Here is a 144,179-nt window from a genome sequence, read left to right on the forward strand (position 1 = left end):
TCCCTAAGTGTGAGTCTAACTGTATTGAGCACACCGTCCCTCTCTCCCTAACTGTGAGTCTAACTGTATTGAGCACACCGTCCCTCTCTCCCTAAGTGTGAGTCTAACTGTATTGAGCACACCGTCCCTCTCTCCCTAAGTGTGAGTCTAACTGTATTGAGCACACCGTCCCTCTCTCCCTAACTGTGAGTCTAACTGTATTGAGCACACCGTCCACCCTCTCCCTAAGTGTGAGTCTAACTGTATTGAGCACACCGTCCCTCTCTCCCTAAGTGTGAGTCTAACTTGTATTGAGCACACCGTCCCTCTCTCCCTAAGTGTGAGTCTAACTGTATTAAGCACACCGTCCCTCTCTCCCTAAGTGTGTGTCTAACTGTATTGAGCACACCGTCCCTCTCTCCCTAAGTGTGAGTCTAACTGTATTAAGCACACCGTCCCTCTCTCCCTAAGTGTGAGTCTTACTTTGTGTTAAGCACACCGTCCCTCTCTCCCCTAAGTGTGTGTCTTACTTTGTGTTAAGCACACCGTCCCTCTCTCCCTAACTGTGAGTCTAACTGTATTGAGCAAACCGTCCCTCTCTCCCTAAGTGTGAGTCTTACTTTGTGTTAAGCACACCGTCCCTCTCTCCCTAAGTGTGAGTCTTACTTTGTGTTAAGCACACCGTCCCTCTCTCCCTAAGTGTGTGTCTTACTTTGTGTTAAGCACACCGTCCCTCTCTCCCTAAGTGTGTCTTACTTTGTGTTAAGCACACCGTCCCTCTCTCCCTAACTGTGAGTCTAACTGTATTGAGCACACCGTCCACCCTTTCCCTAAGTGTGAGTCTAACTGTATTGAGCACACCGTCCACCCTTTCCCTAAGTGTGAGTCTAACTGTATTGAGCACACCGTCCACCCTCTCCCTAAGTGTGAGTCTAACTGTATTGAGCACACCGTCCACCCTTTCCCTAAGTGTGAGTCTAACTGTATTGAGCACACCGTCCACCCTTTTCCCCTAAGTGTGAGTCTAACTGTATTGAGCACACCGTCCACCCTTTCCCTAAGTGTGAGTCTAACTGTATTGAGCACACCGTCCCTCTCTCCCTAAGTGTGAGTCTAACTGTATTGAGCACACCGTCCCTCTCTCCCTAAGTGTGAGTCTAACTGTATTGAGCACACCGTCCACCCTTTCCCTAAGTGTGAGTCTAACTGTATTGAGCACACCATCCACCCTTTCCCTAAGTGTGAGTCTAACTGTATTGAGCACACCGTCCCTCTCTCCCTAACTGTGAGTCTAACTGTATTGAGCACACCGTCCCTCTCTCCCTAACTGTGAGTCTAACTGTATTGAGCACACCGTCCACCCTCTCCCTAAGTGTGTCTTACTTTGTGTTAAGCACACCGTCCCTCTCTCCCTAACTGTGTCTTACTTTGTGTTAAGCACACCGTCCCTCTCTCCCTAAGTGTGAGTCTAACTGTATTGAGCACACCGTCCCTCTCTCCCTAAGTGTGAGTCTAACTGTATTGAGCACACCGTCCCTCTCTCCCTAAGTGTGAGTCTAACTGTATTGAGCACACCGTCCCTCTCTCCCTAAGTGTGAGTCTAACTGTATTGAGCACACCGTCCCTCTCTCCCTAAGTGTGTGTCTTACTTTGTGTTAAGCACACCGTCCCTCTCTCCCTAAGTGTGAGTCTAACTGTATTGAGCACACCGTCCCTCTCTCCCTAAGTGTGAGTCTAACTGTATTGAGCACACCGTCCCTCTCTCCCCTAACTGTGAGTCTAACTGTATTGAGCACACCGTCCACCCTTTCCCTAACTGTGAGTCTAACTGTATTGAGCACACCGTCCACCCTCTCCCTAAGTGTGAGTCAAACTGTATTAAGCACACCGTCCCTCTCTCCCTAAGTGTGAGTCTAACTGTATTGAGCACACCGTCCCTCTCTCCCTAAGTGTGAGTCTAACTGTATTGAGCACACCGCCCCTCTCTCCCTAAGTGTGAGTCTAACTGTATTGAGCACACCGTCCCTCTCTCCCTAAGTGTGAGTCTAACTGTATTAAGCACACCGTCCCTCTCTCCCTAAGTGTGTGTCTTACTTTGTGTTAAGCACACCGTCCCTCTCTCCCTAAGTGTGTGTCTTACTTTGTGTTAAGCACACCGTCCCTCTCTCCCTAAGTGTGAGTCTAACTGTATTGAGCACACCGTCCCTCTCTCCCTAAGTGTGTGTCTTACTTTGTGTTAAGCACACCGTCCCTCTCTCCCTAAGTGTGAGTCTAACTGTATTGAGCACACCGTCCCTCTCTCCCTAACTGTGAGTCTAACTGTATTGAGCACACCGTCCCTCTCTCCCTAAGTGTGAGTCTAACTGTATTAAGCACACCGTCCACCCTTTCCCTAAGTGTGAGTCTAACTGTATTGAGCACACCATCCACCCTTTCCCTAAGTGTGAGTCTAACTGTATTGAGCACACCGTCCACCCTCTCCCTAAGTGTGAGTCTAACTGTATTGAGCACACCGTCCACCCTTTCCCTAAGTGTGAGTCTAACTGTATTGAGCACACCGTCCACCCTTTCCCTAAGTGTGAGTCTAACTGTATTGAGCACACCGTCCACCCTTTCCCTAAGTGTGAGTCTAACTGTATTGAGCACACCGTCCCTCTCTCCCTAAGTGTGAGTCTAACTGTATTGAGCACACCGTCCCTCTCTCCCTAAGTGTGAGTCTAACTGTATTGAGCACACCGTCCACCCTTTCCCCTAAGTGTGAGTCTAACTGTATTGAGCACACCGTCCACTCTTTCCCTAAGTGTGAGTCTAACTGTATTGAGCACACCGTCCCTCTCTCCCTAAGTGTGAGTCTAACTGTATTGAGCACACCATCCCTCTCTCCCTAAGTGTGAGTCTAACTGTATTGAGCACACCGTCCACCCCTTTCCCTAAGTGTGAGTCTAACTGTATTGAGCACACCGTCCACCCTTTCCCTAAGTGTGAGTCTAACTGTATTGAGCACACCGTCCACCCTTTCCCTAAGTGTGAGTCTAACTGTATTGAGCACACCGTCCCTCTCTCCCTAACTGTGAGTCTAACTGTATTGAGCACACCGTCCCTCTCTCCCTAAGTGTGAGTCTAACTGTATTGAGCACACCGTCCACCCTCTCCCTAAGTGTGTGTCTAACTGTATTGAGCACACCGTCCCACCCTTTCCTAAGTGTGAGTCTAACTGTATTGAGCACACCGTCCACCCTTTCCCTAAGTGTGAGTCTAACTGTATTGAGCACACCGTCCACCCTCTCCCTAAGTGTGTCTTACTTTGTGTTAAGCACACCGTCCCTCTCTCCCTAAGTGTGTCTTACTTTGTGTTAAGCACACCGTCCCTCTCTCCCTAAGTGTGTCTTACTTTGTGTTAAGCACACCGTCCCTCTCTCCCTAAGTGTGAGTCTAACTGTATTGAGCACACCGTCCCTCTCTCCCTAACTGTGAGTCTAACTGTATTGAGCACACCGTCCCACCCTCTCCCTAAGTGTGAGTCTAACTGTATTGAGCACACCGTCCCTCTCTCCCTAAGTGTGAGTCTAACTGTATTGAGCACACCGTCCCTCTCTCCCTAACTGTGAGTCTAACTGTATTGAGCACACCGTCCACCCTCTCCCTAAGTGTGAGTCTAACTGTATTGAGCACACCGTCCACCCTCTCCCTAAGTGTGAGTCTAACTGTATTGAGCACACCGTCCCTCTCTCCCTAAGTGTGAGTCTAACTGTATTAAGCACACCGTCCCTCTCTCCCTAAGTGTGTGTCTTACTTTGTGTTAAGCACACCGTCCCTCTCTCCCTAACTGTGTCTTACTTTGTGTTAAGCACACCGTCCCTCTCTCCCTAAGTGTGAGTCTAACTGTATTGAGCACACCGTCCCCTCTCTCCCTAAGTGTGAGTCTAACTGTATTGAGCACACCGTCCCTCTCTCCCTAAGTGTGAGTCTAACTGTATTGAGCACACCGTCCCTCTCTCCCTAAGTGTGAGTCTAACTGTATTGAGCACACCGTCCCTCTCTCCCTAAGTGTGTGTCTTACTTTGTGTTAAGCACACCGTCCCTCTCTCCCTAAGTGTGAGTCTAACTGTATTGAGCACACCGTCCCTCTCTCCCCTAAGTGTGAGTCTAACTGTATTGAGCACACCGTCCCTCTCTCCCTAACTGTGAGTCTAACTGTATTGAGAACACCGTCCACCCTCTCCCTAAGTGTGAGTCTAACTGTATTAAGCACACCGTCCCTCTCTCCCTAAGTGTGAGTCTAACTGTATTGAGCACACCGTCCCTCTCTCCCTAAGTGTGAGTCTAACTGTATTGAGCACACCGTCCCTCTCTCCCTAACTGTGAGTCTAACTGTATTGAGCACACCGTCCACCCTCTCCCCTAAGTGTGAGTCAAACTGTATTAAGCACACCGTCCCTCTCTCCCTAAGTGTGAGTCTAACTGTATTGAGCACACCGTCCCTCTCTCCCTAAGTGTGAGTCTAACTGTATTGAGCACACCGCCCCTCTCTCCCTAAGTGTGAGTCTAACTGTATTGAGCACACCGTCCCTCTCTCCCTAAGTGTGAGTCTAACTGTATTAAGCACACCGTCCCTCTCTCCCTAAGTGTGTGTCTTACTTTGTGTTAAGCACACCGTCCCTCTCTCCCTAAGTGTGTGTCTTACTTTGTGTTAAGCACACCGTCCCTCTCTCCCTAAGTGTGAGTCTAACTGTATTGAGCACACCGTCCCTCTCTCCCTAAGTGTGAGTCTAACTGTATTGAGCACACCGTCCCTCTCTCCCTAAGTGTGTGTCTTACTTTGTGTTAAGCACACCGTCCCTCTCTCCCTAACTGTGAGTCTAACTGTATTGAGCACACCGTCCCTCTCTCCCTAACTGTGAGTCTAACTGTATTGAGCACACCGTCCCTCTCTCCCTAAGTGTGAGTCTAACTGTATTAAGCACACCGTCCACCCTTTCCCTAAGTGTGAGTCTAACTGTATTGAGCACACCGTCCACCCTTTCCCTAAGTGTGAGTCTAACTGTATTGAGCACACCGTCCACCCTCTCCCTAAGTGTGAGTCTAACTGTATTGAGCACACCGTCCACCCTTTCCCTAAGTGTGAGTCTAACTGTATTGAGCACACCGTCCACCCTTTCCCTAAGTGTGAGTCTAACTGTATTGAGCACACCGTCCACCCTTTCCCTAAGTGTGAGTCTAACTGTATTGAGCACACCGTCCCTCTCTCCCTAAGTGTGAGTCTAACTGTATTGAGCACACCGTCCCTCTCTCCCTAAGTGTGAGTCTAACTGTATTGAGCACACCGTCCACCCCTTTCCCTAAGTGTGAGTCTAACTGTATTGAGCACACCGTCCACCCTTTCCCTAAGTGTGAGTCTAACTGTATTGAGCACACCGTCCCTCTCTCCCTAAGTGTGAGTCTAACTGTATTGAGCACACCGTCCCTCTCTCCCTAAGTGTGAGTCTAACTGTATTGAGCACACCGTCCACCCTTTCCCTAAGTGTGAGTCTAACTGTATTGAGCACACCGTCCACCCTTTTCCTAAGTGTGAGTCTAACTGTATTGAGCACACCGTCCACCCTTTCCCTAAGTGTGAGTCTAACTGTATTGAGCACACCGTCCCTCTCTCCCTAACTGTGAGTCTAACTGTATTGAGCACACCGTCCCTCTCTCCCTAAGTGTGAGTCTAACTGTATTGAGCACACCGTCCACCCTCTCCCTAAGTGTGTGTCTAACTGTATTGAGCACACCGTCCACCCTTTCCCTAAGTGTGAGTCTAACTGTATTGAGCACACCGTCCACCCTTTCCCTAAGTGTGAGTCTAACTGTATTGAGCACACCGTCCCTCTCTCCCTAAGTGTGAGTCTAACTGTATTGAGCACACCGTCCCTCTCTCCCTAAGTGTGAGTCTAACTGTATTGAGCACACCGTCCACCCCTTTCCCTAAGTGTGAGTCTAACTGTATTGAGCACACCGTCCACCCCTTCCCCTAAGTGTGAGTCTAACTGTATTGAGCACACCGTCCCTCTCTCCCTAAGTGTGAGTCTAACTGTATTGAGCACACCGTCCCTCTCTCCCTAAGTGTGAGTCTAACTGTATTGAGCACACCGTCCACCCTTTCCCTAAGTGTGAGTCTAACTGTATTGAGCACACCGTCCACCCTTTCCCTAAGTGTGAGTCTAACTGTATTGAGCACACCGTCCACCCTTTCCCTAAGTGTGAGTCTAACTGTATTGAGCACACCGTCCACCCTCTCCCTAAGTGTGAGTCTAACTGTATTGAGCACACCGTCCCTCTCTCCCTAACTGTGCTATTACCATGTCATTGAGCTGCATGATCTCTACCCTCGCCCTGTTAATCCTTTATGAACATGTTTAAGTCCTAAATGGCACCATATTCCCTTTATAGCTCACAGGGCTCTGGTCAAAGGTAGTGCACTACATAGGGAATAGGGTGCCATTTGGGACGCAATTTATGATATTAAGCCCTCTAGCCTCAACCCATCCCAGGAACCATCTAATATTACAGTTCATAGTTCATGGACCACTAAGCTATGTGTTAAGTTTCACTGGACAGCTCACTATAAATAGGTAATAGACAAACAACCCGATGTTACAAACTTCATTTTTTTTTTTTTTTTTTTTTTACAGTTTTACAACATTGTGTATTCAATGCTGGGCCCTGGTCAAAAGTAGTGCACTATAAAGGGAACAGGGTGCCATGTGGGACGCAACCTTTAAGATCAGATACAGCTCTTTGATAGCCTGCAGTAGGCTGGTGAAGGCTTCTTGTGTTTTCAGTAGAATGAATGAACATCCCCCCCCCCCAACCCCCCTGTCCTCAGATCAGTTGTCTCTCCAACGAAACTGCTAGAAGAGTCAAACCCATCTTCTTTTGAAAGTAGGTAAAACTACGGAAGAACAAAGTAACGTGGGTCTCTTTTTATCAGGCTGTGGCAGAGAGAGATCAGCTGTTGGAGAGGAGAAGTATACCCCGACTCCCTCCGTGGGTCGTCAGCAGCAGCGACTATTCTGAAGATTAGATCTGCGTTTCCATCACGACTGGAGCAAAGATTTAATCATTCCTCGGTGTACTAAAGCAAAGACGAGTTGTCGAGGACGGCTGTAGCCAGATTTCAAGTTAATCTTCTGAACGTATCCATGTTTGCGGATCAGCACCGGCTTGGCGGTGCCCTCAATTGAGTGCGCGCACGGGAGAGAGAGAGACGCTCGCAGTATCACAGTTCCAAGTATGCGCTGGCAACGATGAAAGAGGGGATACATTGTTTTTGGGACTATCCAAATTGTGGAGTCAAACACTGCTAACACAAATGGGATTCTAGAATGGGAAAACGGGTCTCGTTCTGAGTTTTATCAGCAACTATTCCAAGGAGAAAATTGTGTTTTTATTTTTCTGACCATCATGTATAAGAGGAAAACGTGGGTCGGATGTCGATTTATTTTCGATACGGATACGAGAACTGGCAAGTTATCAGCATGAATTAAAGGCAGAAAAAGACAGACATCAATGTTAATTTTTATTCTAGCGCGAGTACCATGGCGAAAAGGAAGGGACTGTTATTTTCGCTGCTTTACTTGATGGCTGAGTTTTGGCTGAGTTGGCAGCAAGTCCTTAGAATCGGTAAGGTTCATTTTATCATCAGAATTTCGATTCATCATTTATTTAGTCAATTGGGCTATAGACCTGGTCCTATACAATTTTATTGATTGCTTGATATATGACAGTCACCTTGAGCTTAATGACTGTGCCGTCAACGTGCAAATTAAACGTTGGTTTTACGACTGCAGTATTAAATAATTAGTTCCAATCATATATTTAAAATATACTCAAAAAATTAACAAATTAGAAAACAATTTAAAAAAGAATAATTGTAAAGTGGTTGTCCCACTGGCTATCATAAGGTGAATGCACCAATTTGTAAGTCTCTCTGGATAAGAGCGTCTGCTAAATGACATAAATGTAATTTACATGTACACTACCCTACACTACCCTACACTACACTACTCTACTCTACACTACCCTACACTACTCTACATTACCCTACACTCTCCTACCCTACCCTACCCTACACTACCCTACACCACACTCTCCTACCCTACACTACCCTACACCACACTCTCCTACCCTACCCTACCCTACCCTACCCTACCCTACCCTACACTACCCTACCCTACCCTCACCCCTACCCTACCCTACACTACCCTACCCTACCCCTACCCTACCCTACCCTACCCTACCCTACCCTACCCTACACAACCCTACACTCTCCTACCCTACACTACCCTACCCTGTCCCTACCCTACACTACCCTACCCTACCCTACCCTACACTACCCTACACTACCCTACCCTACCCTACCCTACCCTACACCACACTCTCCTACCCTACACTACCCTACACTCTCCTACCCTACACTACCCTACACTCTCCTACCCTACACTACCCTACACTCTCCTACCCTACACTACCCTACACTCTCCTACGAATTTCACCCGTTAAATCCACGTCAATCAGTATAGATGGAAGGGAGGAGACAGGTTAAAGAAGGATTTTTAAGCCTGGAGACAACTCAATAGTAGGAAGATGTTTCTAATGTTTGTACACTCAGTGTATATATCCTATATAGGGTATATGATGCCATTTGGGGGGGACACCTATTCTCTATCTATTGCAGCAACTGCCATTTTCTAGTTAGTGCACTTGGTTTCTTCCTCACGCTCTTGTAATGAAACCTGGGGTGTTGCGTAACTTTATTGGCTAATTGTAGGGCAGGGCAGGACACTCTCCCCCTTTCACTGTGTCGTAATCTGTCCCTTTATTTTCTTAATCTTTCTAAATCATCTATCGCTGTCTGAGGCCACCTAATCTTTGTCATTGTCTTCATGACCCCCCACGCTAACTGCTAATCCACCCCATATGGTGCTGCTGCAATTATCATGACTGCTTGGTTGATTAACACGCACACACACACACACGCACTCTGCCTAGCATCCGTGGCTCTGTACTGAGGCTGCTGGTAATAATGGTTAATCTTCTCCATAAAGCCCTTTACAGTTTTTTTCCAACTGCTTACACACGTTTTCAAAACTATGTCTCCTTTTTTCAAAACTCTACACACAATTCCCAAAACCGCACACACAAAATGCAAAATGCCTCACATCTCCTTCAAAATGTAACACTGCATTCAAAATGCCGTAAACACATGTCAGAATGAAGCATTTGCATCAAATGGCAAACACTTCTTTCATAATAGTACATTTTTGGATATACCATGTAAACACTGTTGTTCTAAATCTAAAGCTCTTTGGTCTTTCATAGGCTTATATCTACATTTCAATACAATGTTCTACAGTGAAAGTAATCTGCTGAGAGGGGTAACAAGTACACTGTAAACACCAATGCAATGTAGAAACAGAAAATATTTATTAGGCCAAACATTACTGTTGTATACAGTAGCACACAACAAAACCATAAACATATGTAAACCAAAAGAATATTCTTTAGAATACAGTAAAGAACACTATTGTGTGTGTGGGGTCCCGGGGGGCAGTCCAGGAATTGGTAGGGGGGTGGGCAGTCACCAGTGCTAAGCTACGCTTCATCTCTTCTCCGGGCTGGGTCTGGCCACAATACTTTGTCCACATCACAAGATACGTTTTCTCTTGCAAACATCGAGGGAAGTATCTCCTAGCATGGCGTATCCAACCTTGGACAGAGGCAACCTCTATGTCCCCACATGCGTCCTCCATTGCCTGGAGAAGCGGCATGCGGGCATAGGGTTGGCAATCATACACTTTCCAGCGCCAGGCTGAGAAGAATTCCTCTATGGGATTTAGAAAAGGTGAATATGAGGGTAGGTACAAAACTACAAATTGTGGATGGGTGGCAAACCAGTTTTGGACCAGAACAGCCCGGTGAAAACTAACATTGTCCCATATAACCACAAATCCAGCAGGCTCCTGATCTGGATCAGGGACAAGCATTGTGTAAATTGCATCCAGAAAAGTGAGCCTATGGCCGGTCTTGTACGGACCCAGTGTGGCATTGTGATGGAGGACCCCGTTTTGAGTGATGGCAGCACACATAGTTATATTACCCCCACGCTGTCCAGGGACATTGGTAATTGCCCTCTGTCCTTTTACATTTCTTCAGCGGCGCCTGGTTTTGGTGAGGTTGAAGCCAACCTCATCCACATAAATAAATCTCCTTCCTTCTCTTCTTTGCCCTCGTCCTCTTCTTCCTCTTCCTCTTCCTCTTCATTTTCCTCTTCCTCCTCCTCCTCCTCTTCCAACACTTCGTCTTTGAATTTGTCCTCGTTGTTGTCCCCTGCCTCTCCCTCCTACTCCTCTTGCTCTCTGTCCATTGTTGGCATCCATTGTTCAAAACAGGTAATCTGACCTTTGACCTATTTATAGGCCTATACTACAGTAAAGCAGTGATTGGTTAGTGATCAGTTAAGCAATTAGTGTTTGCACATGTGAAGAGTGTGTGTGTGACCTGGTGAATAAGTGTAGCATTTTGAATGGTTGTGTTTGGAAAAGGAAAGCAAGTCACTTCCTGTTAGATTTTTGTGTTTTAGGTAGAGAATTGTGTGTAGTGTTTTGAAAAAAGTGTTTTATGCAATTGACAACTGAGTCAAAGGCTGAGAAATAGCTTATGGTTTTGGAGATTTGGTGTGTAGTTTTGCACTTTGAGTGAGAGGTTTCAAAAATCGTGTGACATGAAAAGATTTTGTGTGTAAGCAGTCGGAAAAAACTGTAAACAACCAACACTAATCTGTTTTATACAGAGAGGACTCTCTCTCTCTCTCTCTCTCTCTCTCCTCTCTCTCTCTCCTCTCTCTCACTCTCTCTCTCTCTCTCTCTCTCTCTCTCTCTCTCTCTCTCTCTCTCTCTCTCTCTCTCTCTCTCTCTCTCTCTCTCTCTCTCTCTCTCTCTCTCTCTCTCTCTCTCTCTCTCTCTCTCTCTCTCTCTCTCTCTCTCTCTCTCTCTCTCTCTCTCATGGTTCTTAGGCTGTTGCTACTAAACCTCATCTTGGTTAGAGCTCTGACTGGGATGGTGGTTCTGGTTTGTGATGTGTCTGTGTGTGTGTGTGTGTGTGTGTGTGTGTGTTCTGGTTTGTGATGTGTGTGTGTGTGTGTTCTGGTTTGTGATGTGTGTGTGTGTTCTGGTTTGTGATGTGTGTGTGTGTGTGTGTGTGTTCTGGTTTGTGATGTGTGTGTGTGTGTGTTCTGGTTTGTGATGTGTGTGTGTGTGTGTGTGTGTTCTGGTTTGTGATGTGTGTGTGTGTGTGTTCTGGTTTGTAAGATGTGTGTGTGTGTGTATGTGTGCTGGTTTGTGATGTGTTGCAGAACACTTCTTCCTGCTTTGTGAATGTAGATTAGTGGCTATACAGATTCATTGTTATTGGATGCAGAACACTTCTTCCTGCTTTGTGAATGTAGATGCATCATACATGTCTGAGTCACAAATGACACCCTATTCCCTTTAAAGTGCACTACTTTTGACCAGGGCCCATCCCTCTATAGTGCACTACTACCCTATGGGCCCTGTTCAAAAGTAGTGCACTATAAAGGGAAAATAGGGTGCCATTTGAGACGCTGGCCATATGTCAATGCCCTTCACCTTCGCGCTGTGAGAGCACCTGGGCTTTCATTCATTAATTTATAATCACTGCATGGTATTATCTAACCTGTAGGCTTATATACATATCAACCATGGGGGTGAAAGCTTTGAATGTACAGCGCAATAAGAAATATACTCTGGTGCTGCTTTTGGACAGCAACACTAGAGTCATTCTCTCCCAGTCTGTTATCCCAGCATGGTTCAAGCTGACCACCAAGAACTCCAAGGTAACCTGCCTAGCTGACTATCGCCCTGTAGCGCTCACATCTGTAATCATGAAGTGTTTTGAAAGGCTGGTGACGACACACATCAGCACCTGTTTGTTCTGCTACCGTCCGGAGCATCGGATCTCGTACCAACAGGCTCCGAGACAGCTTCAACACTCTTAGAAAGAAAAGGTTCCAAAAGGGTTCTTTGCGGAGGGAAAGGGTTCTACCAAGAACAATTTTCATTTGAAGAACCCTTTTTGGAAAACAAGGATTCTTTGGAAGGCAAAGGGTTCTACCTAGAACCTTTAACATCCATCCTATGAACCGTTTTTGGAAGAAAGGTGTTCTTTGATGATTCTTTGGAAGGCAGGACGGATTCTACCTAGAACCTTTAACGAATCTGAATAAGCTTTTTTATTGTATTTATTTTCTTTCTTGTAAATAATGCCTGAGCATTAGTGTTTACCTCAGTTTAAACCTTAACATCAGGAGTTGAGTAATCTGAAGATAGGTTTTTAGAATGTTTTAAACTGTACCTGTATTGTATAGTAAACAGCAAAATTTGCCCATTTCACCTTGTATTGACTTTTTTAGTGTGACATTTATAGTGTTGATTCATGAGTTAAATTAATTTAACACTCAGTGGTGTCAAATAATCCCAGTCTTGGTGTTAATAACCAGAGTTCAGTGTGATTGTGTAATTTTTTGTTTGTTTAAAGAGTAAAACACTCAAACCACGCCCATCATTATCATATTTCCCAGCATGCTCTATTGCAGGTTGACTTTCAGAATTGTTTGTTTCAATATCTGTGTTTTTGCATGTACATTGATTGGTTGATTAATCTTATGCTACGCAAAGATAAATAACATATAAAAAAAATTCTAAACTAATCCAATCTGTTAGTAGTTGGAGTTATTGCACCCGTTACTAAAATGGCTGTTCCAGTTTAGATGGTTTGGGTAGTTTCCTTTCCTTACTCAATCTACCCTACCCTGGTAGTCATCCTGAATGCAGGTTGCAGATCATTAAAAGTTCCCAGTTGTTAGATATTCTCACTCTGGCTGGATTCCAATAAGAATTACACATCACTTTGCAAGGCAGCATAATGTGATTTGCAGGCCTGATGTGGCCTGTAAAGCAGCAGATTCCTAATGCCACCGTGTTAGTGTGTAACTAGGCCCTTAAATAAAGGCCTTATGATATATGTCATGTAAAAAAAAAAAATGTATGCGCACATGACTGTAAGTCGCTTGGATAAAAGCGTCTGCTAAATGGCATATTATTATTATTATTATTATTGTCATCAATAGTTTAATTTCAAAGGCTAATAAGGCTGGTGGAACTGTTCATAGAGGGTTCTAGAAAGAAACCTTCAAAGATAAAAAGGTTCTCTGTAGAATTTACATTTTTAAAAACATTTTAGCAGACGCTCTTATCCAGAGCGACTTACAGGAGCAATTAGGTTTAAGTGCCTTGCTCAAGGGCACATCGACAGATTTTTCACCTAGTCGGCTCGAGGGATTAGAACCAGCGACCTTTCGGTTACTGGCACAACGCTCTTAACCACTAAGCTACCTGCCGCCTTACAGGGTTCTACAGTGCCTTCAGAATGTATTCACACCTCTTGACTTTTTCCACGTGTTGTTTTGTTACAGCCTGAATTTAAAATTGATTAAATAGAGGATTTTTCTGTCACTGGCCTACACACAATACCCCATAATGTCAAAGTGGAATTATGTTTGTAAGAAATGTTACAAATTCATTACAAATTAAAAGCTGTAATTTCTTGTTATGGCAGCTTAAATAAGTTCAGGAGTAAAAATGTGCTTAACAATTCACATAATAAGTTACATGGACTCACTCTGTGTGCAATAATAGTGTTTAACATTACTTTTGAATGACTACCTCATCTCTGTACCCCACACATACAATTATCTGAATATCTATTTGATCATGGTGAAGTTATTAGTTACACTTTGGATGGTGTATCAATACACCCAGTCACTACAAAGATACAGCAGTCCTTCCTAACTCAGTTGCCGGAGAGGAAGGAAACCGCTCAGGGATTTCACCATGAGGCCAATGGTGACTTTAAAACAGTTACAGAGTTTAATGGCTGTGATAGGAGAAAACTGAGGATGGATCAACAACATTGTAGTTACTCCACAATACTAATCTAATTGACAGAGTGAAAAGAAGGAATTAAAATATTCTAAAGTAATACAGCCACAAATGTGGCAAAGCAATTCACTTTTTATCCTCAATAAAAAGTGTTATGTTTGGGGCAAATCCAATAGAGTAATACTCTCCATATGTTCAAGCATAGTGGTGGCTGCATCATGTTAAGGGTACGCTTGTAATCGTTAAGGACTGGGGAGTTTTTCAGGATAAAAAAGAAATGGAATGGAGCTAAGCACAGGCAAAATCCTAGAGGAAAACACGGTTCAGTCTGCTTTCCACCTGACACTGGGAGATTAATTCACCTTACCTTTCAGCAGGACAATAACCTAAAACACAAGGCCAAATATACACTGGAGTTGCTTACCAAGAAGACAGTGAATGTTCCTGAGTGGTCTAGTTACACAGTTTGCTTGAAGATCTATGGCAAGACTTGAAAATGGCTGTCTAGCAATGATCAACAACCAACTTGACAGAGCTTGTTGAATTTTTAAAAAGATAATGGGCAAATATTGCACAATCCAGGTGTGCGAAGCTCTTACGATTTGCATTGCGCAAAATAGTATGCAGCATCATCTAGATATCTAGATGTGCAACAAAAGTTCAGCATTCACCTTCCGCTACCATTTCTGTCAACCCGTTTACGCATACAGTTTGACGCATACGTTCGATAAATCCAAAGTGTGCACCACACAGAACGCACTGCAACCGCCTCTCCAATGCTGCAAGGCAAAACGCAGCGTTCCATTGGAAATTAATGTACTTCTGGTGTACCAAAACGCAATAATGACGCTGTCGGTGTGTTCGAAGCGTTAGAGACTTACCCAGAAAGACTCACAGCTGTAATCGCTGCCAAATGTGATCCTAACGTGTATTTGACTCAGAGGTATGAATACTTATGTAAATGAGATATTTCTGTATGTCATTTTCAAAAAAAATTCTTCTAAAATGTCTAAAAACATGTTTTCACTTCGTCATTATGGGGTGTTGTGTGTAGATCGGTGAGATTTGTATTTATTTAATCCGTTTTGAATTCAGGTTGAAAGACAACAAAATGTGGAATAAGTCAAGGGGTGTGAATACTTTCTGAAGGCCCTGTAGGTATAACCATTTACAGGGGGTTCTATGAAGAACCCTACACCGAAAAGGATGCCCCATACATGGTTCAACTTAGCAACGTTTTTTCTAAGAGAGTTCATTTGTTACATTTTAGTCATTTAGCAGACACTCTTATCCAGAGCAATTAGGGTTAAGTGCCTCGCTCAAGGGCACATCGACAGATTTTTCACCTGGTCCGCTCGGGGATTAGAGCCAGCGACCTTTCGGTTACTGGCACAACGCTCTTAACCACTAAGCTACCTGCCACCTATATAGCTCCACATTGATCTGGTACTGGTGCTTCCTGTGTGTTCCCACAAGCTATAAGACAACTGCTACTCTGTTCTTTATTTTACTCTTATTATTATACAGTATATCCTGATGCCTGGTGACTTTACCCTGCCTTCATGTACATATCTACCTCAAATACCTTATTATTATCTATCCTGATGCCTAGTCACTTTACCCTGCCTTCATGTACATATCTACCTCAAATACCTTATTATTATCTATCCTGATGCCTAGTCACTTTACCCTGCCTTCATGTACATATCTACCTCAAATACCTTATTATTATCTATCCTGATGCCTAGTCACTTTACCCTGCCTTCATGTACATATCTACCTCAAATACCTTATTATTATCTATCCTGATGCCTGGTGACTTTACCCTGCCTTCATGTACATATCTACCTCAAATACCTTACTTTATCTATCCTGATGCCTAGTCACTTTACCCTGCCTTCATGTACATATCTACCTCAAATACCTCCTACCTCATCACATTGATCTGGTACTGGTACTCCCTGTATATAGCTCCACATTGATCTGGTACTGGTACTCCCTGTATATAGCTCCACATTGATCTGGTACTGGTACTCCCTGTATATAGCTCCACATTGATCTGGTACTGGTACTCCCTGTATATAGCTCCACATTGATCTGGTACTCCCTGTATATAGCTCCACATTGATCTGGTACTGGTACTCCCTGTATATAGCTCCACATTGATCTGGTACTGGTATTCCCTGTATATAGCTCCACATTGATCTGGTAGTGGTACTCCCTGTCTATAGCTCCACATTGATTTGGTACTGGTACTCACGGTATATAGCTCCACATTGATCTGGTACTGGTACTTCCTGTCTATAGCTCCACATTGATCTGGTACTTCCTGTCTATAGCTCCACATTGATCTGGTACTGGTACTTCCTGTCTATAACTCCACATTGATCTGGTACTTCCTGTCTATAGCTCCACATTGATCTGGTACTGGTACTTCCTGTCTATAGCTCCACATTGATCTGGTACTGGTACTTCCTGTCTATAGCTCCACATTGATCTGGTACTTCCTGTCTATAGCTCCACATTGATCTGGTACTGGTACTTCCTGTCTATAACTCCACATTGATCTGGTACTTCCTGTCTATAGCTCCACATTGATCTGGTACTGGTACTTCCTGTCTATAGCTCCACATTGATCTGGTACTGGTACTTCCTGTCTATAGCTCCACATTGATCTGGTACTGGTACTTCCTGTCTATAGCTCCACATTGATCTGGTACTGGTACTTCCTGTCTATAGCTCCACATTGATCTGGTACTGGTACTCCCTGTATTTAGCTCCATTCCTGTGTATTTTATTCCTGTTGTGCTACTATTTTTCTTTTTATTATAATTATTTAACTCGGCATCGTTGGGAAGGGCTCGTAAGCAAGCATTTCACGGTTGTCTACACCCATTGTATTCGGGGCATGTGATGAATAAAATTAGATTAGATTTGCTGCACTAAGGTAGACACCCTTATGTTATCCTAGTGGATACACCCTTATGTTATACTAGTGGATACACCCTTATGTTATACTAGTGGATACACCCTTATGTTATACTAGTGGATACACCCTTATGTTATACTAGTGGATACACCCTTATGTTATACTAGTGGATACACCCTTATGTTATACTAGTGGATACACCCTTATGTTATACTAGTGGATACACCCCTTATGTTATATTAGTGGATACACCCTTATGTTATACTAGTGGATACACCATTATGTTATACTAGTGGATACACCCTTATGTTATACTAGTGGATACACCCTTATGTTATACTAGTGGATACACCCTTATGTTATACTAGTGGATACACCCTTATGTTATCCTAGTGGATACACCCTTATGTTATACTAGTGGATACACCCTTATGTTATACTAGTGGATACACCCTTATGTTATACTAGTGGATACACCCTTATGTTATACTAGTGGATACACCCTTATGTTATACTAGTGGATACACTCCTTATGTTATACTAGTGGATACACCCTTATGTTATACTAGTGGATACACCCTTATGTTATACTAGTGGATACACCCTTATGTTATACTAGTGGATACACCCTTATGTTATCCTAGTGGATACACCATTATGTTATACTAGTGGATACACCCTTATGTTATACTAGTGGATACACCATTATGTTATACTAGTGGATACACCCTTATGTTATACTAGTGGATACACCCTTATGTTATACTAGTGGATACACCCTTATGTTATCCTAGTGGATACACCATTATGTTATACTAGTGGATACACCCTTATGTTATATAGTGGATACACCATTATGTTATACTAGTGGATACACCCTTATGTTATCCTAGTGGATACACCATTATGTTATACTAGTGGATACACCCTTATGTTATACTAGTGGATACACCATTATGTTATACTAGTGGATACACCATTATGTTATCCTAGTGGATACACCCTTTATGTTATACTAGTGGATACACCCTTATGTTATCCTAGTGGATACACCCTTATGTTATCCTAGTGGATACACCATTATGTTATACTAGTGGATACACCCTTATGTTATACTAGTGGATACACCATTATGTTATACTAGTGGATACACCCTTATGTTATACTAGTGGATACACCATTATGTTATACTAGTGGATACACCATTATGTTATACTAGTGGATACACCATTATGTTATACTAGTGGATACACCATTATGTTATACTAGTGGATACACCCTTATGTTATACTAGTGGATACACCCTTATGTTATACTAGTGGATACACCATTATGTTATACTAGTGGATACACCCTTATGTTATCCTAGTGGATACACCCTTATGTTATACTAGTGGATACACCCTTATGTTATACTAGTGGATACACCCTTATGTTATACTAGTGGATACACCATTATGTTATACTAGTGTATACACCCTTATGTTATACTAGTGGATACACCCTTATGTTATCCTAGTGGATACACCCTTATGTTATCCTAGTGGATACACCCTTATGTTATACTAGTGGATACACCCTTATGTTATACTAGTGGATACACCATTATGTTATACTAGTGGATACACCCTTATGTTATACTAGTGGATACACCATTATGTTATACTAGTGGATACACCTTATGTTATCCTAGTGGATACACCCTTATGTTATACTAGTGGATACACCCTTATGTTATACTAGTGGATACAACTTATGTTATACTAGTGGATACACCCTTATGTTATACTAGTGGATACACCCTTATGTTATACTAGTGGATACACCCTTATGTTATACTAGTGGATACACCCTTATGTTATACTAGTGGATACACCCTTATGTTATACTAGTGGATACACCCTTATGTTATACTAGTGGATATACCCTTATGTTATACTAGGGACATGGTGTTTCCATATCTAGAGCTGACAGTGAGGACTTGTGAAGAGCAGAAGCAACAACTCTGCATCATCAAAACAGTTCCTTTGGGAGAAGGTGTTAAAGTTCACAGTTAGTCATTGTTATGTAAATGACAGCTGAAAAGTACCAGTGGCCTGGCTTTGGCCCCAAGTGAGAGCAGGCCCGCTGGAGCCAAGGCCCAGTGAGACACGGGTACCGGCCCACGTAGATGGAAACAGAAAAGTCTGAGCCTTTTTGGGAAAACACTGGGGGGAAACACTGGGGTAAAACACTGGGGTAAAACACTGGGGTAAAACACTGGGGTTAATCCTGCATAGAAATGCACCATAAAAGTAGTCGTCAAGTATTTTCCTTCATCACCAATCAGAGATTATCAGTATAATTGGTTCCATGTCATCTCACCATGGTCAATACGGTTTCTACATGGTTATTTCCCTTTCTAGGGAAAGCGATGTGTGGCAGAGATTGTGTCCCCAATGGTACCCTAAACCCTGCATAGTGCACTACTTTTGACCAGATCCCTATGGGTCCTGATCAAAAGTGGTGCACTATACAGGGAATAGGGTGCCATTGAATAACAAGATGCTTCAGTGAAGAACAATATGTTTTAATGTCACATGCACCAGATAGGTCCAGTGTAATGTGTTGTTTTACAGGGTCAGCCATAGTAGTATGATAGGTCCAGTGTAATGTGTTGTTTTACAGGGTCAGCCATAGTAGTATGATAGGTGCAGTGTAATGTGTTGTTTTACAGGGTCAGTCACAGTAGTATGATAGGTCCAGTGTAATATGCGTTGTTTTACAGGGTCAGTCACAGTAGTATGATAGGTCCAGTGTAATGTGTTGTTTTACAGGGTCAGTCACAGTAGTATGATCAAATCAAATCAAATCAAATCAAATTTTATTGGTCACATGCGCCGAATACAACAGGTGCAGACATTACAGTGAAATGCTTACTTACAGCCCTTAACCAACAGTGCATTTATTTTAAACAAAAAAGTAAGAATAAAACAACAACAAAAAAGTGTTGAGAAAAAAAGAGCAGAAGTAAAAATAAAGTGACAGTAGGGAGGCTATATATACAATAGAATAAAGTGACAGTAGGGAGGCTATATATACAGGGGGTACCGTTGCATAGTCAATGTGCGGGGGCACCGAGCTAGTTGAGGTAGTTGAGGTAATATGTACATGTGGGTAGAGTTAAAGTGACTATGCATAAATACTTAACAGAGTAGCAGCAGCGTAAAAAGTATGGGGTGGGGGGGCAGTGCAAATAGTCCGGGTAGCCATGATTAGCTGTTCAGGAGTCTTATGGCTTGGGGGTAGAAGCTGTTGAGAAGTCTTTTGGACCTAGACTTGGCACTCCGGTACCGGCTTGCCGTGCGGTAGCAGAGAGAACAGTCTATGACTAGGGTGACTGGAGTCTTTGACAATTTTGAGGGCCTTCCTCTGACACCGCCTGGTATAGAGGTCCTGGATGGCAGGGAGCTTTGCCCCTGTGATGTACTGGGCCGTACGCACTACCCTCTGTAGTGCCTTGCGGTCAGAGGCCAAGCAGTTGCCATACCAGGCGGTGATGCAACCAGTCAGGATGCTCTCGATGGTGCAGCTGTAGAATTTTTTTGAGGATCTGAGGACCCATGCCAAATCTTTTTAGTCTCCTGAGGGGGAATAGGCTTTGTCGTGCCCTCTTCACGACTGTCTTGGTGTGTTTGGACCATGATAGTTCGTTGGTGATGTGGACACCAAGGAACTTGAAGCTCTCAACCTGTTCCACTACAGCCCCGTCGATGAGAATGGGGGCGTGCTCAGTCCTCTTTTTTTTCCTGTAGTCCACAATCATCTCCTTTGTCTTGGTCACGTTGAGGGAGAGGTTGTTGTCCTGGCACCACACGGCCAGATCTCTGACCTCCTCCCTATAGGCTGTCTCATCGTTGTCGGTGATCAGGCCTACCACTGTTGTGTCGTCGGCAAACTTAATGATGGTGTTGGAGTCGTGCCTGGCCATGCAGTCATGGGTGAACAGAGAGTACAGGAGGGGGACTGAGCACGCACCCCTGAGGGGCCCCCCGTGTTGAGGATCAGTGTGGCAGATGTGTTGTTACCTACCCTTACCACCTGGGGGCGGCCCGTCAGGAAGTCCAGGATCCAGTTGCAGAGGGAGGTGTTTAGTCCCAGGATCCTTAGCTTAGTGATGAGTTTTGAGGGCACTATGGTGTTGAATGCTGAGCTGTAGTCAATGAATAGCATTCTCACGTAGGTGTTCCTCTTGTCCAGGTGGGAAAGGGCAGTGTGGAGTGCGATAGAGATTGCATCATCTGTGGATCTGTTGGGGCGGTATGCAAATTGGAGTGGGTCTAGGGTTTCTGGGATTATGCTGTTGATGTGAGCCATGACCAGTCTTTCAAAGCACTTCATGGCTACAGACGTCAGTGCCACGGGTCGGTAGTCATTTAGGCAGGTTATCTTAGAGTTCTTGGGCACGGGGACTATGGTGGTCTGCTTGAAACATGTTGGTATTACAGACTCAGTCAGGGACATGTTGAAAATGTCAGTGAAGACACTTGCCAGTTGGTCAGCACATGCTCGGAGTACACGTCCTGGTAATCCGTCTGGCCCTGCGGCCTTGTGAATGTTGACCTGCTTAAAAGTCTTACTCACATCGGCTACGGAGAGCGTGATCACATAGTCGTCCGAACAGCTGGTGCTCTCATGCATGCTTCAGTGTTGCTTGCCTCGAGCGAGCATAGAAGTGGTTTAGCTCGTCTGGTAGGCTTGTGTCACTGGGCAGCTCGCGGCTGTGCTTCCCTTTGTAGTCTGTAATAGTTTTCAAGCCCTGCCACATCCGACGAGCGTCAGAGCCAGTGTAGTATGATTCAATCTTAGACCTGTATTGACTCTTTGCCTGTTTGATGGTTCGTCGGAGGTCATAGCGGGATTTCTTATAAGCGTCCGGGTTAGAGTCCCGTTCCTTGAAAGCGGCAGCTCTACCCTTTAGCTCAGTGCGGATGTTTCCTGTAATCCATGGCTTCTGGTTGGGGTATGTACGTACGGTCACTGTGGGGACGACATCATCGATGCACTTATTGATGAAGCCAGTGACTGATGTGGTGTACTCCTCAATGCTGTCTGAAGAATCCCGGAACATGTTCCAGTCTGTGCTAGCAAAACAGTCCTGTAGCTTAGCATCTGCGTCATCTGACCACTTTTTTATTAGCCGAATCACTGGTGCTTCCTGCTTCAGTTTTTGCTTATAAGCAGGAATCAGGAGGATAGAGTTATGGTCAGATTTGCCAAATGGAGGGCGAGGGAGAGCTTTGTATGCGTCTCTGTGTGTGGAGTAAAGGTGGTCTCGAGTTTTTTCCCCTCTGGTTGCACATTTAACATGCTGGTAGAAATTAGGTAGAACGGATTTAAGTTTCCCTGCATTAAAGTCCCCCTGCTACTAGGAGCGCTGCATCTGGATGAGCGTTTTCCTGTTGATTAATGGCCTTGTACAACTCATTCAGTGCAATCTTAATGCCAGCATTGGTTTGTGGTGGTAAATAGACAGCTATGAAAAATATAGATGAAAACTCTCTTGGTAAATAGTGTGGTCTGCAGCTTATCATAAGATACTCTACCTCAGGCGAGCAAAACCTTGAGACTTCCTTAGTATTTGATTTGGTGCACCAGCTGTTGTTTACAAATATACAGAGACCGCCACCCCTCGTCTTACCCGAGTCTGCCGTTCTGTCCTGCCGATGTAGCGTATAGCCTGCTAGCTGAATGTTATCATTGTCGCTGCGTTCAGCCACGACTCCGTGAAACATAAGATATTACAGTTTTTAATGTCCCGTTGGTAGGATAACCGTAATCTTAAATCGTCCATTTTATTCTCCAAAGCTTGAACGTTGGCTAATAGGATTGATGGGAGAGGCAGTTTACTCGTTCGCCGTCGGATCCTTACAAGGCACCCCGACCTACGTCCACGATATCTCCGTCTCTTCCTCACGCGAATGACGGGGATCTGGGCCTTGTCGGGAGTCTGTAGAATATCCTTGCGAACGCCTCGTTGAAGAAAAAGTGTTCGTCAACGCGAGGTGAGTAATCGCTGTCCTGATATCCAGAAGCTCTCTTTGGTTATAAGAGACGATGGCAGAAACATTATGTACAAAAGAAATTACAAATAACGCGGAAAAACACACATAATAGTACAATTGGTTAGAGGGCTGTAAAACGGCAGCCATCTTCTTCGGCGCTGTTCTAATTGATAGGGTCCAGTGTAATGTGTTGTTTTACAGGGTCAGTCACAGTAGTATGATAGGTCCAGTGTAATGTGTTGTTTTACAGGGTCAGTCACAGTAGTATGATAGGTGCAGTGTAATATGTGTTGTTTTACAGGGTCAGTCACAGTAGTATGATAGGTCCAGTGTAATGTGTTGTTTTACAGGGTCAGTCACAGTAGTATGATAGGTCCAGTGTAATATGTGTTGTTTTACAGGGTCAGTCACAGTAGTATGATAGGTCCAGTGTAATATGTTGTTTTACAGGGTCAGTCACAGTAGTATGATAGGTCCAGTGTAATGTGTTGTTTTACAGGGTCAGTCACAGTAGTATGATAGGTCCAGTGTAATGTGTTGTTTTACAGGGTCAGTCACAGTAGTATGATAGGTGCAGTGTAATATGTGTTGTTTTACAGGGTCAGTCACAGTAGTATGATAGGTCCAGTGTAATGTGTTGTTTTACAGGGTCAGTCACAGTAGTATGATAGGTCCAGTGTAATATGTGTTGTTTTACAGGGTCAGTCACAGTAGTATGATAGGTCCAGTGTAATGTGTTGTTTTACAGGGTCAGTCACAGTAGTATGATAGGTCCAGTGTAATGTGTTGTTTTACAGGGTCAGCCATAGTAGTATGATAGGTCCAGTGTAATGTGTTGTTTTACAGGGTCAGTCACAGTAGTATGATAGGTCCAGTGTAATGTGTTGTTTTACAGGGTCAGTCACAGTAGTATGATAGGTCCAGTGTAATATGTGTTGTTTTACAGGGTCAGTCACAGTAGTATGATAGGTCCAGTGTAATATGTGTTGTTTTACAGGGTCAGTCACAGTAGTATGATAGGTCCAGTGTAATATGTGTTGTTTTACAGGGTCAGTCACAGTAGTATGATAGGTCCAGTGTAATGTGTTGTTTTACAGGGTCAGTCACAGTAGTATGATAGGTCCAGTGTAATGTGTTGTTTTACAGGGTCAGTCACAGTAATATGATAGGTCCAGTGTAATGTGTTGTTTTACAGGGTCAGTCACAGTAGTATGATAGGTCCAGTGTAATGTGTTGTTTTACAGGGTCAGTCACAGTAGTATGATAGGTCCAGTGTAATATGTGTTGTTCTACAGGGTCAGTCACAGTAGTATGATAGGTCCAGTGTAATGTGTTGTTTTACAGGGTCAGTCACAGTAGTATGATAGGTCCAGTGTAATATGTGTTGTTCTACAGGGTCAGTCACAGTAGTATGATAGGTCCAGTGTAATGTGTTGTTTTACAGGGTCAGTCACAGTAGTATGATAGGTCCAGTGTAATATGTGTTGTTCTACAGGGTCAGTCACAGTAGTATGATAGGTCCAGTGTAATGTGTTGTTTTACAGGGTCAGTCATAGTAGTATGATAGGTCCAGTGTAATGTGTTGTTTTACAGGGTCAGCCATAGTAGTATGATAGGTGCAGTGTAATGTGTGTTGTTTTACAGGGTCAGTCACAGTGCTCTAGTGTCTAGTTTTCTGTCATTTCCTGCAGGATAGACAGAGAGAGCTCAGTGTTACACATCAAACAGAGCTGCTAGGCTGGTAAGGACCTCTTTGTTCATTCAACCCCTGGCTCAGGGGGGCAAAGAGAGAGAGAGAGAAAGTAAACAACTATGTCATTGTACTCCCTGCTTTTAAGGTTTCCCAAGCTCCAATGTTAACTCTTACCAGTCGCTAGTATGGTTTCACCCAGCATGTTAACCCTTACCAGTGGCTAGTATGGTTTCACCCAGCATGTTAACTCTTACCAGTGGCTAGTATGGTTTCACCCAGCATGTTAACTCTTACCAGTGGCTAGTATGGTTTCACCCAGCATGTTAACTCTTACCAGTGGCTAGTATGGTTTCACCCAGCATGTTAACCCTTACCAGTGGCTAGTATGGTTTCACCCAGCATGTTAACTCTTACCAGTGGCTGGTATGGTTTCACCCAGCATGTTAACCCTTACCAGTGGCTAGTATGGTTTCACCCAGCATGTTAACCCTTACCAGTGGCTAGTATGGTTTCACCCAGCATGTTAACCCTTACCAGTGGCTAGTGTGGTTTCACCCAGCATGTTAACTCTTACCAGTGGCTGGTATGGTTTTACCCAGCATGTTAACTCGGACAAAATGGGTTTTGCTTTGTTGTTATGTGGTGTTTTAAACATTCTCCGTGTCAGTGGTGTTGCCAGTAAAATCTAAGATTTCATATAGATCTATTCTGTAACATGCCTTGCTGTGCAATACATTTACGTTATTTAGCAGACGCTCTTATCCAGAGCGACTTATAGTTAGTGAGAGCATACATTATTTATATCTTTTCATACTGGCCCCCCCGTGGGAATCGAACCCACAACCCTGGCTGTAGCTCAGTTGGTACAGCATGGCGTTTGCAACGCCAGGATTGTGGGTTCGTTTCCCACGGGGGGGGTAAGAGCGTCTGGATAAGAGCGTCTGCTAAATGACTTAAATGTAATGTAAATATCAACCCCTGCAGCATATCCTCTAAAGGAAAGACTGTCTCAAATGGCTTCCTATGTAGTGCACTACTTTTGACAGGGCCCATAGGGTTCTGTTTAAAAGTAGTGCATATATAGCGAATAGGATGCTATTTGTTCTGCAGACAAATCTCTTGTTTTTATGACGTCGTAGAAGTTATGTGTCCGGCTGGCTCCTAAAGCATAAGCCTCAGACCATTGTCTGGCTGGCTCATTAAACTTTTACAGTCATCTCGGTAATTCTCTACAAGGAAATAAAAACAAGGCATGACTCAACGATTAGACAAAGATATTCTGCTTGTGGTGGAACTCATAATACTGTAATTGAATCAGTTTAAAGCTGCAATATGTAACTTTATGGGGCGACATGACCAAATTCACATAGAAATGTGAGTTATAGATCTGTCATTCTCATTGAAAGCCAGTCTAAGAAGCGGTAGATCTGTTCTATGTGCGCTATTTCTATGCTTCCCGTTCTCAAGTTTCGTTTTTTAAGTCTTTTACTTTCAGATTTGTACACCAGCTTGGGTTATTGAAAATATATTTCACAGCGGTTCAGACGGTACAATGATTCTCTACATGCTCAATGCTTGTTTTTGTCACATAAACTGAAATTAGGCGAACTATGAGAATTGTAGCAACCAGGAAATGGAGGAGTGATTTCTGCATAGTGCACCTTTAAAGAAAGGGAAGACTTTTATAGGAACAGAACCTGACCTTTTCCCCACGCACAGTGCTTTCCAATATGTAGATGTGCGGTTGGATGCCCTCTACAGTTGAAGAGAAATGGAAAAATACAAAAATCACGTAACTCAAGATGTCTGTTTTTAATAGAGAAGTTATTCCTCATATGTTTCATACATGGATAGACCACAAGGAGAGTACACAGCACAGTAGATTCAGTAACATACAGCCTCACCTAGGCTGGGATTCAATGCACTGCACCGTCAACAATGACCACGTTTACACGCACACACACAAATAACCCGTTATTATTAGGGATACTCAAGTATTCTGTTTTTTGAGTTGACGCGTATAAACATCATATCCCGTTTACAATAACCCGAATAAGCTCCTGTGCCGGTTTTGAGAAACTGAGAATGAGACGCCTGGGATATGCTCATCTCAAGACGGGATACTGCGGCATGTAAACATCTTACCCTGTTTACGGTTGTTGTTTTTTTTCCGTGGTTTTGCCAGGCTCAGTTTCGCGAAGTATCACCGTTGAAGTGGAGATGGGAAACAGTAATAGTTGGAATAGTAACTGAAGTATGGACACTGACTGCAGGCCTCACATGTAGCCTATTATAACAGCCTGGTCTCATAGACTAGACGTAGCGTAGTAAATGTAAATCTGGGGCACTCAAATTACCATACTTTTAGTACGATGACATAAGACAGAAGATGACTTAAGGCAAAAAACAAAAGTAGGGTGGTTGATCAGGGTGGATGGGTAGGTGTATAACGCGAACGTCTAGCAATCTAAAGGTTGCGTGTTCGAGTCTCATCGTGGACAACTTTAGCATTTTAGCGAACGTCTAGCAATCTAAAGGTCCCACCGTCCCCTGGGCAAATTAGTGATATTCTGTTTATTCACGGTTACAGGGATACTCATGAGTGGGATATAAAAGGTGCATGTAAACAGCTTATCCTGAATAAGGCCTTAACAGGGATGTGTGCTATTATCCGGAATACTGAGCGCATGTTAACGTGGTAAATCCACCTTTAAATAGGAAAGCCCTCTGTTCACAGGCCAAAAAATAAAACTATTTTATCTTTTATATCTCTGTGTTTTCAAAATTTCCCTTCAATTCGCTGAATCTATCTCACCGGAGAAATCATCAGAGCGAGGGAAACAGCGCCCCCCTCTGTCTCAGTATGTGTAGCCCATGTATCTGATGCTGTCTGGACAAAAAGAGCATAACATTTACATTTTAGTCATTTAGCAGACGCTCTTATCCAGAGCGACTTACAGTTAGTGAGTGCATTCATTATTTTTTACTTTTTTCATACTGGCCCCCCGTGGGAATCGAAACCACAACCCTGGCGTTGCAAACGCCATGCTCTACCAACTGAGCTACATCCCTGCCGGCCATTCCCTCCCCTACCCTGCACGACGCTGGGCCAATTGTGCGCCGCCCCATGGGTCTCCCGGTCGCGGCCGGCTACGACAGAGCCTGGATTCGGGAGTACTGTTTCAATTATGACATGTTGCCGCCGTAGCATTTGATTGATTGAAACCAGCAAATTATCAAAGAATTAGCCAATCTGCGTTGAGCTCAGCTCAACTGTGGGTAGTCCTGGCGCAGCAAAAGCCACCCACCAAAGGAGGCCAGTATGGATTTGGCTTCACACCAATCAAATCACATCAAAAGCAAAACGTCTTTGTCAGAAAAAACGTGTCTGTTTCTGGTCTGCTTGTGTTGCACTGCAGTAGCTAGCTCGCTAAATCAGCCGTTTCCTAAACCATGGATGGAGATGGGGATTTGGACTTGTGGTTTTGACTTAATTCTCAGAACAGGCCAATGATTATAATGCTGCTTCTGATCTAACCATAAATTAATATATTGTGCTACTGGTCTGAGATGATCGAAGTTCAACATGTAGCTTAGCTGTAGCCTTGTAGGCTCACGTTAACTAACGAATTATCTTAGCTGGTTCATTGTTGCCCATGCGAGGAAGTTAAGGCCAGTAAGTATTTTTGACAACAAAAACTAAAAGCGGTACGACTGTATGACAGTCATAGACCGTTTTGTCACGTGAAAGAGAGAAGGCTGGCATCGGCGTTCAACTAGTCTACAAGTAGGGTGAGCCAACAAGTTTTCTCTATGCACACACACGCACGCACGCACGCACGCGCACGCACGCACGCACGCACACACACACACGCACGCGCGCGCGCACGCACGCGCACGCACGCACGCACGCACGCACGCACACACACACACACACACACACACACACACACACACACACACACACACACACACACACACACACACTCAGTTCCATGGGACAGCCACATGTTATTTAGCTTGATTGGACAAAGTAGTTTTTGGTATCTTTAAGTTTGTTTTCATTGTAATAGACTAAGCATACAGTACCAGTCAAAAGTTTGGACACACCTACTCATTCAAGGGTTTAATCTTTATTTTTACTATTTTCTACATTGTAGAATAATAGTGAAGACATCAAAACTATGAAATAACACACATGGAATCCTGTAGTAACCAAAAAAAAGTGTTAAGCAAATCAAAATATATTTGAGATTCTTCAAATAGCCACTCTTTGCCTTGATGACAGCTTTGCACACTCTTGGCATTCTCTCAACCAGCTTCACTTGGAATGCTTGCCATGGAAGGTCTCTAGATCTAAATACTGTATGACTATATCACCTCTAGATCTAAATACTGTATGACTATATCACCTCTAGACCTAAATACTGTATGACTATATCACCTCTAGATCTAAATACTGTATGACTATATCACCTCTAGATCTAAATACTGTATGACTATATCACCTCTAGATCTAAATACTGTATGACTATATCACCTCTAGATCTAAATACTGTAATGACTATATCACCTCTAGATCTAAATACTGTATGACTGTATGACCTCTAGACCTAAATACTGTATGACTGTATGACCTCTAGACCTAAATACTGTATGACTGTATGACCTCTAGACCTAAATACTGTATGACTGTATCACCTCTAGACCTAAATACTGTATGACTGTATGACCTCTAGACCTAAATACTGTATGACTGTATGACCTCTAGATCTAAATACTGTATGACTATATCACCTCTAGACCTTCAACAATAGGTGTTTGTGCCACTAAGCTTTAGTCAACAGTGATCAACAGACTGACGGCCACTAATCGATTTGTTCTGCCACAGTGGCAGTATCTCTCAGAGCTGAAATCCTCCTGCTTGTGCTTCAGCTACCGCAGGAGCGACCATTCCCCAGGCTGACGCGCTATATGGGCGGCAGGTAGCTTAGTGGTTAAGTAACCGAAAGGTCGCTGGTTCTAATCCCCGAGCCGACTAGGTGAAAAATCTGTCGATGTGCCTTTGAGCAAGGCACTTAACCCTAATTGCTCCTGTAAGTCGCTCTGGATAAGAGCGTCTGATAAATGACAAAAAAAAATGTTTAAAAAAATCCAGGCTTTTAAGGGTAAATAACAACTCACTTGGTGCAGATGCAGTGATTTGAGCTAAACACTGATGGAGAAAACCTAGCTGAGTTTATGTTCAGATATTAAAAGTTATAAATATATATAAAACGTCCTCTGGTATTGATTTCAGTAGCAGGAGAAAATGATTCTGTATTTTCTGTGAGCCTACAGGACAGTATTAAGTTACACTACATGGCCAAACGTATGTGGACACCTGCTCGTCGAACATCTCATTCCAAATTCATGGGCATTAATATGGAGTTGGTCCCCCCTTTGCTGCTATCCACTCTTCTGGGAAGACTTTCCACTAGATGTTGGAACATTGCTGCGGGGACTTGCTTCCATTCAGCCACAAGAGCATTAGTGAGGTCGGGCACTGATGTTAGGCAATTAGGCCTGGCTCGCAGTCGGCATTCCAATTAATCCCAAAGGTGTTCGATGGGGTTGAGGTCAGGGCTCTGTACAGGCCATTCAAGTTCTTCCACACCGATCTCCAAAAACCATTTCTGTATGGACCTCGCTTTGTGCACGGGGGGCATTGCATTGCTGAAAGAGGAAAGGATGTCATTCTATGCTGTAGCGTTAAAATTTCCCTTCAGTGGAACTAAGGGGCCTAGCACGAACCATACAAAACAACCCCAAACCATTATTCCTCCTCCACCAAACTTTACAGTTGGCACTATGCATTTGGGCAGGTAGCGTTCTTCTTGCATCCACCAAACCCAGATTAGTCCGTCGGACTGCCAGATGGTGAAGCGTGATTCATCACTCCATAAAACGCGTTTCCACTGCTCCAGTCTAATGGCGGCGAGCTTTTACACCACTCCAGCCGACGCTTGGCGTTGCGCATGGTGATCTTAGGCTTGTGCGCGCTTCAGCACTCGGCGGTCCCGTTCTGTGAGCTTGTGTGGCCTACCACTTCGCGGCTGAGCCGTTGTTGCTCCTAGACGTTTCCACTTCACAATAACAGCACTTACAGTTGACCGGGGCAGCTCTAGCATCCTATGACGGTGCCACGTTGAAAGTCACAGAGTTCTTCAGTACGGGTCATTCTACTGCCAAGATTGGAGATTGCATGTCTGTGTGCTCGATTTTATACACCTGGCAGCAACAGGTCTGGCTGAAGTAGCCGAATCCACTCATTTGAAGGGGTGTCCACATAATTATGGCCATACAGTGTATCATTGCGTTTGGTCAAGCTTCAAGCGAGATTCATTTTCTACCGAAGACCATTTCTCAAAGCTATTCTATCATTCATTACTTTCAGTACAGTACATTTTAGTTGGCCCAGTAACCTTTAAGATGTTGAAGCATAATTTCAGCAGTGGTCATTCCTGTGTGTGTGTGTGTGTATGTTTGTGTGTGTGTGTGTGTGTGCGCAGGTGCCCATGCGTGCATTGTCTGGGTATATCCATGCAGGCATGTGTGTGCTGGTCCCTATAAGGGCCAGACAGGTACCTCTTGACATACTGGACCGAATACTAGACACGGTCAGGTTCCACGGTACAGAACATCAGTATAAACCAACAGTGAGAGTGGAATCCATTTCTAATCAGGGGCTCTAAATAAAGGAGGGAAAGAGAATCTCAACATTGTTTCTAGATGGCACATATGGATCCATAGCACAGTACTGTTTCTAGATGGCACATGTGGATCCATAGCACAGTACTGTTTCTAGATGACGTGGATCGATGCTCGACTCATAGGCCATTATTACTCATAGGCCTTTAGCATTAGTAGCCAAAGAAACAGATGAAGAGAAATTGAGAGAGAGAGAAAAGGAGGAGGTGTCTAGGAGGTGTCTAGGAGGTGTCTAGGAGGTGTCTAGGAGGTGTCTAGGAGGTGTCTAGGAGGTGTCTAGGAGGTGTCTAGGAGGTGACTAGGAGGTGTCTAGGAGGTGACTAGGAGGTGTCTAGGAGGTGTCTAGGAGGTGTCTAGGAGGTGACTAGGAGGTGTCTAGGAGCTGTCTAGCGTTGTCGCATTGCACTTGACTTGGCCGGGATTCAATCTCAAACCGCGCTATATCGTGCTTGACATTTAAAGATGTGATGTGCATCAGGGGAACAGCTCCACTGTCTTATCGTTGAGGGAGACGGAGGACAGGAGCATTCAGCAGTTTGGAAAAAATAGCATTGCATCTTCTTCTGTCCTATTATTTCAGAAAATAATAGTGTTGGTTGTTTGTTGTAACTTCTTTGTTGTTGTAATATTCCAAACGGACGTGGCAGTTTCACCAATTAAGGATTCCATCTGCAAAGGTAAATTCCAATTGAGCGGACAACTGCAGTGTTTACCTTGAAGCCGCATTGTCGACTAGAGCACTTGGATTGAATCCTGACCTTACGGTAGAGATGACATCCATAGTGCTTAGCATGAAAGCAATCTCTGCAGAAGTCAGGGGAATTGCTTTTAAAGTGTTCTGCCAGGCCTTCAACACAGCCCTAACCGAATGTTCCAGTCCACAGCATTGTACTGCACTGTCAGTGACTCACTGGCATCATCTGTTTCTGAAAGAATATCCAAAAAATATCTTTAACAGAGCAGAAAGTGACATTACAGTAGGCCTATTAACAGAGCAGAAAGTGACATTACAGTAGGCCTATTAACAGAGCAGAAAGTGACATTACAGTAGGCCTATTAACAGAGCAGAAAGTGACATTACAGTAGGCCTATTAACAGAGCAGAAAGTGACATTACAGTAGGCCTATTAACAGAGCAGAAAGTGACATTACAGTAGGCCTATTAACAGAGCAGAAAGTGACATTACAGTAGGCCTATTAACAGAGCAGAACGTGACATTACAGTAGGCCTATTAACAGAGCAGAAAGTGACATTACAGTAGGCCTATTAACAGAGCAGAAAGTGACATTACAGTAGGCCCTATTAACAGAGCAGAAAGTGACATTACAGTAGGCCTATTAACAGAGCAGAAAGTGACATTACAGTAGGCCTATTAACAGAGCAGAAAGTTACATTACAGTAGGCCTATTAACAGAGCAGAAGGTTACATTACAGTAGGCCTATTAACAGAGCAGAAAGTGACATTACAGTGGGCCTATTAACAGAGCAGAAAGTGACATTACAGTAGGCCTATTAACAGAGCAGAAAGTGACATTACAGTAGGCCTATTAACAGAGCAGAAAGTGACATTACAGTAGACCTATTAACAGAGCAGAAAGTGACATTACAGTAGGCCTATTAACAGAGCAGAAGGTTACATTACAGTAGGCCTATTAACAGAGCAGAAAGTGACATTACAGTAGGCCTATTAACAGAGCAGAAGGTTACATTACAGTAGGCCTATTAACAGAGCAGAAAGTGACATTACAGTAGGCCTATTAACAGAGCAGAAAGTTACATTACAGTAGGCCTATTAACAGAGCAGAAAGTGACATTACTGTAGGCCTATTAACAGAGCAGAAAGTTACATTACTGTAGGCCTATTAACAGAGCAGAAAGTGACATTACTGTAGGCCTATTAACAGAGCAGAAAGTGACATTACAGTAGGCCTATTAACAGCAGAAAGTTACATTACTTGTAGGCCTATTAACAGAGCAGAAAGTTACATTACTGTAGGCCTATTAACAAAGCAGAAAGTGACATTACTGTAGGCCTATTAACAGAGCAGAAAGTTACATTACTGTAGGCCTATTAACAGAGCAGAAAGTGACATTACAGTAGGCCTATTAACAGAGCAGAAAGTGACATTACAGTAGGCCTATTAACAGAGCAGAAAGTGACATTACAGTAGGCCTATTAACAGAGCAGAAAGTGACATTACAGTAGGCCTATTAACAGAGCAGAAAGTGACATTACAGTAGGCCTATTAACAGAGCAGAAAGTTACATTACAGTAGGTCTATAGCTCTAGTATTCTAGTGGTTCCAGTGTTTTGCTGAGGTGGACAAGCAGGGATTTCGAGTGTTGCAGAACAGAACAGAACAGAGTGAATCCATGAGGTGGCATGTTGGGAATCAGGAGATTCATTTCACAGTCTGTGTGCGTGTGTGCATGGTGTGAATAGATCTTCAAGAATCCTCCTCAGGTAGGAATCTGAGGAAAGAATGGTATTTATCCACAGGGAATCTGTTCTGTTAGAAGGAGAGGGGGGAGGAGGAGGTTAAGAGAGGTGGAGGAGAAGAGGAAGAGAGGAGAAGGGAGAGGAGGAGAGGAGAGAGGAGAGGAGAGGAGAGGAGAGGAGAGGAGAGGAGAGGAGAGGAGGGGGAGGAGAGGAGAGGAGAGGAGAGGGAGAGGAGAGAGAGGAGAGGAGAGGAGGGAGAGGAGAGGAGAGGAGAGGAGAGGAGAGGAGAGGAGAGGAGAGGAGAGGAGAGGAGAGGAGAGGAGAGGTACAGACAGGACAGATGCGTACTGATAGGAATGATGCAGACCTTTTATTGAAATAACCTTCTCATAAACCTTAATTAAGAATCAATGTACTGCACAACCAGAGCTCAGTGTGTGTGTGTGTGTGTGAGTGTGTGTGTGTGTGTGTGCACGTGTGCGTTCGTGCATGTCTGTGTCTGTCTGTCTGTCTGTCTGTGTATGTGTGTGTGTGTGTGTGTGTGTGTGTGTGTGTGTGTGTGTGTGTGTGTGTGTGTGTGTGTGTGTGTGTGTGTGTGTGTGTGTGTGTGTGTGTGTGTGCATAATGGTTCGAAACAACAACAACCACAAAAACAACATCCTGCTGTAGCTGCAGTCCCTGTATTTCTATGAAGTTATTAGAGAGGACTATGATTAAACTGGATGTTATCTAAGGCCAAACTGACCGAGGGGCAGAAGGTATTTTGCGGTCTTTGAAATTATACAGATTATTGATATATTTATCAGTTGCTCTCTCTCAGTATGGATGAGTAGTATGTTGATATTTGTCGCTTACTGCAAACGTTTTTACCAAACAGACTCTGGTCAAAAGCAGTGCAATATGTATGGAATAGGGTGCCATTTGGGACACAGACAGTGACTGGGGAGCCAGGACAAGGCTTTCTCAGTGTTGGGGATGGAGGCTGAGTGAGGCTGAGTGAGCCTGAGTGAGGCTGAGTGAGGCTGAGAGAAGCTGAGTGAGGCTGAGTGAGGCTGAGTGAGACTGAGTGAGGCTGAGAGAGACTGAGTGAGACTGAGTGAGGCTGAGTGAGGCTGAGTGAGGCTGAGTGAGGCTGAGTGAAACTGAGAGAAGCTGAGTGAGGCTGGGTGAGGCTGAGTGAGGCTGGGTGAGGCTGAGTGAGGCTGAGTGAAACTGAGAGAGACTGAGTGAGACTCAGCTCTGTTCTTCAGCTCTGTTCCTCAGCTCTGCTCTTCAGCGCTGGCTGTTCCCCTTCAAAATCAATCACAATTTCACAAGCAATTCCGCAAAGATAGTTTTTCATAGAAAGTCCAATGACCCGATGGTTGCTGTGGTTTGCTGGTGTATTGTAGCGGTGGACATGTAATTTGCAAACAGATGTAGAGTGTGGAGCTGAAATGATGAAATCAGTCTGATGTGAGGATCTAATTATTGAAAGCACGGTGTGTGTCTGAACCTATACCCTATTCTCTAGTGCACTGGTCAAAAGTAGTGCACTGAAAAGGGAATATGGTGCCATTTGGGACGAAACCATTGATTTATACCTCTGGAGGTGTCAGATGGAAAAATAGCATTTCAGCTCGTATATAAAAAGATGTGATAATTAAGTACTACTCCTAAACGTTCTGATCACGTGACCTAATGCCAAGATAGCATTGAGATGATCTCTACGTTATAGAGATATCTGTTGTCTCAGGTCTCAGGTGATGTCTATATTGTAGAGATATCTGTTGTCTCAGGTCTCATAACACTGCTGTCATATTCTATTATTTTATTGAACAAAGCCCAAGTGTGCGCATGTTCAGGGTTGTCTTTGTGTCTTTGTCTGGCTGGTTCTGAATGTGATCGTCACCGTAGTGTGTATATCCTACAGCTTTATTTCTGCCTCTATCAGACTGTGGATCCAGATGTTTTAGATGATCTGGAAAAGGAGGTAGATCTGCAGAATGTGCAACAGGCATTCTCAACAGAGATGAAGAACACTGAGAATGCATCCCAAATTGCACCCAATTACCTACATAGATCCTGGTCAAAAGTAGTGCACTATAAAGGGAACAGGGTGCCTTAAGACACAGCGTCTCATCTAGTCTGGTCATGTTATGCAGGTGGTGATGGCATTTCATCTCCCTGGACTTTAACCCTAATGTTTTCCACACCATTCCGCTCTTTAAACCCTGGGTTTAAAACACTGTGGCTGCGACTCAAATAGCACCCTATTGCCTATATACAGTAGGGCACTACTTTTGACCAGAGCCCTATGTCCTGATTGAAAGTAGTGCACTATAAAGGGAATAGGGTGCCATTTGGGATGCAACAGGTATAAATGACTCTTGTTACATGGCGGAAGTAGTGTACTGTTATTGCATGGCTGGAGTAAGATATGACCACAATGCTGGCTGTGGCTGTGGCAGTGGCTGTGCTACTGTCTAGCACCATTATCTGTCTGCTGGAGCACCCACCACATAACCTACATCAACCCCTAAACCCTTTAACTCCCCCCCTCGCTTCCCCCTTCCTGCCCCCATGCCTCCCGCCTCTCCCCCCTGCCTCTCCCTTCCTCCTCTTCCTCCTCTTCCCCCTGACCCCCATCGCCTGCCTACCTCCACCCCCCCCCCTTACCACCACCCTGGCAGTTTACAGACCACTAGCCCAGAAATGATTGTGTTTCATTTAAATTAAATTCATGACAGGTTCTGGTCTCAGCTCATTTTCACAACCATTTGTTATGGTTTTATTTCCCTCTCCTCTCCTCTCCTCTCCTCTCCTCTCCTCTCCTCTCCTCTCCTCTCCTCTCCTCTCCTCTCCTCTCCTCTCCTCTCCTCTCCTCTCCTCTCCTCTCCTCTCCTCTCCTTTACAAACCTATCAATGGTACCAGCTGCAGCACGACTCTTTGGCATGAGTTCTCGCTCTCATTTTAAACACAGTCAGAAGGTCACATGACACCGTCTCCAAAGTGAGAGGGGAAAACTAAACACAGTTTCTATAGTAACGTCAGTCCCCTATACAGTGCTGTTATTGCTAAATGTTTTACCATTTTTATTTTTATGAAATTCACTGAGGAGGATGGTCCTCCCCTTCCTCCTCTGAGGAGCCTCCACTGCTATATATACAAAAGTATGTGGACACACCTGTCAACAACAGGTGTATAAAATCTAGCACACAGTCATGCAATCTCCATAGACAAACATTGGCAGTAGAATGGCCCATACTGAAGAGCTCATTGACCTTCAACGTGGCACCATTATAGGATGCCACCTTTCCAACAAGTCAGGTCGTCAAATTTCTGCCCTGCTTGAGCTGCCCCGGTCAACTGTAAGTGCTGTTATTGTGAAGCGGAAACGTCTAGAAGCAACAACGGCTCAGCCGCGAAGTGGTAGGCCTCACAAGCTCACAGAACGGGACCGCCGAGTGCTGAAGTGCGAAGCGTCTGTCCTCGGTTGCAACACTCACTACCAAGTTGCAAACTGCCTCTTGAAGCAACGTCAGCACAATAACTGTTCATCGGGAGCTTCATGAAATGGGTTTCCATGACCGAGCAGCCGCACACAAGCCTAAGATCACCATGCGCAGTGCCAACCGTCGGCTGGAGTGGTGTAAAGCTCGCCGCCATTGGACTCTGGAGCAGTGGAAACGTGTTCTCTGGAGTGACGAATGACACTTCACCGTCTGGCAGTCCGAGTTTAGGTTTTGCGGATGCCAGGAGAACGCTACCTGCCCGAATGCATAGTGACAACTTTAAAGTTAGGTGGAGGAGGAATAATGGTCTGGGGCTGTATTTCATGGTTTGGGCTAGGCCCCTTAGTTCCAGTTAATTCTTAATGCAACAGCATACAATGACATTCTAGACGATTTTGTGCTTCCATCTTTGTGGCAACAGTTTGGGGAAGGCCATTTGCTGTTTCAGCATGACAATGCCCCCGTGCACAAAGCGCGGTCCATACAGAAATGGTTTGTTGTGATTGGTATGGAAGAACTTGACTGGCCTGCACAGAGCCCTGATGAATTGGAACGCTGACTGCGAGCCAGGCCTAATCGCCCAACATCAGTGCCCGACTTCACTAATGCTCTTGTGGCGGAATGGAAGCAAGTCCCCACAGCAATGTTCCAACATCTAGTAGAAAGCCTTCCCAGAAGAGTGGAGGCTGTTATAGCAGAAAAGGGGGGACCAACTTCATATTAATGCCCATGATTTTGGAATGAGACGTTTGACGAGTAGGTGTCCACATACTTAGTTTATAGTTTATAGTTTATGTGTGTTTTTTTGGACAGAGAGAATGTGTGTCTCAAATGGCACCCTATTTCCTATATAGTGCACTACTTTTGACCAACGCTCTATGGGCACACACTGCTAGCCCATAAGTGTTTGTGTTTAAAGGGACTATGGGCCCTGGTAGTGCACTATAAAGGCAATAGAGTGCCATTTGGAACGAATCCAAAGAGAGGAAACAGTTGTTGTGTTTGAACCCAGCCTCCCGTGACCTCCATCTGTGGTTCACTCCCTCTTATCATACCATTAGTCATAGCCAGCAGCATACCATCCTGCAGCCCACTGCTGGCTTGCCTCTGAAGCTAAGTAAGGTTGATCCTGGTCGGTCCCTGGATGGGAGAACAGATGCTTCTGGAAGTGGTGTTGGAGGGCTAGTAGGAGGCACTCTTTCCTCTGGTCTAAAATAATGCCCCAGGGCAGCGATTGGGGACATTGCCCTGTGTAGGGTGCTGTCTTTTCGGATGGGACGTTAAACCGGTGTCCTGACTCTGTGGTCATTAAAGATCCCATGGCACTTATCGTAAGAGTAGGGGTGTTAACCCCAGTGTCCTGGCTAAATTCCCAATCTGGCCCTCATACCATCACGGCCACCTAACCATCCCCAGCATCCGATTGGTTCATTCACCCCCCCTCCTCTCCCCTGGAACTATTCCACAGGTCGTTGCTGTAAATGAGAATGTGTTCTCAGTCAACATACCTGGTAAAATAAGGGTCAAATAAATAAAAAGTCGGTTGATGAAGGATTTCAACTTCCACCTTGTAATCCGATAGCTAGGCTGCGTCCCAAATTGCACCCTATTCCCAATGTAGTGCACTTCTTCACCCCTAGTATAATTCCACCAGCTCCTGTGCCTATACGCCACAACAAAGTCCCCCAGATCTCTGCAGTAAACTTTCGTTCACTGACTATTTTCCCTTTTTCTCTCAATGTCACTGATTTGTTCAAAAGCTTTTTCCAAACTATTAAAGCTGGTCGGTCATTCAGTGGGCACTGTATGATGAAAGGACTTGGGAGTTGTTTTTTGGAGGGGGACACGTTACACAACTTTAGGTTGGAGCTTTGCTCTACAAAGTAGACAGCCTTTGCGACAAATGCATAAGTGAATGATAATGACAGATAATGATAGAAAATAATCTCCAGGGGGTATCTTTGAAAATAATACTACCCTCTCTTCTCTGCTATTTCTCCAGGGGGTATCTTTGAGACCCTTGAGAATGAACCCATTAGTGTGGAGGAGCTGGCTTTTAAATTCGCTGCGACAAACATCAACAGGAACCGGACCTTAATGCCCAACACCACCCTGACCTACGACATCCAGAGAATAAACCTCTTCGACAGCTTCGAAGCCTCCAGAAGAGGTAAGGATGGTTGTTATTTGTATTTTTTACACAGTCAATTGCTTTATCCCGAGTGGCACCATATTTCCTATGGGCCCTGGTCAAATCTCTGTCTGCATCCCCATAGGGCCCTGGTCAGATATCTCTGTCTGCATCCCCATAGGACCCTGGTCAGATATCTCTGTCTGCATCCCCATAGGACCCTGGTCAAATCTCTGTCTGCATCCCCATAGGACCCTGGTCAGATATCTCTGTCTGCATCCCCATAGGGCCCTGGTCAGATATCTCTGTCTGCATCCCCATAGGGCCCTGGTCAGATATCTTTGTCTGCATCCCCATAGGGCCCTGGTCAGATATCTCTGTCTGCATCCCCATAGAGCCCTGGTCAGATATCTCTGTCTGCATCCCCATAGGACCCTGGTCAGATATCTCTGTCTGCATCCCCATAGGACCCTGGTCAGATATCTCTGTCTGCATCCCCATAGGACCCTGGTCAGATATCTCTGTCTGCATCCCCATAGGGCCCTGGTCAGATATCTCTGTCTGCATCCCCATAGGGCCCTGGTCAGATATCTCTGTCTGCATCCCCATAGGGCCCTGGTCAGATATCTCTGTCTGCATCCCCATAGGGCCCTGGTCAGATATCTCTGTCTGCATCCCCATAGGACCCTGGTCAGATATCTCTGTCTGCATCCCCATAGGGCCCTGGTCAGATATCTCTGTCTGCATCCCCATAGGGCCCTGGTCAGATATCTCTGTCTGCATCCCCAGAGGGCCCTGGTCAGATATCTCTGTCTGCATCCCCATAGGGCCCTGGTCAGATATCTCTGTCTGCATCCCCATAGGGCCCTGGTCAGATATCTCTGTCTGCATCCCCATTGGACCCTGGTCAGATATCTCTGTCTGCATCCCCATAGGACCCTGGTCAGATATCTCTGTCTGCATCCCCATAGAGCCCTGGTCAGATATCTCTGTCTGCATCCCCATAGGGCCCTGGTCAGATATCTCTGTCTGCATCCCCATAGAGCCCTGGTCAGATATATCTGTCTGCATCCCCATAGAGCCCTGGTCAGATATATCTGTCTGCATCCCCATAGAGCCCTGGTCAGATATCTCTGTCTGCATCCCCATAGAGCCCTGGTCAGATATCTCTGTCTGCATCCCCATTGGACCCTGGTCAGATATCTCTGTCTGCATCCCCATAGGACCCTGGTCAGATATCTCTGTCTGCATCCCCATAGAGCCCTGGTCAGATATCTCTGTCTGCATCCCCATAGGGCCCTGGTCAGATATCTCTGTCTGCATCCCCATAGAGCCCTGGTCAGATATATCTGTCTGCATCCCCATAGAGCCCTGGTCAGATATCTCTGTCTGCATCCCCATAGAGCCCTGGTCAGATATCTCTGTCTGCATCCCCATTGGACCCTGGTCAGATATCTCTGTCTGCATCCCCATAGGACCCTGGTCAGATATCTCTGTCTGCATCCCCATAGAGCCCTGGTCAGATATCTCTGTCTGCATCCCCATAGGGCCCTGGTCAGATATCTCTGTCTGCATCCCCATAGAGCCCTGGTCAGATATATCTGTCTGCATCCCCATAGAGCCCTGGTCAGATATATCTGTCTGCATCCCCATAGAGCCCTGGTCAGATATCTCTGTCTGCATCCCCATAGGGCCCTGGTCAGATATCTCTGTCTGCATCCCCATAGGGCCCTGGTCAGATATCTCTGTCTGCATCCCCATAGAGCCCTGGTCAGATATATCTGTCTGCATCCCCATAGAGCCCTGGTCAGATATATCTGTCTGCATCCCCATAGAGCCCTGGTCAGATATCTCTGTCTGCATCCCCATAGAGCCCTGGTCAGATATCTCTGTCTGCATCCCCATTGGACCCTGGTCAGATATCTCTGTCTGCATCCCCATAGAGCCCTGGTCAGATATCTCTGTCTGCATCCCCATAGGGCCCTGGTCAGATATCTCTGTCTGCATCCCCATAGAGCCCTGGTCAGATATCTCTGTCTGCATCCCCATAGAGCCCTGGTCAGATATCTCTGTCTGCATCCCCATAGGGCCCTGGTCAGATATCTCTGTCTGCATCCCCATAGAGCCCTGGTCAGATATATCTGTCTGCATCCCCATAGAGCCCTGGTCAGATATATCTGTCTGCATCCCCATAGAGCCCTGGTCAGATATCTCTGTCTGCATCCCCATAGAGCCCTGGTCAGATATCTCTGTCTGCATCCCCATAGAGCCCTGGTCAAAGGTATACAATATCTTCAGAAAGTATTCATACCCCTTGGTTTACGCCACATTTTGTTGTGTTACAAAGTGGGATAAAAATAAATGTAATTGTCATTTTCTGTCAACGATCTACACTAAATACTCTGTAATGTCAAAGGGGAAGAAAAATTCTAACATTTTGTAAAAAGTCCTGAAAAATGAAACAGTAATATATCTTGACTAGATAAGTATTCAACCCCCTGAGTCAATACATGTTAGAATCACCTTTGGCAGCGATTACAGCTGTGAGTCTTTCTGGGTAAGTCTCTAAGAGCTTTCCACACCTGGATTGTGCAACATTTGCCCATTATTCTTTGAAAAATTCTTCAAGCTCTGTCAAATTGGTTGTTGATTATTGCTAGACAACCATTTTCAGGTATTGCCATAGATTTTCAAGTAGATTTAAGTCAAAACTGTCACTCGGCCATTCAGGAACATTCACTGTCTTCTTGGTAAGCAACTCCAGTGTATATTTGGCCTTGTGTTTTAGGTTATTGTCCTGCTGAAAGCTGAATTCATCTCCCAGTGTCTGGTGGAAAGCAGACTGAACCAGGTTTTCCTGTAGGATTTCCTGTGCTTAGCTTCATTACATTTCTTTTTTATCCTGAAAAACTCCCCAGTCCTTAACGATTACAAGCATACCCATAACATGATGCAGCCACCACTATGCTTGAAAATATGGAGAGTGGTATCTTTGTAGTGACTGGGTGTATTGATACACCATCCAAAGTGGAATGAGTAACTTCACCATGCTCAAAGGGATATTCACGTCTGCTTTTTAAAATGTATTTAAAATGTGAACCAATAGGTGCCCTTCTTTGCGAGGCATTGGAAAACCTCCCTGGTCTTTGTGGTTGAATCTGTGTTTGAAATGCACTGCCCGACTGAGGAACCTTACAGATAATTGTATGTGTGGGGGTACAGAGATGAGGTAGTCATTCAAAAAAACATGTTAAACACCATTATTGCACACAGAGTGAATCCATGCAACATATTATGTGACTTGTTAAGCACATTTTTACTCCTGAACTTATGTAGGGTTTGAATACTTATTGACTCAAGACATTTCAGCTTTTTAAAATATTTTATTAATTTGCACAAATTTAGAAAAACATAATTCCACTTTGCCGTTATCGGGCATTGTGTGTAGGCCAGTGAACGAAAATCTAAATTGTATCAATTTTAAATTCAGGCTGTAACACAACAAAATGAGGAAAGAGTCAAGGGGTGTGAATACTTTCTGAAGGCTTCTCACTTCAATCCCTCTTGTGTCGTAGGCTGCTCTTGATGCTGAGCGGGCACTGGAGTGTTCTCTTGATGCTGAGAGGGCACTGGAGTGTTCTCTTGATGCTGAGAGGGCACTGGAGTGTTCTCTTGATGCTGAGCGGGCACTGGAGTGTTCTCTTGATGCTGAGAGGGCACTGGAGTGTTCTCTTGATGCTGAGAGGGCACTGGAGTGTTCTCTTGATGCTGAGAGGGCACTGGAGTGTTCTCTTGATGCTGAGCGGGCACTGGAGTGTTCTCTTGATGCTGAGAGGGCACTGGAGTGTTCTCTTGATGCTGAGCGGGCACTGGAGTGTTCTCTTGATGCTGAGCGGGCACTGGAGTGTTCTCTTGATGCTGAGAGGGCACTGGAGTGTTCTCTTGATGCTGAGCGGGCACTGGAGTGTTCTCTTGATGCTGAGCGGGCACTGGAGTGTTCTCTTGATGCTGAGCGGGCACTGGAGTGTTCTCTTGATGCTGAGCGGGCACTGGAGTGTTCTTGTTTATGTGTTTTATTGAGCATGCCTGTGTGCTTTCTGAAGGCACTGAAGGTCATAAGGTTCCATTTGGGATGCAGCCAATAACAGTCCCTCTCTACTGTCCCTCTCCCAGCCTGTGACCAGTTGGCTCTGGGTGTCGGGGCGGTGTTTGGGCCCTCTCACAGCTCCTCCGTCAGTGCTGTCCAGTCCATCTGCAACGCTCTGGAGGTGAGACACAGTCACATTACATAACACACCGTCACAATAACATATCACATTACATAACACACCGTCACAATAACATATCACATTACATAACACACCGTCACAATAACATATCACATTACATAACACACCGTCACAATAACATATCACATTACATAACACACCGTCACAATAACATATCACACAACATAACATACCGTCACAATAACATATCACATAACACACCGTCACAATAACATATCACACAACATAACATACCTTCACAATAACATATCACATAACATACCGTCACAATAACATATCACATTACATAACACACCGTCACAATAACATATCACATTACATAACACACTGTCACAATAACATATCACACTACATAACACACCGTCACAATAACATATCACACAACATAACGTCACAATAACATATCACATAACACACCGTCACAATAACATATCACATTACATAACACACCGTCACAATAACATATCACATTACATAACACAACACACCGTCACAATAACATATCACACTATCACACAACATAACGTCACAATAACATATCACATAACAGACCATCACAATAACATATCACACCATCACATAGCATATCACACAACACAACGTCACAATAACATATCACATTACATAACACACCGTCACAATAACATATCACACTATCACACAACATAACGTCACAATAACATATCACATAACAGACCATCACAATAACATATCACACCATCACATAGCATATCACATAACACACCGTCACAATAACATATCACACTATCACATTACATAACATACCGTCACAATAACATATCACACCATCACATAACACACCGTCACAATAACATATCACACTTCATAACATACTGTCACAATAACATATCACATTACATAACACACCGTCACAATAACATATCACACTATCACATTACATAACACACTGTCACAATAACATATCACACAACACACCGTCACAATAACTTATCACATTACATAACATACCGTCACAATAACTTATTACACCATCACATTACATAACATATCACACAACACAACGTCACAATAACATATCACATTACATAACACACCGTCACAATAACATATCACACTATCACACAACATAACATACCGTCACAATAACATATCACATAACATACCGTCACAATAACATATCACATTACATAACATACCGTCACAATAACATATCACACCATCACATATCACACAACACGTCGTCACAATATCAAATCACATAACATACCGTCACAATAACATATCACATTACATAACATACCGTCACAATAACATATCACACCATCACATTACATAACATATCACACAACATAACACACCATCACAATAACATATCACATAACATACCGTCACAATAACATATCACACCATCACATTACATAACATATCACACAACACAACACACCGTCACAATAACATATCACACCATCTCATAACACACCGTCACAATAACATATCACACTATCACATTACATAACATACCGTCTCAATAACATATCACACCATCACATTACATAACAAACGTCACAATAACATATCACATTACATAACATACCATCACAATATCACATTACATACAATCACAATAACATATATCACACTATCACATTACATAACACACCGTCACAATAACATATCACACCATCACATTACATAACATACCATCACAATAACATATCATACCGTAACACACCGTCACAATAACATATCACACTATGTTACGAACCCAGTGGCTTTAAAAGTCTAGGGTGGATGGAAAAGAGACCCGTAACATAATTCATGCAAATTAGAATGGTGACACGGAAACAGTGAGAACAAAAAATACACCGACAACCATAAGCTACCGTCAAACATAAAATGTTTATTTTGAACACACGGTAAAGGTTTGGGAAAAAGGGCTGAGCAGGACCCAAGAAATGAAACAATAGTGTAAAAAAAAACTAAACTGATCTTGCCTGCCTCAAGAACCGCTAAGCTACTGCTACCATACAAAAGTACAGTGGGTGGTCCGCTCAGGTCTAACTAGTGTTTTTAGACAATGTTCTTCCTATGGGTAATGTATGCCCAAGGGCAACTTGCTTAAATCCCCCTTTTCCCAGAAACACACAACAAAGTTACCAAACAGAGTAACCAGCAAATGAGAGAGTACACAAAACACAGGACACCACAGTATCCATACTCACATACGAAAAATAGTCTCTCACAACAAACACAACTGACTGGCTTTTAAAACAATGGGAGGTGTGAGTGAAAAACCAGAAACAGGTGGTGCAATACAGAGGAATGTCCACTGATTGGTCCAACTCAGCAATCAGCAGCCAAACAGATGTCGGACAGGTGGGACACCCCCAACGACCACCAATCAGGAACATAAAGGACACCTGTGATTAGGGCAGAAGGAGAGGAAAAACACAAAAACACACACAGGATACCTGTATCCATAACACACTATCACATTACATAACACACCGTCACAATAACATATCACACCATCACATTACATAACATACCGTCACAATAACATATCACACAACACACCATCACATACCGTCACAATAACATATCACACAACCTACCATCACATACCGTCACAATAACATATCACATAACCTACCATCACATACCGTCACAATAACATATCACACAATACAACATAACCTACCATCACATAACATCATATTGTTTAAAATTGGATTGGTTGATTGATTGACTGATTGATTTTTGGGTAAAACAATTTGTACCGTTTAAAACCATTTAAAAGTACAAAGAAATCCCAGAGGAGAACACATGAAAGTGTTAAGCTTATTTCTAATGTGGTCCTCGAGTAAAGAAAATTAAAACATTGCATTTGTGTTCCTGCTAAGGTGCCTCACATAACAAATGATCACATAATACAACATTTTAGCAGACGCTTTTATCCAGAGAGACTTACAGTTAGTGAGTGCTTACATTTTCATACTGGCCCCCCGTGGGAATCGAACCCACAACCCTGGCGTTGCAAGCGCCGTGCTCTACCAACTGAGCTACAGGGGACCTAACATCACTTAACATATCATCACATTGATGAAAAATAAACATTGTATTTATGTCCCTCCTAAGGTGCCCCACATCCAGACCCGGTGGAAACACCCCTCTGTGGACAACAAGAACAGCTTCTACATCAACCTGTACCCAGAGTACGCCTCCATCAGCAGAGCCATACTGGACATCGTGCAGTACTACAAGTGGAAGACAGTCACCGTGGTTTACGAGGACGCAACTGGTGAGTGATCTAAACAGACAAAGGGAAGGGAACACTGCCACTGCCTCATTCTCCAACCAAGGGGCGGCAGGTAGCTTAGTGGTTAAGAGCGTAGTGCCAGTAACCGAAAGGTCGCTGGTTCTAATCCCCGAGCCGACTAGGTGACAAATCTGTCGATGTGCCCTTGAGCAAGGCACTTAACCCTAATTGCTCCTGTAAGTCGCTCTGGATAAGAGCGTCTGATAAATGACGTAAATGTAAAAAGGTGCAACCATTGAGGAGCAAACTGAAGTGAAGAGGAAATTCAGCAATTCTTGGACGACAGTGAAAGTTGAAGTTGAGAGACACGCTTCAGGAGTAGCTGAATTTCCCATTCACTTCAGTTTGATCTAAACAGACAATCGGTGTGGTTTAAGAGGACACATCTGGTGAATGATCTGACCTGGACAATGAGACAGGATGTGATGTATGTCACTGGTAGGACCAGGAAACTCTGGCCCCTAGATGTAGGCTAGGGGGAGAGCAAAAAGCCAAGGGTGACAGAGGACAGCCTTGGCAGGTTTTATTTTTTGTCATTTAGCAGACGCTCTTATCCAGAGCGACTTACAGGAGCAATTAGGGTTAAGTGCCTTGCTCAAGGGCACATCGACAGATTTTTCACCTAGTCGGCTCGGGGATTAGAACCAGCGACCTTTCGGTTACTGGCACAACGCTCTTACCCACTAAGCTACCTGCCGCCCTAATAGGTGCCCCAATAGTACATTGAGAATAGCAAACTTTGCCAGTAAAAAGCAATGCTATGGGTCTTAGTAATCACATAGTTCTGTAGATTCGTGCCAATTCTATTTGTAAAAGGCATCAGCAGCAATGGCTCAGCAGCAATGGTTCTACAATATTGAAAGATTGTTTGCTTGCATCAGCCAAGAACGAGAAGTAGTAGTAGCAGGGTCCATAGGGCTCTGGTCAAAAGTAGTGTACTACATAGGGAATAAGGTGCGGTTTGGGACACAGCCTAGGACTCAGCTTTGCTTTGTGTTAGATGTTATGCTGCATGGTGTTATGAAGGGTTAGTAGTTGGAATACTTCTATATAGATGGAAGACTCCAGACTCAGAAAATGTCACTCAGAGTGTTTGTTCATTAGCCTGGTCCCAGATCTGTTTATTAGCCTGGTCCCAGATCTGTTTATTAGCCTGGTCCCAGATCTGTTTATTAGCCTGGTCCCAGATCTGTTTATACGCCTGGTCCCAGATCTGTTTATACGCCTGTTCCCAGATCTGTTTATTAGCCTGGTCCCAGATCTGTTTATTAGCCTGGTCCCAGATCTGTTTATTAGCCTGGTCCCAGATCTGTTTATTAGCCTGGTCCCAGATCTGTTTGTACGCCTGTTCCCAGATCTGTTTATTAGCCTGGTCCCAGATCTGTTTATTAGCCTGGTCCCAGATCTGTTTATTAGCCTGTTCCCAGATCTGTTTATTAGCCTGGTCCCAGATCTGTTTATTAGCCTGGTCCCATATCTGTTTATTAGCCTGGTCCCAGATCTGTTTATTAGCCTGGTCCCAGATCTGTTTATTAGCCTGGTCCCAGATCTGTTTATTAGCCTGGTCCCAGATCTGTTTATACGCCTGTTCCCAGATCTGTTTATTAGCCTGGTCCCAGATCTGTTTATTAGCCTGGTCCCAGATCTGTTTATTAGCCTGGTCCCAGATCTGTTTATTAGCCTGGTCCCAGATCTGTTTATACGCCTGTTCCCAGATCTGTTTATTAGCCTGGTCCCAGATCTGTTTATTAGCCTGGTCCCATATCTGTTTATTAGCCTGGTCCCAGATCTGTTTATTAGCCTGGTCCCAGATCTGTTTATTAGCCTGGTCCCAGATCTGTTTATTAGCCTGGTCCCAGATCTGTTTATACGCCTGTTCCCAGATCTGTTTATTAGCCTGGTCCCAGATCTGTTTATTAGCCTGGTCCCAGATCTGTTTATTAGCCTGTTCCCAGATCTGTTTATTAGCCTGGTCCCAGATCTGTTTATTAGCCTGGTCCCATATCTGTTTATTAGCCTGGTCCCAGATCTGTTTATTAGCCTGGTCCCAGATCTGTTTATTAGCCTGGTCCCAGATCTGTTTATTAGCCTGGTCCCAGATCTGTTTATACGCCTGTTCCCAGATCTGTTTATTAGCCTGGTCCCAGATCTGTTTATTAGCCTGGTCCCAGATCTGTTTATTAGCCTGGTCCCAGATCTGTTTATACGCCTGTTCCCAGATCTGTTTATTAGCCTGGTCCCAGATCTGTTTATTAGCCTGGTCCCATATCTGTTTATTAGCCTGGTCCCAGATCTGTTTATTAGCCTGGTCCCAGATCTGTTTATTAGCCTGGTCCCAGATCTGTTTATTAGCCTGGTCCCAGATCTGTTTATACGCCTGTTCCCAGATCTGTTTATTAGCCTGGTCCCAGATCTGTTTATTAGCCTGGTCCCAGATCTGTTTATTAGCCTGGTACCAGATCTGTTTATTAGCCTGGTCCCAGATCTGTTTATTAGCCTGTTCCCAGATCTTTATATTAGCCTGGTCCCAGATCTGTTTATTAGCCTGGTCCCATATCTGTTTGTTAGCCTGGTCCCAGATCTGTTTATTAGCCTGGTCCCAGATCTGTTTATTAGCCTGGTCCCAGATCTGTTCATTAGCCTGGTCCCAGATCTGTTTATTAGCCTGGTCCCAGATCTGTTTATTAGCCTGGTCCCAGATCTGTTTATTAGCCTGGTACCAGATCTGTTTATTAGCCTGGTCCCAGATCTGTTTATTAGCCTGTTCCCAGATCTTTATATTAGCCTGGTCCCAGATCTGTTTATTAGCCTGGTCCCATATCTGTTTGTTAGCCTGGTCCCAGATCTGTTTATTAGCCTGGTCCCAGATCTGTTTATTAGCCTGGTCCCAGATCTGTTCATTAGCCTGGTCCCAGATCTGTTTATTAGCCTGGTCCCAGATCTGTTTATTAGCCTGGTCCCATATCTGTTTGTGCTGTGCTGACTTGCAAGGTGCCAAGACGCACAAATACAGTGGCTTCAGAAAGTTTTCACAACCCTTGACTTTTTCCACATTTTGTTGTGTTACAGACTGAATTTAAAATTGATTAAATTGAGATTTCGATTTCGTGTCACTGGCCTACACACGATATCCCATAATGTCAAAGTGGAATCATGTTTTTCGAAATGTTTACAAATGTATTAGAAATGAAAAGCTGAAATGTCTTGAGTCAATAAGTATTCAATCCCTTTGTTATGGCAAGCCTAAATAAGTTCAGGAGTAAAAATGTGCTTAACAAGTCACATAATAAGTTGCATGGACTCTGTACGCAATAATAGTGTTTAACATAATTTTTTGAATGACTACCTCATCTCTGTACCCCACACATACAATTATCTGTAAGGTCCCTCAATCGAGCAGTGCATTTCAAACACAGATTCATCCACAAAGACCAGGGAGGTTTTCCAATGCCTCTCAGAAGGGCACCTATTGGTAGATTGGTATATAAAAACAAAAAAGAAAGCAGACATTGAATATCCCTTTGAGCACGGTGAAGTTATTCATTACACTTTGGATTGTGTATCAATACACTCAGTCACTACAAAGATACAGGTGTCCTTCCTAACTCAGTTGCCGGAGAGGAAGGAAACCGCTCAGGGATTTCACCATGAGGCCAATGGTGACTTTAAAACAGTTACAGAGTTTAATGGTTTTGATAGAGCTAAGCACAGGCAAAATCCTAGAGGAAAACCTGGTTCAGTCTGCTTTCCAACAGACACTGGGAGACAAATTGCCCTTTCAGTAGGACAATAACCTAAAACACAAGGCCAAATATACACTGGAGTTGCTTACCAAGACGACATTGAATGTTCCTGAGTGGCCTAGTTACAGTTTTGACGTACAGTACCAGTCTAAAGTTTGGACACACCTACTCATTCAAAGGTTTTTCTTTATTTTTACTATTTTCTACATTGTAGAATAATAGTGAAGCCATCAAAACAATGAAATAACACATATGTAACCAAAAAAGTGTTAAACAAATCCAAATCCAAGTAGCCACCCTTTGCCTTGATGACAGCTTTGCACACTCTTGGCATTTTCTTAACCAGCTTCATGAGGAATGCTTTTCCAACAGTCTTGAAGGAGTTTACATTTACATTTTTACATTTTCGTCATTTAGCAGACGCTCTTATCCAGAGCGACTTACAAATTGGTGCATTCACCTTATGATAGCCAGTGGGACAACCACTTTACAATATATTTATCTTTTTTTTTTTTCTTTGGGGTGGGGTAAGGGGGGGTAGAAGGATTACTTTATCCTATCCCAGGTATTCCTTAAAGAGGTGGGGTTTCAAGTGTCTCCGGAAGGTGGTGAGTGACTCCGCTGTCCTGGCGTCATGAGGGAGCTTGTTCCACCATTGGGGTGCCAGAGCAGCGAACAGTTTTGACTGGGCTGAGTGGGAAATGTGCTTCCGCAGAGGTAGGGGGGCCAGCAGGCCAGAGGTGGATGAACGCAATGCCCTCGTTTGGGTGTAGGGACTGATCAGAGCCTGAAGGTACGGAGGTGCCGTTCCCCTCACAGCTCCGTAGGCAAGCACCATGGTTCCCACATATGCTGAGCACTTGTTGGCTGCTTTTCCTTCACTCTGCGGTCCAACTCATCCCAAACCATCCCCGTTGCTCCCGAGTGGCGCAGCGGTCTAAGGCACTGCATCTCAGTGCTTGAGGCGTCACTACAGACCCCCTGGTTCGATTCCAGACTGTATCCAGGCGCACAATTGGCCCAGCATCGTCCGGGTTTGGCCGTTGTAGGCCGTCATTGTAAATAAGAATTCGTTCTTAACTGACCTGCCTAGTTAAAAAATAAAAAAAATTGGTTTGAGGTTGGGTGATTGTGGAGGCCAGATCATCTAATGCATCACTCTCCTTCTTGGTCAAATAGCCCTTACACAGCCTGGAGGTGTGTTTTGGGTCATTGTCCTGTTGAAAAACAAATGATAGTCCCACTAAGCACAAACCAGATGGGATGGCGTATTGCTGTGGTAGCCATGCTGGTTAAGTATGCCTTGAATTCTAAATAAATCACTGACAGTGTCTCCAGCAAAGCACCCCCACACCATCACACCTCCTCCTCCGTGCTTCACGGGGGGAACCACACATGCAGAGATAATCCGTTCACCTACTCTGAATCTCACAAAGACACGGCGGTTGGAACCAAAAATCTCAAATTTGGACTCATCAGACCAAAGGACAGATTTCCACCGGTCTAATGTCCATTGCTCGTGTTTCTTGGCCCAAGCAAGTCTCTTCTTCTTATTGGTGTCCTTTAGTAGTGGTTTCTTTGCAGCAATTCGACCATGAAGACCTGATTCATGCAGTCTCCTCTGAACAGTTGATGTTGAGATGTGTCTGTTACTTGAACTCTGTGAAGCATTTATTTGGGCTGCAATCTGAGGTGCAGTTAACTCTAATGAACTTATCCTCTGCAGCAGAGGTAACTCTGGGTATTCCTTTCCTGTGGCAGTGTCACGCCCTGACTCTGGGGACTCTTATTTGTTGAGTCAGGGTGTGATTTTCTATGTTGTATTTTCTATGTTTGTGATCTAGGTTTTGTAGTTCTATGTTTGGCCGGGTGTGTTTCCCAATCAGAGGCAGCTGTCGCTCGTTGTCTCTTATTGGGGAGCATACTTAGGCAGCCTATTGGCAATTAGGTGTTGTGGGATCTTGCTCCGTGTGAGGTTTGTTGTGTGTACCTTAGGACGTCACGTGTCGTTGGTTTATTGTTTTGTCGTTGTGTTTATTCGTTAAATAAACATGTATGCATATCACGCTGCGCCTTGGTCTGACCCGTCTATGAACGATCGTGACAGGCGGTCCTCATGAGAGCCAGTTTCATCATAGCACTTTATGGTTTTTGCGACTGCACTTGTAGAAACTTTCAAAGTTCTTGAAATTTTCCGGATTGACTGACCTTCATGTCTTAAATTAATGATGGACTGTCGTTTCTCTTTGAGCTGTTCTTGCCATTATATGGACTTGGTATTTTACCAAATAGGGCTATCTTCTGTATACCCCCCCCACCTTGTCACAACACAACTGATTGGCTCAAACGCATTAAGAAGGAAAGAAATTCCACAAATTAACTTTTAACAAGGCACACCTGTTAATTGAAATGCATTCCAGGTGACATGAAGCTGGTTGAGAGTGTGCAAAGCTGTCATCAAGGCAAAGGGTGGCTACATTTACATTTAAATTTTCGTAATTTAGCAGCATTTTTTAGGGGGGGAGGGTAGAAGGATTACTTTTATTCTATCCCAGGTATTCCTTAAAGAGGTGGGGTTTCAAGTGTCTCCGGAAGGTGGTGAGTGACTGCTCTGTCCTGGCGTCGTGAGGGGCGTTCCACCATTGGGGTGCCAGAGCAGCGAACAGTTTTGACTGGGCTGAGCGGGAACTGTGCTTCCGCAGAGGTAGGGGGGCCAGCAGGCCAGAGGTGGATGAACGCAATGCCCTCGTTTGGGTGTAGGGACTGATCAGAGCCTGAAGGTATGGAGTTGCCATTCCCCTCACAGCTCCGTAGGCAAGCACCATGGTCTTGTAGCAGATGCAGGCTTCAACTGGAAGCCAGTGGAGTGTGCGGAGGAGCAGGGTGACGTGAGAGAACTTGAGAAGTTTGAACACCAGACAGGCTGCAGCGTTCTGGATGAGTTGCAGGGGTTTAATGGCACAGGCAGGGAGCCCAGCCAACAGCGAGTTGCAGTAATCCAGACGGGAGATGACAAATGCCTGGTTTAGGACCTGTGCCGCTTCCTGTGTAAGGTAGGGTCGTACTCTGCGAATGTTGTAGAGCATGAACCTACAGGATCGGGTCACCGCTTTGATGTTAGCGGAGAACGACAGGTTGTTGTCCAGGGTCACGCCAAGGTTCTTTGCACTCTGGGAGGAGGACACAACAGAGTTGTCAACCGTGATGGCGAGATCATGGAGCGGGCAGTCCTTCCCCGGGAGGAAGAGCAGCACCATCTTGCCGAGGTTCAGCTTGAGGTGGTGATCCGTCATCCACACTGATATGTCTGCCAGACATGCAGAGATGCAATTCGCCACCTGGTTATCAGAAGGGGGAAAGGAGAAGATTAATTGTGTGTCGTCTGCGTAGCAATGATAGGAGAGACCATGTGAGGATATGACAGAGCCAAGTGACTTGGTGTATAGAGAGAATAGGAGAGGGCCTAGAACTGAGCCCTGGGGGACACCAGTGGTGAGAGCACGTGGTGCAGAGACAGATTACATTTTACATTTACATTTTAGTCATTTAGCAGACGTTCTTATCCAGAGCGACTTACAGTTAGTGCATACATTTATTTAATTTTTTTCATACTGGCCCCGCGTGGGAATCGAACCCACAACCCTGGCGTTGCAAATGCCATGCTCTACCAACTGAGCTACATCCCTGCCGGCCATTCCCTCCCCTACCCTGGACGACGCTGGGCCAATTGTGCGCCGCCCCATGGGTCTTCCGGTCGCGGCCTGCTACGACAGAGCCTGGATTCTCGCCATGCCACCTGGTAGGAGCGACCTGTGAGGTAGGACGCAATCCAAGAGTGAGCAGCGCCGGAGATGCCCAACTCGGAGAGGGTGGAGAGGAGGATCTGATGGTTCACAGTATCAAAGGCAGCAGATAGGTCTAGAAGGATGAGAGCAGAGGAGAGAGAGTTAGCTTTAGCAATGCGGAGAGCCTCCGTGACACAGAAAAGAGCAGTCTCAGTTGAATGACCAGTCTTGAAACCTGACTGGTTTGGATCAAGAAGGTAATTCTGAGAGAGATAACAAGAGAGTTGGCTAAAGACAGCACGCTCAAGAGTTTTGGAGAGAAAAGAAAGAAGGGATACTGGTCTGTAGTTGTTGACATCGGAGGGATCGAGTGTAGGTTTTTTGAGAAGGGGTGCAACTCTCGCTCTCTTGAAGACGGAAGGGACATAGCCAGTGGTCAAGGATGAGTTGATGAGCGAGGTGAGGTAAGGGAGAAGGTCTCCGGAAATGGTCTGGAGAAGAGAGAAGGGGATAGGGTCAAGCGGGCAGGTTGTTGGACAGCCGGCCGTCACAAGAATGGATGTTGCTGTTTGGCTAATCACCACTGCCCCCGATGCAAGCACCAGTTAACCTCGAGCCCATATCCCGGCTATCTACCTCTCGGTCTACCGGACGGGAGTAGCCAGCTAACTAGCTACTTGCTATTAGCTACCGTTAGCGGTTTTTCACCATTGTCCGTGGCCTGCACCACCTACCAGCCAGCTCTAGCCTAGACTATTCGTTTTTCTGCCGGAATCACTGAATCACTGGACCTTTAACTCCGGATTCATCGCTACCAGCTAGCTGCAACAAAATGGACGTTGTGGTTTGGCTAATCATCCTGAGCTAGGCCAATCTCCCGGCTATCTACCTCTCTGTCAACCGGACGGGACCACCTAGTGTTGACACGGAGCTCCGCCGATCCTACATGACTAGTCTGCCGACGAAATCGTCTGATGTGGTTACAACAGGCTTCCCGTTACGACGTCGACCACGAAGATTCCATCTGCTAGCCCCAGCCCGTTAGCACACGCTAGCCGTGGCCTCTTGCTCGCTAGTGCTTTAGCAGCCCCCGAACTACCTCCGAACTATCCTATTGCTGTTCACCGGACCTTATGATAACTCAGCTATACAGCTGATGCCTGCTGGACTGTTCCTTTTTAAGGTACCGCATCCTGTTTATGTTTAGCCTCAGCCCAAACTGTGTCATCATTACCAGCTGTTGTCTTAGCTCTCTCAAATTACACCTGTTATTGCTTTATGCCTCTCTCCCATGTCAATATGGTTTGCTTATTACTGTTTCGGTTATTTCTAATTGTACTATTTCACTGTAGATCCCCCAGCCCAGATAAACCTGCCTTAGATCGCTCCTTTGTCCCACCCCCCATACACGCGGAGACCGACTCAATCGGTGCCTCCAGTGATGCTATCTCTTTCATTGTTACCCAACGCTTAGGTTTACCTCCACTTTACTCATATCCTTCCATATCCTTGTCTGTACATAATGCCCTGAATCTTTTCTACAACGCCCGGAAATCTGCCCCCTTTATTCTATGTACCCAACGCACTAGAAGACCAGTTCTTAAAGCCTTTAGCCGTATCCTTATTCTAGTCCTCCTCTGTTCCTCTGGTGATGTAGAGGCTAACCCAGGCCCTGCAGCCCTTAGTATCACTCCTACTCCCCAGGCGCTATCATTTGTTGACTTCTGTAATCGCAAAAGCCTTGGTTTCTTGCATGTTAATATCAGAAGTCTACTTCATAAGTTTGAGTTATTCACTGCGTTAGCACACTCCGCCAACCCTGATGTTCTAGCAGTGTCTGAATCCTGGCTTAGGAAGGCCACCAAAAATGCTGACATTTCCATCCCCAACTATAACATTTTCCGTCTAGATAGAACTGCCAAAGGGGGTGGAGTTGCAATCTACTGTAGAGATAGCCTGCAGAGCTCTATCATACTATCCAGGTCTGTGCCCAAACAGTTTGAGCTTCTACTTCTAAAAATCCACCTTTCCAGAAATAAGTCTCTCACTGTTGCCGCTTGCTACAGACCCCCCTCAGCCCCCAGCTGTGCCCTGGACACCATATGTGAATTGATTGCCCCCCATTTATCCTCAGAGTTCGTACTGCTTGGTGACCTAAATTGGGATATGCTTAACACCCCGGCCATCCTACAATCCAAACTAGATGGCCTCAATCTCACACAAATGATCAACTAACCTACCAGGTACAACCCTAAATCCGTAAACATGGGTACCCTCATAGATATCATCCTGACTAACTTACCCTCTAAATACACCTCCGCTGTCTTCAACCAGGATCTCAGCGATCACTGCCTTATTGCCTGCGTCCGTAACGGGTCCGCGGTCAAACGACCACCCCTCATCACTGTCAAACGCTCCCTAAAACACTTTCACGAGCAGGCCTTCCTAATTGACCTGGCCCAGGTATCCTGGATGGATATAGATCTCATTCCGTCAGTAGAGGATGCCTGGTTGTTCTTTAAAAGTAATTTCCTCTCAATCTTAAATAAACATGCCCCATTCAAAAAATACAGAACTAAGAACAGATATAGCCCCTGGTTCTCCTCAGACTTGACTGCCCTTGACCAGCACAAAAACATCCTGTAGCGTACTACATTAGCATCAAATAGCCCCCACGATATGCAACTTTTCAGGGAAGTTAGGAACCAATATACACAAGCAGTCAGGAAAGCAAAGGCTAACTTTTTCAAACAGAAATTTGCATCCTGTAGCACTAACTCCAAAAAGTTTTGGGACACTGTAAAGTCCATGGAGAATAAGAGCACTTCCTCCCAGCTGCCCACTGCACTGAGGCTAGGAAACACTATCACCACTGATAAATCTACAATAATCGAGAATTTCAACAAGCATTTTGCTACGGCTGGCCATGCTTTCCACCTGGCTACCACTATCCCGGCCACCAACTCTGCACCCTCAGCTGCAACTTGCCCATGCCCCCCCGCTTCTCCTTCACACAAATTCAGACAGCTGATGTTCTGAAAGAGCTGCAAAATCTGGACCCCTACAAATCAGCTGGGCTAGACAATCTGGACCCTTTCTTTCTAAAACTAGCCGCCGAAATTGTCGCAACCCCTATTACCAGCCTGTTCAACCTCTCTTTCGTAACGTCTGAGATCCCCAGAGATTGGAAAGCTGCCGCGGTCATCCCCCTCTTCAAAGGGGGTGACACTCTAGATCCAAACTGTTACAGACCTATATCCATCCTGCCCTGCCTTTCGAAAGTATTTGAAAGCCAAGTTAACAAACAGATCACCGACCATTTAGAATCCCACCGTACCTTCTCTGCTATGCAATCCGGTTTCTGAGCTGGTCATGGGTGCACTTCAGCCACGCTCAAGGTCCTAAACGATATTATAACCGCAATCGATAATAGACAGTACTGTGCAGCCGTCTTCATCGACCTGGCCAAGGCTTTCGACTCTGTCAACCACCGCATTCTTATTGGCAGACTAAATAGCCTTGGTTTCTCAAATGATTGCCTCGCCTGGTTCACCAACTACTTCTCAGATAGAGTTCAATGTGTAAAATCGGAGGGCCTGTTGTCTAGACCTATGGCAGTCTCTATGGGGGTGCCACAGGGTTCAATTCTTGGGGCGACTATTTTCTCCGTGTATATCAATGATGTCGCTCTTGCTGCTGGTGACTCTCAGATCCACCTCTACGCAGACGACACCATTTTGTATACATCTGGCCCTTCATTGGACACTGTGTTAACAACCCTCCAAACGAGCTTCAATGCCATACAACACTCCTTCAGTAGCCTCCAACTGCTCTTAAACACTAGTAAAACTAAATGGTCCTCTGTAGCTCAATTGGTAGAGCACGGCGCTTGTAACGCCAGGGTAGTGGGTTCGATCCCCGAGACCACCCATACGTAAAAATGTATGCACACATGACTGTAAGTCGCTTTGGATAAAAGCGTCTGCTAAATGTCATATTATTATTATAAATGCATGCTCTTCAATCGAACGCTGCTGGCACCCGCCCAGCCGACTAGAATCACTACTCTCGACGGGTCTGACCTAGAGTATGTGGACAACTACAAATACCTAGGTGTCTGGTTAGACTGTAAACTCTCCTTCCAGACTCACATTAAGAATCTCCAATCCAAAGTTACATCTAGAACCTTCACTCATGCTGCCAAACATGCCCTCGTAAAACTGACTATCCTACCGATCCTTGACTTCGGCGATGTAATTTCCAAAATAGCCTCCAACACTCTACTCAGCAAATTGGATGTAGTCTATTACAGTGCCATCTGTTTTGTCTCCAAAGCCCCATACACTACCCACCACTGTGACATGTACGCTCTTGTTGGCTGGTCCTCACTACATGTTCGTCGTCAAACCCACTGGCTCCAGGCCATCTATAAATCACTGCTAGGCAAATCCCCGCCTTATCTTAGCTCATTGGTCACCATAGCAGCACCCACTCGTAGTCTGCGCTCCAGCAGGTATATCTCACTGGTCATCCCCAAAGCCAACACCTCCTTTGGCCGCCATTCCTTCCAGTTCTCTGCTGCCAATGACTGGAACGAATTGCAAAAATCTCTGAAGCTGGAGACTCTTATCTCCCTCACTAACTTTAAGCATCAGGTGTCAGAGCACCTTACCGATCACTGCACCTGTACACAGCCCATCTGAAATTAGCCCACCCAACTACCTCATCCCCATATTGTTATTTATTTTGCTATTTTTCACCCCAGTATCTCTATTTGCACATAATCTCTTGCACATCTAGCATTCCAGTGTTAATACTAATTGTAATTATTTTGCACTATAGCCTATTTATTGCCTTACCTCCATAACTTGCTACATTTGCACACACCGTAAATATATTTTCTGTTGTATTTTTTGACTTTATGTTTTTTTACCCCATATGTAACTCTGTGTTGTTGTTTTTATCGCACTGCTTTGCTTTATCTTGGCCAGATCGCAGTTGTAAATGAGAACTTGTTCTCAACTGGCTTACCTGGTTAAATAAAGGTTAAATAAAAAATAAATAAAAAACAAGTTGCAAGATTTCATCTGGAGAGAACAGGGATAGACAGACACATAGTTGACAGGCTACAGAAAAGGCTACACTAATGCAAAGGAGATCGGAATGAAATTAACTGTCACGATTCAGACAGACGACCAGGGGACCACAATTGCGTCACACCAGAAAGTTTATTAAACTTAAGGGAAAAGGGAAGTAGGGAGTGAATGAAGGCTCCAGGGGTAACAGGGATCCCGTCCAATGCGCTGGGTCTGTGCCCCCCCCAGTGGCAGCGATGCGTCCTATGAAGCCGGTGGTGGGTGGTCCAGAAGTCCTGGGGGAGACACAGACACAACAGGGCGGAATGAAACCAGGCAGCAGTACAGTTCAAGGGAAATCCAAAATACGTAGTAGCAAGGCAGAAGGCTGGTCAGAGTTACCGGGATTGAAGAGTAGTCAGGAGTCGTAATGGCAGAAGCAGGTCTGGATCTCCTGAGGCAGAAGAGTATCCAAAAAACAGGCAGGTCCGGGGTCACAAAACCAGGGTGAGCCAGAAGCGCGAGCAAACAGGTTCCGGGTGTGAGCTTTGCAGACGATCTGACACCGGAGAGCTGAAAGACAGGGCCTTAAATACTGGGAGAGGTTAGTGGGTAATGCAGCGCAGCTGGCAGAGTAATTAGAGCCGAGCAGAGCAGGGACAGGTGGAGCTAGTTAGGCTGAGTAGAGAGAGGGAGGTGAGCAGAGTGGAAGATAGTGGAAACAAATTAAGGTGGTAACCCGGTGGAGTGAGAGGGCTCATGACAGAACCCCCCAAGGGACGGCCCCAGAAGTCCCAAGAGCAACACCACGCCGGGCGGGAGGAGGGGAGCCGGAGGAGGGCTAGAACTCCTCCGAACGGTCCGAGTGAACGTCCTCATCCTCGGAGGAAGCCGGAGGGCCGTGGTCGGGGAGATGGGACAGGTCCCGAGACAGGATCAGGCACAGGACAGGAAGCCGAGCGGGCCGGACGGTTAGGGACCCCTCTGGGGCGGCCCCTACGGATTGCAGGTTGATCAGGATGCCGTTGGTGGAAAGCGGTGATGAGAGTCCTATCCACAATCCGACTAGCTGGCACCCAGGTCCTTTCCTCAGGTCCATAGCCCTCCCAGTCAATGAGGTACTGGAGACCCCTACCCCTCCGTCTGGACCGAAGCAGGCGGCGGACGGTGTAAACCAGGCCACCATCGACGAGCCGTGGAGGAGGAGGACCAGGCGCAGCAGGGACCAGCGGACTCTCATGGATGGGCTTAATCTTAGACACATGGAAAGTGGGGTGCACCCTCAGGGAATTAGGCAGTTGGAGCCGGACAGCAGTTGGGCTAATCACTCTTATGATAGGGAATGGGCCAATGAACCGAGGTGCCAGCTTCTGCGACTCCACCCTGAGTGGCAGGTTCTTCGATGACAACCACACCCTTTGACCAACATGGTAGGTGGGAGCAGGAATTCTCCGACGGTTGGCCCCGGTAGTGTAGCTGGCAACGGACCTGAGGAGTGTGGCTCGGGCTTGTGACCAGGTGCGGCGACATCGACGGGCAAAAGCAAGTGCAGATGGGCAAGTAACCTCCTCCTCCTGGCTGGCAAATAGAGGAGGCTGGTATCCATAAACACATTGGAAAGGGGACATACCGATGGCAGAGCAGGTCAGAGAATTGTGTGCGTACTCCACCCATGTCAATTGCTGCGACCAGGAGTGGGGGTTGCGTGAAGTCATGCATCGCAGTGCCTTCTCGAGCTCCTGATTAGCCCGCTCTGACTGCCCATTGGATTGGGGATGGAATCCGGAAGTCAGACTGACTGTGGCTCCCAGCAGGTGACAGAACTCCTTCCAAAAAGCGGAGGAGAATTGTGGACCACGGTCAGAAACAACATCCCTTGGCAGTCCGTGGATCCGGAAGACGTGTTCCAGGACCACCTGGGCGGTCTCCTTGGCGGTTGGGAGCTTGGGGAGGGGAATGAAGTGTGCCATCTTGCTGAAACGGTCAACGATGGTGAGAATGACGGTCATGCCACTTGAAGGGGGCAGCCCCGTGACAAAGTCAAGGGCGATGTGAGACCAGGGACGTCTGGGCACAGGCAGGGGCTGCAGCAATCCGGCTGGGGGCTGGCAGGACGACTTGTGTTGGTTGCAGATGGGGCAGGCTTGGACGAATTCCCGTACATCCTTCCTCAGAGAGGGCCACCAGAACCTCTGGGCGAGCAGGTTGTAAGTGCGGGTGGAGCCAGGGTGACAAGCTAGGCGGGAGTCATGTCCCCACTGAATGACCTGGGACCTCAGGTCTTCGGGGACAAAAAGGCGGTCAGCTGGGCAAGTGCTGGGACCTGGCTGGTTACGGAGAGCCTCCAGCACCTGTTCCTCAACAGCCCAGGTCAGAGCTGCAACGATGCAGGGACTTGGCAGAATCGACACAGGATCCTTGGAGGGGTTGTCATCCTTCTGGAATTGACGGGAGAGGGCGTCTGGCTTGGTGTTGCGTGATCCAGGCCGGTATGACAGAGTGAAATTAAACCTGGTGAAGAACAGGGCCCAGCGGGACTGCCTGGAGTTCAACCGTTTGGCCGTGCGGATGTACTCCAAGTTCTTATGATCGGTCCAAACGAGAAATGGAATGGTGGACCCCTCCAGCCAGTGACGCCACTCCTCCAAGGCAAGCTTCACAGCCAGCAGCTCACGGTTCCCTATGTCGTAATTGCACTCAGAGGGGGACAACCGACGTGAGAAAAAGGCACAGGGATGGAGCTTCCTATCCTCCGCAGCCCACTGAGAAATCACAGCACCAACTCCCACATCCGAGGCGTCCACCTCCACAATGAATTGCCGGTCCACATCAGGCATCTGGAGGATGGGAGCGGAGGTGAACCTCACCTTGAGGGTACTGAAGGCTTTGTCGGCTGCTGGGGTCCAGGTGAAGGGTTGCTTGGTGCTGGTTAGAGCAGTGAGAGGGGCAGCAACGGTACTGTAGTTCCGGATAAACTTCCTATAGAAGTTAGCAAACCCCAGAAACTGTTGCAGCTTCTTTCTGTTCTCCGGAACTGGCCATGAAGTGACTGCTGATACTTTGGCAGGATCCATTTGGATACTTCCTTCTGCCACTATGTACCCCAGGAAGGCCACTGTCTTGACGTGAAACTCACATTTCTCTGCCTTGGCGTAGAGGGAATTCTCCAGAAGACGATGAAGGACTTGCTGGACATGGCGGGTGTGTTCAGACAGGTTTCTGGAGTAAATTAAGATGTCATCCAGGTAAACGAAGACAAACTTGTTTAACATGTCCCGCAGTACATCATTCACTAGAGCCTGGAACACAGCAGGAGCATTGGTGAGGCCAAAAGGCATAACCAGATACTCGTAGTGGCCTGTTGGTGTATTGAATGCGGTTTTCCATTCATCTCCCTCCCGGATCCGCACTAGGTGGTAAGCGTTTCTGAGATCCAACTTGGTAAAAACAGTGGCTCCCTGGAGCAACTCAAAAGCAGAGGTGAGCAGAGGCAGAGGGTAACGGTTTTTCACTGTGATGTCGTTGAGTCCCCTGTAGTCGATGCAGGGGCGAAGAGATCCGTCCTTCTTCCCCACAAAGAAGAAGCCAGCACCAGCAGGAGATGAAGATGAACGGATTAATCCTGCGGACAGAGAGCCATTGATGTAGTCCTCCATGGACTTTCTTTCAGGAGCAGACAACGAATAAAGACGACCCCTTGGAGGAGCTGTTCCAGGGAGGAGGTCGATGGCACAGTCGTACGGTCGGTGAGGGGGCAGAGATGTGGCTCTTGCTTTGTTAAACACCTCTCTGCATTCTGGGACATTGGAGAGGTCAGGAGCGGAGTTAGTAGGTACTGGCCGAGGGGGTAGTGCGGCAGCAAGCAGGCAGGTTCGGTGGCAGTCCTCTCCCCACTCCCTGATCACCCCGGTCACCCAGTCGAGCTGAGGGTTGTGCCGGCGGAGCCATGGGTAACCCAGGATGAGGGGTTGGCCTGGAGAGGGGAGCAGGTGAAACTGGATAGTTTCTTGATGGTTTCCGGACAGACCCATCGAGACCGGGGCCGTGACATGAGTGACCGATCCGAGTAAGTGTCCGTCCAGTGCCCGGGCAGGAATAGGAGGTGTCAAACGGAGGTTCTCCAGTCCCAGTTGGCGTGCCAGCTTGATGTCCATTATGTTGGCTTCGGCGCCAGAATCCACCAGAGCAGCCAGGGTGTGAGTTGAGTCAGAGAGGCGGAGGTGAACTTGCAGCAGGGGTTTGCGGTCGGAGGACTGGATGGTCATTGAACTCAACCGGACTCCCCCTACGCCCGGTGAGCTTCGGCCCTTTAAAGGGCAGGTTACCACACGATGTCCATCACCTCCACAATAGAGGCAGAGGTTTGAGGTGAAGCGGCGCTGGCGCTCTGCAGGAGTGAGGGAGGCTCGCCCAATCTCCATAGGCTCAGACTGATCAAGCTGACCTGGGTGAGTGGCAGTAGATGACAGGAGCCCAGTCGGATCTCTCCGAATGCCGGTAGTAGGTGGACCTTGGCGCCCCCTCTCACGACGACGGGTCTGTATCCTTCTGTCGATCCTGACAGTCAGTGCGATGGCTTCATCAAGAGTGGAAGGCAGTTCATGGGAGACCAACTCGTCCTTGATATAGTCAGCCAAACTATGGAAGAACGCGTCCACCAACGATGGTGTGTTCCAAGAACTTCGTCTAGCCAGGGTTCGGAAGTCGATGGAATGGTCTGCGACTGTACGTCTGCCTTGTCGAATACTGAACAGTTCACGAGACGCCTCTGCGGTGGGTGAATCCAGGTCAAACACCTTCAGCATCTCCTCAGCAAACAGGTCGAAGGTTGCACATGCGGGGGTTTGACGTTCGAACTCTGCTGTTCCCCAGAGTCGAGCTCGGCCCGTCAGGTGAGTGATGGCATACCCAACTTTAGCCCCCTCCGTGGCGAAGGTCCTTGGCTGCAAGGAGAACTGAAGTCGGCAGCTAGTCAGGAATGGCCGGACCTGGGTTGAATCGCCGTTGAACCGCTCGGGGTTTCCAATCTTGGGTTCCGGAGCAGCGGCTGCAATGACCGGGGCAGGTAACTCGGGGGCTGGGCTGGTGGGCAGACTGGCTGGGGTAAGGTTGGTGAGGAGTTGAATGATCATGGCGAGTTGTTGTTGCTGCTGCTGGAACTGCTGCTCATGCTCATCGGTTTCCATGTCGGGGAAAGTGTGCGCTGAGTCCATAATGGTCAGATCGTACTGTCACGATTCAGACAGACGACCAGGGGACCACAATTGCGTCACACCAGAAAGTTTATTAAACTTAAGGGAAAAGGGGAAGTAGGGAGTGAATGAAGGCTCCAGGGGTAACAGGGATCCCGTCCAATGCGCTGGGTCTGTGCCCCCCCCAGTGGCAGCGATGCGTCCTATGAAGCCGGTGGTGGGTGGTCCAGAAGTCCTGGGGGGGGGGAGACACAGACACAACAGGGCGGAATGAAACCAGGCAGCAGTACAGTTCAAGGGAAATCCAAAATACGTAGTAGCAAGGCAGAAGGCTGGTCAGAGTTACCGGGATTGAAGAGTAGTCAGGAGTCGTAATGGCAGAAGCAGGTCTGGATCTCCTGAGGCAGAAGAGTATCCAAAAAACAGGCAGGTCCGGGGTCACAAAACCAGGGTGAGCCAGAAGCGCGAGCAAACAGGTTCCGGGTGTGAGCTTTGCAGACGATCTGACACCGGAGAGCTGAAAGACAGGGCCTTAAATACTGGGAGAGGTTAGTGGGTAATGCAGCGCAGCTGGCAGAGTAATTAGAGCCGAGCAGAGCAGGGACAGGTGGAGCTAGTTAGGCTGAGTAGAGAGAGGGAGGTGAGCAGAGTGGAAGATAGTGGAAACAAATTAAGGTGGTAACCCGGTGGAGTGAGAGGGCTCATGACATTAACTAAACATCTGGGGAAACGAGGCCTCCCTCACTAACCTTTCACTGAAACACTCAAATACAACTCTTCCAACTTCCACTTTAGAAATTATAATTGCTGTAATCTACAGTAGTTCAATGTTTCCAGGAATAGACTAACTTAGTTTATTCAGCTAGCTAACTTGGTACAGTATTCTTCTGTGAAAGCCGGCCCAGGGCACCGTATCCTATGACGCCATAGCTAACTAGCATGCTAGCATCCAATAACACACGGTTTAGCACCAATACTTTGTTACAACAAACTACCAATGGATCATTCATGTCCGTGTCTAGTTCCAATACAACTACATAGCTAGCTAACTTTACACTAATCAAATCGTTCCGTGAAATGTATTTAGTTGCTACAGTACTGCTAGCTGGTATAGTTGGCCAGCTAGCAGTGGCTGCGGTGTTGCTACCCGCTAGCTAGCTAGCTTTAATGGTCCAGGTAGTGGGTTAGCTAGCTAGCCTCATGCTTCACCGGGCTCAGCCGAATACACTACAATACTTACCTACAATATCTACCTACAATAACTACCTGGATAAACTACCTACAATACCTACCTACAATCTAAGAAGAATCTCAAATATAAAATATATTTTCATTTGTTGAACACTTCTTTGGTTACTACATGATTCCATATGTGTTATTTCATAGTTTTGATGTCTTCACTATTATTCTACAATGTAGAAAATAGTAAAAATTAAGAAATCCCCTGGAATGAGTAGGTGTGTCCAAATTTTGACTGTTAATGTAAATTGGCCTGAAAATCTCTGACATGACTTGAAAACGGCAGTCTAACAATGATCAACAACTAACTTGACAGAGCTTGAAGAATTGTTAATATAATAATGTGCAAATATTGTACAATCCAGGTGTGCAAAGCTCTTAGAGACTTACCCAGAAAGACTCACAGCTGTAATTGCTACCAAAGGTGATTCTAGCATGTATTGACTCAAGGGTGTGAATACATATGTAAATGAAATATTTCTCTATTTCATTTTCAACAAATGTGCAACATTTTCGAAAAAAAATATTTCAAAAACAATATAATTATGGGATATTGGGTTTAGATGTGTGAGAATAAAAATCAATTTAATTTACATTTTACATTTTAGTCATTTAGCAGACGCTCTTATCCAGAGCGACTTACAGTTAGCGAGTGCATACATTTTTTATTTCAGGCTGTAACACAACAAAAGGGGTATGAGTACTTTCTGAAGGTATTTCTTTTATCAATCCCTCTACCCTCCTACTCTAAACAATCCCTCTACCACCTGACTATTCCCTATTTAGGACACTACCCTTGCATCCCAGATGGTACCTCATTCCCTATGTAATGCTCTACTTTTGACCAGGGCCCCATAGGCTTCAGTTAAATTGCACAGAATTAGATATTGTTATTGTTGCGCTTATAAAGTTATAGTATGAATATATTACGGTTCATTGTTATTGTTGAGCTTATAAAGTAATAGTATGAATATATTACGGTTCATTGTTATTGTTGAGCTTTAAAAGTAATAGTATGAATATATCACGGTTCATTGTTATTGTTGAGCTTTAAAAGTAATAGTATGAATATATCACGGTTCATTGTTATTGTTGAGCTTTAAAAGTAATAGTATGAATATATTACGGTTCATTGTTATTGTTGAGCTTTAAAAGTGATAGTATGAATATATTACTGTTCATTGTTATTTTTGAGCTTAGGAAGTTATAGCATGAATATATTACGGTTCATTGTTATTGTTGAGCTTTAAAAGTAATAGTATGAATATATCACGGTTCATTGTTATTGTTGAGCTTTAAAAGTAATAGTATGAATATATTACTGTTCATTGTTATTTTTGATCTTAGGAAGTTATAGCATGAATATGTTACGGTTCATTGTTATTGTTGAGCTTTAAAAGTAATAGTATGAATATATTACGGTTCATTGTTATTGTTGAGCTGAGTTGTCAACTAAACTGGATTTTGGCATCCATGGATCATAATGTAGTCTGGCCTCCCACTACTAAAAGGGCCGTAGACAGTATGGCTTTTAATGTCTGTGTCCCAAATGGCACCCTATTCCATATATAGTGCACTACTTTTGACCGGAGCTCAATGGGTCCTGGTCAAAGGTAGTGCACTACATACACTGAGTGTACAAACATTAGGAATGCCTTTCTAATATTGAGTTGCACCCCTTCAGAACAGCCTTAATTCGTCGGGGCGTGGACTCTACAAGGTGGTCGAAAGCGTTCCACAGGGATGCTGGCCCATGTTGACTCCAATGCTTCCCACAGTTGTGTCAAGTTGGCTGGATGTCCTTCGGGTGGTGGACCATTCTTGATACACATGGAAAACTGTTGAGCGTGGAAAAACCCAGCAGAGTTGCAGTTCTTGACACACTCAAACCAGTGCGCCTGGCACCTACTACCACACCCCGTTCGAAGGACCTTAAATCTTTTGTCTTGCCAATTCAACCTCTGAATGGCACACATACACAATCCACGTCTCAATTGTCTCCAGGCTTAAAAATCCTTCTTTAACCTGTCTCCTCCCTTCCATCTACACTGATTGACGTGGATTTAACAGGTGCCATGGATATAAGGGATCATAGCTTTCACCTGGATTCACCTGGTCAGTCTATTTCACGGATAGAGTTCCTAATGTTTTGTACACTCAGTATAGTAATAGGGTGCCATCTATAATACGATTTCTCTCCAGATGCATTTCCTCTTACGGTCATATCAGATATTATTATTGGAGTATGGTTTCCTCCTATACTCAGCTCTTAAACACATGATCTGATCTGAAGGGGTCAGATTGAATTTATTGCTTTGACCTACGTCATCCAAATCATATGATAATGTTACACATTTGTAAGTGCTTAAGATCCCTGACTGCATCTTTAATCTGCTTTGAATCAGGATCGGTTTTGCAAAGCCCCTTTACCCATAACATATTTCTTTATTTCCTTCCTTTTGTCTGTCCCAGGGTTAATTCGTCTTCAGGAGCTGATCAAAGCTCCGTCCAGGTACAGCATCAAGATTAAGATTCGCCAGCTACCAACGGAGAGTAAAGATGCCCGGCCTTTACTGAAGGAGATGAAGAAGGGGAAAGAGTTCTACGTCATCTTCGACTGTTCCTACCAGACCTCCGCAGACGTACTCAAACAGGTGAGGAAAAGTTCCCCCCATTTCTCTTCTCCATACACTTCCTTCCTCCCCTTTCCTCTCACTTCCTTTCCTCTCCTCTCCTCTTCTCTCCTTTCCTTTCCTCTCCCTTCCTCTTCTTTCATCTCCTTTCCTCTCCCTTCCTTTCCTTTCCTCTCCTCTCCTCTCCTCTCCTCTCCTCTCCTCTCCTCTCCTCTCCTCTCCTCTCCTCTCCTCTCCTCTCCTCTCCTCTCCTCTCCTTTCCTTTCCTCTCCTTTCCTTTCCTTTCCTCCCCTTTCCTCTCCTTTCCTTTCCTCTCCTTTCCTCTCCTCTCCTCTCCTTTCCTCTCCCTGCCTCTCCTTTCCTTTCATCTCCTTTCCTCTCCCTTCTTATCCTCTCCTCTCTTCTACTTTCCTCTCCTCTCCTTGCCTCTCCCTACCTCTCCCTACCTCTCCCTTCCTCTCCATTCCTCTCCTTGCCTCTCCCTTCCTCTCCTTTCCTCTCCTTTCTTCTCCCTTCCTCTCATTTCCTCTCCCTTCCTCTTCCTCTCCTTTCCTCTCCTATCATTTCCTATCCCTTCCTCTTCCTCTCCTTTCCTCTCCCTTCCTCTCCTTTCCTCTCCATTCCTCTCCCTCTCCTTTCCTCTCCTTCCTCTCCTTTTCTCTCCCTTCATCTCCTTTCCTCTCGCTTCCTCTCCCTTCCTCTCCTTTCCTCTCCTTGCCTCTCCCTTCCTCTCCCTTCCTCTCCTTTCCTCTCGCTTCCTCTCCTTTCCTCTCATTTCCTCTCCTTTACTCTCATTTCCTCTCCTTTCCTCTCCTTTCCTTTCCTCTCCCTTCCTCTTCCTCTCCTTTCCGCTCCTTTCCTCTCCTTTCCTCTCCCTTCCTCTCCTTTCCTCTCCCTTCCTCTCCATCCCTCTCCTTTCCTCTCCCGTCCTCTTTTTCCCTCTAATTTCCTCTCCTTTCCTCTCCCTTCATCTCCTTTCCTCTACTTTCCTCTTCCTTCCTCTCCCCTCCTCTCCTTTCCTCTCCCTTCCTCTGCCTCTCCTTTCCTCTCCCTTCCTCTCCTTTCCTTTCCGCTCCTTTCCGCTCCTTTCCACTCCCTTCCTCATCTTCTCCTTTCCTCTCCCTTCCTCTCCTTTCCTCTCATTTCCTTTCCTTTCCTTTCCTTTCCTTTCCTTTCCTTTCCTTTCCTTTCCTTTCCTTTCCTTTCCTTTCCTTTCCTTTCCTTTCCTCTCCTTTCCTCTCCTCTCCTCTCCTCTCCTCTCCTCTCCTCTCCTCTCCTCTCCTCTCCTTTCCTTTCTTCTCCTTTCCTCTCCTTTCCTCTCCTTGCCTTTCCGCTCCTTTCCTCTCCTCTCCTCTCCTCTCCTCTCCTCTCCTCTCCTCTCCTCTCCTCTCCTCTCCTCTCCTCTCCTCTCCTCTCCTCTCCTCTCCTCTCCTCTCCTCTCCTCTCCTCTCCTTTCCTTTCTTCTCCTTTCCTCTCCTTTCCTCTCCTTGCCTTTCCGCTCCTTTCCTCTCCCTTCCTCACCTCTCCTTTCCTTTCCTTTCCTTTCCTTTCCTTTCCTTTCCTTTCCTTTCCAATCCTCCTCTCCTCTCCTCTCCTCTCCTCTCCTCTCCTCTCCTCTCCTCTCCTCTCCTCTCCTCTCCTCTCCTCTCCTCTCCTCTCCTCTCCTCTCCTCTCCTCTCCTCTCCTCTCCTTTCTTCTCCTTTCCTCTCCTTTCCTCTCCTTGCCTTTCTGCTCCTTTCCTCTCCCTTCCTCTCCTCTCCTTTCCACTCCCTTCATCTCATTTCCTCTACTTTCCTCTCCCTTTCTCTCCTTTCCTCTCATTTCCTCTCCTTTCCTCCCTTTTCCTCTCCTTTCCTCTCCCTTCCTCTTCCTCTCATGTCATCTCCTATCCTCTCCTTTCCTCTTCCTTCCTCTCCTTTCCTCTCCTTTCCTCTCCTTTCCTCTCCCTTCCTCTCCTTTTGTCTCTTTTCCTCTTAAACACAATTCCAGTTTGATTTTGTGGCCAGACAGATTAGTCGATTTTCTATCCCCTGCAAAATCCTATGTTCATTTCCAAAGCCAAACCGAGCTTGTTTCTATTCAAACACACACATTTAAAACCAGTGGCTGTAAAACAGATTAATGGAAACGCCACACGAATGTATACCAATCGAGACATGTATTACTCATTCAGTAAATGCACAGCAAGCATACCAAACAAAATGAGTGTGTAATTTGTGTGTAATTTGTGTGTAATTTGCAGTGGGCCCAGGGTATGGCTATAGTTATGGATGGATAGAGTTTAAGCTAGTATATGTGATTTGTGCTAGCTTGGGCAGAACACTAGTTGTGTGAGCTGAGCTCTGGCTCTCTCTTCGTCCCAAATAGCACCCTATTTCCTATATAGTATACTTCTTTTGACCAAAGCCCTATGGGTCTTGGTCAAAAGTAGTACACTATATCGGGAATAGGGTGCCATTTGGGACTCAAACTCTCTGTCTCTCCTCTACAGATCATGTCCATGGGAATGATGACTGAATACTACCACTTCTTCTTCACTACTCTGGTAAGAACATTGTTTTATTACTCTGAATCAGGCCGTATGTCTAAACAGCATACGGTGTACTAATCGTAATACAACTTAGCAAAAAAAAAAACATCCCTTTTTCAGGACCCTGTCTTTCAAAGATAATTAGTAAAAATCCAAATAACTTCACAGATCTTCATTGTAAAGGGCTTAAACCACTGTTTCCCATGCTTGTTCAATGAACCATAAACAATTAATGAACATGCACCTGTGGAACGGTCGTTAAGACACTAACAGTTTACAGACGGTAGGCAATTAAGGTCACAGTTATGAAAACTTAGGACACTAAAGAGGCCTTTCTACTGACTCTGAAAAACACCAAAAGAAAGATGCCCAGGGTCTCTGCTCATCTGCGTGAACGTGCCTTAGGCATGCTGCAAGGAGGCATGAGGACTGCAGATGTGGCCAGGGCAATAAATTGCAATGTCCGTACTGTGAGAAGCCTAAGACAGCGCTACAGGGAGACAGGACGGACAGCAGACCACGTGTAACAACACCTGCACAGGATCGGTACATCCGAAGATCACACCTGCGGGACAGGTACAGGATGGCAACAACAACTGCCTGAGTTACACCAAGAATGCACAATCCCTCCATCAGTGCTCAGACTGTCCGCAATAGGCTGAGAGAGGCTGGACTGAGGGCTTGTAGGCCTGTTGTAAGGCAGGTCCTCAGCAGACTTCACCGGCAACAACGTCGCCTATGGGCACAAACCCACCGTCGCTGGACCAGACAGGACTGGCAAAAAGTGCTCTTCACTGACGAGTCGTAGTTTTGTCTCACCAGGGGTGATGGTCGGATTCGCATTTATCGTCAAAGGAATGAGCGTTACACCGAGGCCTGTACTCTGGAGCGGGATCGATTTGGAGGTGGAGGGTCTGTCATAGTCTGGGGGGGGGTGTCACAGCATCATCGGATTGAGCTTGTTGTCATTGCAGGCAATCTCAACGCTGTGCGTTACAGGGAAGACATCCTCCTCCCTCATGTGGTACCCTTCCTGCAGGCTCATCCTGACATGACCCTCCAGCATGACAATGCCACCATCCTGACGTGACCCTCCAGCATGACAATGCCATCAGCCATACTGCTCGTTCTGTGCATGATTTCCTGCAAGACAGGAATGTCAGTGTTCTGCCATGGCATGCGAAGAGCCCGGATCTCAATCCCATTGAGCACGTCTGGGACATGTTGGATCGGAGGGTGAGGGCTAGGGCCATTCCCCTCAGAAATGTCCGGGAACTTGCAGGTGCCTTGGTGGAAGTGTGGGGTAACATCTCACAGCAAGAACTGGCAAATCTGGTGCAGTCCATGAGGAGGAGATGCACTGCAGTACTTAATGCAGCTGGTGGCCACACCAGATACTGACTGTTACTTTTGATTTTGACCCCCCCCCTTTGTTCAGGGACACATTATTCAATTTTTGTTAGTCACATGTCTGTGGAACTTGTTCAGTTTATGTCTCAGTTGTTGAATCTTGTTATGTTAATACAAAATATTTACACATGTTAAGTTTGCATAAAATAAACGCAGTTGACAGTGAGAGGACGTTTCTTTTTTTGCTGAGTTTACACACTATTTAGAACGTACTGTTTAGTCAAAACGAATGCAGTAAGTAACAAATAGCAGAGTACTATGCACCTCCTACTGAGAATGTGTTGTCTAATGTGCAATTGCATTGATTCCTGCCATTGGTTCATTTTGGTACAGCATGTCCCCTAAGCTGATTATCAGTAATCGTCAAACACGTGGGTTTCGAAATATGATTCTCTTCCTCAATAGTGTGCAGAGAATTCTACTAGATGAAAAGCCTAAATGAGTATGACATACTGGCGTTGAAAGCATACAACATTTTAGAAATGTCACATACTATAAAACTTAAATTTTTATCACATACCCAAAATGCCTACAATTTAGAACTCAAGCACGGGTATTCGGACACGGCCTATAAGCATAATATAAAGACTGTTTATGAACTCAGTTCAAACCGAACAGGTGTGTTGAAATCTGATGGAATAGTAATGTGTGTACTTTTCTCAAATGCCATGGTATTTCATATGACATTATTCTCCCATTGTTTTGAGTCTCTCTGAGTATATCCTTTGAAAGGTCAATTGTTTTGAGGATTACAGGTAGGGGTGAAAGCTTAATCGTTTTGAGGATTATAGGTAGGGGTGAAAGGTCAATCGTTTTGAGGATTATAGGTAGAGTCTGGAGTTTACCCTGACCACGTTATTTGAACTTGTGACCCTGACTGACCACGCAAAAAATAACTCCAGGTGTTTTCTCCCTCCTCAGGACCTGTTTGCTCTGGACCTGGAGCCGTACCGGTACAGCGGTGTGAATATGACCGGGTTCCGCCTCCTCAACATAGACAACCCCCAGGTCGCCTCCGTGGTCGACAAGTGGTCCATGGAGCGCCAGCAGGCCCCGCCCAAACCAGAGACTGGCATGCTGGATGGCATGATGACGGTACGTTGGCCAAAAGTTGACAAAGGTTTATGTGACCCAAATTTTGTCAAGAAGTATTTAATTTAATGTATGCAATATGCAGGAGACTATTCTACCAGTTGATATTTACTACTCTCTGTCAGGAGACTATTCTATCAGTTGATATTTACTACTCTCTGTCAGGAGACTATTCTACCAGTTGATATTTACTATCCTCTGTCAGGAGACTATTCTACCAGTTGATATTTACTATCCTCTGTCAGGAGACTATTCTACCAGTTGATATTTACTATCCTCTGTCAGGAGACTATTCTACCAGTTGATATTTACTATCCTCTGTCAGGAGACTATTCTACCAGTTGATATTTACTATCCTCTGTCAGGAGACTATTCTACCAGTTGATATTTACTATCCTCTGTCAGGAGACTATTCTACCAGTTGATATTTACTATCCTCTGTCAGGAGACTATTCTACCAGTTGATATTTACTACCCTGTGTCCATCTCAAACACTATCCCTCTTAGTCCTCCTAGTCCTCATAGTCCTCCTAACCCTCCTGGTCCTCCTACCCTCCTAGTCCTCCTATCCCTCCTAGTCCCCCTAACCCTCCTAGTCCTCCTAGTCCTCCTATCCCTCCTAGTCCTCCTAGTCCTCCTATCCCTCCTAGTCCTCCTAGTCCTCCTAACCCTCCTAACCCTCCTAGTCCTCCTAACCCTCCTAGTCCTCCTACCCTCCTAACCCTCCTGGTCCTCCTAACCCTCCTAGTCCTCCTACCCTCCTAACCCTCCTAGTTCTCCTACCCTCCTAACCCTCCTAGTCCTCCTACCCTCCTAACTCTCCTAGTCCTCCTATCCCTCCTAGTCCTCCTACCCTCCTAACTCTCCTAGTCCTCCTATCCCTCCTAGTCCTCCTAGTCCTCCTAACCCTCCTAGTCCTCCTACCCTCCTAATGCTCCTAACCCTCCTGGTCCTCCTAACCCTCTTAGTCCTCCTACCCTCCTAACCCTCCTAGTCCTCCTACCCTCCTAACCCTCCTGGTCCTCCTAACCCTCCTAGTCCTCCTACCCTCCTAACCCTCCTGGTCCTCCTAACCCTCCTAGTCCTCCTATCCCTCCTAGTCCTCCTAGTCCTCATACCCTCCTAACCCTCCTAGTCCTCCTAGTCCTCCTAGTCCTCCTAACCCTCCTAGTCCTCCTACCCTCCTAATTCTCCTAACCCTCCTGGTTCTCCTAACCCTCCTAGTCCTCCTACCCTCCTAACTCTCCTAGTCCTCCTACCCTCCTAACCCTCCTAGTTCTCCTACCCTCCTAACCCTCCTAGTCCTCCTATCCCTCCTAGTCCTCCTAGTCCTCCTAACCCTCCTAGTCCTCCTACCCTCCTAACTCTCCTAGTCCTCCTATCCCTCCTAGTCCTCCTAGTCCTCCTAACCCTCCTAGTCCTCCTACCCTCCTAATGCTCCTAACCCTCCTGGTCCTCCTAACCCTCTTAGTCCTCCTACCCTCCTAACCCTCCTAGTCCTCCTACCCTCCTAACCCTCCTGGTCCTCCTAACCCTCCTAGTCCTCCTACCCTCCTAACCCTCCTGGTCCTCCTAACCCTCCTAGTCCTCCTATCCCTCCTAGTCCTCCTAGTCCTCATACCCTCCTAACCCTCCTAGTCCTCCTAGTCCTCCTAGTCCTCCTAACCCTCCTAGTCCTCCTACCCTCCTAATTCTCCTAACCCTCCTGGTTCTCCTAACCCTCTTAGTCCTCCTACCCTCCTAACCCTCCTAGTCCTCCTACCCTCCTAACCCTCCTGGTCCTCCTAACCCTCCTAGTCCTCCTACCCTCCTAACCCTCCTGGTCCTCCTAACCCTCCTAGTCCTCCTATCCCTCCTAGTCCTCCTAGTCCTCATACCCTCCTAACCCTCCTAGTCTTCCTACCCTCCTAACCCTCCTGGTCCTCCTAACCCTCCTAGTCCTCCTACCCTCCTAACCCTCCTGGTCCTCCTAACCCTCCTAGTCCTCCTACCCTCCTAACCCTCCTAGTCCTCCTACCCTCATAACCCTCCTAGTCCTCCTATCCCTCCTAGTCCTCCTAGTCCTCCTAACCCTCCTAGTCCTCCTACCCTCCTAACCCTCCTAGTCCTCCTATCCCTCCTAGTCCTCCTAGTCCTCCTAACCCTCCTAGTCCTCCTACCCTCCTAACCCTCCTAGTCCTCCTACCCTCCTAACCCTCCTAGTCCTCCTATCCCTCCTAGTCCTCCTAGTCCTCCTACCCTCCTAACCCTCCTAGTCCTCCTAACCCTCCTAGTCCTCCTAACCCTCCTAACCCTCCTAGTCCTCCTACCCTCCTAACCCTCCTAGTCCTCCTACCCTCCTAACCCTCCTAGTCCTCCTACCCTCCTAATTCTCCTAACCCTCCTGGTCCTCCTAACCCTCCTAGTCCTCCTACCCTCCTAACCCTCCTAGTCCTCCTACCCTCCTAATCCTCCTAACCCTCCTAACCCTCCTAGTCCTCCTACCCTCCTAACCCACCTAACCCTCTTGGTCTTCCTAACCCTCCTAGTCCTCCTACCCTCCCAACCCTCCTAGTCTTCCTACCCTCCTAACCCTCTTGGTCCTCCTAATCCTCCTATCCCTCCTAACCCTCCTAGTCCTCCTACCCTCCTAACCCTCATAGTCCTCCTAATCCTCCTAGCCCTCCTAGCCCTTCTAACCCACCTAGCCCTCCTATCCAGTGCTGTCAAATCAGTGAGTAAAAAGATACATGGAAGACGACGTAGAGCAGGGGTAGATAACCCTGTTCCTGGAGTGCCTCAGGTACTGCAGGATTCTGTCCCAACTAGGTACCACACCAGAACAACTGAGCTAATTGATTAGTTCAGTGATTGACTAAATTCAACACACCAGGTTTTCCAGGTTGGTTACAGTGCCTTCAGAAAGTATTCACAACCCTTGACTTTTCCCACATTTTGTTGTGTTACAGCCTGAATTTCGAATGGATTAAATTTAGATTTTGTGTCACTGGCCTACACACAATACCTCATAATGTAAAAGTGGAATTATGTTTTATTTCTGCTTTTCATGTTTAATTAATTTGTAAAAATGTCTAGTCTTGACTAAATATGTGTTCAACCCCTTTATTATGGCAAGCCTAAATAAGTTCAGGAGTAAACATTTTCTTAACAAGTCACATAATAAGTTGCATGGACTCACTCTGTGTGCAATAATAGTGTTTAACATGATTTTTGAATGACCACCTCATCTCTGTACGCCACACATACATTATCTGTAAGGTCTTTCAGTCGAGCAGTGAATTTCAAACACAGATTCAACCACAAAGACCAGGAAGGTTTTCCAATGCCTCGCAAAGAAGGGCACAAAACATGCATCCTGTTTGCAATACGTCACTAAAGTAAAACTGCAAAAAATGTGGCAAAGAAATTAGCTTTTCGTCCTGAATACAAAGCGTTATGTTTGGGGCAAATCCAACACAACACATCACTGAGTACCACTCTTCCTATTTTCAAGCATAATTACATTTTTAGTCATTTAGCAGACGCTCTTATCCAGAGCGACTTACATTATCTTTTTTTTCATACTGGCCCCCCGTGGGAATTGAACTCTACATCCCTGCCGGCCATTCCCTCCCCTACCCTGGACCAATTGTGCGCCACCCCATGGGTCTCCCGGTCGTGGCTGGCTACGACAGAGCCTGGATTCGAACCAGGATCTCTAGTGGCACAGCTAGCACTGCGATGCAGTGCCTTAGACCACTGCGCCACTCGGGAGACTAATGGTGGCTGCATCATGTTATGGGTATGCTTGTCATTGGCAAGGACTAGGGAATTTTTCAGGATAAAAAGAAACTGAATAAGCTAAGCACAGGAAAAATCCTAGAGGAAAACCTGGTTCAGTCTGCTTTCCAACAGACACTGGGAGACAAATTCCCCTTTCAGCAGGACAATAACCTAAAACACAAGGCCAAATATATATTGGAGTTGCTTACCAAGACTACATTGAATGTTCCTGAGTGGCCTAGTTACAGTTTAGACTTAAATCAGCTTGAAAATATATGGCAAGACTTGAAAATGGCTGTCTAGCAATGATTAACAAGAAACTTGACAGAGTTTGAATAATTTTTTAAAGAAAAATGTGTCAATATTGTACAATCCAGGTGTGCAAAGCTCTTAGAGACTTACCCAGAAAGACTCACAGCTGTAATCGCTGCCAAAGGTGATTCTAACATATTGACTCACAGGTGTGAATACTTATGTGAATTAGATATTTCTGTATTTCATTTTCATTCAATTTGAAAAAAATCTAAAAACATATTTTCACTTTGTCATTATGGGGCATTGTGTGTAGACGGGTGAGAAAAACAATCTATGTAATCCCTTTTTTATTCAGGCTGTAACACAACAAAATGTGGAATAAGTCAAGGGGCATGAATACTTTCTGAAGGCATAAAATCAAAAACATGAAGTGCCTGTGGGCCTCCTGGTCCAGGGTTGCCTACTCCTGCCATAGACTATTGAGATAAATTATATCCAACTTTTTTTTAACACATCTCTTCCAGACCGAGGCAGCGTTGATGTATGATGCTGTGTACATGGTGGCAGCAGCCTCCCAGCTCTACTCTCAGATCACTGTCAGCTCACTGCAGTGCCACAGACACAAACCCTGGCGCTTCGGAGCGCGATTCATGAACATGTTCAAAGAGGTGAGTGAGGCAAGCCACTTTACAAAGGAGTATTCCCCCTATCCCTCACTCCATCCTCTTTCCCACCTCCCCTCCTCCCTCACTCCCTCCTCTTTCCCACCTCCCCTCCTCCCTCACTCCCTCCTCTTTCCCTCCTCACTTGATCCTTCACTCTATTCTTTCTCACCTCCCCTTATGCCAGCAGCATACCACCCTGCATCCCACTGCTGGCTTGTCTCTGAAGCTAAACAGGGTTGGTCCTGGTCGGTCCCTGGATGGGAGACCAGATGCTGCCGGAAGTGATGTTGGAGGGTCAGTAGGGGGCAGTCTTTCCTCTGGTCTAAGGCGATCCCAATGCCCCAGGGCAGTGAAGGGGATATTGCCCTGCGTAGGGTGCCATCTTTCGGATGGGACGTTAAACGGGTATCCTGACTCTCTGTGGTCGTTAAATATCCCATGGCACTTATCGTATGAGTAGGGGTGTTAACCCTGGTGTCATGGCTAAATTCCCAACCTGGCCCCATTCCATCCTGGCCACCTAAGCATCCTCCTAATTGGCATATATCACTCTCCACCTGATACAGTTGAAGTCGGAAGTTTACATACACTTAGGTTGGAGTCATTAAAACTTGTTTTTCAACCACTCCACACATTTCTTGTTAACAAACTATAGTTTTGGCAAGTCGGTTAGGACATCTACTTTGTGCATGACACAAGTAATTTTTCCAACAACTGTTTACAGGCAGATTATTTCACTTATAATTCACTGTATCACAATTCCAGTGGGTCAGAAGTTTACATACACTAAGTTGACTGTGCCTTTAAACAGCTTGGAAAATTCCATAAAATGATGTAATGTCTTTAGAAGCTTCTTATAGGCTAATTGACATCATTTGAGTGAATTGGAGGTGTACCTGTGGATGTATTTCAAGGCCTACCTTCAAACTCAGTGCTTGACATCATGGGAAAATCAAAAGAACTCAGCCAAGACCTCAGACAAAATATTGTAGACTGGTTCATCCTTGGGAGCAATTTCTAAACGCCTGAAGGTACCAAGTTCATCTGTACAAACAATAGTATGCAAGTATAAACACCATGGGACCACGCAGCCGTCATACCGCTCAGGAAGGAGACGCGTTCTGTCTCCTAGAGATGAACGTACTTTGGTGCGAAAAGTGCAAATAAATCCCAGAACAACAGAAAAGGACCTTGTGAAGATGCTGGAGGAAACCGGTACAAAAGTATCTATATCCACAGTAAAACGAGTCCTATATCGACATAACCTGAAAGGCCACTCAGCAAGGAAGAAGCCACTGCTCCAAAACCGCCATAAAAAAGCAGGAGAAATGCCCTCTGGTCTGATTAAACTAAAATAGAACTGTTTGGCCATAATGACCATCGTTATGTTTGGAGGAAAAAGGGGATGACTTGCAAGCCGAAGAACACCATCCCAACGGTGAAGCACGGGGGTGGCAGCATCATGCTGTGGGGGTGCTTTGCTGCAGGAGGGACTGGTGCACTTCACAAAATAGATGGCATCATGAGGAAGGAAAATTCTGTGGATATATTTAAGCAACATCTCAAGACATCCGTCAGGAAGTTAAAGCTTGGTCGCAAATGGGTCTTCCAAATGGACAATGACCCCAAGCATACTTCCGAAGTTGTGGCAAACTGGCTTAAGGACAACAAAGTCAAGGTATTGGAGTAGCCATCACAAAGCCCTGACCTCAATCCTATAGAAAATTTGTGGGCAGAACTGAAAAAGCGTGTGCAAGCAAGGAGGCCTACAAACCTGACTCAGTTACACCAGCTCTGTCAGGAGGAATGGGCCAACATTCACCCAACTTATTGTGGGAAGCTTGTGGAAGGCTACCCGAAACCTTTGACCCAAGTTAAACAATTTAAAGGCAATGGTACCAAATACTAATTGAGTGTATGTACACTTCTGACCCACTAGGAATGTGATGAAAGAAATAAAAAGCTGAAATAAATAATTCTCTCTACTATTATTCGGACATTTCACATTCTTAAAATAAAGTGGTGATCCTAACTGACCTAAAACAGGGAATTTGTACTAGGATTAAATGTCAGGAATTGTGCAAAACTGAGTTTAAACGTATTTGGCTAAGGTGTATGTAAACTTCCAACTTCAACTGTAGCTGTGAGCGTTCTGGCACAAAATGGTTGACGTGCCACACATTGATGAGGTGAGTTTGTGTAAAGCATTTTGAGTACCTCAGTTGGTAGAAAAGCGCTATATAAATCCAATCAATTATTTTCCCTCCTCACTTGATCCTTCAATCAATTTTTTTTCTCACCTCCCTTCATGCCTCTTTCCCTCCTTTCACTCTCCTTCATCCATTCTTTCACATCTCACTTCCTTTATCTTATGTAATCACTTGTGGTCTATAGAGAATGGAGTTAAGACCAGATCCTACTAAGGTGTGGAGTGTGTGTGTGAGTCATTAAGTTCTTCATTCTATTTTTTCACAATGGAGGAATTCATGCCTTGCTAGTGGTTGACTGAAGAGGTGTTACCTGTCAGCACTACATGGAGGTGTGTAGTGGGGTAATATTGGTGGAAATTCGACACCTTAAGTCAATATTAAATGAATCACTCTTTATTATCAGATAACTGGAGAGGTTACAACAAACACTGCACACTCAGTGTACATCAACTCATTGGTGTTTAATATGAGGGTTTCAGCATGAAATACCCTTTAAATATATATTTGTACACACTTTAATTTATTTTACTATGTCAGTATGAATTTGTTGGATTTGAACCATATGGTCTATCTACTAGAAACTCAAGGACAATATGGACACAGATATAATAAATGAATCATATACAGTGAGGAAAAAAAGTATTTGATCCCCTGCTGATTTTGTACGTTTGCCCACTGACAAAGACATGATCAGTCTATAATGTTAATGGTAGGTTTATTTGAACAGTGAGAGACAGAATAACAACAAAAAAATCCAGAAAAAAACGCATGTCAAAAATGTTATGAATTGATTTGCATTTTAATGAGGGAAATAAGTATTTGACCCCTCTGCAAAACATGACTTAGTACTTGGTGGCAAAACCCTTGTTGGCAATCACAGGGGTCAGACGTTTCTTGTAGTTGGCCACCAGGTTTGCACACATCTCAGGAGGGATTTTGTTCCATTTTCTTTGCAGATCTTCTCCAAGTCATTAAGGTTTCGAGGCTGACGTTTGGCAACTCGAACCTTCAGCTCCCTCCACCGATTTTCTATAGGATTAAGGTCTGGAGACTGGCTAGGCCACTCCAGGACCTTAATGTGCTTCTTCTTGAGCCACTCCTTTGTTGCCTTGGCTGTGTATTTTGGGTCATTGTCATGCTGGAATACCCATCCACGACCCATTTTCAATGCCCTGGCTGAGGGAAGGAGGTTCTCACCCAAGATTTGACGGTACATGGCCCCGTCCATCGTCCCTTTGATGCGGTGAAGTTGTCCTGTCCCCTTAGCAGAAAAACACCACCAAAGCACAATGTTTCCACCTCCATGTTTGACGGTGGGGATGGTGTTGTTGGGGTCATAGGCAGCATTCCTCCTCCTCCAAACACGGCGAGTTGAGTTGATGCCAAAGAGCTCCATTTTGGTCTCATCTGACCACAACACTTTCACCCAGTTCTCCTCTGAATCATTCAGATGTTCATTGGCAAACTTCAGATGGGCCTGTATATGTGCTTTCTTGAGCAGGGGGACCTTGCGGGCGCTGCAGGATTTCAGTCCTTCACGGCGTAGTGTGTTACCAATTGTTTTCTTGGTGACTATGGTCCCAGCTGCCTTGAGATCATTGACAAGATCCTCCTGTGTAGTTCTGGGCTAATTCCTCACCGTTCTCATGATCATTGCAACTACACGAGGTGAGATCTTGCATGGAGCCCCAGGCCGAGGGAGATTGACAGTTATTTTGTGTTTCTTCCATTTGCGAATAATCGCACCAACTGTTGTCACCTTCTCACCAAGCTGCTTGGCGATGGTCTTGTAGCCCATTCCAGCCTTGTGTAGGTCTACAATCTTGTCCCTGACATCCTTGGAGAGCTCTTTGGTCTTGGCCATGGTGGAGAGTTTGGAATCTGATTGATTGATTGCTTCTGTGGACAGGTGTCTTTTATACAGGTAACAAATTGAGATTAGGAGCACTCCCTTTAAGAGTGTGCTCCTATTCTCAGCTTGTTACCTGTATAAAAGACACCTGGGAGCCAGAAATCTTTCTGATTGAGAGGGGGTCAAATACTTATTTCCCTCATTAAAATGCAAATCAATTTAGGTTTTTTTTACATGCATTTTTCTGAATTTTGTTGTTGTTATTTTGTCTCTCACTGTTCAAATAAACCTAACATTAAAATGATAGACTGATCATTTCTTTGTCAGTGGGCAAACGTACAAAATCAGCAGGGGATCAAATACTTTTTTCCCTCACTGTAGGTCAGAAGCTCCCCTAGGGCGGTCCCTTCAGTTCTCTTATGTACTGCTACACAGATATATAAGCATGATTTACATAATTCATAATTCATTATTAATGTTGGTTCCTGCATGTGACTGACCGATAGCTCACGAGGTTTCTTCTCTCAAAGCTGAGACCTTGAAACTGAGATACTCCTTTTGGTTCCCAGAGCAATGTTCTGGGCGTACTGCCAAATTGCTTAAACAGTGATAGTGAGGATTCCTCCCATGTACAATCAATCAGTCACTCGCATGAACCCAACCAAGTTGGTTATTAGAAAAGCAGCATTATGCTAAACATACGGTCTGTGATCTGATACACACACATCTATTATACTGTATATACCTGTAATAAGACTAAGAATTAAATGTTTATCTGACTCCATAAAGATGATTTAGCAATATGCAAGAGACTATAGTTGAGTTACAGGAATTGGTTATCAACAAAGGAATAAGAACTGTCCATCAAAGGCAGATATTTAATTACATAGTCAAATTAATGGATTCACATACAAGGCATAAAGCTTAAGTTACAAAGCATTAATAAACATTACACGGCATCATTAATCTAGGCATGATCAGAGAGGGAGAGGGAGACAAAGAATCCATGGCTTGTGCTCTTGGGGGGGAGAGAAAGAGGCAAAAGTCTTCTCATGCTTTGTTGATTTCAAAAAAAGCGTTTGGCTCAATTTTGGCATGAGGGTCTGCTATACAAATTGATGGAAAGCGGTGTTGGGGGGAAAACATATGACATTATAAAATCCATGTACACAAACAACAAGTGTGCAGTTAAAATTGGCAAAAAACAAACACATTTCTTTCCAGAGGGCCGTGGGGTGAGACAGGGATGCAGCTTGAGCCCCACCCTCTTCAACATATATATCAACGAATTGGATAGGGCACTAGAACAGTCTGCAGCACCCGGCCTCATCCTACTAGAATCTGAAGTAAAATGTCTACTGTTTGCTGACGATCTGGTGCTTCTGTCCCCAACCAAGGAGGACCTACAGCAGCACCTAGATCTTCTGCACAGATTCTGTCAGACCTGGGCCCTGACTGTTAATTTCAGTAAGACAAAAATAATGGTGTTCCAAAAAAGGCCCAGTTGCCAGGACCATAAATACAAATTACATCTAGACACAGTTGCCCTAGAGCACACAAAAAACTATACCTACCTCAGCCTAAACGTCAACACCACAGGTAACTTCCACAAAGCTGTGAACGATCTGAGAGACAAGGCAAGAAGGGCCTTCTATGTCATCAAAAGGAACATAAAATTAGATATACCAATTAGGCTCTGGCTAAAAATACTTGAATAAGTTATAGAACCCATTGCCCTTTATGGTTGTGAGGTCTGGGTTCTGCTCACCAACCAAGAATTCCCAAATTGAGACTCTGCATGCAGAATTCTGCAAAAATAAATATCCTCCTTGTACAACGTAAAGCACCAAATAATGCATGCAGGGACAGAATTAGCCCGATACCCGCTAATTATCAAAAGCAGGAAAAGAGCTGTTAAATTCTACAACCACTTAAAAGGAAGCGATTCCCAAACCTTCTATAACAAAGCCATTACCTACAGAAAGATGAACCTGGAGAAAAGTCCCCTAAGAAAGCTGGTCCTGGGGCTCTGTTCACATACACAAACAGACCCCACAGAGCCCCAGGACAGCAACACAATTAGACCCAATCAAATCATGAGAAAATAAAAATATAATTACTTGACACATTGGAAATAATTAACAAAAAAAACGAGCAAACTAGAATGCTATTTGGCCCTAAACAGAGAGTACACAGCGGCAGAATACCTGACCACTGTGACTGACCCAAACTTAAGGAAAGCTTTGACTATGTACAGACTCAGTGAGCATAGCCTTGCTATTGAGAAAGGTCGCCGTAGGCAGACCTGGCTCTCAAGAGAAGACAGGCTATGTGCACACTGCCCACAAAATGAGGTGGAAACTGAGCTGCACTTCCTAACCTCCTGCCAAATGTATGACCATATTAGAGACACATATTTCCCTCAGATTACAGAGATCCACAAAGAATTTGAAAACAAATCCAATTTGGATAAACTCTCATATCTATTGGGTGAAATACCACAGTGTGCCATCACAGCAGCAAGATTTGTGACCTGTTGCCACAAGAAAAGGTCAACCAGTGAAGAGCAAATGCCATTGTAAATAGCACCCATTTTTACGTTTATTTATTTCCCCTTTTGTACTTTAACTATTTGCACATCTTTATAACACTGTATAAAGACATAATTCCTTTGGAACGTTTGTGAGTGTAATGTTTACTGTTTTAATTATTTATTTTACTTTGGCAACATATGTTTCCCATTTCAATAAAGCCCTTTGAATTGAATTGAATTGAGAGGGAGGGACACAATATATCTGCACAGCTGGTCAGGAACAAAACAATGAATCTGAGACCCCTTTATAACATCTAAAATGTTTGGATTCTAAATCTGAGTTGTTGACCAATAGCATTACTGTTGTGTTGACCTCCAATCAGAGATCAGAACTACAGGAAGTTATCACAACAGAACCTCTGCTTCACCGAGGTGTGACAGAAGGAGGGATGTGGAGAGCAACACAGAGAAGTGGCTATAATGTTATGCGCATGTGTGTGTGTGGAGAGGAGAGAAGAGGAGAGGAGATGCCTGTAGAGGTATGGAGGCCCTGCAGGGACACACAGAGCAGGCCTATAGTCAGTAGATTCTCTGACTGGATAGGATTTATCCTGGCACAGAGACATGTATAGTAGACGCCAGAGAGTTGAGCCAGCCTGGGCAATCATGGTTAACATCCACAACTCTCTCTCTCTCTCTCTCTCTCTCTCTCTCTCTCTCTCTCTCTCTCTCTCTCTCTCTCTCTCTCTCTCTCTCTCTCTCTCTCTCTCTCTCTCTCTCTCTCTCTCTCTCTCTCTCTCTCTCTCTCTCTCTCTCTCTCTCTCTCTCTCTCTCTCTCTCTCTCTCTCTCTCTCTCTCTCGTGGTTTTGCTTCAATAATGTAAATTGAACATCAGGGTTTCATTAGGTAGGATCATCAATATAATCAAGTTCTGCATACATATATTTCTAGAAGGCTAGGTTTCCATCAGACTAGTTCTGTGTTTCAGCTCTTCCGTCAGACTAGTTCTGTGTTTCAGCTCTTCCATCAGACTAGTTCTGTGTTTCAGCTCTTCCGTCAGACTAGTTCTGTGTTTCAGCTCTTCCATCAGACTAGTTCTGTGTTTCAGCTCTTCCGTCAGACTAGTTCTGTGCTTCAGCTCTTCCATCAGACTAGTTCTGTGTTTCAGCTCTTCCGTCAGACTAGTTCTGTGCTTCAGCTCTTCCATCAGACTAGTTCTGTGCTTCAGCTCTTCCGTCAGACTAGTTCTGTGTTTCAGCTCTTCCATCAGACTAGTTCTGTGCTTCAGCTCTTCCTCTGTCTCTGGTCCATGGTGGTCCATAGAAGCAGTGGCAGCTAGAGTTTGCTGCCTGGCTGTGGTAGGGTAGGGTGGGAGTGGGACTGGAAGTAGAGAGGCCTGTTGTACTTTCATATAGCTAGAACATGACATCTAAAAATCTAATCAAATTGTATTGGTCACATACACATATTTAGCAGATGTTATAGCAGTGTAGAGAAATACTGGTCTGTGTATTGCCAGACTTTGAGTAGGACTTCTCCTGTTGAGGAAGGCCTGAAAGTTGGGAATGGTGGGTGTTAAGCTCTTCCTCTAGGGACTGGCTGTACATCATCCTCATCCTCATAGACAGACAGACAGGAAGACAGACAGGAAGACAGAGAGTAAGACAGAGAGGAAGACAGACAGACAGGAAGACAGACAGGAAGACAGACATACAGACAAGAAGACAGACAGACAGACAGACAGGAAGACATACATACAGACAGGAAGGCAGATAGACAGACATGAAGGCAGACAGACAGACAGGAAGACAGACAGACAGGAAGACAGACAGACAGACAGGTAACAGACAGACAGGAAGACAGACAGACAGACAGACAGACAGACAGACAGACAGACAGACAGACAGACAGACAGACAGGAAGGCAGATAGACAGACATGAAGGCAGACAGACAGACAGGAAGACAGACAGACAGGAAGACAGACAGACAGACAGACAGACAGACAGACAGACAGACAGACAGACAGACTGACTGACAGGAAGACAGACAGGAAGACAGACATACAGACAGACAGACAGGAAGACAGACAGGAAGACAGACATACAGACAAGAAGACAGACAGACAGACAGACAGGAAGACATACAGACAGACAGGAAGGCAGACAGACAGGAAGACAGACAGACAGACAGGAAGACAGACAGACAGACAGACAGACAGACAGACAGACAGACAGACAGGAAGGCAGATAGACAGACATGAAGGCAGACAGACAGACGGGCAGACAGACAGACAGACAGACAGACAGACAGGAAGACAGACAGACAGACAGACAGACAGACAGACAGACAGACAGAGAGACAGACAGGAAGACAGACAGGAAGACAGACAGATAGGAAGGCAGACATACAGGCAGAAGGACAGACACCCTTGATCAAATCAAATCAAATGTATTTACAGTACCTTGCAAAAGTATTCATCCCCCTTGGCGTTTTTTCCTATTTTGTTGCATTACAACCTGTAATTTAAATGGATTTTTATTTGGATTTCATGTAATAGACAAACACAAAATAGTCCAAATTGGTGAAGTGAAATGAAAAAAATGTTTCGAAAAATGTTATGAAGCCCCTGAATAAGATCTGGTGCAACCAATTACCTTCAGAAGTCACATAATTAGTTAAATAAAGTCCATCTGTGTGCAATCTAAGTGTCACATGATCTGTCACATGATCTCAGTATATAGACACCTGTTCTGAAAGGCCCCAGAGTCTGTCTCCCGAGTGGCGCAGTGGTCTAAGGCACTGCAGTGCAGTGCTAGCTGTGCCACTAGAGATCCTGGTTCGTATCCAGGCGCTGTTGTAGCCGGCCGCGACCGGGAGACCAATGGGGCGGTGCACAATTGGCCCAGCATCGTCCAGGGGAGGGAATGGCCGGCAGGGATGTAGAGCATGGCGTTTGCAACGCCAGGGTTGTGGGTTTGATTCCCGTGGGGGGCCAGTATTTAAAAATAAATAATGTATGCACTAACTATAAGAGCGTCTGCTAAATGACTAAAATGTAAGCAAGGGGCACCACCAAGCAAGAGGCACCACCAAGCAAGGGGCACCACCAAGCAAGGGGCACCACCAAGCAAGGGGCACCACCAAGCAAGGGGCACCACCAAGCAAGGGGCACCACCAAGCAAGCTGCACCATGAAGACCAAGGAGCTTTCCAAACAGGTCAGGGACAAAGTTGTGGAGAAGTACAGATCAGGGTTGGGTTATAAAAAAATATCAGAAACTTTGAACATCCCATGGAGCACCATTAAATCCATTATAAAAAAATTGAAAGAATATGGCACCACAACAAACCTGCCAAGAGAGGGCCGCCCACCAAAACTCACAGACCAGTCAAGGAGGCATTAATCAGAGAGGCAACAAAGAGACCAAAGATTACCCTGAAGGAGCTGCAAAGCTCCACAGCGGAGATTGGAGTATCTGTCCATAGGACCACTTTAAGCCGTACACTCCACAGAGCTGGGCTTTACGGAAGAGTGGCCAGAAAAAAACCATTGCTTCAAGAAAAAAATAAGCAAACACATTTGGTTTTCACCAAAAGGCATGTGGGAGACTCCCCAAACATATGGAAGAAGGTACTCTGGTCAGATGAGACTAAAATTGAGCTTTTTGGCCATCAAGGAAAAGGCTATGTCTGGCGCAAACCCAACACCCCAAGAACACCATCCCCACAGTGAAGCATGGTGGTGGCAGCATCATGCTGTGGGGGTGTTTTTCATTGGCAGGGACTGGAAAACTGGTCAGAATTGAAGGAATGATGGATGGCGCTAAATACAGGTAAACTCTTGAGGGAAACCTGTTTCAGTCTTCCAGAGATTTGAGACTGGGACGGAGGTTCACCTTCCAGCAGGACAATGACCCTAAGCATACTGCTAAAGCAACACTCGAGTGGTTTAAGGGGAAACATTTAAATGTCTTGGAATGGCCTAGTCAAAGCCCAGACCTCAATCCAATTGAGAAACTGTGGTATGACTTAAAGATTGCTTTACACCAGCGGAACCCATCCAACTTGAAGGAGCTGATGCAGTTTTGCCTTGAAGAATGGGCAAAAATCCCAGTGGCTAGATGTGCCAAGCTTATAGAGACATACCCCAAGAGACTTGCAGCTGTAATTGCTGTAAAAGGTGGCTCTACAAAGGGGGGGGGGGTGAATAGTTATGCACGCTCAAGTTCTCTGTTTTATTGTCTTATTTCTTGTTTGTTTCACCCCAAAAAATATTTTGCATCTTCCAAGTGGTAGGCATGTTGTGTAAATCAAATGATACAACCCCCCCCAAAATCAATTTTAATTCCAGGTTGTAAGGCAACAAAATAGGAAAAATGCCAAGGGGGGTGAGTACTTTCGCAAGCCACTGCAGATGTCACAAAGTGCTTATATAGAAACCTAGTCTAAAACCCCAAACAGCAATCGATGCAGTTGTAGAAGCATTGTGGCTAGGAAAAACTCCCTAGAAAGACAGGAACCTAGGAAGAAACCTAGAGAGGAACCAGGCTCTGAGGGGTGGCCAATCCTCTTCTGGCTGTGCCGGGTGGAGATTATAAGAGTACATGGCCATTAAGGCCAGATAGTTCTTCAGGATGTTCAAACGTTCATAGATGACCAGCAGGGTCAAATAATAATCACAGTGGTTGTAGAGGGTGCAACAGGTCAGCACCTCAGGAGGAAATGTCAGTTGTCTTTTCATAGCCGAGCATTCAGAGGTTGAGACAGTAGGTGCGGTAGAGAGAGAGAGAGAGGTGGTAAAACCATCAGAAGAGGGGAGATCAGTGACAAAGTCAATGGACAGATGAGACCATGGACACTGAGGCACGGGAAGGGGTTTTCCTGCTGGAGCGTTGCGGGGGGATTTGGATTGAGTACAAACCGAACATGAATTGACATAGTGGGCTACATCCTGCGCCAAAGTGGGCCACCAGTATTTATCAGAAAGAGATTGGATAGTGCAGGTGATACCTGGGTGTCCAGCGGCGAGGGATGTGTGTGCCCAGGTCAACAGTCGATCTCTCACCCCCTATGGGAACGTAGATGTGCTCTGGAGGGCAGGTGGCAGGAGTGGGTTCCCGCTCCAGAATAATAATAATAAATAATAATATGCCATTTAGCAGACGCTTTTATCCAAAGCGACTTACAGTCATGCGTGCATACATTTTTATTTTTTATTTTTTTTTGTGTATGGGTGGTCCCGGGGATCGAACCCACTACCTTGGCGTTACAAGCGCCGTGCTCTACCAGCTGAGCTACAGAGGACCACAACCTGGCGGATGTCCACATCTACGTCCCAACACACGGGGCCAACGATACGGCAGGACCGATTGATGGGCTGGTGGACACTCACAGGGCCCTCAACCGGCGTGGAACCACAGGGTACAGGAAAGCAGGTCCTTCCGACATTCTGGTTCCTAGGCGGTGATTTTCATACTTGAGCATGTGATGGGTGGGATTGTGACGTTGGAGCCACGGGAGGTTGAGGATTACCTTGTGTACAGATGCGGATGTGATGTAGGGAAGGATTTCCTGGTGCATGGAAGTCTCCTGAGTGGCGCAGTGGTCTAAGGCACTGCATCACAGTGCTAACTGTGCCACTAGAGATCCTGGTTCGAATCCAGGCTCTGTCGCAGCCGGCCGCGACCGGGAGACTCATGGGCGGCGCACAATTGGCCCAGCGTCGTCCAGGGTAGGGGAGGGAATGGCCGGCAGGGATGTAGCTCAGTTGATAGAGCATGGCGTTTGCAACGCCAGGGTTGTGGGTTTGATTCCCACGGGGGGCCAGTATAAAAATATATATATATATATGTATTCACTAACTGTAAGTCGCTCTGGGTAAGAGCGTCTGCTAAATGACTAAAATGTAAATGTAATGTAAAAATGTCCCACGGTGATGTGCGTCACTGTGCCGGATCCCAATGGTCGTGGATCCAAAAGCTTGGATAGGAAAAGGAGAGGAGAGCGGGTATGAGGTTAAGTTCATGGAGGAGGCGAGGGCCTGGTCGATGAAGTACCCAGCAGCACCAGAGTCCACTAGAGCTGTAGCCAGTGAAATAGGCACCGTAAAAGGTTAGATTGTCATCTCGGCACGCCAACTCCGCCTGGAACTCTTCACGCAATCCTCTTCTGAATAGGGTGCAGAGCACCGGCTCATTCCATCCGTTGGATGCTGCTACTGTCCGGAAGGTGAGCGCGTAGTCCTCCGTGGTCTGGCCATCCTGCCGTAGTCGGAGTAGGCGCTCTCTGCCCTCCGGTGGATGGTCCAAGACCCCCCTGAACAGAGCCATGAACCCCTCATAGGAACCATGCTCCTTCTCTCCTCTCGCCCAGATGGCCGTAGCCCACTCCAACGCCCGTCCGGTCCAGATGGCCATAGCCCACTCCAACGCCCGTCCGGTCCAGATGGCCGTAGCCCACTCCAACGCCCGTCCGGTCCAGATGGCCGTAGCCCACACCAACGCCCGTCCGGTCCAGATGGCCGTAGCCCACAACAAAACCCGTCCGGTCCAGATGGCCACAGAGAAAACACATGGTCTGTGTCTCAAATGGCATCATATTCCCCTTATAGGGCACTTATTTTGACCAAAGCCCTATGGGGGGGGGGGGACCCTATTATAGTGCACTATAAAGGGAATAGGGTGCCATTTGGGAATCATTCATTGTGGTGAACAGTACAGTAATGACATTGGTAACATATGGTGGTGGTGAGTCTTGGAGATAGGCATTTGATTGGTTTGGACTTACAAAGGCAGCTTAATGAGAAAGATCACAGATCAATCTGTCCACAGATCAACTAGTCTCAGAGGATGTTTCAAGGACAACAGGACACAGCAGCGTATTTGTAAGAGAAGAGAGAAGAGCAATAATACTGAATATTACTGAGTGATATGCCATACTGTATCCTACCATGTGGAGATACCCTAGAGTGGTCTGTAACTTAGAGAGTGGTTCTGTACCTCTGTAACTTAGAGAGTGGTTCTGTACCTCTGTAACTTAGAGAGTGGTTCTGTACCTATGTAACTTAGAGAGTGGTTCTGTACCTATGTAACTTAGAGAGTGGTTCTGTACCTCTGTAACTTAGAGAGTGGTTCTGTACCTCTGTAACTTAGAGTGGTTCTGTACCTCTGTAACTTAGAGTGGTTCTGTACCTCTGTAACTTAGAGTGGTTCTGTACCTATGTAACTTAGAGAGTGGTTCTGTACCTCTGTAACTTAGAGAGTGGTTCTGTACCTATGTAACTTAGAGAGTGGTTCTGTACCTATGTAACTTAGAGAGTGGTTCTGTACCTCTGTAACTTAGAGAGTGGTTCTGTACCTCTGTAACTTAGAGTGGTTCTGTACCTCTGTAACTTAGAGTGGTTCTGTACCTCTGTAACTTAGAGTGGTTCTGTACCTCTGTAACTTAGAGTGGTTCTGTACCTCTGTAACTTAGAGTTAAAAAGCAGGAATGAATTTGTAGTGCCTTTCTTTCTTTCTTTCTTTCTTTCTTTCTTTCTTTCTTTCTTTCTTTCTTTCTTTCTTTCTTTCTTTCTTTCTTTCTTTCTTTCTTTCTTTCTTTCTGCCTATCCTTCCCAGGCGACGTGGAACGGTTTGACAGGACAGATCATTATAAACAAGACAGACGGTTTGAGGAAAGACTTTGACCTGGACGTTATCAGTCTGAAGGAAGACGGCTTGGAGAAGGTGAGATGCAGTACCATGATATACTACACACACACACACACACACACACACACACACACACACACACACACACACACACACACACAAAAACATAGTTAGCTACAGTTTATGTGACCAAAGCCCTTTGTATATTTATAAGAGGAAGGTAACCACCACAAAGTGTGCATTGTAAATACCAATTGCTGCAGGTACCTGAAAATGTTCTTTAAATGCTCTCTGCTTTCTACCCTTCTTTCTTTACAAGACGATCGGGGGCAATAGCCGCCTCAATAAAGTGTGGAAAAAGGTTTGTAGAGCGTCTGACCCTGTGGTCTGACCCTGTGGTCTGACCCTGTGGTCTGACCCTGTGGTCTGACCCTGTGGTCTGACCCTATGGTTGACCCTGTGGTCTGACCCTGTGGTCTGACCCTGTGGTAACCCTCTGGTTGACCCTGTGGTTGACCCTGTGGTCTGACCCTGTGGTTGACCCTATGGCTGACCCTGTGGTTGACCCTGTGGTTGACCCTGTGGTTGACCCTGTGGTTGACCCTCTGGTTGACCCTGTGGTTGACTCCCTGACCTCCATGTCTGACCTTCGTAGTGTTATAGTGTTGTCCCTCTCCTCAGCAGGTCCTCTCTCCTTTCCCAACTATTAGATCCGTTTCTGTCCTTCCCTTTATTTACACTCCTACAGTCCACATCTGAGTTGTCCTGCCCACTCCTACAGCCCTTATCTGAGTTGTCCTGCCCACTCCTACAGTCCACATCTGAGTTGTCCTGCCCACTCCTACAGTCCTTAACTGAGTTGTCCTACCCACTTCTACAGTCCTCATCTGAGTTGTCCTGCCCACTCCTACAGTCCTCATCTGAGTTGTCCTACCCACTCCTACAGTCCTCATCTGAGTTGTCCTGCCCACTCCTACAGTCCTCATCTGAGTTGTCCTACCCACTCCTACAGTCCTTATCTGAGTTGTCCTGCCCACTCCTACAGTCCTCATCTGAGTTGTCCTACCCACTCCTACAGTCCTTATCTGAGTTGTCCTGCCCACTCCTACAGCCCTCATCTGAGTTGTCCTGCCCACTCCTACTGTCCTTATCTGAGTTGTCCTGCCCACTCCTACAGCCCTTATCTGAGTTGTCCTGCCCACTCCTACAGCCCTTATCTGAGTTGTCCTGCCCACTCCTACAGTCCTCATCTGAGTTGTCCTGCCCACTCCTACAGTCCTTATCTGTGTTGTCCTGCCCACTCCTACAGTCCTCATCTGAGTTGTCCTGCCCACTCCTACTGTCCTTATCTGAGTTGTCCTGCCCACTCCTACAGTCCTCATCTGAGTTGTCCTGCCCACTCCTACAGTCCTTATCTGAGTTGTCCTGCCCACTCCTACAGCCCTTATCTGAGTTGTCCTGCCCACTCCTACAGTCCTCATCTGAGTTGTCCTGCCCACTCCTACAGTCCTCATCTGAGTTGTCCTGCCCACTCCTACAGTCCTCATCTGAGTTGTCCTGCCCACTCCTACAGTCCTTATCTGAGTTGTCCTGCCCACTCCTACAGTCCTTATCTGAGTTGTCCTGCCCACTCCTACAGTCCTTATCTGAGTTGTCCTACCCACTCCTACAGTCCTTATCTGATCTCTGAAGTCCAGATGTACAGTATTGGATAAGCACCCCATTGACACTGGGAGCTTGTCATCTTTGATGTTAAGACACATAGATTGCTAAATTGATTAACATTTGATCTCAGGGTAAGATCTTGATCTTCTTAGTAAGAAGATGTGATGGTATAAAACATTTGACATTTGATCTAAGTTTACTGAGAAGACAGTGATGGTTAGAAGACAGTGATGGTTAGAAGACAGTGACGGCTAGAAGATGGTGATGGTTAGAATATAGTGATGATTAAAAGATAGTGATTGTTAGCAAATAGTGATTGTTAGAAGACAGTGATGGTTAGAAGACAGTGATGGTTAGAAGACAGTGATGGTTAGAAGACAGTGATGGTTAGAAGACAGTGATGGTTAGAAGATAGTGATGGTTAGAAGACAGTGATGGTTAGAAGATAGTGATGGTTAGAAGACAGTGATGGTTAGAAGATAGTGATGGTCAGAAGACAGTGATGGTTAGAAGATAGTGATGGTTAGAAGACAGTGATGGTTAGAAGATAGTGATGGTCAGAAGACAGTGATGGTTAGAAGATGGTGATGGTTAGAATATAGTGATGATTAGAAGATAGTGATTGTTAGCAAATATTGATGGTTAGAAGATAGTGATGATTAGAAGATAGTGATGATTAGAAGATTGTGATGGTTAGAAGATAGTGATGATTAGAAGATAGTGATGGTTAGAAGATAGTGATGGTTAGAATATAATGTTGTGGTGATTTACTCCTCTTCAGATTGGATTGTGGAACTCCAACAACGGCCTTAACCTTACCGAAAGTCTGAAGGATACGGGGACTAACATCACAGATTCTATGGCCAACAGGACTCTGGTCGTCACTACCATCCTGGTAAGTCAAGTCCAGTCAAATCAAGTCAAAGTTTGCACATTTAACAGGGGTCACAACACACTTAACAAGATAAAAAAAGACTAAAACAATATCAAAAATATCAAAATTGAATATAACAATTGGGGAGCTAATAGTCAACAGGAAATAGTCAAAATAGTCGATAGGGAATAGACCAATCGTCTAAATAGCCATAGGGTATATTCCAATAGTCCACATAGTTATAGGAAATGGTTTGATAGTCCATAGGGAATAGTCCAATTGTCCAAATAGTTATAGGTGATAATCCACCAGTCCAAATAGTCACAGGGTATCCAATAGTCCCAATAGGCACAGGGCTATCCAAAAGTCCCAATAGTCACAGAGAATAGTCCAATCGCCTTAGTGGTCATATAAAAATAGTCTGATAGTCCAATAATCCATAGGGATAGTCCAATTGTCCAAATAGTCATAGAAGATAGTGCAATAGTCCAAACAGTTACAAGGGACATTTCAATAGTCCAAATAGTCATACGGGATATGCCAATAGTCCAAATAGTCACAAGGGGTATTTCAATAGACCAAATAGTCATAAGGGATATTTGTATATTCTGAATAGGCATAAGGGATATTTCAATAGTCTAAATAGTCACAAGGGATATTTCAACAGTTTAAATAGTCACACGGGATATTTAAATAGTCCAAGCAGTCACAAGGGATATAGCAATAGTCCAAATAGTCATAAGTGCTATTTCAATAGTCCAAATAGTCATATGAGTTATTTCAATAGTCCAAATAGTCATAATGGATATGCCAATAGTCCAAATAGTCACAAGGGGTATTTCAATAGACTAAATAGTCATAAGGGATATTTGTATATTCTGAATAGGCATAAGGGATATTTTAATAGTCTAAATAGTCACAAGGGATATTTCAACAGTTTAAATAGTCACACGGGATATTTAAATAGTCCAAGCAGTCACAAGGGATATTGCAATAGTCCAAATAGTCATATGGGTTATTTCAATAGTCCAAATAGTCATAAGGGATAGTCTACTAGTAAGAGTAAGAGATACGCTAACTATTGTAGTAAGATACACAAAGTCAGTTGGAGAGGGTAGTTGGAACTCCTTAAGTCAGTTGGAGAGGGTAGTTGGAACTCCTTAAGTCAGTTGGAGAGGGTAGTTGGAACTCCTTAAGTCAGTTGGAGAGGGTAGTTGGAACTCCTTAAGTCAGTTGGAGAGGGTAGTTGGAACTCCTTAAGTCAGTTGGAGAGGGTAGTTGGAACTCCTTAAGTCAGTTGGAGAGGGTAGTTGGAACTCCTTAAGTCAGTTGGAGAGGGTAGTTGGAACTCCTGATGTAGTTTCATGTTCAAGAAGGTCTACTATCTTTTCTCAATCCAAACGAAGGAACCACACAGACTACTAATGGGGTATGTTCATACAGAGATATTGACGACTCTATCACCTCATCTCACAGGAAAACCCTTACGTCATGTATAAGAAGTCTGATAAGCCTCTGTATGGTAACGACCGGTTCGAGGGCTACTGCCTGGACCTACTGAAGGAGCTGTCCAACATCCTGGGATTTGCCTACGAGGTTAAACTGGTATCTGACGGGAAGTATGGAGCTCAAAACGATAAGGGAGAATGGAACGGCATGGTGCGGGAACTCATAGACCATGTGAGTCACTTACCTGTACCAGGAGAGAGAGAGAACGAGAGAGAGAGAGAGAGAGAGAGAGAGAGAGAGAGAGAGAGAGAGAGAGAGAGAGAGAGAGAGAGAGAGAGAGAGAGAGAGAGAGAGAGAGAGAGAGAGAGAGAGAGAGAGAGAGAGAGAGAGAGAGAGAGAGAGAGAGAGAGAGAGAGAGAGAAAATGTTTTACTTTATGGGAAAAAAAAGAGAAAGTGAATGGATATTTACGGTAGCTGCCAATCACTTGCTGTCACAGTACAGTGCAGGTACAGTACAGGTGTATGGCTCACATGACTGGATGAGTTCCCCCGCTGGACTGTACTGTGAATATGGTCAATGAACATTTATAGTAATGCTACCAGTGGCAGATATAATAACTAGTCAAAGTAGTTCATAGCTGCCCAACCCTGTTCCTGGAGAGCTACCCTCTTGAAGGTTTTCCCTCCAACCCCAGTAGTAAGTAAAACGTTCTGGACGGTAGCACTCCAGGAACAGGGTTGGCCAGACCTGATGTAATTCCTGTATTAACCTGCTCTGTCTATGACAGGTAGCAGACCTGGCCGTGGCCCCGCTGACCATCACCTATGTAAGGGAGAAGGTGATAGACTTCTCTAAGCCCTTTATGACCTTGGGCATCAGTATCCTTTACCACAAACCCAACGGCACCAACCCTGGAGTGTTCTCCTTCCTCAACCCCTTGTCTCCTGACATCTGGATGTATGTGCTGCTGGCCTGCCTCGGAGTCAGCTGTGTCCTGTTCGTTATCGCCAGGTAAGGGGTTAGGGTTTAAGGTTTAAGGGTTAGGGTTTAGGGTTTAGGGGTTAGGGTTTAGGGGTTAGGGTGTAAGGGGTTAGGGGTTAGGGTGTAAGGGGTTAGAGTTTAGGGGTTAGGGTTTAGGGGTTAGGGTGTAAGGGGTTAGGGTTTAGGGGTTAGGGTTTAGGGGTTAGGGGTTAGGGTGTAAGGGGTTAGGGTGTAAGGGGTTAGGGGTTAGGGTGTAGGGGTTAGGGTTTAGGGTGTAGGGGTGAGGGTTTAGGGTGTAGGGGTTAGGGTTTAGGGTGTAGGGGTGAGGGTTTAGGGTGTAGGGGTTAGGGTTTAGGGTGTAGGGGTTAGGGTTTAGGGTGTAGGGGTGAGGGTTTAGGGTGTAGGGGTTAGGGTTTAGGGTGTAGGGGTTAGGGTTTAGGGTGTGGGGTTAGGGTTTAGGGTGTAGGGGTTGGGGTTTAGGGTGTAGGGGTGAGGGTTTAGGGTGTAGGGGTTAGGGTTTAGGGTGTAGGGGTGAGGGTTTAGGGTGTAGGGGTTAGGGTTTAGGGTGTAGGGGTTAGGGTTTAGGGTGTAGGGGTTAGGGTTTAGGGTGTAGGGGTTAGGGTTTGGGGTGTAGGGGGTTAGGGGTTTGGGTGTAGGGGTGAGGGTTTAGGGTGTAGGGGTTAGGGTTTAGGGTGTAGGGGTTAGGGTTTAGGGTGTAGGGGTTAGGGTTTAGGGTGTAGGGGTGAGGGTTTAGGGTGTAGGGGTGAGGGTTTAGGGTGTAGGGGTGAGGGTTTAGTCTCTGAGTCAGCTGTGTTCTCGTTGTCATTATCGAACCGCCTCTTAAAGCTGAAATATGGAACTTTTTGGGCGAACCCGGCCGAATTCACATAGAAATGTGAGTTATAGATCTGTCATTCTCATTGAAAGCAAGTCTAAGAAGCGGTAGATCTGTTCTATGTGCGCTATTTCTATGCTTCCCATTCTTAAAGGGCCAATCAGCAGTCTCTACATCCATTTTTGGACTTATAAATTAGTGATATGTACCCATTGATTCTTGAATAATATAACTTATAAATGCCTCATGAGCTTAGTTCAAGTGTCGTACCCCATCAGAACCCAAAATATAAGCTTGTTTTACTCCAACGTTTGTAAACAAACTATGTTTACTATATTTTAAGTGAGAAGTAGGCATTGTTCTGAAGCCGAAAAAGAAATTCACATTAACACCACAATGCCTACTCCACCCATGCTCCACCAAGGTTTTCCAGCACAGAGTTTTGACCTACTACAGTAGCTATGTTGGTCTGTTGTACTTCAAACTATGTGTAGGCAGGTTGCTTAGGATTCAAACCTTCTCAAACAACCCCTAACTCATTCTCTTCATAGGAATAATGAACTTTATAGTGTCCTGCTATTAAAATGATGTATACTGGTACACACATACAGTATATGGCAAGCCTATAATAAGTTTAGGAGTAAACTCACTCTGTGTGCAATAATAATGGTCAACATGATTTTTGAATGACTACCTCATCTCTGTGACCCCACACATACATACATATCTGTAAGCTCCCTCAGTCGAGCATGTGGTTCTTGATAACGGACAGACGGCTCATGACGAGAGAGGCTGGGAGTATGTTGTGTAATCCAATCAAGTTGATTAGCTAATTTTCATTGAGATTGGTGTCATATTGGCTTAGATATGATGGTAGGGAGATCTGAATTTAACATTCAAAACATGGTTAAAACTATCATTTTGATATCATGGATGGTCAGTCCTTGCATCCATAGCTCTGTCTATGAATTTGAGAGTGGTTACATTTCTCCAGCCCCATCTCTCAGCTTTTTACCGAACCAGGGGCGGGGAGTCAACTTTGTTATTGTTTCTACAGCTGATTGCCGCTTTAAGTTTAGTTTTTGCGTCTTTTACTTTCGGTTTTGTATACCAGCTTCAAACAGCTGAAAATACAATATTTTTGGTTATTGAAAATATATTTCACAGCGGTTTAGATGGTACAATGGTTCTCCTTTAATTGCTTGTTTTGTCACATAAACTGAAATTAGTCAAACTACAGTGGCTTGCGAAAGTATTCACCCCCCTTGGCATTTTTGCATAACTATTCACCCCCCCACCAAATCAATACTTTGTAGAGCCACCTTTTGCAGCAATTACAGCTGCAAGTCTCTTGGGGTATGTCTCTATAAGCTTGGCACATCTAGCCACTGGGATTTTTGCCCATTCTTCAAGGCAAAACTGCTCCAGCTCCTTCAAGTTGGATGGATTCCGCTAGTGTACAGCAATCTTTAAGTCATACCACAGATTCTCAATTGGATTGAGGTCTGGGCTTTGACTAGGCCATTCCAAGACATTTAAATGTTTCCCCTTAAACCACTCTAGTATTGCTTTAGCAGTATGCTTAGGGTCATTGTCCTGCTGGAAGGTGAACCTCCATCCCAGTCTTAAATCTCTGGAAGACTGAAACAGGTTTCCCTCAATAATTTCCCTGTATTTAGCGCCATCCATCATTCCTTCAATTCTGACCAGTTTCTCAGTCCATGCCGATGAAAAACATCCCCACAGCATGATGCTGCCACCACCATGCTTCACTGTGAGGATGGTGTTCTCTGGGTGATGAGAGGTGTTGGGTTTGAGCCAGACATAGCGTTTTCCTTGATGGCCAAAAAGCTCAATTTTAGTCTCATCTGACCAGAGTACCTTCTCCCGCATGCCTTTTGGCGAACACCAAACGTGTTTGCTTATTTTAAAGTGGTCCTATGGACAGATACTCCAATCTCCGCTGTGGAGCTTTGCAGGACCAACACCACGTTACAACAGAATGTAGAGGGGACCAACACCACTTTACAACAGAATGTAGAGGGGACCAACACCACTTTACAACAGAATGTAGATGGGACCAACACCACTTTACAACAGAATGTAGAGGGAACCAACACCACTTTACAACAGAATGTAGAGGGGACCAACACCACTTTACAACAGAATGTTGGAGTTTCAAACAGCAAATGGGAGCCAAAACAAATTTAATTTGGCTTATTCTGTACTTTAATTGCATTTGCATTTACATTTCTGTCATTTAGCAGACACTCTTATCCAAAGCGACTCAAAATTCATTGGGATCTAGATTTTAGGGTGGCGGCACAATACAGAAAAACTAGCTGGTAGCGGTGAGGCTGTACTCAATTACGTTATGTTTTCATTGCGTGTGTCCCAAATGGCACCCTATTCCATATGCAGCGCACTACTTTTGACCAGGGCCCATGGTCAAATGTAGTGCACTAAAGGGAATAGGGTGCCATTTGGGACACATCCATTGTTATTGTTTAACTGCCCTTTTCCTGTGTGTGTGTAGGTTTACCCCCTACGAGTGGTACAACCCTCACCCCTGTAACCCTGACTCTGACGTGGTGGAGAACAACTTCACTCTCATCAACTCCGTCTGGTTTGGGGTGGGAGCTCTGATGCAGCAAGGTACAGCTATCTGTCTGTATCTCTTTTAGCCCACTAATGCAGGAAGGTGCAGCTATCTGTCTGTATCTCTTTTAGCCCACTGATGCAGGAAGGTACAGCTATCTGTCTGTATCTCTTTTAGCCCACTAATGCAGGAAGGTACAGCTGTTTGTATCTCTTTTAGCCCACTAATGCAGGAAGGTACAGCTGTTTGTATCTCTTTTAGCCCACTGATGCAGGAAGGTACAGCTGTCTGTATCTCTTTTAGCTCACTGATGCAGGAAGGTACAGCTGTCTATATCTCTTTTAGCCATCTGATGCAGGAAGGTACAGCTGTCTGTATCAATTTTAGCTCACTGATGCAGGAAGATACAGCTGTTTGTATCTCTTTTAGCCCACTGATGCAGGAAGGTACAGCTGTTTGTATCTCTTTTAGCCCACTAATGCAGGAAGGTACAGCTGTCAGTAACAAGACTAAGGATTCATGAATGTGCCCTTATACTACCCTCATACCACTGTCTCCCTCCTATGTACTGCAAAGAATGAAAAGCCAAGGTTGTTCATATGGGTGGGAAAATTAGCAAGAGCAATTTAAGTCAGTTTTTGTCTTCAATTCGACATTTTCTCAGATATCTGGTATCAGACAAATTGTTAAAGGATTTTGGTTAATGCTACAAGCCTGGGAAACCGAAGAGCACCATGTGAACTCAATACTATCCGAGAGCGCACAGATTTTTTTGTTGTCTTTCAGACAAATTCTTATCATCTCAGGAGAGTCTACAAATAGGAATGGACTCTCCTAACCTGTCTGTGTTATTGGGTTTTCACACAACAGGATCTGAGCTGATGCCTAAAGCCCTGTCGACGAGGATAGTAGGAGGCATCTGGTGGTTCTTCACCCTGATCATCATCTCGTCCTACACGGCCAACCTGGCCGCGTTCCTCACCGTGGAGCGGATGGACTCCCCCATCGACTCGGCTGACGACCTGGCCAAGCAGACCAAGATAGAGTACGGAGCTGTGAGAGATGGATCCACCATGACCTTCTTCAAGGTATACACACGCACACACGGACACACGGACACACGCACACACGGACACACGGACACACGGGCACACGGACACACGGGCACACGGACACACGGACACACGCACACACGGACACACGGACACACGGACACACGGACACACGGACACACGCACACACGGACACACGGACACACGGACACACGGACACACGGACACACGGACACACGGACACACGGACACACGGACACACGGGCACACGGACACACGGACACACGGACACACGGACACACGGACACACGGACACACGGACACACGGACACACGCACACACGGACACACGGACACACGGACACACGGACACACGGACACACGCACACACGGACACACGGACACACGGACACACGCCACACGGACACACGGACACGGACACACGCACACACGGACACACGGACACACGGACACACGGACACACGGACACACGGACACACGCACACACGGACACACGGACACACGGACACACGGACACACGGACACACGCACACACGGACACACGGACACACGGACACACGGACACACGGACACACGCACACACGGACACACGGACACACGGACACACGGACACCGGACACGGACACACGGGCACACGGACACCGGACACACGCACACACGGACACACGGACACACGGGCACACGGACACACGGACACACGCACACACGGACACACGGACACACGGACACACGGACACACGGACACACGCACACACGGACACACGGACACACGGACACACGGACACACGGACACACGCACACACGGACACACGGACACACGGACACACGCACACACGGACACACGGACACACGCACACACGCACACACGGACACACGGACACACGGACACACGCACACACGGACACACGGACACACGGACACACGGACACACGCACACACGGACACACGGACACACGGACACACGCACACACGGCACACGGACACACGGACACACGCACACACGGACACACGGACACACGGACACACGGACACACGGACACGGACACACGGACACACGCACACACGGACACGGACACACGGACACACGGACACACGGACACACGCACACACGGACACACGGACACGGACACACGGACACACGGACACACGCACACACGGACACACGGACACGGACACACGGACACGGACACACGGACACACGGGCACACGGACACACGGACACACGCACACACGGACACACGGACACGCGGGCACACGGACACACGGACACACGCACACACGGACACACGGACACACGGACACACGGACACACGGACACACGCACACACGGACACACGGACACGGACACACGGACACACGCACACACGGACACACGGACACACGGACACACGCACACACGGACACACGGACACACGCACACACGCACACACGGACACACGGACACACGGACACACGGGCACACGGACACACGGACACACGCACACACGGACACACGGACACACGGACACACGGACACACGGACACACGCACACACGGACACACGGACACACGGACACACGCACACACGGACACACGGACACACGGACACACGCACACACGGACACACGGACACACGGACACACGCACACACGGACACACGGACACAGGCACGGACACATGCACACACGGACACACGGACACACGGACACACGGGCACACGGACACACGGACACACGCACACGGACACACGGACACACGGACACACGGACACACGCACACACGGACACACGGACACACGGACACACGGACACACGGACACACGGACACACGGGCACACGGACACACGGACACACGCACACACGGACACACGGACACACGGGCACACGGACACACGGACACACGCACACACGGACACACGGACACACGGACACACGGACACGGACACACGCACACGGACACACGGACACACGGACACACGGACACACGACACACGGACACGGACACACGGACACACGCACACACGGACACACGGACACACGCACACACGCACACACGGACACACGGACACACGGACACACGGGCACACGGACACACGGACACACGCACACACGGACACACGGACACACGGACACACGGACACACGCACACACGGACACACGGACACACAGACACACGGACACACGCACACACGGACACACGGACACACGGACACACGCACACGGACACACGGACACACGGACACACGCACACACGGACACGGACACAGGCACGGACACATGCACACACGGACACACGGACACAGGCACGGACACATGCACACACGGACACACGGACACACGGACACACGCACACACGGACACACGGACACACGGACACACGGACACACGCACACACGGACACACGGACACACGGACACACGGACACACGCACACACGGACACACGGACACATGGACACACGCACACACGGACACACGGACACAGGCACGGACACATGCACACACGGACACACGGACACAGGCACGGACACACGGACACACGCACACACGGACACACGGACACAGGCACGGACACATGCACACACGGACACACGGACACACGGACACACGGACACACGGACACACGCACACACGGACACACGGACACACGGACACACGCACACACGGACACACGGACACACGCACACACGGACACACGGACACACGGACACACGGACACACGCACACACGGACACACGGACACACGGGCACACGGACACACGGGCACACGGACACACGGACACACGGACACACGGACACACGGACACACGGACACACGCACACACGGACACACGCACACAGGCATGGAGAGACAGACAGACGGACGGACGGACGGACGCTCTCTAACAACTACAATCTCTCTCTCTCTCTCTACCTTTCTCTCTCTCTGAGCACATCCCCTGGCTATTGGTCCTCTTGATAGAACTGAGAAGATTAACGTATGCAATACGACACTACAGTATAGCGAGAGACATCATATTGCAAAGAGACGAGCATCCGTCTATCATCTCACAATTGTTTGTCCTTGATGCCTTGACAGGAGATTGTTTTTGAACCATGAATCTTAACATATGATTGTAATACTTTACATGTGCCTCGCCTCTCTGTCTGCAAGGCTGAAACGTGAGAATGGATGTTTAAAAAAATATATATATAATTTAATCAGAAAAGAGGGAGGGGGAAGGAGAGAGAAAGTGAGGTTGCATCCCTAATGGCACCTTATTCCCTATATAGTGCACTGTGTCTCCAAGCCAGACTACAGTAGGACATCTGGGTGATGACTTCCCCTATATCTCCTAGCTAGCCTACAGTAGGACCTCTGGGTGATGACTTCCCCTGTGTCTCCAAGCCAGACTACAGTAGGACATCTGGGTGATGACTTCCCCTATATCTCCTGCTGTGGGACATCTGGGTGATGACTTCCCCTGTGTCTCCTAGCTAGCCTACAGTAGGACCTCTGGGTGATGACTTCCCTATATCTCCTAGCCAGCTTACTGTAGGACCTCTGGGTGATGACTTCCCCTATATCTCCTAGCTAGCCTACAGTAGGACCTCTGGGTGATGACTTCCCCTATATCTCCTAGCTAGCCTACAGTAGGACCTCTGGGTGATGACTTCCCCTATATCTCCTAGCCAGACTACAGTAGGACCTCTGGGTGATGACTTCCCCTATATCTCCTAGCCAGACTACAGTAGGACCTCTGGGTGATGACTTCCCCTATATCTCCTAGCCAGACTACAGTAGGACCTCTGGGTGATGACTTCCCCTATATCTCCTAGCCAGACTACAGTAGGACCTCTGGGTGATGACTTCCCCCTATATCTCCTAGCCAGACTACAGTAGGACCTCTGGGTGATGACTTCCCCTATATCTCCTAGCCAGACTACAGTAGGACCTCTGGGTGATGACTTCCCCCTATATCTCCTAGCCAGACTACAGTAGGACCTCTGGGTGATGACTTCCCCCTATATCTCCTAGCCAGACTACAGTAGGACCTCTGGGTGATGACTTCCCCTATATCTCCTAGCCAGACTACAGTAGGACCTCTGGGTGATGACTTCCCCTATATCTCCTAGCCAGACTACAGTAGGACCTCTGGGTGATGACTTCCCCTATATCTCCTAGCCAGACTACAGTAGGACCTCTGGGTGATGACTTCCCCTATATCTCCTAGCTAGCCTATAGTAGGACCTCTGGGTGATGACTTCCCCTATATCTCCTAGCTAGCATACAGTAGGACCTCTGGGTGATGACTTCCCCTATATCTCCTGCTGTAGGACCTCTGGGTGATGACTTCCCCTATATCTCCTAGCCAGCTTACTGTAGGACCTCTGGGTGATGACTTCCCCTATATCTCCTAGCCAGCTTACTGTAGGACCTCTGGGTGATGACTTCCCTATATCTCCTAGCCAGCTTACTGTAGGACCTCTGGGTGATGACTTCCCCTATATCTCCTAGCCAGCTTACTGTAGGACCTCTGGGTGATGACTTCCCCTATATCTCCTGCTGTGGGACCTCTGGGTGATGACTTCCCTATATTTCTTAGCCTGCCTACAGTAGGACCTCTGGGTGATGACTTCCCCTATATCTCCTGCTGTGGGACCTCTGGGTGATGACTTCCCCTATATCTCCTAGCCAGCTTACTGTAGGACCTCTGGGTGATGACTTCCCCTATATCTCCTAGCCAGCTTACTGTAGGACCTCTGGGTGATGACTTCCCCTATATCTCCTAGCCAGCTTACTGTAGGACCTCTGGGTGATGACTTCCCCTATATCTCCTAGCCAGCTTACTGTAGGACCTCTGGGTGATGACTTCCCTATATTTCCTAGCCAGCTTATTGTAGGACCTCTGGGTGATGACTTCCCTATATCTCCTGCTGTAGGACCTCTGGGTGATGACTTCCCCTATATCTCCTGCTGTAGGACCTCTGGGTGATGACTTCCCTATATTTCCTAGCCAGCTTACTGTAGGACCTCTGGGTGATGACTTCCCCTATGTCTCCTGCTGTAGGACCTCTGGGTGATGACTTCCCCTATATCTCCTAGCCAGCTTATTGTAGGACCTCTGGGTGATGACTTCCCTATATCTCCTGCTGTAGGACCTCTGGGTGATGACTTCCCCTATATCTCCTGCTGTAGGACCTCTGGGTGATGACTTCCCTATATTTCTTAGCCTGCCTACAGTAGGACCTCTGGGTGATGACTTCCCCTATATCTCCTGCTGTGGGACCTCTGGGTGATGACTTCCCCTATATCTCCTGCTGTGGGACCTCTGGGTGATGACTTCCCTATATTTCTTAACCTGCCTACAGTAGGACCTCTGGGTGATGACTTCCCCTATATCTCCTGCTGTGGGACCTCTGGGTGATGACTTCCCCTATATCTCCTAGCCAGCTTACTGTAGGACCTCTGGGTGATGACTTCCCCTATATCTCCTAGCTAGCTTACTGTAGGACCTCTGGGTGATGACTTCCCCTATACAGTATATCCTAGCCAGCTTACTGTAGGACCTCTGGGTGATGACTTCCCCTATATCTCCTGCTGTGGGACCTCTGGGTGATGACTTCACCTATATTTCTTAGCTAGCCTACAGTAGGACCTCTGGGTGATGACTTCCCCTATATCTCCTGCTGTGGGACCTCTGGGTGATGACTTCACCTATATTTCTTAGCTAGCCTACAGTAAGACCTCTGGATGCATAGAGCAGATTTAATCAACAGAGAGAGATTTAAACACAGCTGTCACGCTTGCCCAGATGATTGGAGGAAGGGAAATACAGGCAGGAATTTAGGCTTCACTATAAGCAACTGAACAGGCGTTTCCATACCAGTGTGAAACAAGATATCTCTGTCTAATATGTTTTTAATATGAACACTGTGTACAATAACAAATCCAGCAATGTGGAGCAATGCACTTTATATAGATACTTTGATATCAGAGAAGGGATTTTCTCATAAACAACTGGACATTTGCCTGTCCATAGCAGTGTAACCATACGTTCTGTAATCAGACATATTTAATATTCCACCAGTCTAAAATAACACATCTCTGTCCAATATGCCAGATTTTTAATACTGACATGTAATATCATCATTGTGTACTAATATCAATAAATGGATTAATGTGGGGTCATCGACTTTACATAGATACTTTTAGATTGTCTCTAAGCAACTGGACAGATGTTTCCATAACCGTGTGAAACAAAAACATTTCTGTCCAATATGTTAGTGCTGTCTGATGCTGACCACTAATATCAACACTGTGTAAAATATCAACAGACCCAGAAATATGGGGTAATGCACTTTATATTAATACATCTGAAATGGCTGTAAAAGTCTGTTGTTCAGTTATTCCTGTGAATCTGCATTGAATTGACGATTTTGGCATTAAAATTCTCCCCTTTTTTACTTTTCCTCAGAAATCTAATCTCCACCAATAAAACATGTGCCTGTTATTATTGCTGTTTTTAAAAAGGAAACAATGCGTTGTCGTCGTTGTTGTCCATTAGAAATCCAAGATCTCCACCTATGAGAAGATGTGGGCGTTCATGAGCAGCAGGAAGAACACCGCTCTGGTGAAGAACAACAGGGAGGGGATCCAGAGAGTTATGACCACAGACTACGCTCTCCTCATGGAGTCCACCAGCATAGAGTACATCAGCCAGAGGAACTGTAACCTCACGCAGATCGGAGGCCTCATAGACTCCAAGGGCTACGGTGTAGGCACTCCCATAGGTAAGAACCGTGGACACGGGGAAAAAACACTTTGTGTGAATTACCGTCCCCTATCACATCTGAGTGCGGACATGCTAGAGGAAACACGTCAAGGCTGCCCTCTCTCTCCCCTTTGCTGTTTTTCTACCCAGAACCACTCGCTCATGCTGTCCGTCAGTCACCAGATATGCACCAACGTTATTCACTTCATGCTGATGATGTGCCACGTAGCTAATTTGTTGGGCAATGTTGCTCATTTGTGACCTATGTTTTACCTCATGGCCTGATAATCTTCACTACATTTAGCTCTAACACTAAGATCTCATCCCCCCCCTTCATCTACCCCCCCAGGCTCCCCCTACAGAGACAAGGTGACCATCGCCATCCTGCAGCTCCAGGAAGAAGGGAAGCTCCACATGATGAAGGAGAAGTGGTGGCGAGGGAACGGTTGTCCTGAGGAGGACAGTAAGGAGGCCAGCGCCTTGGGAGTGGAGAACATCGGTGGTATTTTCATAGTGCTAGCGGCCGGACTGGTTCTCTCTGTGTTTGTAGCTATTGGAGAGTTCATTTACAAATCCAGGAAAAACTTGGACATGGAGGAGGTGGGTGTGGGGCAGTGTGAGTGGCACAACAAGTACTAACAGAAGGAAAGGTGCTCCCAAGACTGTTATGATGGACCTCCTACATACAGTAGGGTTGCTGTGGACCTTATACACACAGTCAGTCAGTTGCTATGGATATTATACAATACACACAGTCAGTCAGTTGCTATGGATATTATACAATACACAGAGTTATACAGTTGTTACTGACCTTATATAGACACAAGTCAGTCAGTTGCTGTGGACTTTCTACATTACAGTACACACATTCAGACTGTTATGGACCGTATACACAGTCAGTTGCTATGGACCGTATACACAGTCAGTTGCTATGGACCGTATACACAGTCAGTTGCTATGGACCGTATACACAGTCAGTTGCTATGGACCGTATACACAGTCAGTTGCTATGGACCGTATACACAGTCAGTTGCTATGGACCGTATACACAGTCAGTTCCTATGGACCTTAAACACACAAAGTTAGTTGCTTTTATGAATGTTGTTTTCTTGTCAAAGGACAACTTGTTTCATCAGGCCAACTTGTTTTTCATCAGGACAACTTGTTTCATCAGGCCAACTTGTTTTTCATCAGGACAACTTGTTTCATCAGGACAACAGTTTGGATGTGGGGAACTGCAGTGCAACAATCACACACAAATTACTTTATTGTAGAGTAGGCCTAGTGTTTGACGTACTTTTGATTTAGATAAAAATGAACATTTTTATTCCTTTATTGGCACAATATCTTATTTATAACGAGAGGCGGTTGGGTTTTAGGGAGGCACGCCACTTGACTGTCTTGTCCTTGACTGTTTTTCGCAAATCAAATGTTATTTTTGTCATGACATGATAAGTAAGGGATGAAGGTTTCACCGGAGGTTAATACGCACCATTACTGATCTATAACTCGTTGATTACATTTACTGATCTATAACTTGTTGATTACATTTAACTAATTATTAGGTATGAGGATATTATGTTTTGTTAGCAAATTTTGCAAATTTACATCCAGGTATTTGTACAGCATAACTGTATGGCTTCTTCTGACCACCATTGCTTGTATTCATATATATGAAAACATCTGAATGATTGTATGTGCGTGTGAATGAGTTTTTTTTCCAATCATTTAATGGATGAGAGACCCCTTGAGACTTTATTCATTAAGTTGCTTTCATTGTGTATGTTTTATTATTTGCTTTTGCAACATTTGATGTTCATGAAAATGCATGTAAAAGTTTTGTCATGTTGGCCTTGTTTGTGAATGACTAAAGTTATGTTGAGAACATTACTTTCTTTCTTCGTTTGTGAATGACTAAAGTTATTTTGAGGACATTACTTTCTTTGTTTGTTTGTGAATGACTATAGTTATGTTGAGGACATTACTTTCTTTCTTTGTCTAATTTCTTTCTGGCTCCACTGATTCTGTTTCGATCCTTTCTGTTATTGTGCATGCAAGGCCTTGTCTTTCTAGTCATGGGATAGAAAGCTGATCATCACACGTACGCTTTTGGTTCCAACCAGGAAGCAGTTTGTGTATCCGTAGGTTTAGACTAAGGAAATCTCCACCAGATGATCTGAAGTCACATGTCAGAGCTCTTGTTGTTTCTGGGATTCATTAAAGTGTCTCATACTAGGAGTTTGGTAGGATCAGTTTTTGCCTTTTTAGATCCCAATGAATAAGACTACATGGAGAGGAGGCGAGGGCTGGTCCTGGATCAGCCCTCCTACTCTAGGAAGCTTTATGAACACGGGAGCAGATGTTTTATAAAGGAGGCAATCGCCATCCAGAGGATCTGAAGTCATTTCATTTGTTGCGGCTGGCTGTCTGCAGATGCTGAGACACTTTAATGATGTTTACATATCTTGCACTACTCATCTCAAATATGATTCGATTTGATGCTAGGTATACCAGACCTCGGTTGAGCAATATTTCACCTTAAGCTGTTTGCACACCTGCCACAACAAATGCCAAGAGAGAGTTGACAGAGCTTATGACAACCTCACAAATGTTATAACACACAGGATCATTTAGGTAGTGAGTAGGTGATCGTATAAGCAGACATCTGTAAGTTAAATAATGTTACGTCGGTTGATTACGACAGCTTTACCTTGGCAGGTGACAGAGCCTTGGCAGGTTGTGAGACGACTTTAATTTGTTGAACCCTGATTACATTTTCTAGATTGGTTGATCCACCAATGGTTAATTATCGTGACGCAGGAGTGGATCATCCATGCATTCAACTGTCCTCTTCCATTCCTGATACTCTTCCGAGCCTAAGTAAGGCTGGAGAAAAAAAAAACTACAGAGTTATCCTCAAATACTTCAGGCTTTATTTGGTGACAGCACGTTGGTCTCCTCACCAAACTGTGTGAGAGTAAGCTCAGTAAATAATGTTCTCATTATTGAGTGGATTTTAATGGGACTATCTCAGACACCCGCTCTTAAGCTTCGTCCCAAATGGTACCGTATTCCCTACATAGTGCACTACTTTTGACCTAAGGGGGGGGGGGGCCCTGTTCAAAAGTAGTGCACTATATAGGGAATAGGGTGTCATTTGGGATTCACATAAAAGCTGCTCAGTCACTGGGACCGACTGTCACATCACACAGAACGGAGAATATGAGTTCTCTCTCTCTCTCGCTCGCTCTCTCCCTCACCAAAAAAACCTCAGGCCTTTGTGTGTGTCTTGATTTACATAACGTTGAAACTAGAGCCTGAAGACAAAGACTATCAAAGGGACTGTCCTTGACTTCACAGGGAGCAGCTGAAATTATATAACATGCAAATCAATAACAGATCTGGAGCTGAATCAATCTACAGTGTATATTAGATAGTATCAACTACTATGTCACTGTCTATGCAAATGCACTTCGTATCAGATCCCCAAAAAACACATGGAAGTTTTACTCTGTTCCACTGGAACAACACAATGACAAGACCTTGATCATTCTGTCCAAAGGAACGTCCAGTACCAAAGTAAGATGCTTATTTTGACCAAATCGTGCAAACATTATTTTCTTTAAACAGCTGTTATGTACACTACATGACCAAAAGTATGTGGACACATGCTCATCGAACATCTAATTCCAAAATCATGGGCATTAATATGGAGTTGGTCCCCCCTTTTGCTGCTATAACAGCCTCCACTCTTCTGGGAAGGCTTTCCAGTAGATGTTGGAACATTGCTGCGGGGACTGATGCCACAAGAGCATTAGTGAGGTCGGGCACTGATGTTGGGCGATTAGGCCTGGCTCGCAGTCGGCGTTCCAATTCATCTCAAAGGTGTTCGATGGGGTTGAGGTCAGGGCTCTGTGCAGGACAGTCAAGTTCTTCCACACCGATCTTGACAAACCATTTCTGTATGGACGTTACTTTGTGCACGGGAGTATTGTAATGCTGAAACAGGAAAGGGCCTTCCCCAAACTGTTGCCACAAAGTTGGAATCACAGAATCGTCTAGAATGTCATTGAATGCTGTAGCGTTAAGATTTCCCTTCACTGGAACTAAGGAGCCCGAACCATGAAAAACAGCTCCAGTTCATTATTCCTCCTCCACCAAACTTTACAGTTGGCACTATGCATTCGAGCAGGTAGCGTTCTCCTGGCATCCTCCAAATCCAGATTCGTCGGTCGGACTGCCAGATGGTGAAGCGTGATTCATCACTCCAGAGAACGGGTTTTCACTGCTCCAGAGTCCAATGGCGGCGAGCTTTACACCACTCCAGCCGACACTTGGCATTGCGCATGGAGATCTTAGGCTTTTGTGCGGCTGCTCGGCCATGGAAACCAATTTCATGACGCTCCCGACGAACAGTTCTTGTGCTGACGTTGCTTGCAGAGGCAGTTTGGAATTCGGTAGTGAGTGTTGCAACTGAGGACAGACGATTTTTACATGCTATGTGCTTCAGCAATCGGCGGTCCCGTTCTGTGAGCTTGTGTGGCCTACCACTTTGCGGTTGAGCCGTTGTTGCTACTAGACATTTCCACTTCAAAATAGCAGCACTTACAGTTGACCAGGGCAGCTCTAGCAGGGCAGAAATTTGACGGACTTGTTGGAAAGGTAGCATCCTATGACGGTGCCACGTTGAAAGTCACTGAGCTCTTCAGTAAGGCCATTCTACTGTCATTTTCTTTCACTTTCAGTTTCACTTACTTAGCTAGCAAATGCAGCTGGCTAGTTTAGTTACTCAAACACCCGGCTCAAACAGAGGGATGCTATGTTAGCTAGCTGGCTATGACTATCCAACACAACACTGGAACTCTTCCAAGTCAAGGTAAGCTTTTGGTTTTATTAATTTATTGCCACCGGGGCCCGCCGGTGTAACTCCTTACTGACTATACACTTTAGCGTTACTGCATGATTGTAGCGGGTTTAATAACGCATTAGTTCTATTAGCTATGTTGACTAGGACGTTAGTTTAGCTAATATGGGGACAACAATGTAGGCTGTGTGTAGTGGTTCTGACATGGTTTGGCTTGGAAAGGTTTTTTCGCCTGGTCACATACAGCTGATGTGTTCTTCACAAACGAAGGAAAAAAGGTGAGAGGAGGAGAGTGCATAGAGGCTAGAATGAATACAACATGGCTGCTATGAAAGTGAACTGAGTTTATGCGTGATCAGGGGTGTATTCATTCCACCGATTCTGTTGAAAAACATTTCTTAAATGGAAGCAAATTAAACAGGGATAAAAATACCTGAATTTGTCCAATAGAAACTCTTGTTTGCAACTGTTGGACTAATGATTACACCCTAGATCAGCTAGATGCAGGCAAGAGTGTGCGAGGCGGTACTGAATGTGTCACTGTCTGTCATCTCAAATTTTTCTCTCGACCTGTGTGCACCTACGTTGTAAACTTTAATTCATAGGCTAGGTTGTAGCAACTTCATGATGGGTACAGGGAAAATTCGAGTATCATGTAGTTGCCTAAACCTATCGATGTTACATTGAACTGGATGAATGGAATATGAATGACAGTCATCCAACATGCTGTAATAGAAATAAGGCCATGCTCATTTTTTAAAAATCGTCCTCCCTCATCATAAACAGCACTGACCGCCACTGGTATACACTGCCAGTCAAAAGTTTGGACACACCTACTCATTCAAGGGTTTTCTTTATTTGAGAGAATGCCAAGAGTGTGCAAAGCTGTCATCAAGGCAAAGGGTGGCTATTTGAAGAATCTCAAATATAAAATATACTGTTTATTTGTTTAACACAGCAAAGCCATATTATATGATGAAGAAATCTGAGGCCCAACTGTGCAGACGATGATGTGGCGCGCAACCATTGGTTGGCTGTGTGCAGCGCGACTGTAATGTAGTCGGCCTGGAACGCAGCCAGTACCCTGTAATGTAGTCGGACTGGAACGCAGCCAGTACCTGTAATGTAGTCGGACTGGAACGCAGCCAGTACCTGTAATGTAGTCGGCCTGGAACGCAGCCAGTACCCTGTAATGTAGTCGGACTGGAACGCAGCCAGTACCTGTAATGTAGTCGGACTGGAACGCAGCCAGTACCTGTAATGTAGTCGGCCTGGAACGCAGCCAGTACCCTGTAATGTAGTCGGACTGGAACGCAGCCAGTACCTGTAATGTAGTCGGCCTGGAACGCAGCCAGTACCCTGTAATGTAGTCGGACTGGAACGCAGCCAGTACCCTGTAATGTAGTCGGACTGGAACGCAGCCAGTACCCTGTAATGTAGTCGGACTGGAACGCAGCCAGTACCTGTAATGTAGTCGGACTGGAACGCAGCCAGTACCTGTAATGTAGTCGGCCTGGAACGCAGCCAGTACCCTGTAATGTAGTCAGACTGGAACGCAGCCAGTACCTGTAATGTAGTCGGCCTGGAACGCAGCCAGTACCCTGTAATGTAGTCGGCCTGGAACGCAGCCAGTACCTGTAATGTAGTCGGCCTGGAACGCAGCCAGTACCCTGTAATGTAGTCGGCCTGGAACGCAGCCAGTACCCTGTAATGTAGTCGGCCTGGAACGCAGCCAGTACCCTGTAATGTAGTCGGACTGGAACGCAGCCAGTACCTGTAATGTAGTCGGACTGGAACGCAGCCAGTACCTGTACCTTTCTTCCTTCCACAGGAGACTTCTGACTGACAGAGTTGACTGCTGTTCTCATCGCTGTAGAGGATTTTTCTAAATAAAAACATGCATTTTGCTTTAATCTCTCTGTATGTCTGTCTGTCTCTCTGGCTCTCTCTCTGTGTCTCTGCCTGTCTGCCTGTCTCTCTCTCTCCCACATCCTATCTTCTTCCAAAACAGGAGGAGTGTTCATCGTCCCTGATGTCTCCATCTCACCCACACACTAACTGGATCACAGTACTATATAAACTGAACAAAAATATAAACGCAACATGTGTTGGTCCCATGTTTCATGAGCTGAAATAAAATATCACAGAAATGTTCCATACACACAAAAAGCTTATTTCTCTAAAATGTTGCTCAAAATGTTGTGCACATCCCTGTTACATCTCCTTTGCCAAGATAATCCATCCACCTCCCTCTGCAACTGGATCCTGGACTTCCTGATGGGCCGCCCCCAGGTGGTAAGGGTAGGTAACAACACATCTGCCACACTGATCCTCAACACGGGGGCCCCTCAGGGGTGCGTGCTCAGTCCCCTCCTGTACTCTCTGTTCACCCATGACTGCATGGCCAGGCACGACTCCAACACCATCATTAAGTTTGCCGACGACACAACAGTGGTAGGCCTGATCACCGACAACGATGAGACAGCCTATGGGAGGAGGTCAGAGATCTGGCCGTGTGGTGCCAGGACAACAACCTCTCCCTCAACGTGACCAAGACAAAGGAGATGATTGTGGACTACAGGAAAAAAAAGAGGACTGAGCACGCCCCCATTCTCATCGACGGGGCTGTAGTGGAACAGGTTGAGAGCTTCAAGTTCCTTGGTGTCCACATCACCAACGAACTATCATGGTCCAAACACACCAAGACAGTCGTGAAGAGGGCACGACAAAGCCTATTCCCCCTCAGGAGACTAAAAATATTTGGCATGGGTCCTCAGATCCTCAAAAAATTCTACAGCTGCACCATCGAGAGCATCCTGACTGGTTGCATCACCGCCTGGTATGGCAACTGCTTGGCCTCTGACCGCAAGGCACTACAGAGGGTAGTGCGTACGGCCCAGTACATCACTGGGGCAAAGCTTCCTGCCATCCAGGACCTCTATACCAGGCGGTGTCAGAGGAAGGCCCTCAAAATTGTCAAAGACTCCAGCCACCCTAGTCATAGACTGTTCTCTCTGCTACCGCACGGCAAGCGGTACCGGAGTGCCAAGTCTAGGTCCAAAAGACTTCTCAACAGCTTCTACCCCCAAGCCATAAGACTCCTGAACAGCTAATCATGGCTACCCGGACTATTTGCACTGCCCCCCCACCCCATCCTTTTTACGCTGCTGCTACTCTGTTAAGTATTTATGCATAGTCACTTTAACTCTACCCACATGTACATATTACCTCAACTACCTCAACTAGCCGGTGCCCCCGCACATTGACTCTGCAACGGTACCCCCCTGTATATATAGCCTCCCTACTGTCACTTTATTTTACTTCTGCTCTTTTTTTCTCAACACTTTTTTTGTTGTTGTTTTATTCGTACTTTTTTTGTTTAAAATAAATGCACTGTTGGTTAAGGGCTGTAAGTAAGCATTTCACTGTAATGTCTGCACCTGTTGTATTCGGCGCATGTGACCAATAAAATTTGATTTGATTTGATTTGATTTGACAGGTGTGGCATATCAAGAAGCTGATTAAACAGCATGATCATTACACAGGTGCACCTTGTGCTGGGTACAATAAAATGCCACTCTAAAATGTTTGTTTTTTTGTTACACAACTCAATACCACAGATGTCTCAAGTTTTGAGGGAGCGTGAAATTGGCATGCTGACTGTCAGGAAGGTCCACCACAGCTGTTGCCGGATAATTTAATGTTAATTTCTCTACCATAAGCCGCCTCCAATGTCCTTTTAGAGAATTTGACAGTACGTCCAACAGGACTCACAACCACACACCACGTGTAACCACGCCAGCCCAGGACCTCCACTTCCGGCTTCTTCACCTGCGGGATCATCTGAAACCAGCCACTCGGACAGCTGGTGAAACTGAGGAGTATTTCTGTCTGTAATAAAGCCCTTTTGTGGGGAAAAAATAATTATAATTGGCTGGGCCAGCTCCCTGGTGAGTGGGCCTATGCCCTCCCAGGCCCACGCTCGGCTGCACCACTGCCCAGTCATGTGAAATCCATAGATTAGGGCCTAATTAATTTTTTTCAATTGACTGATTTCCTTATATGAACTGTAACTCAGTAAAATCATTGAAATTGTTGCATGTTGTTTATATTTTTTGTTCAGTATATTACAACAAGGAGAACAGAAGCGCTGTGTCCCAAATGGCACCCTATTCCCTATATAGTGCAATACTTTTTACCAGGGTCATCACAAGTAGTGCTCTATGTAGAGAACAGGGTGCCATTTGAGATGGAACCCTACCCTACAGAACCCACTGTGGATACAGCCAGCAGAGACCTGGCCCACCCTACAGAACCCACTGTGGATACAGCCAGCAGAGACCTGGCCCACCCTACAGAACCCACTGTGGATACAGCCAGCAGAGACCTGGCCCACCCTACAGAACCCACTGTGGATACAGCCAGCAGAGACCTGGCCCACCCTACAGAACCCACTGTGGATACAGCCAGCAGAGACCTGGCCCACCCTACAGAACCCACTGTGGATACAGCCAGCAGAGACCTGGCCCACCCTACAGAACCCACTGTGGATACAGCCAGCAGAGACCTGGCCCACCCTACAGAACCCACTGTGGATACAGCCAGCAGAGACCTGGCCCACCCTACAGAACCCACTGTGGATACAGCCAGCAGAGACCTGGCCCACCCTACAGAACCCACTGTGGATACAGCCAGCAGAGACCTGGCCCACCCAACAGAACCCACTGTGGCTACAGCCAGCAGAGACCTGGCCCACCCTACAGAACCCACTGTGGATACAGCCAGCAGAGACCTGGCCCACCCTACAGAACCCACTGTGGATACAGCCAGCAGAGACCTGGCCCACCCTACAGAACCCACTGTGGATACAGCCAGCAGAGACCTGGCCCACCCTACAGAACCCACTGTGGATACAGCCAGCAGAGACCTGGCCCACCCTACAGAACCCACTGTGGATACAGCCAGCAGAGACCTGGCCCACCCTACAGAACCCACTGTGGATACAGCCAGCAGAGACCTGGCCCACCCTACAGAACCCACTGTGGATACAGCCAGCAGAGACCTGGCCCACCCTACAGAACCCACTGTGGATACAGCCAGCAGAGACCTGGCCCACCCTACAGAACCCACTGTGGATACAGCCAGCAGAGACCTGGCCCACCCTACAGAACCCACTGTGGATACAGCCAGCAGAGACCTGGCCCACCCTACAGAACCCACTGTGGATACAGCCAGAAGAGACCTGGCCCACCCTACAGAACCCACTGTGGATACAGCCAGCAGAGACCTGGCCCACCCTACAGAACCCACTGTGGATACAGCCAGCAGAGACCTGGCCCACCCTACAGAACCCACTGTGGAAACAGCCAGAAGAGACCTGGCCCACCCTACAGAACCCACTGTGGAAACAGCCAGAAGAGACCTGGCCCACCCTACAGAACCCACTGTGGATACAGCCAGCAGAGACCTGGCCCACCCTACAGAACCCACTGTGGATACAGCCAGCAGAGACCTGGCCCACCCTATAGAACCCACTGTGGATACAGCCAGCAGAGACCTGGCCCACCCTACAGAACCCACTGTGGAAACAGCCAGAAGAGACCTGGCCCACCCTACAGAACCCACTGTGGAAACAGCCAGAAGAGACCTGGCCCACCCTACAGAACCCACTGTGGATACAGCCAGCAGAGACCTGGCCCACCCTATAGAACCCACTATGGATACAGCCAGCAGAGACCTGGCCCACCCTACAGAACCCACTGTTTCGTATTATGTTGCCTTACAACCTGGAATTAAAATTGATTTTTTTGGGGTTTGTATCATTTGATTTACACAACATGCCTACCACTTTGAAGATGCAAAATATTTTTTCTTGTGAAACAAATAAGAAATAAGACAAAAAAACAGAAAACTTGAGCGTGCGTAACTATTCACCCCCCCAAAGTCAATACTTTGTAGAGCCACCTTTTGCAGCAATTACAGCTGCAAGTCTATTGGGTTATGTCTCTATAAGCTTGGCACATCTAGCCACTGGGATTTTTGCCCATTGTTCAAGGCAAAACTGCTCCAGCTCCTTCAAGTTGGATGGGTTCCGCTGGTGTACAGCAATCTTTAAGTCATACCACAGATTCTCAATTGGATTGAGGTCTGGGCTTTGACTAGGCCATTCCAAGACATGTAAATATTTCCCCTTAAACCACTCAAGTGTTGCTTTAGCAGTATGCTTAGGGTCATTGTCCTGCTGGAAGACTGAAACAGGTTTCCCATCAAGAATTTCCCTGTATTTAGCGCCATCCATCATTCCTTAAATTCTGACCAGTTTCCCAGTCCCTGCCGATGAAAACATCCCCACAGCATGACGCTGCCACCACCATGCTTCACTGTGGGGATGGTGTTCTCGGGGTGATGAGAGGTGTTGGGTTTGCGCCAGACATTTTCCTTGATGGCCAAAAAGCTCAATTTTAGTCTAATCTGACCAGAGTACCTTCTTCCATATGTTTGGGGAGTCTCCCACATGCCTTTTGGCAAACACCAAATGTGTTTGCTTATTTTTTTCTATAAGCAATGGCTTTTTTTTCTGGCCACTCTTCCGTAACGCCCAGCTCTGCAGAGTGTATGGCTTAAAGTGGTCCTATGGACAGATGCTCCAATCTCCGCTGTGGAGCGTTGCAGCTCCTTCAGGGTTGTCTTTGGTCTCTTTGTTGCCTCTCTGATTAATGCCCTCCTTGCCTGGTCCGTGAGTTTTGGTGGGCGGCCCTCTCTTGGCAGGTTTGTTGTGGTGCCATATTCTTTCCATTTGTAATAATGGATTTAATGGTGCTCCGTGAGATGTTCAAAGTTTCTGATATTTTTTTATAACCCAACCCTGATCTGTACTTCTCCACAACTTTGTCCCTGACCTGTTTGGAGAGCTCCTTGGTCTTCATGGTGCCGCTTGCTTGGTGGTGCCCCTTGCTTAGTGGTGTTGCAGACTCTGGGGCCTTTCAGAACAGGTGTGTATATATACTGAGATCATGTGACAGATCATGTGACACTTAGATTGCACACAGGTGGACTTTACTTAACTAATTATGTGACTTCTGAAGGTAATTGGTTGCACCAGATCTTATTTAGGGGCTTCTTAGCAAAAAGGGGTGAATACATATGCACGCACCACTTTTCCGTTATTTATTTTTTAGAATTCTTAGAAAACAAGTAATTTTTTTCATTCCACTTCACCAATTTGGAATATTTTGTGTACGTCCATTACATGAAATCCAAATACAAATCCATTTAAATTACAGGTTGTAATGCAACAAAATAGGAAAAACGCCAAGGGGGATGAATACTTTTGCAAGGCACTGTAAATACATTTGATTTGATTTACATTTACATTTACGTCATTTAGCAGACGCTCTTATCCAGAGCGACTTACAAATTGGTGCATTCACCTTATAGCCAGTGGGATAACCACTTTACAATATGTTTTTTTCTTTTCTTTTTTTTTCTTTGGTGTGGGGTAAGGGGGGGATAGAAGGATTACTTTATCCTATCCCAGGTATTCCTTAAAGAGGTGGGGTTTCAAGTGTCTCCGGAAGGTGGTGAGTGACTCCGCTGTCCTGGCGTTGTGAGGGAGCTTGTTCCACCATTGGGGTGCCAGAGCAGTGAACAGTTTTGACTGGGCTGAGCGGGAACTGTGCTTCCGCAGCGGTAGGGGGGCCAGCAGGCCAGAGGTGGATGAACGCAATGCCCTCGTTTGGGTGTAGGGACTGATCAGAGCCTGAAGGTATGGAGGTGCCGTTCCCCTCACAGCTCCGTAGGCAAGCACCATGGTCTTGTAGCAGATGCGAGCTTCAACTGGAAGCCAGTGGAGTGTGCGGAGGAGCGGGGTGACGTGAGAGAACTTGGGAAGGTTGAACTGGTCCTCTGTAGCTCATCTGGTAGAGCACGGCGCTTGTAACGCCAAGGTAGTGGGTTCGATCCCCGGGACCACCCATACACAAAAAAAAAATGTATGCACGCATGACTGTAAGTCGCTTTGGATAAAAGCGTCTGCTAAATGGCATATTATTATTATTAACACCAGACGGGCTGCGGCATTCTGGATGAGTTGTAGGGGTTTAATGGCACAGGCAGGGAGCCCAGCCAACAGCGAGTTGCAGTAATCCAGACGGGAGATGACAAGTGCCTGGATTAGGACTTGTGCCGCTTCCTGTGTAAGGCAGGGTCGTACTCTCCGAATGTTGTAGAGCATGAACCTACAGGATCGGGTCACCCGATTTGATCAAGGGTGTCTGTCCTTCTGCCTGTATGTCTGCCTTCTTGTCTGTCTTCCTGTCTGTCTGTCTGTCTGTCTGTCTGTCTGTCTGTCTTCCTGTCAGTCAGTCTGTCTGTCTGTACAGACTGTCACTGTACAGGCCTTCTGTATGTGTCCTCTACTTGAAGGTTATTCTTGACTTATAGGTCGTTATCAATAAACCGTTACAGAACGGTGCAGAGTGTTCGGCTGCTGAGGGAGGAGACTACAGCTCCGCTAAAACTATTGACAACTACGTGCAACTACTTTTCAAGGGATTGTTAAATAAATGTTAGAACTATTTAGTTTTATTATTATTACCTCTTGAAAAGTCAGAACTACACATTTTTGATTATTCCACATTTAGTTCTATCCTCAGAGTTATATAGCAAGTAACTGCATGATTTTTATGATCAGTAAACATCAGATACGTGAGGGTAGCCTATACATTTGGCATGTACAGTGCCTTCAGAGAGTATTCATACCCCTTGACTTATTCCACTTTTTTTTGTGTTACAGCCTGAATAAAACAATTATTAAATATATTTTTTTCCCACCCATCTACACACAACACCCTATAATAACAAAGTGAAAATATTTTTAGAAATTTTTGCAAATGTATTGAAAATGAAATACAGAAATATCTTGCTCTGACATGCACTGTCAACTGTGGGACCTTTATATAGACAGATTTGTTTTCTAAATCTTGTCCAAACAATTGAACTTGCCACACGTGGACTCCAATCAAGTTGTAGTGATATCTAAAGGATGATCAAATGAAATTGGATGCACCTGAGTTCAATTCGGAGTGTCATAGCTAAGGGGTGTGAATACTTATGTAAATGAGATTTTTCTGTATTTAATTTTCAATAAATTTGCACAAAATGTCCACTAATATGTTTTCAATGTCATTATGGGGTATTATGTGTAGATGGGTGAGAGAGAAAAATCGATTTAATCCATATTGAATTCAGGCTGTAACACAACAAAATGTGGAATAAGTCAAGGGGTATGAAAACTTTCCGAAGGCACTGTAGCTAGCTAGCTAGCTAAGCAAACAACGTGTCATTTAGCTTGCTTCGTCAGAGACAAGTAGGGCGGCAGGTAGCTTAGTGGGTAAGAGCGTTGTGCCAGTAACCGAAAGGTCGCTGGTTCTAATCCCCGAGCCGACTAGGTGAAATATCTGTCGATGTGCCCTTGAGCAAGGCACTTAACCCTAATTGCTCGTGTAAGTCGCTCTGGATAAGAGCGTCTGCTAAATGACCAAAAATAAAATAAATAAATAATATTAACGTGATCTGTTATTAGCTATCTAGCCAATTTGGTGTAGTCCATCATGTCTGTCAGCAGCAATCGTAAATCAATTAAACACTCTTAAAACAACTATGTTAGCTAACTTCGCTAGGTACGCTAGGTACGTTGGATTGGAGAAAAAAAGTACATTTGGTCTACTTAACACTATGTTTAGTCAACTGTACAGTTTCTACCGGTAACTTGCAAATTATTATTATTATTAAACATTATCAGTTAACAGTACATCGACAAATGCGCCCTTCTGCTGCTGCTTGTTCCCACAAAGGAAGGGGAATTAACCTAACGCACCCTACTTCTCACTGAACCTAACGCACCCTACTTGTCACTTGTTCACTTTTATTGTATGTCACTCAAATATCCAATTAATGGTGGCCAATATTGAGCGATATCGTGAGGCCACCTCTTCACGTATCTGAAACTAGATTATCAATTGATGTTTACTGATTGTCAAGGGGTGCTGAAGGTGGGTGTGGTGCATGAATCAGGCGCAGGACGCAGAGGCTCAGTCCAAAAGACTTTTAGTGTAATATATGTAGAGAGATAAGCACAATAAGCCCGAAGGCGAAAACACGGCGCACACAGGCGTCAAATAAACGGTGCACTAACATGTGCGGAAAAACCTCTCCAAACACTGGAGGGAAATACTAAGCTCCAACACGAGAACAGAAGAGCAATCACACACAAAGACAAACACAACTAACGAGAACTAAATAGGACACTAACGAGGACTAACAAGACACAGGTGTACAACATCAAGACAAAACCAAACGAACATGAAACATAGATCGGTGGCAGCTAGTACTCCGGGGACGACGATCGCCGAAGCCTGCCCGAACCAGGAGGAGGAGCAGCCTCGGCCGAAACCGTGACAGTACCCCCCCCTTGACGCGCGGCTCCAGCCGTGCGCTGACCCCGGCCTCGGGGACGACCAGGAGGACGCGGAGCAGGGCGCGCGGGATGGTCCGGGTGGAACTCCGACAGGAGAGATGGGTCTAGGATGTCCCTCCGCGGCACCCAGCACCGCTCCTCCGGGCCGTACCCCTCCCACTCCACGAGATACTGGAGACCCCCCATCCGGCGTCTGGAGTCCAAGATGGACCGAACGGTGTACGCCGGAGCCCCCTCGATGTCCAGTGGGGGCGGAGGAGTCTCTCCTATCTCATTGTCCTGGAGTGGACCAGCTACCACCGGCCTGAGAAGAGACACATGGAACGAGGGGTTAATATTCTTATACTCAACAGGTAGATGTAACCTATAACATACCTCGTTCAATCTTCTCAGGACTTTAAAGGGCCCCACAAACCGCCGACCCAGCTTCCGGCAGGGCAGGCGGAGGGGTAGGTTTCTGGTAGAGAGCCAGACTCGATCTCCGGGTGCGTACACCGGCCCCTCACTGCGGTGGAGATCGGCGCTCGCCTTGTGACGAAGGACGGCCCGCTGCAGGTGGACGTGGGCAGCGTTCCACGTCTCTTCCGAGCGCCTCATCCAATCATCCACCGCAGGGGCCTCGATCTGGCTCTGCTGCCAAGGTGCCAGGACCGGCTGGTAACCTAATACACATTGGAAGGGGGTTAGGTTGGTAGAGGAGTGGCGGAGAGAGTTCTGGGCCATCTCGGCCCAGGGAAGGTACCGTGCCCACTCCTCAGGCCGGTCCTGGCAATACGACCTCAGAAACCTACCCACATCCTGGTTGACACGTTCTACCTGCCCGTTACTCTCCGGGTGGTACCCTGAGGTAAGGCTAACCGAGACCCCCAAACGCTCCATGAACGCTCTCCAAACACGGGAGGTAAACTGGGGGCCTCGATCAGACACTATATCCTCGGGCACCCCGTAATGCCGGAAGACATGGGTAAATAGGGCCTCAGCGGTCTGTAGGGCAGTAGGAAGACCCGACATAGGGAGAAGACGACAGGCCTTAGAGAACCGGTCCACAACGACCAGGATGGTGGTATTCCCCTGAGAGAGGGGAAGGTCTGTCACAAAATCCACCGAGAGGTGGGACCATGGTCGTTGTGGAACGGGCAGGGGTTGTAACTTACCCCTGGGAAGATGTCGGGGCGCCTTACACTGGGCGCACACCGAGCAGGAGGAGACATAAACCCTCACATCCCTAGCCAAAGTGGGCCACCAGTATTTAGTGCTAAGGCAATGCACTGTCCGGCCAATACCAGGATGTCCAGAGGAGGGGGACGTGTGAGCCCAGTAAATGAGTCGATCCCGAATCTCGAGCGGAACGTACTTCCGACCCTCAGGGCACTGTGGAGGGCTGGGGTCGGTACGCAACGCTCGCTCGATTTCGGCATCGACCTCCCACACCACCGGTGCCACAAGGCAAGACTCTGGTAGTATGGGAGTAGGCTCAACGGACCTCTCCTCCGTGTCATACCGCCGGGACAGCGCATCTGCCTTACCATTCTGGGACCCAGGGATGTACGTGATTTTAAATACGAACCTGGTGAGAAACATACTCCATCGAGCCTGGCGAGGGTTCAGTCTCCTCGCTGCCCGGATGTACTCCAGGTTCCGATGGTCAGTCAAAATGAGGAAAGGGTGTTGAGCCCCCTCAAGCCAATGCCTCCACACCTTAAGGGCTTGAACTACAGCTAACAGCTCCCTGTCCCCAACGTCATAGTTACGCTCCGCTGGGCTGAGCTTTTTGGAGTAAAAAGCACAGGGGCGGAGTTTAGGTGGCGTGCCGGACCGTTGAGAGAGAACGGCCCCTATACCTGCCTCAGACGCGTCCACCTCAACCTGAAAGGGTAATGCGGGATCCGGATGCGCCAGCACCGGAGCCGACGTAAACAGGTCCTTCAGTCTCCCAAAGGCCCTGTCCGCATCAGCTGACCACTGCAGGCGCACCGGACCCCCTTTCAGAAGAGACTTAATGGGAGCTGCCACCTGTCCAAAACCCTGGATAAACCTCCGGTAGTAATTCGCAAAGCCCAAGAACTGCTGCACCTCTTTTACAGTGGTTGGGGTTTGCCAATTACGCACAGCGGACACACGATCCACCTCCATTCTCACCCCTGACGCGGACAACCGATAACCCAAAAAGGAGACCGACTCCTGGAAAAACAGACATTTCTCTGCCTTGACATATAGGTCGTGCGCCAACAGCCTCCTCAATACACGACGCACCAGGGTTACATGCTCGGCTCGGGTAGACGAGTACACCAGAATATTATCAATGTACACGACCACCCCTTGTCCCTGCATATCGCGGAAAATGTCATCTACGAAGGATTGGAAGACTGATGGAGCATTCATCAACCCATATGGCATGACAAGATACTCGAAATGACCTGACGTGGTACTAAACGCTGTCTTCCATTCGTCGCCCTCCCTAATGCGCACCAAGTTATACGCGCTCCTGAGATCCAATTTTGTGAAAAACCGCGCTCCATGCAATGACTCCGTCATGGTCGCAATCAGAGGGAGTGGGTAACTGTATTTCACAGTAACCAGACCACGGTAATCAATGCACGGGCGCAACCCTCCATCTTTCTTCTTCACAAAAAAGAAGCTTGAGGAGGCGGGAGAAGTGGAAGGCCGAATGTATCCCTGTCTCAAAGAGTCGGCTCTGTAAGTCTCCATAGCTTTTCTCTCCTCTTGAGACAAAGGATACACATGGCTCCGTGGGAGCGCTGCTCCTGCCTGGAGATCAATCGCACAATCCCCCTGTCTATGAGGAGGCAACTGCGTCGCCCTAGTTTTACTAAACACGAGAGCTAAATCCCCCATACTCAGGCGGAATGTGCAGTGCGGGCACTTGGTTTGGACTTTCCACCGAAGTCGCCCCCACGGAAACACCCAGACATCGCCCCTCGCACTGAGCAGACCACCCATCGAGAGCCCTCTGTTGCCACGAAATAGCAGGGTTATGGGTGCTTAACCAGGGAATTCCCAGCACCACTGGGTACGCAGGAGAGTCGATCAGATACAGCTGTATAGTCTCTTCATGACCCCCCTGCGCACACATCCTAAGTGGCGCTGTGATCTCCCTAATCAACCCCGACCCCAACGGGCGGCTATCTAAGGCATGAACGGGAAAAGGTTTGTCAACAGGTAGGAGAGGGATCCCTAAATCTAAACAAAACTTCCGATCAACAAAATTCCCAGCTGCGCCTGAATCTACTAGCACCTTATGCTGGGAATGAGGTGCAACCTGTGGAAAACACACAGGTATACAAAAGTGTGCAACAGAAAGCTCTGGATAAGTGGGACGTCTACTCACCTGGGAAGCCCCCCCAGTGCGTGGCCTGTTGTCTTCTCCCCCGGAGAACCCTCCCCAGCACCTGGCCGCAGTGTGCCCTCCACGACCGCACTTGGTGCAGGAGACAGGCCCCCTCGGGCTCCTCCTCCTCCTTTCTCTAGTGCCGGCAACCCCGAGTTCCATAGGGCTCGGCTCGGAGGTGCCGGAGGGCGGAATGGACGGACCCCCCTCGGGACGTCCACGGGTGGCCAGCAGGGTGTCCAGACGGATGGACATATCGACCAACTGGTCGAAGGTAAGATGGGTATCCCTGCAGGCCAACTCACGTTTAACGTCTTCCCGTAGGCTACATCGAAAATGGTCGATGAGGGCCCGTTCATTCCACCCTGCGTCCGCCGCTAGAGTCCGGAACTCTAGAGCAAACGCCTGTGCGCTCCTCCTCCCCTGTCTCAGGTGGACTAGACGCTCCCCCGCCGCTTTGCCCTCAGGTGGATGGTCGAACACGGCCTTGAAGCGACGGGAGAACTCGGCGTAGGAGATGGTATTGGCGTCCATCTTCCTCCACTCGGCGTTAGCCCACTCCAACGCCTTGCCCGTGAGACAGGAGATGAGGGCGGAAACGCTCTCGTGTCCCGAGGGCACCGGGTGTACAGTGGCCAGGTAGAGCTCCACCTGTAGGAGGAACCCCTGACAGCCGGCAGCTGTTCCGTCATACGCCCTCGGGAGCGAGAGTCGAATCCCCCTGGGTTCCGGACCTGGGACTGGTGGACCGGCCGATGGGGTTGGCAGGGTAGGTGGAGGTGTGGGTACCCCGCTGGTCTCCCATCGGTGCAAGGTGTTGATTACGTCCTGTAGAGCGGTCCCCAGTTGTCTTATCTGGTCATCTTGCCAACGGACATGCTCCTCGAGCGACTCAGGCGTAGCTGCAGATCCTGCTGATTCCATTATGGTGTGTGATTCTGTCAAGGGGTGCTGAAGGTGGGTGTGGTGCATGAATCAGTCGCAGGATGCAGAGGCTCAGTCCAAAAGACTTTAGTGTAATATATGTAGAGAGATAAGCACAATAAGCCCGAAGGCGAAAACACGGCGCACACAGGCTTCAAATAAACGGTGCACTAACATGTGCGGAAAAACCTCTCCAAACACTGGAGGGAAATACTAAGCTCCAACACGAGAACAGAAGAGCAATCACACACAAAGACAAACACACACAACGAGAACTAAATAGGACACTAACGAGGACTAACAAGACACAGGTGTACAACATCAAGACAAAACCAAACGAACATGAAACATAGATCGGTGGCAGCTAGTACTCCGGGGACGACGATCGCCGAAGCCTGCCCGAACCAGGAGGAGGAGCAGCCTCGGCCGAAACCGTGACACTGATCATGAAAAGCATGCAGTTATTTGCTGTATAACTGATGACGGAGCTAAATATGCACCATGTTTTTTGCATGGAATAATAATACATTTGTAGTTATTCAAGAGGTGACGATTAAACTTTTATTTAACGATCCCTTGAAAATGGAAGGCAGTCGTCAATGGTTTTAGCGGAGCTGGGTGTCTCCTTGCCCCCCAGCAGTATGAAAAATGTATGCACTCACTAACTGTAAGTCGCTCTGGATATGAGCGTCTGCTAAATGACAAAAAATAATAATAATAATGATAATAATCGAAACACTCTGCACCTTATTGTGACGTTTTATTGATAACGACCTATTGACAACCTGTCACGCCCTGGCCTTGAGAGGCCGGTTGTCTTTAGTTGGTTTGGTCAGGGCGTGAGGATCTATGTTAGAATTTCTATGTTTAGGATCTAGATGTGTATTTCTAGGTTTGGCCGGGTGTGATTCCCAATCAGAGGCAGCTGTCGCTCGTTGTCTCTTGATTGGGGATCATACTTAGGTAGCCTGTTTGCCTACCTTAGTTGTGGGATCTTGTTCCGTGTTAGCCTTGTATGTGTTTAGCCTGAGGACGTCACATTACTTCGTTTCTTGTTTTGTTTATTGAGTTTAATAAACATGTTCGCATACCACGCTGCACCTTGTTCTGACCCGTCTCTCAAACGTTCGTGACACAACCTGATGTAAAAACCAAGTCAGTCAGCCAACATCCATCAGCATAGGGACAGACTGTTTTATTGTCTTCACTTTCTGAGAACTTAGAATTATAGAAAAATCATAGGAAAAAAGCCAATATGTCTGCCCTTCACAATTCTGATTATTACGGTTAAAATATAAAGATTGGAAGAGTTGATAAACACTTCACATACAGCTGCCTTCCAGACATCCCTCTGGTCTACATGGTCAATTGGAGTTTCATTTACATTAAAAAAGGGTTTAATAATGCAGGCGAACTCTAACAGTTTGAATTTAACGGCCCTCTGATCTGTCATTACAGAAACTGCTTACCTGGTGCTTTTGTTCAACTGCATTGAAACAGTCAGAGTTTAGTAAAATGAACCAAAAGGTTGGGTTGTTCTACCTGTTTCATAGACACATTAATCAGCTCTGTCGAGGGGGAGACGGAGAGAGGGGAGGGAGAGATGGAGAGATAAAGAGAGAGAGCGAGAGAGAGAGAGAGAGAGATAGACAGAGAGAGAGCGAGAGAGAGAGAAAGACAGACAGAGAGAGAGAGAGAGAGAGAGACTCACCTTTGATTTAGTTCTGATTTTAATCTGTTGAACAGGAGTGTTGGTGTCAGCGTGTTAAATAAATGATTAGAAAGTTAGGAAACATTGATGCTTTTTATTAGACACATATTTAGGATCCATACCGTGGTGGTGAATGAGCATCTACTTTCTATGGGCGTAGCGCTCTTTGATATAATGTAAATGCAACTTTTCCTGAAAATATTTTATTAGAAAAAATAAACAGCTCAGGGGTTTTGGAAGACAATGAGGAGAAACTAGAGTGTGTTCGTCTATAGGCGACTTTCTAATCGTGTGATGAGTAACCTTGCCTGTAGCAGGAATACTTGTGTTAGCTCCCCAATCTAATGGCTAGGGCTTTAGCTCAGCAAGCTAACATAGTCAGTCTTGTGGCGTGCAGGAGACCCGGGTACAAACCCAGTTAGTCATATAGATGTATATATTCCCAGTTAGTCATATAAGTGTATATAGGCAGCAGGTAGCTTAGTGGTTAAGAGCGTTGTGCCAGTAACCGAAAGGTTGCTGGTTCTAATCCCCGAGCCGACTAGGTGAAAAATCTGTCGATGTGCCCTTGAGCAAGCCCCTAATTGCTCCTGTAAGTCGCTCTGGATAAGAGCGTCTGCTAAATGACATACAATAAATACATAAAATTGTCCCAGTTAGTCATATAAATATATTTAGTCCCAGTTAGTCATATAAATATATTTAGTCCCAGTTAGTCATATAAATGTATTAAAATGTACTTCGGTTTGCAAGCCTTCCCCTTTTTCCTCCAAACATAACGATGGTCATTACGGCCAAACAGTTCTATTTTTGTTTCATCAGACCAGAGGACATTTCTCCAAAAAGTACAATCTTTGTCCCCATGTGCATTTGCAAACCATAGTCTGGCTTTTTTATGGCAGTTTTGGAGCAGTGGCTTCTTCCTTGCTGAGCGGCCTTTCAGGTTATGTCGATATAGGACTAGTTTTACTGTGGATATAGATACTTTTGTACATGTTTCTTCCAGCATCTTCACAAGGTCCTTTGCTGTTGTTCTGGGATTGATTTGCACTTTTCGCACCAAAGTACATTCATCTCTAGGAGACAGAAGGCATCTCCTTCCTGAGCGGTATGACAGCTGCGTGGTCCCATGGTGTTTATACTTGCATACTATTGTTTGTACAGATGAACGCGGTACCTTCAGGCGTTTGGAAATTTCTCCCAAGGATGAACTAGACTTGTGGAGGTCTACAATTATTTTTCTGAGGTCTTAGCTGATTTATTTTGATTTTCCCATGATGTCAAGCAAAGAGGCACTGAGTTTGAAGGTAGGCCTTGAAATACATCCACAGGTACACCTCCAATTGACTCAAATGATGTCAATTAGCCTATCAGAAGCTTCTAAAGCCATGACATCATTTTCTGGAATTTTCCAAGCTGTTTAAAGGCACAGTCAACTTAGTGTATGTAAACCTCTGACCCACTGGAATTGTGGAACATTGAATTATAAGCGAAATAATCTGTCTGTAAACAATTGCTGGAAAAATTACTTGTGTCATGCACAAAGTAGATGTCCTAACCGACTTGCCAAAACTACAGTTTGTTAACAAGAAATGTGTTGAGTGGTTGAAAAACAAGTTTTAATGACTCCAACCTAAGTGTATGTAAACTTAGGACTTCAACTGTATGCCACTAAATAGGGAATAGGGTGTCATTTGAGACGCAGAAATCAGACATCAGAAACTATGTAGAGTCCAGCCCCCATGGTTAACTTATTAAAGCAGGTTCCAAGTCACTGCTGCTAATAATGACTCTCATTAAACCCAGAGAGACTCCCTCAGCGCTCTGAGTTCGTAAATGATGATGAATGCAAGGCTAGCCAGTCCTCAATCATAACAGTATACCGCAGCCAGAGGACTCAATGAACGTATGTAACATTTTAGTCATTAAGCAGACGCTCTTATCCAGAGCGACTTACAGTTAGTGAGTGCATACATTATTTTTTATTTTATTTTTCATACTGGCCCCCGTGGGAATCGAACCCACAACCCTGGCGTTGCAAACGCCATTCTCTACCAACTGAGCTACATCCCTGCCGGCCATTCCCTCCCCTACCCTGGACGACGCTGGGCCAATTGTGCGCCGCCCCACGGGTCTCCCGGTCGCGGCCGGCTATGACAGAGCCTGGATTCGAACCAGGATCTCTAGTGGCACAGCTAGCACTGTGATGCAGTGCCTTAGACCACTGCGTGATTAGTAACCTTTGGAAATAAGTGTTTTAATGAATAGGCTACTTTTAAGTGCTATCCTCTGGGAATACATTGTCCATCTTGTTGCATATGTTTTTTACCCAAATAAATTTGATACAATTAAATTCAACCTTGCCTGAGACTTGTGTTAGCCCCCTCAAGCTAATGCCTAGGCTTCAGTTCAGTGGGTTCACACAGTCTTGTGGCACACCGGAGACCCAGGTTCATACCCAGTTGGTGACATTGGCATTGTTCTCCATAGTACAGAAAACAGTACAGAAGTACTATCAACTGTAATATAGAACAGGGGTTATACAGTACTGACTACTGAGGCAGTAGCAGTAGGATAGAACAGGGGTTATACAGTACTGACTACTGAGGCAGTAGCAGTAGGATAGAACAGGGGTTATACAGTACTGACTACTGAGGCAGTAGCAGTAGGATAGAACAGGGGTTATACAGTACTGACTACTGAGGCAGTAGCAGTAGGATAGAACAGGGGTTATACAGTACTGACTACTGAGGCAGTAGCAGTAGGATAGAACATGGGTTATACAGTACTGACTACTGAGGCAGTAGCAGTAGGATAGAACAGGGGTTAGAGAGGTGTGAAGGTAATCTGTGACTGTAGGATAGAACAGGAGTTAGAGAGGTGTGAAGGTAATCTGTGACTGTAGGATAGAACAGGAGTTAGAGAGGTGTGAAGGTAATCTGTGACTGTAGGATAGAACAGGAGTTAGAGAGGTGTGAAGGTAATCTGTGACTGTAGGATAGAACAGGAGTTAGAGAGGTGTGAATGTAATCTGTGACTGTAGGATAGAACAGGAGTTAGAGAGGTGTGAAGGTAATCTGTGACTGTAGGATAGAACAGGGGTTAGAGAGGTGTGAAGGTAATCTGTGACTGTAGGATAGAACAGGAGTTAGAGAGGTGTGAAGGTAATCTGTGACTATAGGATAGAACAGGAGTTAGAGAGGTGTGAGGGTAATCTGTGACTGTAGGATAGAACAGGAGTTAGAGAGGTGTGAAGGTAATCTGTGACTGTAGGATAGAACAGGAGTTAGAGAGGTGTGAAGGTAATCTGTGACTGTAGGATAGAACAGGGGTTAGAGAGGTGTGAAGGTAATCTGTGACTGTAGGATAGAACAGGAGTTAGAGAGGTGTGAGGGTAATCTGTGACTGTAGGATAGAACAGGAGTTAGAGAGGTGTGAAGGTAATCTGTGACTGTAGGATAGAACAGGAGTTAGAGAGGTGTGAAGATAATCTGTGACTGTAGGATAGGACAGGAGTTAGAGAGGTGTGAATGTAATCTGTGGCTGTAGGATAGAACAGGAGTTAGAGATGTGTGAAGGTAATCTGTGACTGTAGGATAGAACAGGAGTTAGAGAGGTGTGAAGGTAATCTGTGACTGTAGGATAGAACAGGAGTTAGAGAGGTGTGAAGGTAATCTGTGACTGTAGGATAGAACAGGAGTTAGAGAGGTGTGAAGGTAATCTGTGACTGTAGGATAGAACAGGAGTTAGAGAAGTGTGAATATAATCTGTGACTGTAGGATAGAACAGGAGTTAGAGCGGTGTGAAGGTAATCTGTGACTGTAGGATAGAACAGGAGTTAGAGAGGTGTGAAGATAATCTGTGACTGTAGGATAGAACAGGAGTTAGAGAGGTGTGAAGGTAATCTGTGACTGTAGGATAGAACAGGAGTTAGAGAGGTGTGAAGGTAATCTGTGGCTGTAGGATAGAACAGGAGTTAGAGAGGTGTGAAGGTAATCTGTGGCTGTAGGATAGAACAGGAGTTAGAGAGGTGTGAAGGTAAGCTGTGGCTGTAGGATATAACAGGAGTTAGAGAGGTGTGAAGGTAATCTGTGGCTGTAGGATAGAACAGGAGTTAGAGAGGTGTGAAGGTAATCTGTGGCTGTAGGATAGAACAGGAGTTAGAAATGTGTGAAGGTAATCTGTGACTGTAGGATAGAACAGGAGTTAGAGAGGTGTGAAGGTAATCTGTGACTGTAGGATAGAACAGGAGTTAGAGAGGTGTGAAGGTAATCTGTGACTGTAGGATAGAACAGGAGTTAGAGAGGTGTGAAGGTAATCTGTGGCTGTAGGATAGAACAGGAGTTAGAGATGTGTGAAGGTAATCTGTGACTGTAGGATAGAACAGGAGTTAGAGAGGTGTGAAGGTAATCTGTGACTGTAGGATAGAACAGGAGTTAGAGAGGTGTGAAGGTAATCTGTGGCTGTAGGATAGAACAGGAGTTAGAGAGGTGTGAAGGTAATCTGTGGCTGTAGGATAGAACAGGAGTTAGAGAGGTGTGAAGGTAAGCTGTGGCTGTAGGATATAACAGGAGTTAGAGAGGTGTGAAGGTAATCTGTGGCTGTAGGATAGAACAGGAGTTAGAGAGGTGTGAAGGTAATCTGTGGCTGTAGGATAGAACAGGAGTTAGAAATGTGTGAAGGTAATCTGTGACTGTAGGATAGAACAGGAGTTAGAGAGGTGTGAAGGTAATCTGTGACTGTAGGATAGAACAGGAGTTAGAGAGGTGTGAAGGTAATCTGTGACTGTAGGATAGAACAGGAGTTAGAGAGGTGTGAAGGTAATCTGTGACTGTAGGATAGAACAGGAGTTAGAGAGGTGTGAAGGTAATCTGTGGCTGTAGGATAGAACAGGAGTTAGAGAGGTGTGAAGGTAATCTGTGACTGTAGGATAGAACAGGAGTTAGAGAGGTGTGAAGGTAATCTGTGGCTGTAGGATAGAACAGGAGTTAGAGAGGTGTGACGGTCATCTGTGACTGTAGGATAGAACAGGAGTTAGAGAGGTGTGAAGGTAATCTGTGACTGTAGGATAGAACATGAGTTAGAGAGGTGTGAAGGTAATCTGTGACTGTAGGATAGAACAGGAGTTAGAGAGGTGTGAAGGTAATCTGTGGCTGTAGGATAGAACAGGAGTTAGAGAGGTGTGAAGGTAATCTGTGACTGTAGGATAGAACAGGAGTTAGAGAGGTGTGAAGGTAATCTGTGGCTGTAGGATAGAACAGGAGTTAGAGAGGTGTGAAGGTCATCTGTGGCTGTAGGATAGAACAGGAGTTAGAGAGGTGTGAAGGTAATCTGTGGCTGTAGGATAGAACAGGAGTTAGAGATGTGTGAAGGTAATCTGTGACTGTAGGATAGAACAGGAGTTAGAGAGGTGTGAAGGTAATCTGTGACTGTAGGATAGAACAGGAGTTAGAGAGGTGTGAAGGTAATCTGTGACTGTAGGATAGAACAGGAGTTAGAGAGGTGTGAAAGTAATCTGTGACTGTAGGATAGAACAGGAGTTAGAGAGGTGTGAAGGTAATCTGTGACTGTAGGATAGAACAGGAGTTAGAGAGGTGTGAAGGTAATCTGTGGCTGTAGGATAGAACAGGAGTTAGGGATGTGTGAAGGTAATCTGTGACTGTAGGATAGAACAGGAGTTAGAGAGGTGTGAAGGTAATCTGTGACTGTAGGATAGAACAGGAGTTAGAGAGGTGTGAAGGTAATCTGTGACTGTAGGATAGAACAGGAGTTAGAGAGGTGTGAAGGTAATCTGTGACTGTAGGATAGAACAGGGGGTTAGAGAGGTGTGAAGGTAATCTGTGACTGTAGGATAGAACAGGAGTTAGAGAGGTGTGAAGGTAATCTGTGACTGTAGGATAGAACAGGAGTTAGAGAGGTGTGAAGGTAATCTGTGACTGTAGGATAGAACAGGAGTTAGAGAGGTGTGAAGGTAATCTGTGACTGTAGGATAGAACAGGAGTTAGAGAGGTGTGAGGGTAATCTGTGACTGTAGGATAGAACAGGAGTTAGAGAGGTGTGAAGGTAATCTGTGACTGTAGGATAGAACAGGAGTTAGAGAGGTGTGAAGGTAATCTGTGACTGTAGGATAGAACAAGAGTTAGAGATGTGTGAAGGTAATCTGTGACTGTAGGATAGAACAGGAGTTAGAGAGGTGTGAAGGTAATCTGTGACTGTAGGATAGAACAGGAGTTAGAGAGGTGTGAAGGTAATCTGTGGCTGTAGGATAGAACAGGAGTTAGAGATGTGTGAAGGTAATCTGTGACTGTAGGATAGAACAGGAGTTAGAGAGGTGTGAAGGTAATCTGTGACTGTAGGATAGAACAGGAGTTAGAGAGGTGTGAAGGTAATCTGTGACTGTAGGATAGAACAGGATTTAGAGAGGTGTGAAGGTAATCTGTGACTGTAGGATAGAACAGGAGTTAGAGAGGTGTGAGGGTAATCTGTGACTGTAGGATAGAACAGGGGTTAGAGAGGTGTGAAGGTAATCTGTGACTGTAGGATAGAACAGGAGTTAGAGAGGTGTGAAGGTAATCTGTGACTGTAGGATAGAACAGGGGTTAGAGAGGTGTGAAGGTAATCTGTGACTGTAGGATAGAACAGGAGTTAGAGAGGTGTGAAGGTAATCTGTGACTGTAGGATAGAACAGGAGTTAGAGAGGTGTGAATGTAATCTGTGACTGTAGGATAGAACAGGAGTTAGAGAGGTGTGAAGGTAATCTGTGACTGTAGGATAGAACATGAGTTAGAGAGGTGTGAAGGTAATCTGTGACTGTAGGATAGAACAGGAGTTAGAGAGGTGTGAAGGTAATCTGTGACTGTAGGATAGAACAGGAGTTAGAGAGGTGTGAAGGTAATCTGTGACTGTAGGATAGAACAGGAGTTAGAGAGGTGTGAAGGTAATCTGTGACTGTAGGATAGAACAGGAGTTAGAGAGGTGTGAATATAATCTGTGACTGTAGGATAGAACAGGAGTTAGAGCGGTGTGAAGGTAATCTGTGACTGTAGGATAGAACAGGAGTTAGAGAGGTGTGAAGATAATATGTGACTGTAGGATAGAACAGGAGTTAGAGTGGTGTGAAGGTAATCTGTGACTGTAGGATAGAACAGGAGTTAGAGAGGTGTGAAGGTAATCTGTGGCTGTAGGATAGAACAGGAGTTAGAGAGGTGTGAAGGTAATCTGTGGCTGTAGGATAGAACAGGAGTTAGAGAGGTGTGAAGGTAAGCTGTGGCTGTAGGATATAACAGGAGTTAGAGAGGTGTGAAGGTAATCTGTGGCTGTAGGATAGAACAGGAGTTAGAGAGGTGTGAAGGTAATCTGTGGCTGTAGGATAGAACAGGAGTTAGAAATGTGTGAAGGTAATCTGTGACTGTAGGATAGAACAGGAGTTAGAGAGGTGTGAAGGTAATCTGTGACTGTAGGATAGAACATGAGTTAGAGAGGTGTGAAGGTAATCTGTGACTGTAGGATAGAACAGGAGTTAGAGAGGTGTGAAGGTAATCTGTGACTGTAGGATAGAACAGGAGTTAGAGAGGTGTGAAGGTAATCTGTGGCTGTAGGATAGAACAGGAGTTAGAGAGGTGTGAAGGTCATCTGTGGCTGTAGGATAGAACAGGAGTTAGAGAGGTGTGAAGGTAATCTGTGGCTGTAGGATAGAACAGGAGTTAGAGATGTGTGAATGTAATCTGTGACTGTAGGATAGAACAGGAGTTAGAGAGGTGTGAAGGTAATCTGTGACTGTAGGATAGAACAGGAGTTAGAGAGGTGTGAAGGTAATCTGTGACTGTAGGATAGAACAAGAGTTAGAGATGTGTGAAGGTAATCTGTGACTGTAGGATAGAACAGGAGTTAGAGAGGTGTGAAGGTAATCTGTGACTGTAGGATAGAACAGGAGTTAGAGAGGTGTGAAGGTAATCTGTGGCTGTAGGATAGAACAGGAGTTAGAGATGTGTGAAGGTAATCTGTGACTGTAGGATAGAACAGGAGTTAGAGAGGTGTGAAGGTAATCTGTGACTGTAGGATAGAACAGGAGTTAGAGAGGTGTGAAGGTAATCTGTGACTGTAGGATAGAACAGGAGTTAGAGAGGTGTGAAGGTAATCTGTGACTGTAGGATAGAACAGGAGTTAGAGAGGTGTGAGGGTAATCTGTGACTGTAGGATAGAACAGGGGTTAGAGAGGTGTGAAGGTAATCTGTGACTGTAGGATAGAACAGGAGTTAGAGAGGTGTGAAGGTAATCTGTGACTGTAGGATAGAACAGGGGTTAGAGAGGTGTGAAGGTAATCTGTGACTGTAGGATAGAACAGGAGTTAGAGAGGTGTGAAGGTAATCTGTGACTGTAGGATAGAACAGGAGTTAGAGAGGTGTGAAGGTAATCTGTGACTGTAGGATAGAACAGGAGTTAGAGAGGTGTGAAGGTAATCTGTGGCTGTAGGATAGAACAGGAGTTAGAGAGGTGTGAAGGTAATCTGTGGCTGTAGGATAGAACAGGAGTTAGAAATGTGTGAAGGTAATCTGTGACTGTAGGATAGAACAGGAGTTAGAGAGGTGTGAAGGTAATCTGTGACTGTAGGATAGAACAGGAGTTAGAGAGGTGTGAAGGTAATCTGTGACTGTAGGATAGAACAGGAGTTAGAGAGGTGTGAAGGTAATCTGTGACTGTAGGATAGAACAGGAGTTAGAGAGGTGTGAAGGTAATCTGTGGCTGTAGGATAGAACAGGAGTTAGAGAGGTGTGAAGGTAATCTGTGACTGTAGGATAGAACAGGAGTTAGAGAGGTGTGAAGGTAATCTGTGGCTGTAGGATAGAACAGGAGTTAGAGAGGTGTGAAGGTCATCTGTGACTGTAGGATAGAACAGGAGTTAGAGAGGTGTGAAGGTAGTCTGTGACTGTAGGATAGAACATGAGTTAGAGAGGTGTGAAGGTAATCTGTGACTGTAGGATAGAACAGGAGTTAGAGAGGTGTGAAGGTAATCTGTGGCTGTAGGATAGAACAGGAGTTAGAGAGGTGTGAAGGTAATCTGTGACTGTAGGATAGAACAGGAGTTAGAGAGGTGTGAAGGTAATCTGTGGCTGTAGGATAGAACAGGAGTTAGAGAGGTGTGAAGGTCATCTGTGGCTGTAGGATAGAACAGGAGTTAGAGAGGTGTGAAGGTAATCTGTGGCTGTAGGATAGAACAGGAGTTAGAGATGTGTGAAGGTAATCTGTGACTGTAGGATAGAACAGGTGTTAGTGAGGTGTGAAGGTAATCTGTGACTGTAGGATAGAACAGGAGTTAGAGAGGTGTGAAGGTAATCTGTGACTGTAGGATAGAACAGGAGTTAGAGAGGTGTGAAAGTAATCTGTGACTGTAGGATAGAACAGGAGTTAGAGAGGTGTGAAGGTAATCTGTGACTGTAGGATAGAACAGGAGTTAGAGAGGTGTGAAGGTAATCTGTGGCTGTAGGATAGAACAGGAGTTAGGGATGTGTGAAGGTAATCTGTGACTGTAGGATAGAACAGGAGTTAGAGAGGTGTGAAGGTAATCTGTGACTGTAGGATAGAACAGGAGTTAGAGAGGTGTGAAGGTAATCTGTGACTGTAGGATAGAACAGGAGTTAGAGAGGTGTGAAGGTAATCTGTGACTGTAGGATAGAACAGGGGTTAGAGAGGTGTGAAGGTAATCTGTGACTGTAGGATAGAACAGGAGTTAGAGAGGTGTGAAGGTAATCTGTGACTGTAGGATAGAACAGGAGTTAGAGAGGTGTGAAGGTAATCTGTGACTGTAGGATAGAACAGGAGTTAGAGAGGTGTGAAGGTAATCTGTGACTGTAGGATAGAACAGGAGTTAGAGAGGTGTGAGGGTAATCTGTGACTGTAGGATAGAACAGGAGTTAGAGAGGTGTGAAGGTAATCTGTGACTGTAGGATAGAACAGGAGTTAGAGAGGTGTGAAGGTAATCTGTGACTGTAGGATAGAACAAGAGTTAGAGATGTGTGAAGGTAATCTGTGACTGTAGGATAGAACAGGAGTTAGAGAGGTGTGAAGGTAATCTGTGACTGTAGGATAGAACAGGAGTTAGAGAGGTGTGAAGGTAATCTGTGGCTGTAGGATAGAACAGGAGTTAGAGAGGTGTGAAGGTAATCTGTGACTGTAGGATAGAACAGGAGTTAGAGAGGTGTGAAGGTAATCTGTGACTGTAGGATAGAACAGGAGTTAGAGAGGTGTGAAGGTAATCTGTGACTGTAGGATAGAACAGGAGTTAGAGAGGTGTGAGGGTAATCTGTGACTGTAGGATAGAACAGGGGTTAGAGAGGTGTGAAGGTAATCTGTGACTGTAGGATAGAACAGGAGTTAGAGAGGTGTGAAGGTAATCTGTGACTGTAGGATAGAACAGGGGTTAGAGAGGTGTGAAGGTAATCTGTGACTGTAGGATAGAACAGGAGTTAGAGAGGTGTGAAGGTAATCTGTGACTGTAGGATAGAACAGGAGTTAGAGAGGTGTGAAGATAATCTGTGACTGTAGGATAGAACAGGAGTTAGAGAGGTGTGAAGGTAATCTGTGACTGTAGGATAGAACATGAGTTAGAGAGGTGTGAAGGTAATCTGTGACTGTAGGATAGAACAGGAGTTAGAGAGGTGTGAAGGTAATCTGTGACTGTAGGATAGAACAGGAGTTAGAGAGGTGTGAAGGTAATCTGTGACTGTAGGATAGAACAGGAGTTAGAGAGGTGTGAAGGTAATCTGTGACTGTAGGATAGAACAGGAGTTAGAGAGGTGTGAAGATAATATGTGACTGTAGGATAGGACAGGAGTTAGAGAGGTGTGAATGTAATCTGTGGCTGTAGGATAGAACAGGAGTTAGAGATGTGTGAAGGTAATCTGTGACTGTAGGATAGAACAGGAGTTAGAGAGGTGTGAAGGTAATCTGTGACTGTAGGATAGAACAGGAGTTAGAGAGGTGTGAAGGTAATCTGTGACTGTAGGATAGAACAGGAGTTAGAGAGGTGTGAAGGTAATCTGTGACTGTAGGATAGAACAGGAGTTAGAGAGGTGTGAAGGTAATCTGTGACTGTAGGATAGAACAGGAGTTAGAGCGGTGTGAAGGTAATCTGTGACTGTAGGATAGAACAGGAGTTAGAGAGGTGTGAAGATAATCTGTGACTGTAGGATAAAACAGGAGTTAGAGAGGTGTGAAGGTAATCTGTGACTGTAGGATAGAACAGGAGTTAGAGAGGTGTGAAGATAATCTGTGACTGTAGGATAGAACAGGAGTTAGAGAGGTGTGAAGGTAATCTGTGACTGTAGGATAGAACAGGAGTTAGAGAGGTGTGAAGGTAATCTGTGGCTGTAGGATAGAACAGGAGTTAGAGAGGTGTGAAGGTAATCTGTGGCTGTAGGATAGAACAGGAGTTAGAGAGGTGTGAAGGTAAGCTGTGGCTGTAGGATATAACAGGAGTTAGAGAGGTGTGAAGGTAATCTGTGGCTGTAGGATAGAACAGGAGTTAGAGAGGTGTGAAGGTAATCTGTGGCTGTAGGATAGAACAGGAGTTAGAAATGTGTGAAGGTAATCTGTGACTGTAGGATAGAACAGGAGTTAGAGAGGTGTGAAGGTAATCTGTGACTGTAGGATAGAACATGAGTTAGAGAGGTGTGAAGGTAATCTGTGACTGTAGGATAGAACAGGAGTTAGAGAGGTGTGAAGGTAATCTGTGGCTGTAGGATAGAACAGGAGTTAGAGAGGTGTGAAGGTAATCTGTGACTGTAGGATAGAACAGGAGTTAGAGAGGTGTGAAGGTAATCTGTGGCTGTAGGATAGAACAGGAGTTAGAGAGGTGTGAAGGTCATCTGTGGCTGTAGGATAGAACAGGAGTTAGAGAGGTGTGAAGGTAATCTGTGGCTGTAGGATAGAACAGGAGTTAGAGATGTGTGAATGTAATCTGTGACTGTAGGATAGAACAGGAGTTAGAGAGGTGTGAAGGTAATCTGTGACTGTAGGATAGAACAGGAGTTAGAGAGGTGTGAAGGTAATCTGTGACTGTAGGATAGAACAGGAGTTAGAGAGGTGTGAAAGTAATCTGTGACTGTAGGATAGAACAGGAGTTAGAGAGGTGTGAAGGTAATCTGTGACTGTAGGATAGAACAGGAGTTAGAGAGGTGTGAAGGTAATCTGTGGCTGTAGGATAGAACAGGAGTTAGGGATGTGTGAAGGTAATCTGTGACTGTAGGATAGAACAGGAGTTAGAGAGGTGTGAAGGTAATCTGTGACTGTAGGATAGAACAGGAGTTAGAGAGGTGTGAAGGTAATCTGTGACTGTAGGATAGAACAGGAGTTAGAGAGGTGTGAAGGTAATCTGTGACTGTAGGATAGAACAGGAGTTAGAGAGGTGTGAAGGTAATCTGTGACTGTAGGATAGAACAGGAGTTAGAGAGGTGTGAAGATAATCTGTGACTGTAGGATAGGACAGGAGTTAGAGAGGTGTGAATGTAATCTGTGGCTGTAGGATAGAACAGGAGTTAGAGATGTGTGAAGGTAATCTGTGACTGTAGGATAGAACAGGAGTTAGAGAGGTGTGAAGGTAATCTGTGACTGTAGGATAGAACAGGAGTTAGAGAGGTGTGAAGGTAATCTGTGACTGTAGGATAGAACAGGAGTTAGAGAGGTGTGAAGGTAATCTGTGACTGTAGGATAGAACAGGAGTTAGAGAGGTGTGAATATAATCTGTGACTGTAGGATAGAACAGGAGTTAGAGCGGTGTGAAGGTAATCTGTGACTGTAGGATAGAACAGGAGTTAGAGAGGTGTGAAGATAATCTGTGACTGTAGGATAGAACAGGAGTTAGAGAGGTGTGAAGGTAATCTGTGACTGTAGGATAGAAGAGGAGTTAGAGAGGTGTGAAGGTAATCTGTGGCTGTAGGATAGAACAGGAGTTAGAGAGGTGTGAAGGTAATCTGTGGCTGTAGGATAGAACAGGAGTTAGAGAGGTGTGAAGGTAAGCTGTGGCTGTAGGATATAACAGGAGTTAGAGAGGTGTGAAGGTAATCTGTGGCTGTAGGATAGAACAGGAGTTAGAGAGGTGTGAAGGTAATCTGTGGCTGTAGGATAGAACAGGAGTTAGAAATGTGTGAAGGTAATCTGTGACTGTAGGATAGAACAGGAGTTAGAGAGGTGTGAAGGTAATCTGTGACTGTAGGATAGAACAGGAGTTAGAGAGGTGTGAAGGTAATCTGTGACTGTAGGATAGAACAGGAGTTAGAGAGGTGTGAAGGTAATCTGTGGCTGTAGGATAGAACAGGAGTTAGAGAGGTGTGAAGGTAATCTGTGACTGTAGGATAGAACAGGAGTTAGAGAGGTGTGAAGGTAATCTGTGGCTGTAGGATAGAACAGGAGTTAGAGAGGTGTGAAGGTCATCTGTGGCTGTAGGATAGAACAGGAGTTAGAGAGGTGTGAAGGTAATCTGTGGCTGTAGGATAGAACAGGAGTTAGAGATGTGTGAATGTAATCTGTGACTGTAGGATAGAACAGGAGTTAGAGAGGTGTGAAGGTAATCTGGGACTGTAGGATAGAACAGGAGTTAGAGAGGTGTGAAGGTCATCTGTGGCTGTAGGATAGAACAGGAGTTAGAGAGGTGTGAAGGTAATCTGTGGCTGTAGGATAGAACAGGAGTTAGAGAGGTGTGAAGGTAATCTGTGGCTGTAGGATAGAACAGGAGTTAGAGATGTGTGAATGTAATCTGTGACTGTAGGATAGAACAGGAGTTAGAGAGGTGTGAAGGTAATCTGGGACTGTAGGATAGAACAGGAGTTAGAGAGGTGTGAAGGTAATCTGTGACTGTAGGATAGAACAGGAGTTAGAGAGGTGTGAAAGTAATCTGTGACTGTAGGATAGAACAGGAGTTAGAGAGGTGTGAAGGTAATCTGTGACTGTAGGATAGAACAGGAGTTAGAGAGGTGTGA

At 45.9% G+C, this 144,179-nt stretch overlaps 1 protein-coding gene across 2 annotated transcripts; it reads left to right on the forward strand.

Annotated features, from left to right (window-relative positions):
* Window positions 1-6,962: 6,962 nt before the first annotated feature.
* Window positions 6,963-110,818, forward strand: LOC121566853 (glutamate receptor ionotropic, kainate 1). Of its 2 annotated transcripts, XM_041876738.2 has the most exons (17): window positions 6,963-7,641; window positions 39,330-39,497; window positions 43,632-43,726; window positions 46,868-47,030; window positions 68,555-68,736; window positions 71,207-71,260; window positions 73,577-73,750; window positions 78,289-78,432; window positions 92,641-92,748; window positions 92,993-93,034; window positions 95,120-95,233; window positions 96,689-96,892; window positions 97,451-97,674; window positions 101,016-101,134; window positions 101,949-102,166; window positions 108,675-108,900; window positions 109,231-110,818. In XM_041876738.2, the coding sequence occupies exons 1-17, from the start codon at window positions 7,557-7,559 to the stop codon at window positions 109,518-109,520; spliced, it is 2,610 nt and encodes an 869-aa protein (XP_041732672.2). In that variant the 5' UTR covers window positions 6,963-7,556; the 3' UTR covers window positions 109,521-110,818. The 2 variants fall into 2 exon arrangements, with proteins under 2 accessions (XP_041732672.2, XP_041732673.2); XM_041876739.2 differs by lacking the exon at window positions 92,993-93,034.
* Window positions 110,819-144,179: the final 33,361 nt, after the last annotated feature.

This window comes from Coregonus clupeaformis, chromosome 5 (assembly GCF_020615455.1).
Source record: "Coregonus clupeaformis isolate EN_2021a chromosome 5, ASM2061545v1, whole genome shotgun sequence".
Lineage (NCBI taxonomy): Eukaryota > Metazoa > Chordata > Actinopteri > Salmoniformes > Salmonidae > Coregonus > Coregonus clupeaformis.

What these genes read in the sequence shown, in the direction of transcription:
- LOC121566853 (XM_041876738.2), top strand. Translation starts at nt 7,557, where the DNA reads ATGGCGAAAAGGAAGGGACTGTTATTTTCGCTGCTTTACTTGATGGCT. An exon ending in GCAGCAAGTCCTTAGAATCG is followed by an intron (nt 7,642 to 39,329) that starts GTAAGGTTCATT and finishes CTATTTCTCCAG; the next exon opens with GGGGTATCTTTGAGACCCTT. An exon ending in TGCGGGAACTCATAGACCAT is followed by an intron (nt 96,893 to 97,450) that starts GTGAGTCACTTA and finishes TGTCTATGACAG; the next exon opens with GTAGCAGACCTGGCCGTGGC.